This window comes from Scardinius erythrophthalmus (assembly GCF_964197995.2).
Source record: "Scardinius erythrophthalmus genome assembly, chromosome: 22".
NCBI lineage: Eukaryota > Metazoa > Chordata > Actinopteri > Cypriniformes > Leuciscidae > Scardinius > Scardinius erythrophthalmus.
Window position 1 is genome coordinate 23926922 of NC_138242.1, and position 144179 is coordinate 24071100.

Here is a 144179-nt window from a genome sequence, read left to right on the forward strand (position 1 = left end):
TAGATTTGAATGCTGTTGTTACCTGGTTGTTACGCAGGTGGCGAAAGTGTTTTATGAATGACATGATTCATTGAACCGTTCACTCAACAGATTTGCTTAACACAGAGTAGTTTGTGACCAAAACAAGCGTTATTATACAGTACATATTAAGTCCGAGTCTTGTACTGATTCAAAACACTTGCTGATTTCGGAAACCGCATACTAACATAGATGCTACTCTTAAGAGCTGTCTGCTAGTATGCAGTTCCCAATTCAGCAACTGACTCGTTCAGGGCGTGTTTGTTCATTGAATGAAAGAGATAAGTCAGTCCACAAGAACGATTTGAATATGTAAACTGGATGATGTTCACCTTACAGGGTTCATGATTATCCCTCTTACATGCATCTATGTGTGCAAATCTCTGCAATCAGTTTCAAATGTTTGAAAATACATATTGTAACAACAAGGTAATAAAAGCTCACCATGATTACTCATCTCTGCATATGTAAATCTGTTGTGCAGTTTGACGTTGCCTAGTCAGAAGCGGCCTTGATTTGGCTCATATGTGCCTGTCATGGCCTTGTCAAACACTGGACCGCCAGAGGACCGTCCCTGACATCTTCTATTTAGTGGACATTTTCTGAAGACCTCGGGACTGGCCTACAGCTTGGTAAGACCACTTCTAGATATCAGTTCACCATAAATGCCTTGCTGGATAAATAAGCAAGGCTATATTTAGTTCTCTAAACGTAGAATGTCCTGAATAAAAGACTGAATTGTTAAATAGGTTATGACATATTTAGAATATTGTTTCTATATGGGCTGTACCTCTTTATAAGGTCTATCTATCTATCTATCTATCTATCTATCTATCTATCTATCTATCTATCTATCTATCTATCTATCTATCTATCTATCTATCTATCTATCTATCTATCTATATCCATCCATCCATCCATCCATCCATCCATCACATCCATCCATCCATCCATCTATCTATCTATCTACTTATTTCTGTTTAGTTCTCTAAACTTAGAATGTCCTGAAACAGACTGAATGGTTTAAATTGGTTATGAAATATTTCATATATGGTTTCTAAACCTGCTGTACCACTATATAAGGCCAGTGTGAGTCTTTTGCATAAATATAATATCTCACAGTATCAGAGTTTCAGAGGGTGGACATTTCCACCTACCCTGTCTCCTACGAAAGTGTCCTGTATTGGAAATCCTCATATTTGTGCGTAGAGGATCTCTAGAAGGGAAAGAGATGCCATGTGGCATTCTGTCTGCTCCTCTTAGTCATGCTCTAGTTGCCAAGGGTTAATGCGTCATTGTCACACTCAGCGGGTGATTTATGATGGTTTCGTGAAAAAGTGTGAATAAATATGTTTTATGCACGTGTGTGGGCTGTTTTAATTCAGGGTGTTTAGGCAACTCACAATCACATTCTCTCTACACCTTTCCCCTCTCTCTCTCTTTCAAAAGAGCTGCATAAATCAATAGTGAATGGGTAAACACGTCCTGATTTACTGCTTCATAAGTGGATGTACATTTCCCCAATAGAATCAATGACGTTTTGACACCCTTTTTGTCTCTCTCTATATATATTACTCGACTCTCTGGAATACTTGATTCTGATTGGTCAGTCGGCTAAATCTGTGTTATGTCGGGGCACTGTCAGTATATCTATCTATCCATCCATCCATTTGTCTATCTATACATCCGTCCGTTATAGTGCACATACTCTGGCATGTAGTGTGGTGACACTTTTGTGAGTTTGAATCCGGCTAGAGATGTTTCCTAATCCTATTTCAGTAATTTCCTGTCACTAGAAAAATGGCCACAAATAAAACAAAGGATTTGTACAATGATGTTGACACATCAACATAACCCTTTTTTTTTTTTTTTTTTTTTTTTTTGTGGGCGAGGTTAAGCTGTGCGATGTTGAGCACATTCTGTTTTGTACTGCAATACTGCTTAAGGATTGTGTCTTGAGGTCTGCCTCACTCGTACTGCACCTCGCAGTGACTCAGCAAGAGAAAGCAAAATTCTGCTTCTGGAAAAAAAAAACACTAATATGGAAATTCTTTTCCGTTAACAAACTGTGACCTTTTTATTCATCTGACTGAGACTTAAGGAGATGAGACAGAAGATGGATCTTGACATGTTTGGAAGACAGGACAGGACTGCAATGAGCTGGATTTAAGGCACTGTGCGCACTGATTCATTCATCCGAAAGGGTGGGAATAATCTTTCACACTAAGTCTCAGGAGGCTGGGCAGAGGTTTTGCAACAGAAGACAGAGTTTCACATGAGACTGCAACTATTTTTTCGGCGAAGAATCAGATTACACATGCTATTCTTGACTTTAGCTTATAAAAGAGGGCTTCATGTTGCGGCTGATGGGATGTTGAAGAATCAAAGAAATATATCTTGCAGATTAGAGGAGACGCTTGACAGTTTACTGTGAAAACAGGACACACCCCGAGGGAGTGCAGTTCACTCATACACACACTCCCTGAAAGCACTGCTTTCAATGCACAAATGGCGGCAGTCTCAGACTACCAGCGACACTATAATGTAAAAGACGAGGTAAAAGATGCCGTGTACTGTTTCCTCTGCACTGCAAAAAATTTTTTAGTTTTGTTTGTGTTACAGGAAATGTCCTTAAAATAACAGATTTACTTGAGAAGCAGAACTGTGGAGGATAATATTGTTTATGCTTATGTTGTGTGTGTGCAGCCGGACGGTGAAGACATGCAGTCTGACGAGGGTACGGAGTGGCTCATGGAGCTGCTCACCGACGTGCAGCTCCAGCAGTATTTTATGCGTATCCGTGACGACCTCAATGTCACACGTCTCTCACACTTTGACTATGTCAAAAATGAGGACCTTGAAAAGATCGGCATGGGCCGCCCAGGTGAGTGGGGTTGCATGTGTTTTAACTGTGTGAGAGGAGTTTTGAATGTTGGAAGAATTCATTAAATTATTATTCAATTATTTATTTTATTTGGGTACATATATAATATTATATTATATTATATTATATTATATTATATTATATTATATTATATTATATTATATTATATTATATTATATTATATTATATTATAATGTATTATAATGTATTATATTATTATATCTTATTATATATTTTTCATCCCTCTCTGGCTCCGCAGGTCAGAGACGGCTGTGGGAGGCAGTGAAAAGGAGAAGGGCCTTGTGCAAACGGAAGTCATGGATGAGCAAGGTATGGTGTGGATCCTGAGATGAAAAATGCCTATATTATATATATATATATACACACACATACATATATATATATATATATATATATACAGTATTTATATATATATATATATATATTAGTGTTATTTTAGTTTTATTATATTACAGGGTGATATGACTGGTTGCTCACTGACGCTAAGCAGGGCTGAGCCTGGTTAGTCCCTGCATCGGCCTCCTGGGAAAACCTAGTAGGTGCTGCTGGAAGAGGTGTTAGTGAGGCCAGCAGGGGGCGCTCACCCTGTGGTCTGTGTGGGTCCTAACACCCCAGTAGAGTTATGGGGACACCATAATGTCAAAAAGCACCGTCCTTCGGGATGAGACATTAAACCGAGGTCCTGACTCTCTGTGGTCATTTAAAATACCAGGATGGCTTTCGAAAAAGAGTAGGGGTGTAACATCGGCATTCTGGCAAAATTTGCCCTGTGGCCTCTGTCCATCTAGCCTGGCTCCACCCTCCTACAAACTTCTGCTCAATTTTCATTTTCATTTTTTTATTTTACAGTACGTCGTCTGGGTTTGCGGTATATTTGCGGTGCAGATCTATTGGCAGATCCAATAGTTTTAAACTTCAACAGAGTACCCGCCTTCAAGGAAGTTAACGCCTGTCAATGGGGAGTGGCCAGACTCTCTGTACAAATGAAATGTACGAAAGTCTGGTAGGACCAGGCTACTGTCCATCATGGCCTCCTAATAATCCCCATATATACTAATTGGTCTCCTATCTACCAATAAGCTGGTGTGTGGTGGGTGTTCTGGCGCAATATGGCTGCCATCGCATCATCCAGGTGGATGCAGCACATTGGTGGTGGTTGAGAAGATTCCCCCCTTCCATATGTAAAGCGCTTTGAGTACCCAGAAAAGCGCTATATACTATAAATATAACAAATTATTATTATTATTTTAATTTTTATTTCAATTTTTTGTATAATTTTATTATTATTTTTAAATTAGTGCTATTTTAAGTGTAATTATTTATTATAAAAAAACAACAAAAAAAACATTTATTTTATTTCAGCCTTATTTCAATTAACAGAAAAAAAATATATATATAACACACAAACACACAATATGTGTGTATATATATACATTAAGTACGTTGAGGAGATTCCTGAGGAGTGCTGAGAAAAGCGATATATAAATGTAATGAATTATTATTATTATTATTATATATATATGTTATATATATATACTGTGTGTGTGTGTGTGTGTGTGTGTGTGTGTGTGTGTGTGTGTGTGTGTGTGTGTGTGTATAGGGATAGATCACACAAAAATAAAAATTCTAATTCTGTCATCATTTACGCATCCCCATTTCATTGCAGACCTGTATGACTTTCTTTCTTCTGTGAAACACTGAAGGAGATTTTGAATAAGTCTTTTTTTCTCATAGCTGCATTTAAGCTTCACATAGTTTATCACTGATGTCTGCCAGGTTTATAAATGACACCTCTCACTGTGTGAAAAGCTACTGCATCTTGGAGTCAGAGGCAGGTGGAATCACCCTCAGCCGTAGTCTCTGTGCTTGGGCCAGCAGGTGTTCACCGGGAAGCGTCCTGACTCCGATTCCCAGACTCCAGCGGTGTTTCGCAGCTCATCCCCATCATCAGCTCAACCAGACGGTCAGCCAGCCGATCTCACCTGCCTCATCAGTGACAGAGACCTCACCCTCTACGAGAAACTGGGAGACGGCTCCTTCGGAGTGGTGAAACGTGGAGAATGGCAAGCCCCCTCTGGAAGAGTGGTAAGAGGGAAGGAAGATAAACATCACTAGTAATGATTAGGTATCCATATGCAAAATGAATATAATGCATAGAGTTTCTTCCTGTGCTGTAGCTGAGTGTGGCTGTAAAGTGCCTGAAGACAGACCTGTTGGACCAGCAGGGTGAAGGTCTAGATGACTTCATAAGGGAAGTTAACGCCATGCACTCCCTGGACCATCACAATCTCATTCGTCTATATGGTGTTGTCCTCACACACCCCATGAAGATGGTGAGGAATGAGAATTGAAGTACTAAAAATGGCATTCTGTGTCTTTAAAAAACAACTATGTTCCTATATAGTCTACCTTTATGGTATAGCAAACAAACCTAAACCAAATCAAACTGAACTACACTAATACTTTTACTTTGCAAGGACACATTAAATTGATCAAAAGTAAAGACTTTGACATTGTTACAAAAATATATTTCAAATAGATGTTCTTTTGAATGTTATATTCATCAAAGAATCCTGAAAAAAAAAAAATTATCAGGGTTTCCACAAAAATATTAAGCATCACAACATTGATAACAATAAGACTTGAGCACCAAATCAGCACATTACAATGATTTCTACAGGATCATGTGACTGAAGACAGGAGTAATGGCTGCTGAAAATGCAGCTTTGCCATCACAGGAATAAATCACAATTTAAAATATATTAAAATAGAAAAGTCATATTAAGTAGTAATAATATTACTGGCATTTTTGATCAAATAAATGCAACCTTGTTGAGCATTAGAGACCTTTTTTCAAAAACCTAAAAAAGTCTTACTGACCCCAACATTTGAAATTTAGAATTGTTAATGGTTTTCATTTTTGTGTGAACTACCCATCTTATTTGTGTTTCAGGTGACAGAACTTGCCCCATTGGGTGCTTTGTTGGACCGCCTGAGGAAGCGTCAGGGTCATATTTTGATAGCGGTTCTGTGCCACTACGCCGTTCAGATCTCCTGTGGCATGGCGTACCTTGAGTCCCGACGATTCATTCACAGAGACCTGGCTGCACGCAACATCCTTTTAGCCTCCAACGACCTTATCAAGATCGGTGACTTCGGCCTAATGAGGGCCTTGCCTAAAAACGATGATCATTACGTGATGCAGGAGCATCACAAAGTCCCTTTTGCCTGGTGAGAAGAGTTACAGACCACCATCTACTTTTTATTCATTCCCCCAGCCCATGTTGACAAGCCCTGTGCTTTGCAGGTGTGCTCCAGAGAGCCTGAAGACCCGTACCTTCTCCCATGCCAGTGATACCTGGATGTTTGGAGTAACATTGTGGGAAATGTTCACTCATGGGCAAGAACCATGGGTTGGACTCAATGGTAGTCAGGTATACACTCATACCTGACTCTAAACACTTTTTTCTGTAAGTAAAGTTGGTGTGACATCTGTGTGTCCTTTTGCATAGATTCTCCATAAGATCGATAGAGAGGGAGAGAGGCTTATCAAACCAGAGGACTGTCCGCAGGACATTTATAACGTCATGCTGCAGTCCTGGTCGCCCAAACCCGAGGACAGGCCGACATTTGTGTCCCTCAGGGACTTCCTTGTGGAGGTAAGGTCTCGAATAGCAACATCAGAAGGTGATTATACTGGTTGGAATGTCCTTGTATCAAATTATTTTTATTGAATTGCACATACACCAGAATGTCAATTTAATTATTGGTTGTTTTAATTGATGAAGTCTCTCTAACTCACTTATAGACAATGCCCACTGACATGAGGGCACTGCAGGACTTTGATGAACCAGACAAACTTAAAATTCATGCCAATGACATCATCACTATCATTGAGGGCAGGTGAGCATGCATTTTAGAGTGTTTTGAGGGCTGGTGAGGACGTGTTTTAGAGTTTAGAGTATTTTAGAGCCAGGTTTGAGTAACCACTGTATTATGTGGTCGCTGTTAACCTATGGCCCAGGAAAGAAAGCATTTTAAGGTATGCCAAAGTCAGAATTTGATCAATAGATTTAATAATCATTAAATTAACTGTAATTACTTTATTCTTGACAGTCCTAGTTTTTCACCATTTATGCTAATGAGATGAATGTTTCACAAAGCAGCCTTGCTTTCTTTGAAAAAAAATTGTGTATTTATTCTAGTTCTTTGAGTCTGTTTTAACAGCCTAATTTCTGTGCTGCAGAGCAGAGAACTATTGGTGGAGAGGTCAGAACAGACAGACTCTGAAGGTGGGACAGTTCCCGAGGAATGTGGTGACCTCTGTGGCTGGTCTGTCTGCTCACGACATCAGCCGACCTCTCAAGCACAGTTTCATCCACACAGGCCATGGAGACACAGACCCACACCGAAGTTGGGGCGCCCCTGACAAGATCGATGAGTAATATTCCATGACCATGCACGACTGACCTCTTGTTAGCAGACTCTATGGATTTTTTTCTCTCTTAGGGAACAGACCACTTTACTTATGTTCACCACTAGAGAGCAGCAATATATTATTTTAACTCAGTAATTCTTAACCTTTTTTACTCCAAAGCCTTGCTATTTCTGGGAATTCTGCTGTAATTATAATAAAGTTTATTGCTTTTAAACTATTTTAATGGAAAATTTGAATATTGATATATTACATTTTATTTAACCTCGATTCATTTTGTGATTTCAAAAATGTCAAGAACTGTATGATACAGTGGCCGAAAGAGCTCAATGCGCTGAAACTGAAAAATAAAACACATGCAAATAGAAAAAAACAGCAAATGAGGAAAACATCGTCATCAGTTTAACAACACATGTGCTCCAAACACTCACAATACAACCAAATACAGAAACGCACTGCAAATGCTCACAACGGACATACGATCAGGATGTTAAAATAAACAAAAAACTCACCTTTAAGGTCATCGTCAACACCACTTACAAGTAGACATTGAACAATAAGCAGGTTTGACACTTCTTGTTAGTATTTGCAGCGCGTTTATGTATTTGGTTGCGTTGTGAGATTTGCTTCACATGTGTTGTCAAACTGATGAAGATGTTTTATTTAGTTATTTACCCAATGTGCTTTGTGTTCAGTCTGTACCTTGGTAACCCTATGGATCCTCCAGATGTTCTTGGGATGGATTCAAATGCGGCCAAGCCCACTAAACTTCCAAACCGGGCTAAAAGTAAGCAATTGCTTGATCTTGTTGAGCTGGGCTGTTCTGCTCTTCTTCAAATTCACCACTTCTCTCTGTCTTCTTTTATTTCTGATCTTTTCTTACTGTTGTGTCAGAACAACCTCCTCCCAGACCTCCTAAACCAGCAGTTCTTCTTAAGAGTAAGAACCATTTCTTTTCTTCTAAGAATCACATGACAAAACCAATTTTCCTAAAGTTTTGCCTTATGACTTGTTCCCAGAACCATTTTACGACTCTGTGCTGGACAATGATGATGATCTGATAGTGACGGGTGTGAAGAAACTCTCGCTTAAGACTCCCACGTACCTGGGTTTACGCCCCTGGCCTTGGGAAAGCACTAGGCCGAGTGACCGCCTTTGCGAAGTCTCACTCATTGACTTTGGAGACGATAGTTTCAGCTCTACATCACCCTCACCCATTACCGAGACGCCCAACCCCAGCACAGCGAAACCACCCTTATCCTACGCCGCATCTATCTTAGATATGGCGCCACCGCAGAGCCCCAATCGAGCCCTGCCCAACCCCATGCACCCTACTCCTGTGGTGGATTGGGATATGCGGCCCCTACCTTCTCTTCCGGCATATGACGAAGTGGCCTTGGAGTGTGCTGAGCAGGAAGACATGGAAGTGAGCTCCATAAATGCGTCTGCGGTGCAGGAAGACACTGTACCTGAACAGACACAATCAGAGGATGACATTAAAGTCGATGGTAAATGCAATGTGGAGGACAACCTCTTTCTACCATTCAAGCTTGGTGAGGAATCCCACTCGTTTTCGCAATCAGCAGACATCTTCAAGGAGCTACAAAGGGAGGTGATGGTGAAGCTTCGGGTCCCTCCGACCGGACGTTCCCTACCTTCTTCACCCCTCCCGACTCCTTCAGCTCTCGCCCCGCACCGACAGATCATCCTGCCCTCCTCCTATGAGGACAGGCCTCAAATTCCTCCAAGAATCCCAATCCCACCCATGCGGCCCTCTAAGCGGGCAGGAATATATGGCAGCAGACTGTCGGTTTCTCTTGGAGACCAAGAAGACGTGAGCCGCTGTCCGCCTCAGATACCCCCAAGGGATCACGCTCTTTCTCAGCCCAACTCTCGGGCACCGAGCCCTATGGTGCCGCAAGGCGGCTCCCCTCAACAGAGATCCAGCCTCTGTTGCGTCGGATCATTGGGCTCCTGCCTATCCCCGTCGTCATATTCCTCTGCGCCATCCAGCTCCTCCATCACATCATCTACGTCAACCGCCACCACTGCAAGTTCTCAGTACGGATCTACTGAAGTGGGCCAGACTCCGGCTAAGAGTCCCTGCATCCTCCCTATCGTGTATGGTGGCGTGAAGGCCAGCAGCACTCATTACTACTTGCTACCTGAGAAACCGGCATACCTGGACAAGTACGAGAGGTTCTTGAAGGACTCAGAGGGAAACAATGAGAAAAAAAACACAAATATGGCCACTGTGAGGCCTATGGTTCAACAGCAAGTCAACAAGCCCAGTTCTTCCCCCGGCCACGCTAGTAACAGCGGGACTTCCAACAGTCTGGCCTGGCCGAGCAGCACCCAAGCAGGTGTCTACAACCGTGTCACGATACAACAAGTAAGCAATTTTTCACCAGAGACTCTCATCATTGGCTACTCAATGATGTCATGGTGTTTTGAGATGACTGATTGGTTGTTTCTGTAGGTGCAGGAGGCGGTGCATGGAGTGACTGTAGAGGAGTGTCAAACGGCCCTTCAGACACACAGCTGGAACTTTCAGGAGGCCGTCAAATATCTGAAGGTATCTGTGTGCTTCATTTCAGACACAAAAGAGAGATCTTTGAAGCATTTACACAGATGACTGTTTCCTGATGTAGGTGGAGCAGTTGTTCCGACTGGGTTTGAAGGCTCGGCCTGAATGCGTAGAAGCTCTGGAGAGATGTGGCTGGAATCTGGAGCAGGCCAGCACTCAAATGCTGGACTCCTATGGTCCATCTAGACATAGGTAGTATAACTATATGATTATTAAAGGAATAGTTCACCCAAAAATAAAAATTTACTCTAAACCTGTATGACTTTTTTTCCTCAGTGAATTTTTTTTTTTTTTTCAATACATTTATGTCCATACAATGAAAATCATTGGGGTCCAGCGTTGTTTTGGACCCCACTGATATTCATTATATGGAGGGTAAAATTTTTTTAAAAATTCTTTAAATGTCGTCTTTTGTGTTACACAGAAAAATAAAGTAAAGAAGAATAGAACATATATTCAACATATCTCTCTGATTTGTCTCAGGTTCTAATGGCAGGAAAAGGAAGAACAGAGCTGATCTCCGTTCCAGCGAAGCAAAGCCAATGAGAATCGATCCAATGAGAATTCAGCTCTTTGACTGTTTACCAGTTATACAATAGATGTTTGCTAATAGATTATGCAGGTCACTTGAATATTCATTGCTTAACTGCTTATAATCAATACAAGAAAAATGCAAAATTCACTTACTTGAAGTACAACAAGTGCAATGTGAACAGTTAAAAGTGAACCATGTACATCAGATTGTGTTTGTATATTTTGCTTAAGTTTTAAAATAGAGAAAAGTTTGCTTTTCACTGCATCAAATGTGACTTTACCCTACTGCATTCAGCCTGTGAAATGTTTGTGGTTTATTTATTCCGAATATTTTATGCAGGGGTGTAGGAACCATCTGAAAAGTGGGGACATAATTTAAATCTTATCAGCACTGCTCAATATTAATTGAGCGATGTGAGTTGTAATGGTTGCTACGTCTCCTAATTTAATGTAAAGACATTGCAGGGTATACTGGTCAGACATTATAAGCTTTTTAATGGATGTATAGACCATTATGAATGGATGTATAGACCATTAAGGTGCAGTCGCATTTACTGTTGTTCTGCGAATTTTTGTGTAAGAAGTCCGTCATTTCAATAGGAATTGAAATCCATGTGATCAGCAATTTCGTGTGAGAGTAAAAGATTTCCCCACACAGATTCCTCAAAGGGTTCAAGGTCACATGGCGAATGACCAACTTGGTTTGAAAGTGACTTCTGTGTAAGCTGTGCTTCATACATCGCTACATTATTGACAATGGACGATGGACTTTTTCCTGTGAAATTTCATGATAATATGACCTCACCTTTATGCATTATTTTTACGCTCATACTTCGGTTAACTCTCATTCATGATGTTGCATGCAGTATATAGGCCTTGTTGCTATAATCAGCTTATACTAGTTTTTCATTAGTTTTATTCAATTCTGTGGTGGTAAAATTAGTCGCCGCCTAAGACTGCACAGCCACAGATCACCCACAGTTGGTCTTTTTTTTTTTTTTTCATACCTCTATTATTGTGGTTTAATCTATTTTAGATAACCCACGATTAAAACAATCAAACTGTGGTCGAACTGAGAATGTTCATCCCTCATGTCAAAAGTCTGGCTAGACAAGACTATTTTAGAATAAACCCATTTTTTATGTGCCATGATGGCTGCAGACAATACTGTAAATGCACTTAGTGTATTCTTAATTCATCAGTTTCTTGTTAGTTTTGTTGGTCTTTATTGTCTTTATCACGGGACTAGTTGTTCTCAGTTGCTGATTTAGCTATTATGAGAATATCATCATTTTTCATTTACTTTAGGTAAGTGGAACTCTGCTTTGAACTTTGCATTTTGTGATTTTGCTCAGGTTCATATATCACAGAAACAGCACTTAGTCTCTGTATGAAGATTAGGAGAAGTTTGTATTAATGAAATGATCTTAACTGGAACTGAATAACAGCTTTTTATGTGCATTTTTCTTCTGTCAGAACATGTCGACCGTGCATCAATCACACACATACGTCTTACTAAGCAAATTGAGGCTTTTGCTCTGTGCTTGTGTGCTCTGTAATTTCCATCTGCCTCCTTTACAGATTCTCAGTATTCTAGTTATGTTTTACCTGCACTGGTTTTGTGTTCATGTCTTTGCAATTGTTGTTCAGTTTTTGGAATATAGCCTGTGTCAGTGCTCACCTTATGTAGGTTGCCTCCCACTTTTTCTGAATTGGGTGGCAGAATGCTGGGCTTACTGTAAAAGCTTTATAAATGTGTATTCTATAATTATCTATATGTATTTTTGTAATGAAGTATATATTTAAAACTGGTGTGAATGAGGTTTCATTATTTGATCAGCCTTTTTGAGTTTGAAGTATTATGGCAACTATTCACAGATATAATCACAGATTATACAGAACGCAAGTTCCAAGAGGCAGGGCTGCACCATAGGGCCCACTGACCCTGGAAGTGGAGCTGCACCATGGGGCCCACTGACCCTGAAGTGGAGCTGCACCATGGGGCCCACTGACCCTGAAGTGGAGCTGCACCATGGGGCCCACTGACCCTGGAAGTGGAGCTGCACCATGGGGCCCACTGACCCTGAAGTGGAGCTGCACCATGGGGCCCACTGACCCTGGAAGTGGAGCTGTGCCTTACAGAACATCTACTGAATTTCAAAATGTACAGGACATGGTGCTGTCTAATGAATATAAATATATTTCTAGAATATAATGAAATACATAAAATAGTACAAATTAATGAATATTTATTTTGCTGTTATGTTGTTAGTTTGTCAGGCATCAAAAGATATTTGAAATATGGATGCTGATACTTTGACGATTTCTCTAAAGCTTTATTTCTCTAATCCACCATTAGATGTCAGTGCTGTGCTAAAGAATGCATTGCTTTCAAAGTTACTTGTATCATATTTCATATTCCCCAGACATGAATTTATTCTCTATTAAACTAATAGCACTTCTAGAGCAAACTTGACAAATAACCACAGGTTTTAAGGGGTCCATTCCAGTTGTCTATATATATATATATATATATATATATATATATATATATATATATATATATATATATATGAGGTTTGTTTTTGGATAGCCAGTAAAGTTTTCTAAATGGAAATAGAACATTAGTTTTTGGTTTGTAGAATGTATATTCCACATATTCTAATTTATGGTAATGTGCCCCTAGCGTTATGCTAATGCTATTTTAATATTCCTCTAACATTATTCCAACATTCCCAGAACATCATTCTATGTATGGATGCCCATAATCATTATACAAACCATATCTTGTTTTTATTTATTGTTTAATTATTCAAAAATAATCTGAGCACATCAACCATCATAATGGAAGATTAAATAAGATTAAATTGGTCCACTATGATTTACTATATTTCACAGGGTACCCTAATAACCATGTAATTACACTTTAGTAACAAATGTATAATTACATTGTAATAAACATATACTAACACTGTACCAAATGTATAATTAATCACAATGTAATAAACATATAATTACACTGTAGTAACACACGTATAATTACAATGTAGTAACAAATGTTTAATTACACTGTAACAAACATATAATTACACTGTAGTAAAAAAATTACAGTGTAATAAATGTATAATTACACTGTAACAAACGTATAATTACATATTTAATAGCTATGTTGTGGTTTTTTAACCCTAATATTATAGTGGACCAAGTTAGAGGGTTCCCTGTATAGTTTGCAGAATTCTTTGGGAGAGATTTGTTTTCCTTAAGAAAAATCAAACTATCGGCTAATATCATTCTAAGTCCGCATTGGCGGAGAAATTTCGTATCGGTGCATAATTATAAGTAATTATTCAAGAAGGAGATCGATTAACAAATGTTAGTCAGCCAGTAAAACGAAATGACCATTCATTTTTAAATTACGCAAGTGCATGGCTTTCTGTGGAAGACATGAGAAAGATCAGAGGCGTGCAGTAAATTAAGATAGAAACAAACCCACTAATTTATGATTTCTGTGCTTTTCACACTATGCTTAACACTGGCTTAATAATTTAGCTATAAAGTTGGATTTATCTGATCATTATAGTGCGTTTTTGTAACGATGATAGTTGAATCCATATGGCAGTGTTTAGTACTCAGGAGATAGTCCCCTCTGGCGTGTGGAGGAATGGATAGCGGATGCAGATGTTACAGTTTTGGGTCTCTCTTTATATTAAGTGGCTTTAAGTACTTACATTGAAATTAATAATTTGATACAATGTACTTACTGTGTAACTACATGTTTTTACATTGTACTTACATTTTAAAATTTCCTGCATGTAATTACAGCTGTAATTAATTTATGTAATTACATTTGTAATTACACAGTTGACCCTTCCCTTACACCTTAAACCTACCCAATCCACCACACCTGTCCCTAACCTTACCCATATCACACCTCAATAGCAGCAAAAGTGTTTTACAATACAACATGAACACAATAAGTATATTGTGCTTATTTTTTTATGTAAGTACATAGTACTTAACGCCACTTAATATAAAGTGGGACCCAGTTTTGATTGATCTCATTTCAACATAAATGCTAGATCATTTTAGAGCTCTGTATAGGTCATTACACAAAAGCATCTGCAATGTTTTATTAGGAAGTTTTTTATTTTTTTAAGGTTTGTTTTGGTCTTAATTGAAATAGAATGTTAGTTTTTGGTTTGTACAACGTATTTCTAACGTTATTTTAATAGTACTTTAACGTTATTCCAACGTTCCCCTAATGTTATTCTAATCTTTCCATAATGTTATTCTAACGTTCCCTTAACATTATTCTAACGATTTCCTAATGTTATTTATACGTTCCCCTTATGTTATTCTAACATTCCCTTAACATTATTCTAACGATCTCCTAATGTTAGTCTTACGTTCCCCTTACGTTATTCTAGCATTCCCTTAACATTATTCTAACGATCTCCTAATGTTAGTCTTACGTTCCCCTTACGTTATTCTAGCATTCCCTTAACATTATTCTAACGATCTCCTAATGTTAGTCTTACATTCCCCTTACGTTATTCTAACATTCCCTTAACATTATTCTAACACTATTTTAACGTTCCTCGAATATTTTCCCAATGTTCCCCAATATTTTCTAACGTTCCCCTAATGTTATGCTAATGTTCCCAGAAGGTCATTACACAAATAGGTCATTACAAAAAAAAACATTTAAATGGAAGGTTTTTACATCGTTATTAAATAATAACCTAAAAATATCCATTAGTGAACATTCTGTATACAGTATGTTATTTCTAGGTTATTTAATAATAACTACCCAGCGTTCTGGGAATGCCATTTTATGGTTGCAAAATAACGACTTAAAAATTACCATTAGAGAACGTTCTGAATAAGTTATATTATAGGTTATTTAAAAATAATCTCCCTGCAACGTTGGTTGCAAAAAATAAAACCTAAAAAGAACCGCTCAAAAAAACACGCTTAATCTCGATAAAGCTGTTTTAATACTCAACAGGCGAGTATTATTGAACAGATAAATTGCCAAATATGCAGCTCTCTAACTGTTCATTGTAAAGCACAATGAAGGGTCATTTCATTATGGTTGTTGTATAGCGCTGTCCTGGATTTTTTTTTTTTTTTCAAGTATACCATGTCTATTAATAGGGTATAGGTGTCACATGCCTGTCCTGTCTTGTGCTGCACATGGGTGTTTTGTTATTTTGGGCCACGTGCTCGTGTCTATTGTCTAGCCCCTCCCATCTTGTTATCTGATTATTGGTTAATTTGTCCCACCTGTCTTTCTCGTTACCCTCCTTTGTTTGTTCCCCTATTTAGCCTCCTTGTGTTTGTAGTCTTGTGCTGGTTCGTTTGTCCGAGTTTCTCGTTCCTGGAGTTCCTTAGTTTTGAGTTGTACCTTGTCACTAATAAATCTCCTCTGCATTTGTATCCTCGTCTCTCGTTCACTGTTCCGTGACAATAGGCAGCTGCATTAACATTGAGATCCTTTCCATCTAAATTGGTTAGATCTCTTAAGCCTATTAGTGAATGTTTTATGAGCAAGCAGAACTCTCATTCTGTTAGTTTAGTGTGAGTTCACTGTGGTCTAAAATGTCTCTAATATTGGTCAGTTATATCACAAACATCATGTAGAAGTTCATATTTTATTTCCATCAACAAAGTATTTCAAAAATGTTTCAAACTAAGTTTCCTTGTTTATTTAGAATTCTTTTCAGTCTGGATGCATTCAGATTCTGGTATTGGTTTAGTGTCTCCTTTTCACTTCTTAACCTCTATTTATTTTCCCCTTGAAAAGACTTAACACATCCTGAAACACAGAGAGCAATATGTCAATGCAATCAGTTTGATTACTGGTGTGATTAAAGCCAGGTGATTCCACACCTCAGCTGGCGAGATGGCTAGTTCACATGTACAGGAACCTGGCCATGTGCCAGTTCTCTGCTAACACAAGGTCAGGCCACAGTGCATGATATTGGCATTATAATATCATATGATCAGTGTATGTGAATAGCAAATAACGACACCACTCACCATTTCTCCAGTATAACAATTCCATGCTGAGTCCAGAACACAACTGTACAGCACAAACAGTTTGCTAACAAATCCTGCAGTATCCACGTTTTTCAAACAGTAAGTATAACAGGATATTTATGAATGTTTTTAATTTTAGTCGATGTTCAGACATCAGGACAAGTAGTACAACCTAAGCTAAGCTAATATCTGGAGAAGTTTGTCGTTAATTTTATCGTGCTCAATGAAAATGCAAAACTAAATTAAAATGATATTTTCTCCTGGTTAAGATTGTTTTATTTATGTAAGTACATTTGGGATGTGGTGTGTTTATGGTAAATTATACAGTTTTGTCTAATCAATTATGTTTCTTACCTTATTTTTTACATTTATTTCTACCAACAGATGATATAAGAACAAGACATGTTGCAGTTAAGCTATGATCATGCTTAGTGATAGAATTTATGGATTCCATTCCATTCCATTCCACTAAGTTATAAACTACACTTATTTGTTGGTCTGATATCAATACTCAGTCAATACTGAGATGCTAGTCATGGTCGGCAGGCTTTCAGCTTAATCAATATATTAGAGGGGCCTATACGCAGGTGTGAGCTTTGTCTCTTGGAGTTTTCTTCTGTTTCAGGGGCTGATTGGTTAATTGAATCCATGGTATTTTGATTTGTTAGATGTTACTCCAAGCACAAAACCAGTTATACTTAGATTCAGACTGGATTGATTAGACTAGCCATCTGCTTTTTTTCTATAGCATTTGCAAACAAATGCATGTATTACTTTAAAGTACACTAAAAAGGGAGTGTGTCTCAACTAGCCATGTGACTTGTCACACTAATGCTGGTAAAGTTTTTTAATTAGAAGGTGCCACTGACACCTGCTTTGCTGTCCTGGAGGTGTTGGTGTGAATGTGTGTGTTTGGTTGGGAAGGACAATTTGCAAAGACATCTGTGCAGCTGAATGTGAATACACTCCTGGCTTCATAGGTCTTATCTTCATCCCTTTCTCTTTCGCTGCAGGTATTTTCAGGCATCTTGCAACTCAATGTCACGAGAAGACATAACTATTTTACGAGGTGGCGATTTAATCTTTAGAGAAACCTTTTTTAGAAAAAAAGTAAACAAGAAGGTCCACTTCAAATCCTTAAACCTAGCCATCTGTGGAGAGTCAGTAGATTGTACAAAACGTTATATTACATTTATTGATTTAGATAAAATACTGTAGAATTTTACTATCACCCATTTATAGGTTATTGGATAAAATATATCGGATGTCACCTTAAATTTGCTAGTTCATTATTTTGTTTAATTTTATTTCACTATTTGTAAATGGATTATTTTATTTGGGGGGAACATATGTTAAACAATAATAATCTTTTTAAGAAAAAAAAAATCATAATTTTTTTTTGTCTTATTCAAAGTTTTATATATATTTGTGTAAAGGTTATATTGTGCCCCTGCCCCTTTAAGGCTGGGAAAAGAAAAAAGGAGAAAAGTTAGTTGTGTGTGAGTTAGGTGGCTGTTCGTGCTGTTATGCCGATGCTTCTGATTAAAGAAGAAACGTTAATTATCACCATTGTAACCTGAAGGGGATGGATTTTGGAATCAACTGCTGCTTAAATATATGTAATGATGAGTGATTATAATCAAGGTATTAATCAATATTTTTCCTTCTAAATATCACATGAGTTGAATGACTTCTCTAGGCTTGTGAGATTTTACTTTGTTTTAGAAGTTACCAGTGTGATTACTGAATTGTTCTTTTCATGTATTCTCTAATGTCTGTATTTGATATAAATGCAGTGCTTGCTTATTTAGCCCAGCTTCCAGAAATGAAATATGGAAAGATGTTTTGTTTGAGAAAGGTCTTTGACATGATATTGTGTCAATACATACATCTGTTTTTCTACCCTGACGACTATAAGTCACAGGTTCATTGAAGTCTATAGTTTAAGGGACCATTTCTCAGTTAAAGCCTTACTTTCCAGTTAGACTAAAGTGTCCTATCCTTAAGAGAAAGAACGTATTATCTTGATGTTTTGAGAAAACCCTCCTGTTAATAGTTAAAGCCTGGCCAAATCCAATCTTGAGGAAGCTGTGTGTAGGTGTGTGTGTTAGTCTTCTTGGTTACAGGTTGAGGAACCACTGGCATTATTGGAGATTGACTGAGTTGTTGTTCTGGACATGCTGGCGCCCAGCAACCCAAATCTGCGACCTGAAAGGTCACGACGTGCCTAACTTCAGGGTCCGAGTGTCAGCGGCATAATCGATGGAGATATGCTTCAGTCTATCAGTATATGTGTGGAAAATTACTATGTTTATCTATTTCTTAGCCAATCAGAAACTGCAACCTGAAGCAAGGACGTATTAGACCTTGGTGAAGGGTATAACTGCTGTGATCTTTGTAACTGTAAGCGGAGCGGCCTACGAACTCCCGTGTGAGTCTTGAAGCTGACTTCTGCTGATGAACCTGCAAACTATTTTCAGTAAAACTTCTTCAGTTTATTATAATTCTGACTCCGGGTCCTCATTCAAACATCTGGTCCTTGGGTCCTAAACTGTTACCTCCTAACAAACCCATTTTATTTATGTTACCCACGGTGAAGAGACTGGAGTAATCTCCGATACGGCATCAAGAAATAAGGGTCACAACTATATAGGCCAGAATTTTAATATTGTTGCATCCTAGTTAACTCTGTCCACGAAGTTGTGTGTCTAAAGTCTCCCCCTTTAAGTTATACCGCCATTATAGCCATCAAGATTAATATTTGGGGAGTTTATATATTTTTTTCTTATTATTTTTTATATTAATTAAGATTTGAAGGACATTTTAGTTTACATTTGCATCACAACCCATTTTGATTCCTTTATTGGGTCTCCCCTTGATGTCCAATGTAAAGCTCTAAAGCAAAACCAATTGAGAAGCACTGATCAAGAATATTAGAAAGCATCAGAGTGAACCGTGCAATCACATTTCCATTCAGTAATTCCTTTGTTTACTAAAACCATGTGGCGCATAAAGCTCAGACTATTGAAAATATTGAAATGGCCCTGATACATATTACTGTAATAATTCAAACTGGAATTGAAGCTTTAGGAGACCAAAGACGTTTCTTTAAACTATTATTGAAAAGCCCCACTGCGTTCAAGTAATATCCGATGACTCCTGTTCTTGCTGAGATTAGACATTAGAAGTGATGCTACAGGTCAGATTTGTGTTTGCTGTAGTCCGGCTTCTGGCTTCTGCTATCACAGAAACATCTAAGACAGCTGATCCAGATCGATAACACTCCTGTTGTAAGCAAAGCTGCTGTGCTTCCCATGAGTTGCCCTGGTATATCAAGGCAGCTGGTGATACTTCAAATCTTTATATACAGGTTTTTTTTTTAATCATTTTCTAAATCTCAGGAGGAAGATGACACAGTTGGATAAACTAAAAGGTGTGCATCTGCAAAGGCTGTGTGTTCGTTATTACCAAGAGACCCGAAAGTGCTGTCTGCAGTGGTTGTTTGTCCATACAGAAAAAGGGGACATATTCCCAGTCTTATTGTCTTGTGTTTGCTGGAGCATTAAAAGCTGTGTTGGAGACCTAAATGTCCTGTGACTCATTGCCGAACCTGAGTATATTGATCCCATCACACTCAGATGATGTCTGGCTCTTCCCCGGGCCCCAAAAAGGTTCATTCAAAGGTGTTAAACCCAAGGGCTACAAGATAGATAATGTGCTATTCAAAGGAATATTCCAAGGTAATTGCGTAAACTGAGTAGCGCCCTGAAATGAAAGATCTTTGCTGAAACCAAAAACACACTAGGCCAAAAACTGAAACTATTTTGTATAATATCATAATCATAAATGTGATTAAACCAGGATATCAAATACGTTTTCTCTTTGTCACTGTTTCTGTTATATTTCTGACATAAAAATTCACCCTATCACCCTTTTTTATTAGTTTTTACTTTTTTTACAAATTTTTTATGGAAATGTCAACTTGATCTTCTGGTTCGAGAAATGTCATAACTGACTGGTGACTGCAAACTCGCATTCAGATCTGCCTCCATCCAATCAACAATCAATGGATAGAACAATCAATGGATAGAAGTCCCTGCCCTATATTTTTTTCTTTTTTTAGTATTTCGTTTCACTTGGCTGTAAGTCACAATAATGAAGACAAGATCTGTTGCTACTGTTGAAATATTCAGTCAAGAATTTCAGCCTGAAATTTCTGGTGAATAATTGATAAATTGGTCAGAATGTTTAAACAGAGCAAAGTTTTGCCGCAGAGTGTTTACACTTTTGGTGGAGTCAGCCTACAAATGGTTTTAAACTGGAATATGGGGAAAGTATGTTAAAAAAAAACCCACACATTTCTATTAATTTACTCAGATCAACAAAATGTTGATCATGCAGTCTACCAATAAACAGCATGAGTATATATATAGAAAATATTTTGTGAAAGGTCTGAGGTGTATACAGAGAGAAAGAAGGCCTTGAGTGACATTTTCTTATAACTTTAATGTCTGATGGTCAGACTTTAGACATTAACGTGACGGAGGAGGAACAAATGTGAGGGTGCAGGTGGCTCGTCTTAAGATAAGACCGTGGCTGTAGTTCAAACAGCTTTACACCCATCAATTTCCAAACTGTCATTTTAGTGACAGATAACTGCAGGTCACCAAATAAGCTCCCCACCATCATACTGTTCCGTACCAACACCCCCCCCCCCCCCCCCACACACACACACACACACACACACACACACACACGCACACACACACACACCTTGATGAAAAGCCAACAGCAAATTAATTTACGCTTTGATGACTAATGGATACAAACCCTCCCATCAAAGTTATTGGTTATCTCTGTAATGTGTGACGTAATGCATGCACCAATCAGTCAGTCTTCCTCTCTCACTTTAGTCTTTTTCTTTTCCTGTTTTGCCTCTCATTAAGCAGAAGCCTTTGGCCCGAGCAGCGACTTTGGGTTGAAGGTGTTTGTTTTCGTCATCCTCTTGCTCCGTGGTGTGAAATTTTAAGTACTTTTCTTTTCACCTCTGCTCATCCTCGTCCACTGGGCTTTTTCAAAATTAATATCATAATAATTATGCTCTGTTCCTCTGAGTGTGATTCTGTGTATCACAAGTGTGAAAAGGGTTTTTTGATGGCCTAATGCATGAGCCGAAGAGAGCTCAGTGTTCTTTTCATTAAGGACAATAAAACATCATCATATACTGTAAGCTACATCTTTCTGTATATGCACTCAGCATGAGTGTACATGTTTTTGTGTGTATGTGGGTCCATCCATCCATCCATCCATCCAAATGTTCTTTTTTCTTTCTTTCTAACATCCTGCAAATTTAAAATCTATCTATCTATCTATCTATCTATCTATCTATCTATCTATCTATCTATCTATCTATCTATCTATCTATCTATCTATCTATCTATCTATCTATCTATCTATCTATCTATCTATCTATCTATCTATCTATCTATCTATCTATCTATCTATCTATCTATCTATCTATCTATCTATCTATCTATCTATCTATCTATCTATCTATCTATCTATCTATCTATCTATCTATCTATCTATCTATCTATCTATCTATCTATCTATCTATCTATCTATCTATCTATCTATCTATCTATCTATCTATCTATCTATCTATCTATCTATCTATCTATCTATCTATCTATCTATCTATCTATCTATCTATCTATCTATCTATCTATCTATCTATCTATCTATCTATCTATCTATCTATCTATCTATCTATCTATCTATCTATCTATCTATCTATCTATCTATCTATCTATCTATCTATCTATCTATCTATCTATCTATCTATCTATCTATCTATCTATCTATCTATCTATCTATCTATCTATCTATCTATCTATCTATCTATCTATCTATCTATCTATCTATCTATCTATCTATCTATCTATCTATCTATCTATCTATCTATCTATCTATCTATCTATCTATCTATCTATCTATCTATCTATCTATCTATCTATCTATCTATCTATCTATCTATCTATCTATCTATCTATCTATCTATCTATCTATCTATCTATCTATCTATCTATCTATCTATCTATCTATCTATCTATCTATCTATCTATCTATCTATCTATCTATCTATCTATCTATCTATCTATCTATCTATCTATCTATCTATCTATCTATCTATCTATCTATCTATCTATCTATCTATCTATCTATCTATCTATCTATCTATCTATCTATCTATCTATCTATCTATCTATCTATCTATCTATCTATCTATCTATCTATCTATCTATCTATCTATCTATCTATCTATCTATCTATCTATCTATCTATCTATCTATCTATCTATCTATCTATCTATCTATCTATCTATCTATCTATCTATCTATCTATCTATCTATCTATCTATCTATCTATCTATCTATCTATCTATCTATCTATCTATCTATCTATCTATCTATCTATCTATCTATCTATCTATCTATCTATCTATCTATCTATCTATCTATCTATCTATCTATCTATCTATCTATCTATCTATCTATCTATCTATCTATCTATCTATCTATCTATCTATCTATCTATCTATCTATCTATCTATCTATCTATCTATCTATCTATCTATCTATCTATCTATCTATCTATCTATCTATCTATCTATCTATCTATCTATCTATCTATCTATCTATCTATCTATCTATCTATCTATCTATCTATCTATCTATCTATCTATCTATCTATCTATCTATCTATCTATCTATCTATCTATCTATCTATCTATCTATCTATCTATCTATCTATCTATCTATCTATCTATCTATCTATCTATCTATCTATCTATCTATCTATCTATCTATCTATCTATCTATCTATCTATCTATCTATCTATCTATCTATCTATCTATCTATCTATCTATCTATCTATCTATCTATCGTATCTATCGTATCTATCGTATCTATCTATCGTATCTATCTATCGTATCTATCTATCGTATCTATCTATCGTATCTATCTATCGTATCTATCTATCGTATCTATCTATCGTATCTATCTATCGTATCTATCTATCGTATCTATCTATCGTATCTATCTATCGTATCTATCTATCGTATCTATCTATCGTATCTATCTATCGTATCTATCTATCGTATCTATCTATCGTATCTATCTATCGTATCTATCTATCGTATCTATCTATCGTATCTATCTATCGTATCTATCTATCGTATCTATCTATCGTATCTATCTATCGTATCTATCTATCGTATCTATCTATCGTATCTATCTATCGTATCTATGCAATTCAAATTGTTCTACCCCCTTGACCTACAAGACATTTTGCTGCCGAGAACAAAATGTAATGCAACCAGTTCAACAAGGGCATCAATAAACTATTATGCCTAACTATCTGAACCTTTTAAATAAAATTTTAAAATGGATGTTGCCTCAAGATTTTTTATCTGATGCCCCATTGGAATGCTCCCTCTGCGAATCACCAGGAGTCTTTACAGAAGGTTTATTAAAACACATTTGAGTGATTCAGAGAACTTAAAGTTGATGAAAAATGGGAAAAAATTCTAATTGGCTCTAAATATTCATGTACAAAATTAGTCAATCCCCAAAAGCCAAATTTGTGCAGAATCTTCTTTATAGTGCTTAGAAGCATCTGTTACCTCTCTACTGCAATCTTGGCCCATTGCTTTAAAAAGCTTCCAGATCACCGATAATCGTTGGTTTTCACGTTAACACTGCTTTCTTCAAATTTTCAATGAGATTTAAATCTGAAGATGGTACAGGCACACTCAAGGACATTCTACAACTGATCCCTGAACCAAGCTTAAGTAGATTTGGATTTATACTTTGAAATGGCTGTCCAGGGAATTCCATTGATCATCAAGCTTCAGTCTCGGCACCGAAGGCATCACCATGCATCTTTGCCAAAATGGCTTGATACTTCAAAGAATTCATGATTCTTCAGACAGTCAATATTTCCACTTCCTGCTACAGCAAAGCACCCCCATAACAAGACTGGACCACCTCCATGTTTGACCAACGGAGATGGAGTTCTTCTGCTCTTAAGCTTTGTCTTTTTTTAACCAGACGGTGCAAATCTTGATCCATGGGTCCAAAAAGTTCCAGTTTGGTCACATCACTCCATAACACATTCTTCCAGAACTCCACAGGTCTATCAAATGAATTTAAGCATATTCAAGTCCCAACATGAAAGCCATGCTTGTCTAGTGTTCTACTTTTACTCTGCATTTTAATGTTTTTCCTCCTTTTATCAGGTCATCTTGCAAGTCTTTGAAAACTTGCAAGATTTTCTGGTACAACAAATTTTAAGCTTATGAATAAGCCTGCCAGTTGCATCCATAGTTCATTCCATCCGTCTATCCATTCCATCTGTCAATTGTTCTTTCCATCAATTCATTGTTCTTTCCATCTGTCCACTGTTTGTTCCATCCATCCATTGTTCGTTCCATCCATACATCCATCCGTTCCATCTTTCCATCCACCCATTCATCGATCAGGCGTTCTGTCCATCTATCGTTCTCTATTTTTTGACGAACTTTGCTTTTGCATTTAAAAAAGTCATATGAATTTCTTTTGAATTTTCAGTTCATTTTCATTATACACTGTAAAAATGAATACGCTATATCTACTCAATAAAATTGTGGCAACAGATTACAAGCAATATTATTAATTAAATGTAACAAATTAGAATTGAGTAATAATTAATCAAATTAATTCCTTAAAAGTTAACCATTTAAAATGAGTAAAATTTACAAAAAAAAAATTTTTAAACAAAAATATCTGAATAACAGACAGACGTCAAAGATGAATTAAGAACTCTTTATTTTTTATTGCCAACGTTGAAAACATGAATATGCGTTTCATAAATGTTATGAATTTCATGTTATTTTTTCAAGTTCATTCATCTCTTAATATAGTGCTCCCGAAGTCCAATTATTTTTGTTAGTAAGAGAAACCTCTGAACAGTAAACTGATCACTACGGCCTCCGAGGAAGATTCATTTGCATTCAGTCTAGACCTCACATATACAAAAACTGTGGCTTTTAACACTGTGCTTTCGTCAAACATAATTTACATAATATCAGGAATATACTGAGTCTCTTTTGTGTATCCTTTACAAGACAAAGGGTTGTGTTGTTTGACAGTAAGTTGAAAACCAGTATTCAAATGCCCAAAAAAGAACAAAATTGTGTACAAACAGTTCAACTAAAATATCCAATTTCAATTCAATTCAATTCACATTTATTTGTATAGCGCTTTTCACAATACACATTATTTCAAAGGAGTTTACAGAAAGTGTATGAGTCCACATTACAATTTAGAGTGATCTGTTAAACACACTGTTAACCCTTGCTGTAAAAAAGGCCAAATACTGACAATATCATACCATTTTCCATTAAAACAGTAATATACCATAGAAAACTAAAAATAGCCTACAGGAATATACTATAAATTAACAGCGCTCAAAATTGACACTTGCTGTTTTCACAATCACACCCTATACCCTCATTCACTATTCCCAACATTAGTTCAGTGATATAGTCCACTTGACAGAGTGAATAAAAGAAGTGAGTGAATTGAGAAACTGATTGAGCCCAACAAAAAAAAACACGGATCACCATAATGATGACTTAAAATTCAGTTTTTCTCCTTCAGTGATTCTGCTTGTTAACATCAGGTGTCTTCAATGTTGGCAATAAAAAACAAAGAGTTCTTAATTCATCTTTGACGTCTGTCCAACGCTATCTCACGACCAATTCGTACGAATTCGTACGAATGATAAAAAGTTGGCTAATTCGTACGACCTCACTCGTACGAATTTGTACGATTTGTCTAAACCCACGTGATGGGTAGGTTTAGGGGCGGGGTCAGGGGTAGGTCATTCGTATGAATTCATACGAATTGGCCAATTCGTAAAATATGTACGATTTTGCAAAAAAACGTACTAATTCGTACAAGTCAGGTCGTATGAATTCGTACGAATAAGCCACCTCGTAGAATTTGTATGTTTTCCCGTGAGATCGGGCTCCGTCTGTCTGTTTTTTTTTTGTAAATTTTACTCATTTTAAATGGTTAACTTTTCAGGAATTAATTTGATTAATTATTAATAATATTGCTTGTAATCTGTTGCCACAATTGTATTGAGTAGATATAGCGTATTCATTTTTACAGTGTAATTCCTTCCATTCAAACAAAAAAATCTGTCATGTTTGCTACCTCAGTTTAACTTATTTCAAATTAAAGAATTGAGTGCATTTTCAGTTCATTTCTAAATGGCACTGATGTTTCTGGTCATGTATCGACTGAAGATGGTTTAAGCACAAGAAATTATAGCTTAATGAAAATTGTAAAAATGTAGAAAGGTTTCTGCAAGGGTTAATGGACAGAAAATATAATTAGCTCACCATAAATCAATATAAGTCAGTGGAAAGTCTCCTCTATGATAGAAAAAAACATTGTGTGTGTTGTTCTTTCTCTATGGGGATTCTCCCTCATCCTGGTATTTAATGGAGACAGATGCCTGTAATGGGCTGTGGAAATGGACACAGATGCATCACCAAACAAAGTTACACATCAGCAACTGAGATGGTCATGAAAAAAGCACAGAGGGATTTCTTTAAACATGAATAATGGCTACCGAGCACCCCAATCACTTTTTCACACTGTCTCTCTTTCTGACCTTCAATTTCTGTATTACCAATGAGAACAGATTGAATACAGTAAGTTCACCTTGTTCCCATCTCCCTATTTAGTCATTATTAGGCATTAGAGTTCTTATGATGGTGACTAAGTGTGGGACTGGGACTTTGTGGTAAGGGTGGGATGCGTATTCGTAGCAGGAGGCCTTCAGGCGCAGAGTGAACTGATGATTCATGCTACAATGCAAAAACGCCTAGCTGTTTATTTTACCGTATTAACACACTCCCTGCTCCAGTTTCACCGTGCTCAGCTGCACATGAGAATGACTGATCAAATGCTCCATCAAGGAAGCAACGATCATAGGTACATTATGGATTTTCAGCCACTTAATATGAGCTGTAAAATGAAGATTTGTGTGTTTTTCTACATTGATTTGTAATTTTCAACTTTTTATGCTATAAAAGATTGTTTTCTAAGTCAGTTTAATGTCATTTAAGTTGATTGTATTTAAAAATTTAAGGCTGCAACATTTTTTACAGTGATTACATAAAAAGATTTAAACGACATTAGCATGAGTGAATAGTCACAGAATGTTCTTTTCTTTCTTTCTTTTTTTGTTGTTGTTTGTTTGGGGAACTACAGTATCCCTTAATTTCAATTCAGCAGTCAAGGAATGATTTCCACCACATTATCATTTGGTTGAGTCTGTGTCACCTCACCTTGCCTGCCTCTTTCTCGAACTTACTCATAATGGTGATTTATGTATGCACTTTCTCTTTTCTCCTACAGTAATTGACAATGTAATGAATGGCTTAGAAAAGAAGGCAAGGCCACTCCAGCAGAACGGTAGTTTGTTCTTCTTGACTAGGAAACAGACTCCAGTGTCCTTTAAAAAAGTGAGATTTGCATTCATTTGCAGGTGTGTGGAATGGACAATCACCAGCTGACAGTGAGGCAGATTTCTCTTTAGTCCAGTAAAATTTGAAAGGCAAGCAACTTTAATCTTGTTGAATGAATCTGTTGGAGTACAGCATATAAATTGATGATTTAAATCGTAAAGCTTAATTTAAAGAAAGGAGACTGTTGAGATAATTTAGTGTTTATTACTGAAAAACTGATACTGACTAAAAACTGTACAGTGACCCCAAAAAGAATTTGAACACCTTTCTCAAAACTAATTTAACTTTTCTGAATAATTTTATTATTTTATGAGGTTCACGTCCAAAGAAACTTTAATGCTTTTGAATGGAGTCTGTTAAACAACAGCTTGGAGTCTGTTAAACAACATGTGTGAAGGATATCTCAGTGCTATCACTTTCATCATTATTGAATTTTCTACAAGGCTGGCTCTGTCACATTATTGGAAAATCTCTCCAGTATATTGTGTAACTTCGGAACAAAAATGTATCAGTCATTTTGGATAAGTGAAAGTCTGGATAAGCCTGATATAGCTGAGACACTCTCAAGGCACATTTCTCTTGAACGTACATCCATACACTCCATCTCTCTTGCCAGATATGTAGCAGTGTCATCTAACATTTTCACTGTCATATCAGAGGCATGTCTTATTCATACCACAGCATGGCAGGATGGGTTGCTGTTTGATCCACTGAAGCCTCTTATGTGAATAATGAGGCTGATTCTAGCAGATATCTGAATCGCTTTTAAAGTAACAGCAAATGGACGTATTGGAAGTCACTTGCTAAAAACTTTCTGTGACAAATTCATTAGCAGTTGTGCCACTCTGCATGCAGTATTCTAATAACCACATGCAATCCACTTTAACCATGTGTTAAATTTGCTGAAATAATGTGCTCAGTTATGTAAGCTCAATAAACAGCATGTTGTGGCATATTGTTGATCCTTAATTTTTTTTAAAAACAAAAATCTAGGTTACAGTCAGGGACTTACAATCATGGTAATCATGGTAGCAAAGTGGTAAAATTGAATATAACTTTACACAAAAATCACTTAAATCCTATTAACACACATTTAAATCATATAGTAGAAACATTAAAATAACTAAAATACTGCACTAGTAGAACATTTTTATATATTTGAATATTGAGGGAGACGGGTAAAACAATTTATGGTCATAAAACGGTTATGCTTTGGCACTAATGTTGGCAATGTTATTCCTGGGAAAGAAATGTCAGAGACGTTTACAATTTCTAAAATTAGTCTCAGATTGTGGCTAAAATCATATCGCTTAAATTAAATGTATGCATTGTTCATATACTCTGAGAGAATGAGGAGAGATTAATGAAATTATATTATGTTATTACAGTAACTTGAGTTGATCTCTCTAAAAAGCTTCTCTGTGCCACATACGACAAATGCTCTTTAGACGTTTCAGACAGTCAAGTCTGCCATTTCACATGCCATTGAAAGTACATTTGGAAATCTCGAGCTAGTCCTTGTCATTAACCTGTGCTGCCATGACAACTTAACTAAGAACGAGACTTTCTATGAATAAACACTGTGTTTTTAGTTTATGGTTTTCAGCATGTCTAGAACAAAAATTGTGCTAAAAAAAACAATGACAGTTTAAAGAGTTATTCCAGTTTATCGTGTACAGGTTATGCTCAATCAATAATAATATTGATTACCAAAAAAATAAATGTTTACTTGTTCCACTTTTTTTTCTTTTTTTTTTTCTTCAAAAAAGCAATCTGTGTTACAGTGAAGCACTTAAAGGGATAGTTCACCCAAAAAATTTAAATTCTGTCATCGTTTACTCACCGCCAAGTTGTTCCAAAGCTGTATTCATTTCTTTCTTGTGCTGAACACTTGTGCTGGTCCTTCTATAGTATAGGAAAAAATACTATGGAAGTCAATGGGGACTAGCAACTGTTTTGGTTCCCAACTTTCTTCTAAATATTCGTCATGCATGTTTCGAACATCTTTACACTGACTATGAACAATGTAAGGTGAGAGTTCTCAGACACATTTGAGAAAAAAATCCATCAAGTGTCATCTTGCCACGTCACCCCATATTTGTGTATAAAGAGTCAATTAAAATTCCATATTCTTTACCCTGGAGATGTGTTAACCCAGCACCACGTTTCTTGACAAATGACACATTGAAACCGCAACACTTTATGAAGAGAGACAGGATGTAAAACTGTGGCTGAAGTGAATGTATCAGCTGTGGAGCTGTGATTGGTTCCCAATGGCTTTGGAGGAGAGTGACACCGTCGTAGCTGACATAGCTCTGAAGAACATGATTAATGGTGGAAATGGCATCCTCTTGACCTCTCGAGATCCTCTTTACCATTATTCCTCCAATCAAATTTCCTTCTGTCTTGGCCCATATCCCAGAGGAACCAGGGAAAGTGGGAGCAGGCAACTCCCAATGCTGTGCTGTAGGTTTGAGCCTAAAAAGTGATTTCCTGTGTCTAGATGGAAGCGATACGTATGTTTTTATCTACACTCAGGCATTAAATGTGTGGCCTAGGGAAAGAGAAGTTTGTCCTCAAACAGAATTCGCTGTCACTACAGAAAAGTGTCAAACCCCAAACACAAAGGATTGAGGAGATTCATAATTTGTAGTGCCTGAGAGTTATGATGGGCCACTTAGGTCCTGGAAGGCTCCAATCCTGATAAAACCTGCTTAGTAAGACATTGATTAGCTTGTTCAGGTGTATTTAATTAGAGTTGGAGCTAAACTCTGCAGGACAGTGGCCCTCCAGGACCAAAGTTGCCCATCCCTGGATTACATGTACAGGATTCTTTTGTACTAAAGTATTAGTTGTTTTCATGACATTTCTGATGGGTTTCTGTTTACCTTTCAAAATGTAATATCCAAAAACCCTTTTAATTAAGAACGTCTGATGGATTCCACAATGAACCATTGGTTTGTTAAATGTAATGAGTAAGCAAATGGCTCTTTGTAGTTTTGAATTTTGAATATTTATATTACATTTATTAATGTTTGCGAATGAGTTAAAACACCAACTCAATTTTTTTTCTAGCACCACCTCACTAAAACTGTCTGTAGTTGTTTAAAGTCAAGTTGCTCATTTACTTTGTGTGAAAAATTAGAAATGGCAAAAAAAAAAAAAAAGTGTTTCCATTCCATGTCATAAAAATGATAATGGATGATACAGCCACTTCATTACTTTTGTTCAATGTAAAGAATGCTTGCAGATTAAAGTGCACAGACACTCAATGACAAAATGTGTTTGCTGGCGATCAGTGGTCTGATGATATTTTATAAGCAAATTCAGTCATATGACTTGAGGGAAATTATCATTTTTCTGCATATCTGTAAAAGTGTTTCCATTCAAGTTTATGCATACCTTTTTAATCAATTACAAAAAAAAAAAAAATCAATCTCAATTTTTCAGGAGTGAATATTATTGTACAATTCGGTTGCCGTTCCCGTAAGTAAATGAACTCTTTGTACGGACCAGCATTGAGCGCTCAGAAGAGCAGTGACAACCTTCAGTGTGTATGTGGGCTTTGTGTCAGCAATATGAGATCGGTGGGTTGGCCTTCTGGATGTCACGTATGAACCTCGTTTGCTTTTTATCATGGTACTGAATAAGCAAACTTCTGTATGTATCCACTCACATGTTTTCAGTCAAAAGTAATGATTGTTTGAATGATTCTTTATTCAGACAGCTTTATTTTCAAGTTCTGCCTATAGATGTCTTTTATTGAAGCAGCAGACCTGTGAACAGAGTTTTTGCATCCACTGAAACACTCGACCTTTCCATTTCTTCAATTGTAGGAAGTTTGTTTATGTGTGAGGGTGAATACAAAGCAGAGGCGACCTGTGAAGCTGGCATAATGTGTTGTAGGTTCACGTGTTCGATGGGAATAAGAGAGGGAGGAAGCTAATCAGGACTATACAAAACAAATCCCTCTCTGATCCTGAGGCCTCTTCACCTCGCTCATGTCCACCCATATGATCTAATCAGACATCATTATTATGACCTTGGTCTGCACACTCCACGCTGAGGAAACTCAATATACTGCAGGCTCCCAGCTGATAGCACACTGGAGGCATGGATTTCATATCACGTTAGACGGAACAGTCCCGGCGTGATGAGAAAGTGAGAGGTTTTGGTTAAAATCAGACAGCGTGAGGTGGGAACATGTCCCTCTGTTTTTATTTGACATGAACGGTTAGTTTCGCTTCTCTTATATGTTTCTCAAGCTTGGGGTCTGTCTCAAATAGCCAAGGGGTCCGTGGAAAATTTCAGAACTGAGAACAAAAATCTCACTGCAAAACCATGACAAGCAATATGACAACAGCGTTTGCGGACTTTTTTCAGCGATCTGGCTTTTAGAAGTGCCTTTGCTATTCATTTCCAAATATTCGCCATTACTCCAGTCTTCAGTGTCGCATGATCCTTCAAAACTCATTCTAATATCGGATCGAATGCAACGATTGGATGAACATTTTTTGGTTCTGAGACTAGATAATATCAACGTGTTTTCATATTTAGATACTATAATTGATTGCTATCAGGATGTGAAGAGAGTTTCAACCAGTATAAACACACACACACACACACACACACACACACACACACACACACACACACACACACACACACACACACACACACACACACACATTCATGACCATTTTACTTCTGTCTTGTCATGTATTTCTGAGTCAGACAGGTATAATCAACAAACAAAATCTAGGGTCGACTTTATTAATGGAATGGATTGTGAGTATATATCCCTTACGAAAAAGAAGTATACTTCAAGTTCATTTTATGAAGTATAAGTATATTTTTAAGTATACTTTATGTAGTAAGTATACTAATATCAATGTGTACTTGTGGTAAACTTGTAAGTGTACTATTTCAATACTGCTTGGGACTAAATTGGCCCACTTTTAGTATATAAAAGTTTAAGTGTACTATAAGTTTGAGAGTAAGTACACAACTAGGTTTCTCATTTGTAATGCATCTGTACTACAAGTAAACTTATAAGTATACTAGTTTACTAGTCATTTTTTTAGTTTATGAAAGTACACACTGAAATGTACTCTCAGTAAACTACTAGTAGTTTATGCTGCAAGTATACTTGTAAGTTTTCTTTAAGTGAACATAACATTATACTTATAGTTTACTATTTATATATTATTTTTGCACTTGCAGTATACTACTATGTTCAAATGTAGATATTATTTTTTATACTTGAAAAATACCTTTAACTGTACTTTAATTTTAAAAACATTTTATTAGCTTCATGCATCCTTTTTTATCAACGCTTGAATGTCGGTAGGTTTCATAAAGAAAGGCAACATTTTAAACAAAAAAGTTGAGAAAATCACATTTTTGTCAAAGACTACGCCTTGATCAGATTCAGAACGATGATCAAAACACAGATGGAGTAGATCGAGTCCAACACCCCCAAAGCTTCGCAGTCGTTTTCTCTTCATTGGTTACGCTTCATTTCATTTGGTAATAAGCCGTTTTGATTCCTGAGAAGTACATAAAGTATATTTTTGAGAAGTATTAAAATGTAGACTGAAAGTATACTTTCTTATTTTTAGTTTAGAAGAAGTATACTAATAGAACACTTGAATAAACTTATTTTTCATAAGGGATGGCTTGCGGTTTGAGGGGAAGGGCAAAAAATTAAAGGGCTTGATGTCATCCAAAAATGCAAGTCGTTTTAGAGGTGACATTTTCAGAGGTGAGGAAAGTTGATATATATAAAAGATGTGCACCAATGAATTATTCATAATAAGACCATGAACGCACAGTGTATTTAGAATGTAAATGACGTCCTTTCCATTTGTGTGTGCAGAGCCTTGGTCGGAAAATACCAGTTATAGCTCGAGTAAAGCTTCAATGTACTGGAAACCTTAGAGCTTTAGGTCATTTATTGACTGTATCAAAGCCTTGTTCATGTGTTTGTTTGCAGAGCTCCTCTGACTTCACTGAACTTTATTGCTTTCGGCTGTTGTGCAATCCTGAATAAGTCTCTGGTGTTATCATCACCAAACACTGATGGCTTTGCTGAATTATTTTTTTGCTTGATATCTAGTTGAAACCCTAACGTAATGAAATCCCATCTACTCCTGTTTGATTCGTTACAGGTAATCTCTTTTGCTGATTTCCATCTTCCTTCTTTCTCCCTTCTCGTGGCCGTGCTGCAAGGTGGCTTGTTTTCCAGAACAAAGCAGCTTTTCTCCCCTGTTATTCTGAGCCTGTGCATGCAAAGGGACATTTTAGTGTACTTTGTAACCCTGTCACGATTCACAGTGGGACTATTGAAAGAGACCATCTTGAGACATAAGGCATCGTTGATGGAAATTTGTTGCGACAGTCACTATTCACACATACGATGCACTTAAAAAAGGGAGACGTGGCTTGTTGGTTTGTTGCAAATACCCATGGGATGATTGGCATACTGGAACACAGTTTAGAAAGATGGTGTTTAGGCTGTATCACTGACCTTTGGAGGCAAGTCTTCTCAAGGTTGTGGACAGGCTGTACTGGCCAGGATCCACTTTGATTGAACTGAGAAATATTTCAAATGTATTGATATTAAAATTCAGGCTGATAATGATAAGGTCATATCTTCATGTATTCTTCAGAAATCATACGAATTTGCTGATTTGGTGCCCAAGAAACATTTCTTTCATTATATCAATGTTAAAAACAGATGTGCTGCTTTAATATTTTTGTGGAAATTGTTATATGCCATTTTTTAAGGATTTGATGAATACCAATTAAGTTTATAGTGAAGGATATAGTTTTGTTACTTCCATGTTAGTCGCTGATTTTAAAAGTCAGTGCTATATTGTTTAAATAAAGTATAAATAAAACACAAACTATACCATTCTAAATGCTACAAGTGAATTCAAGCGTCACAACACTAAAATGTGCAGTATGAAAAATGGATATACATCTTCATTTGGAGATTACATTTTCAGTGTTACTTCATTATGTTTTTAAAGATTAACTTTAAGTGAATGTTAGATGGTGGCAAAAATGAACATGCACATTTAAGTATCTGATATTATTTACCAAAAACAATTAAGAAATCTATAATATTGGACATTAACCAATATGGTGAATCGGTTTTTTTTTTTTTTTTCAAGTTTTAGTCCATCCCAGTCTGTAGATGTTAGGATGTTATTTTATTATTGTCTCATACTTGTATCACTCTCATTATCAGGCTTTCGATTTCTGCAAGAAAGTCTAGGACCCCTATGGTGTGATGGTGAATACAATCAAATTAAATCTATGAAGCTCATGTGGGTGATTGTGTTTGAATGAATGTATGTTCATGCGTGTGGTTAATGTGTGAGAGAAGAAGCTGAGCAAGACTATGAAACAAATCCCACTCTATCTTGAGACCTATTCACCTCCCTCATGTCCACCCATATGAACTAATCAGACTTCATTATTATGACCTTGAGTGGCGCACTGCACACAGAACAAATTCAATAAACTGCAGCCTTCCAGCTGATAGCACACTGGAGGGATGGATTTCTTTTGCAATGGTGTTGCCTTGCCATCCTAACATTATTAGAAAAAATGTTTTGGCTAGGAGATTTGTTGTTTCTTTTCAGAGATGACAGGTACGGACAAAAGATAAAAACGTATCCTAAATGAATACTCTACTTTTCACCCCTACTGTGTCATTGGTTAATTCAAACTCACTTTGTACAACTGAACTGATGAGCATTGGCCCTTTAGATCTTGATCAGGCTTAGATGTTTAGCGGTAATGCTGACTGATATGTGCTTTGAGAGTTATTAAAGGGACATAGGCTGCATGCCTGCATCCGAAATCACATACTTCCCTATAGGCGAAAAACAGTATGTGACAAAAGAAGTATGTCTAAATCCACAGTACTCATAAAAGAGTAGGCAAAAAGTTCCCGGATGACCTACTTCTTTCGACGAGGTGTGGATACGATGGACACTTTACTATCCCATGAGGCCACGGGAGAGGATTTGTGAATGGCAGTGAAGCGAAGTAACTGACACTGGTAGGTCACATGACAATGACAGATTACATTCATACTACACAAACAAGCTGCTGCGAAGTAATTACTTATTCAAAACAAGTACCTACTCGAGAGTATGCGATTTCAGACAGCTGCATTTTTGACAGCCGTTACTCCAGTCTTCATTGTCACATGATCAATGTTGAAAACAGTCGTGGTACTTAATATTTTTGTGGAAATTGTGTGTGTGTGTGGTCCTGGTATTCCCTATGGGGACCAAATGTTCCTACAAAGATATTAACACCAGTCATTTTTGACTTTGTGGGGAAATTGTGTAGGAAAACCGCTTGTATCATACTAAACTAGTATTTTGAAAATGTAAAAATGCTGAACATTTTCTGTGATGGGTAGGTTTATGGGTAGGGGATAGAATATACAGATCTCTAGCTCCTTTGGTGGAAGATAAAATAATGTTTAGGAAAAATATTTAGGGCTCAAAAATGTCCCATTCGTCGCATAGAGGGGTGCTGGCTTTTTCATGGCTTTTCCTTTTTGTAGTTTTCTGAGGGAAGGATAGATTGTGGTGCATGACATTTCATAGTGCTGATCAGCAGAAGTGTAATGGCGATGACCCCTCTTATTTTTTATTTCCAACTAATGTGATTTAACTTTTAACCTAACCTGGAATCTTACTGCACAGTTTGCTCATAAAGTTGCCATGGAACCCATGCAGTTTATGGGGATCTTACTTTTAAAGACCATCTTCTGATGATTTATATACACACGTTGGGTTTGCATCTTTTATGGGGACTTTTCCTTGAATTAATGATTTTTATACTGTACAAACTGCAATTTCATGATAGAATCAGGAGAATCAGGAAAACGTTGATTCAAAGATGCATCAAATGGCATTAATTAACACAGGATACAGAGAATGGATCTTTTTCGTGTTGCACAGTTCACTCCACTTAGATTTTCTTAACCTTTTCTAAACATCCCTGATAGATTTGGACCTCGGTGGTACAAAAACACAATGAAATCCCATATCATAAGAATTGATTGCGAAGCAATTCTATGATTTCCCTTGTGGAAAAAGATGGATAAATAGGGAGAGAAAATTGCTTTCCCTGACCTCTCAGCTGTCAAAAATAATCAATTTGAAGAGGTAAATATGCTTAGAAAGGAGATTATTGATCAAGCAACCAAAAAAGCAGATGAACGATTTGTATTTCTGAACTATGTATGTATAAGTCAAATGAGGACAGGTAGATTTCTAGAGGAAAAGCCAGGGAAAAGCCACAAAATCTGTTCCCTCATTGAATGCATCTTAGTTTGATCTCATTTTTAAAATATTTTTTCCCCCACAGGTGTCAGTGTTCAGCAAAGACAAAATTGGAATATTGGAAATCAAATTTGTTGCCTGTATGTTTAAAAAATATATATATATAAAATGTATGCAACATAAATTGAGTGAATTATGAATAACTTAATATACATTACTGTATGTATCTTTTTTAAGGAGACAGCTGATGTAGCCTTGCTGCTTCTAAGAAAAACGTATTACAATCTTAATGCAATAATTGATATAAGTGTTTGCACATAGTACAAGATTTTATTATATTTAAACAGCATAATTTCATTGAGTTTATGAGTTTCCAAAGAGCACTTTCAGAGTTTATGAAGTAGAATTAAAATCTCTCTTAACTGCTTTAATTAGGCTATATATAATTAATGTAATTAATATTATTGTTATTTGATAAATAATAAATCAATAAAAACGATTGTAATATTTTGAAAATGAACAACAAATGGGTAAAAGAGAAGGTTGTTGTTTTTTACCTCTGACCCTTAAAAGTCATGTAATATAATTGATCCATGCAGATTTTGTCCAATTTAATATTTTTAACTTGAATAAAAGCACTTAATTTATATTTTACCATGACACGTCATATTTAAAATGTATACCGCAATGGAGAAATAGAAAGGTTACAAAATAAATAAAAAACATAAAACTGCAGGAATTTGCTCATGAATCTGTATTGTTTTCCTATGAAATTTGTGAGCATTCAACAGACTTTGACCTGGCATTATCTGTTAATTAGTTCACCTGCTTCTGTCTAGTAGACCATTTTATAATGCAAGTTTCCGTGTTGTATAGCACAGAGTTAAAACAATATAATGCAGGTAACCTAAAAAGGATGCGTCATGTAACTGGTTTTAAGTCATAAATATTAACCTGACTTTATTAAATATTTTTCAGGTTAAATCAAATAAATCTACCTCCTTATTTTCACATTTTTACTTTTTACTGTGTTTATTTCACCCTTAAAGCTATAATTAGCATTTTACATTTTGGTGAATAAATAAGGAATGGCTTTAAGGGTGAAAAACGAAAGAGGAAAGAGTGGCATATTGGCATATGAAGATCGGTGGCTTGAGACGTCAGCTAGGCGGGGGGTAATAAAAACTCCCATTCATCCCAAGGAGGGGCATAATTGGCTTGACCACATCTTGAAACCTCTATCAGTGGCAATAATGTACTACTTCTGCATTTAGCGTTTGGTGAACTCCTGTCCCACTGAAACAATGGGTTAGAAAACCCTCCACCGACTTTAACAAGCACAGACTCTCGTTTCAAAACCAAACTGACTAAATCCTTTACATAAGCCATAATTAATGGTGCAATGATTGAGTCCAACATGAGTCGGGGTTGCGCGTGGTGCGCTGGAGGAGGTGACGGGACCAGCGCGCATTTGGATGAGAATCACTCAGAACACAGTCTGAGCCCGACGGGACACTTGGTGGTCGCGGTGTGCCTTGGATTCATCGGGACTTTCGGGTTTCTCAACAACACGCTCGTTCTCATTGTGTTCTGTCGCTACAAAATGCTGCGCTCGCCCATGAACTATCTTCTGGTGAGCATCGCAGTCAGTGATCTGCTGGTGTGCGTCCTCGGCACTCCGTTCAGCTTCGCCGCCAGTACGCAGGGACGGTGGCTCATCGGACGCGCGGGATGCGTGTGGTATGGCTTCATAAACTCATGTCTGGGTGAGTCTGTATGTTATAGCGATGTCAATAAACGATTAAAGTAGGATTCGCGTGCAGGTGCGATAGTTTGGCAGGCTACTTTGGAATCACGCAAGCCATAAAACGCTTCTTTTTTATCGTGAAAGTGTTATGATAACGTTTGTGTAGCCTATTAGATAGCCTACTTCATACGACCGATGTTTTAAAATCATAAATGCGTTTTTTCTCAATGTTGCAGAAATGTTATAGCACATTCCCTTTGGGACACTTTGGGAACCTCGCCACGACGTCTATTACGTCGTCGTCAAATGTTCATGTCTTTCTAAGTAAAATTCTACCAGTAACAGAACAGAGTGCGAAATAAAGAGGGATATGTATATTTTTATACTTCTTATCGTTCTAAACTCAAGTTATATCATGACTATACAATTTGAATAACCGACCATAGCTACCAGCGTTCTAGTTTTATTTTATTTTAAAAATCCTCCTTACCTTTAGGAAATCTATACACTTAAATGATAAAAGCGATCGTGTAATTTGCATGGTTTTAATAGTAATCTTTGACATTATTTCTCGTGAGGTAAAGCGTCTCGCTTCAGAAGCCTCCTGTCAGACTCGTGTTCGCGCTGCTAGTTTAACAGGGCTTTTTTTTCGCCAGGCAGATGCCGCTACGCCCACTCTAGAAGTCTTTTCCATTCCAAAAGTTGCAATAATATGAACAATTGCAACTTATTTAAGTGGAATGTTTGCTGTTGTACCAGTTGTTGGCACAGATTTCCCATTAATGTTGGAAGGTTTATTGGGTAACAATTTCGAAAACTGTTCCTTCATTAATGAATAAATACACAGGAACAAATGAGTAACGCACTATTAACATTCTAGTAACTACTATTAACTAACAAAAAACTCTGATTAACACATTAGTAAGTAGGCTAATAGCACTGTTGAATGTGGTAGTTCACTATTAGCTAATCAGTTACAAAACTTTTTTTCATAGGCTACCTCCCAGAGAACGACGTTATATAGGTTCATAATTAACATGAATAATGCATAATTATAATAAAAGGTAATGGTAACCCACTTGTACTGACTCAGGTGTCACTACAGGAACTACTAATTAAGTGAAAAACATGATAACAATAGGTTACTATCGTAATCCCGGTTCTCTGAAACATAGAGTGGAGAGATCCACCTATGGCTCTGCAGAAGCATCCAATTGCACCAAGTCTGGCTAGACTGACAGAAGCATGCAGCCAATGCCAGGTAAGGTCCCTCCCCCTTACCTGAGGGCATAACGCCTGCAAGTGCTGCTATTCTCCAGTAAGTATATTCGCTTCTCGTGCGGCAAGCGGGGCAAAGCTGGTGGATCTCTCCACTCGATGTTTCAGAGAACCGGGGTTACGATAGTAACCTATTGTTCTCTTTTATCATCTCGTGTTCGAGACGTGTTCTCCCACTTATGGGAGAGACATGGACAGCTCCCCGATTGTCCAATACACTCACAGTGAGGTTCTGTAAGCCAGAGAAGGACGGTCACCCCAGGGAGGCGGTGCCTGACACGTCCCATAATCATGAACCTGCAATCCTAACGCACACACATACCTGCTGTGCACATGCAGGACATGAAACACACAATAACAACCCCAGCAACACATATATGTGTATATCTACACCCAGGAAGGAATGTAAATGCATGCTTAGGGATAGGAATGCACATGGCCTGCTGGCCCATTCACCCCATATTCTTTACTTTTAATGGGGTTGCAGGGAGTGGCTAAGAAGACCCCACCCCTAAAACAGAATGTGCTACCGAGATTCTGGTGACATCCAGCCGGTAATAACGCACAAAGGTATGAGGAGAAGCCCAACTGGCAGCAGAACAGATGTCCTGCAGTAACACTCCCCTAAACAAAGCCCAAGAGGCGGCTAAGCCCCTCATGGAATGAGCACTGATGTCCCCTGGGGGCTGCACTCCCTTAGATTCATATGCCAAAGCTATAGCATCCACAAGCCAATGTGAGAGGCATTGCTTAGATATGGGACTCCCTCTGTGAGGGGGCACCCATGAAAAAAAGAGTTGGTTGCTCTTCCGGAAAACACTGGTCCTGGTCATATATGTCTGTAAGGCACAGACAGGACACAGAGCATTCAGCCTCTCATCCTCCGCGGAGGAAAAGGGCAGAGGGTGAAAAGCGGACAACTCTAACACCTCCGATGTGAACGCAGGGAAGCATTTCGGCATGAAGGCCGGATTAGGCTTAAGGGAAATCTTATTTCCACTAAGAGAGAATTTAGTGCTCGAGGAATGAACCGAGAGTGCATGTAACTCACTGACACATTTAGCTGACGCCAAGGCCAAGAGCAACGCCGCCTTGAAAGATGCTTTAGGGAAATACTTCCCTGAGGCTCAAAAGGATATTGAGACAGAGCCTCCAGCACCATGGAGAGGTCCCACTCAGGAACAGTTCTCATGACGACTGGCAAAGAGCGACGGGCACCCTTCATAAATCTGCGGATTAGAGGATGCTGCCCGACTGTCGAGTCCTCAAAACCCACATGACAGGTAGAAATCGCAGCCAGGTAGACCTTAATTGTGGAAAAAGACCTCCCTTTTTCCATGAGGTCTTGAAGGAAAAACAAAATATCAGGAACTGAACACTGATATGATGTGAGACCACGCCCATCACACCACCCTTCAAACACTTGCCACTTACAACCATATAAGGACCGTGTAGAAATGGCCCTGGCATTCTGTATAGTAGCAATCACACGCGGCGAAAGCCCCAGTGTGCTTAGGTTTGTCCTCTCACGGGCCAGGCCCAGAAAGCCACCCTGTCCGGGTATGGGTGATAAATCTCCCCGTTCGCTAGGGACAATAGGTGTACGGAGGGGGAGGTGCCACGATATTGTACTTTTGCCCCCTCTCTGAACAGCGACAGACAGTTAATTAGAGAGAGAACACGCTCTTGAGAGAGACACGCTTGCATGGAGACTGAGTTCAATCCAAGCCCCGGAAAATGACATTTTGACTGGGTGTAAAATTGCTCTTGTTCACATTCACCCTGAACCCGAGAGATGTGATGTGGCGAGCACACGGCAGGTGTCCTGCAACACTTTCTCCTTCGATTCGGCTATAATGAGCCAATCGTCTATATATTTCGAAATCCTTAGACCTGACATTCTCATGGGTGCTAAGCCTGCCTCCGCACACAGACAGAAGGTCCGAGGGCTTAACGAGAGCCTGAACGGCAGAACTGTGAATTCGTAACATGTGCTTTGGTAGGCGAAACGAAGAAACTTCCTGTGAGGCGGATAAATGCTTATGTGGAAGAAAGCATCTTTCAGATCGACCGATGTGAACCAGTCGTTCCGTTTTATGGCGCAGGCGAGTTGTTGCAGGGCCTTTCCTTGCCCTGATGGAAATTTTGTCTTGTGACTGGGTGGTTAGGCAAATGCACACTGGGAAGGCATAACTTGAAGGCCTCATCCTCATCCTTCTTTTTGTCATCACACCGTTGCTGCATCAATGCGACGGCAATGCGCCTCTTCTCACTGTCAGGAAGGCCTGACAGGTTAAAGTCGGCATGAAACGGAAGTTGAGACTGTAATTTTTTCCTTGTTATTACGTACTGTATATCCGAGTGAAACGGCTTCTGAAATTAGAAAAAAATGCAGGGCGGGGCTTGATTTCGTCCTTCGGGAATTGATTGGATCGTTGGAGGTTGGGCGTTGCAAACAAAATGGAGGCAGATTTGAATGCCAGTTTGCATTCAGTTGTGGAGGATTTCTCTCCACCGGACTCTCCACTGTTACCCTCCCATGAAGGATTTTTTTTTTATTATTATTCCCGCGAACCAAGATGAGTCAAGTCAAGTTATCAGTCAAGTTCATCCTCGAGAGCATCTCGATAGCCGCACACTCATCGGCTCTGGCCGCACCCTTTCGCCATGGCACGTGACCGAAAGAGAAGAGAGGTCGTTTCGAGGGGGGAGGGAAGGGTAATGTATTTGATTAAAGATTATAAGGGTACATGAATTTTAAAAAAATAATGAAGTGCACAGATAAATCATTTATAACTAGATGTACCGCATCACGGTACAAAATATGACCGCCGCTCAGGCCTGCACTGGCTTTCCACAAAAATAAATGACGTGGAGTAATTTGGCTGTATTGCGTGTTTATGTATATACCTAAAAAAAAGTAATAGTATGTGCATGTCTGTGTGTGTGTGTGTGTGTGTGTGTGTGTCTGTGTGTGTGTGTGTGTGTGTGTCTGTGCGTGTATGTATGTGTGGGTACATGTGTGCGCGTGTGTGTGTGTGTCTGTGCATGTGGATTTGTATGTGTGTGTATGGGTGTGTGTCTGTGCGTGTGGATGTCAGTGTGTGTGCATGCTTGCGTTTGTTTGTATTCCTGCATGTGTGTGTGTGACAGTATCATCCAATACCAGCAACCCTTCGCTCAACAGCACCATCTACAGGCCGATGAGTGTACAGTCACTAAATGTGCACATAAATGAATTTATTTTATACCCCCCCATGGATGAAATTCTACAAAACTTAGCAGAGGATACCCCCAGAAGATGTCAAGTTAATCATACACATGAAATATGGTGCAGTTCTGAACATCTCCACTGAAGATAGGGGCGATTAAAGCAGAATAATATTGCATTTTCATTTTTTATGGGAGGGGCGCAAATCACAAATGAGTGATTATGGGCTAGGTTGATGTGGGCCCTTAAGAGCAACATACCATAAAAATTTCTTCATCCTCGGTGCCACGGTTCAGGTAGTTATTTAGGAAAAACTGCATTTTTTGGGGTTTGGGGGGGCCCAGCGCGGGGGGGGAGTGGCCCCCGGGGACCAAACGAAATTTTTCCTTAGAAGTCTAGTGGGGCTACATGCCCACCAAATTTCATGTTCCCCGGTACTTCGGTGTCCCTGGTATCGTTGACGAAAAATTTACGGGGGCCCCAGCGCGGGGGGGGAAGTGGCCCCCGGGGACCAAATGAAATTTTTCCGTAAAAGTCTAGTAGACCAACATACCATAAAAATTTCTTCATCCTCGGTGCCACGGTTCAGGTAGTTATTTAGGAAAAACTGCATTTTTTGGGGTTTGGGGGGGGCCAGCGCGGGGGGGGAGTGGCCCCCGGGGACCAAACGAAATTTTTCCGTAGAAGTCTAGTGGGGCTACATGCCCACCAAATTTCATGTTCCCCGGTGTTTCGGTGTCCCTGGTATCGTTGACGAAAAATTTACGGGGGCCCCAGCGCGGGGGGGGGGAAGTGGCCTCCGGGGACCAAACGAAATTTTTCCGTAAAAGTCTAGTAGACCAACATACCATAAAAATGTCTTCATCCTCGGTGCCACGGTTCAGGTAGTTATTTAGGAAAAACTGCATTTTTTGGGGTTTGGGGGGGCCCAGCGCGGGGGGGGAGTGGCCCCCGGGGACCAAACGAAATTTTTCCTTAGAAGTCTAGTGGGGCTACATGCCCACCAAATTTCATGTTCCCCGGTGCTTCGGTGTCCCTGGTATCGTTGACGAAAAATTTACGGGGGCCCCAGCGCGGGGGGGGGAAGTGGCCCCCGGGGACCAAATGAAATTTTTCCGTAAAAGTCTAGTAGACCAACATACCACAAAAATTTCTTCATCCTCGGTGCCACGGTTCAGGTAGTTATTTAGGAAAAACTGCATTTTTTGGGGTTTGGGGGGGCCCAGCGCGGGGGGGGAGTGGCCCCCGGGGACCAAACGAAATTTTTCCTTAGAAGTGTAGTGGGGCTACATGCCCACCAAATTTCATGTTCCCCGGTGCTTCGGTGTCCCTGGTATCGTTGACGAAAAATTTACGGGGGCCCCAGCGCGGGGGGGGAAGTGGCCCCCGGGGACTAAACAAAATTTTTCCGTAAAAGTCTAGTAGACCAACATACCATAAAAATTTCTTCATCCTCGGTGCCACGGTTCAGGTAGTTATTTAGGAAAAACTGCATTTTTTGGGGTTTGGGGGGGCCCAGCGCGGGGGGGGAGTGGCCCCCGGGGACCAAACGAAATTTTTCCTTAGAAGTCTAGTGGGGCTACATGCCCACCAAATTTCATGTTCCCCGGTGCTTCGGTGTCCCTGGTATCGTTGACGAAAAATTTACGGGGGCCCCAGCGCGGGGGGGGGGAGTGGCCCCCGGGGACCAAATGAAATTTTTCCATAAAAGTCTAGTAGACCAACATACCATAAAAATTTCTTCATCCTCGGTGCCACGGTTCAGGTAGTTATTTAGGAAAAACTGCATTTTTTGGGGTTTGGGGGGGCCCAGCGCGGGGGGGGAGTGGCCCCCGGGGACCAAACGAAATTTTTCCTTAGAAGTCTAGTGGGGCTACATGCCCACCAAATTTCATGTTCCCCGGTGCTTCGGTGTCCCTGGTATCGTTGACGAAAAATTTACGGGGGCCCCAGCGCGGGGGGGGAAGTGGCCCCCGGGGACCAAATGAAATTTTTCCGTAAAAGTCTAGTAGACCAACATACCATAAAAATTTCTTCATCCTCGGTGCCACGGTTCAGGTAGTTATTTAGGAAAAACTGCATTTTTTGGGGTTTGGGGGGGCCCAGCGCGGGGGGGGAGTGGCCCCCGGGGACCAAACGAAATTTTTCCTTAGAAGTCTAGTGGGGCTACATGCCCACCAAATTTCATGTTCCCCGGTGCTTCGGTGTCCCTGGTATCGTTGACGAAAAATTCAGTAAGGTGACGGGAAAAAAAAAAAAAAAAAACTTTGACAATCCCTATATGACCGCTTTCGCTAGCTACGCTAGCGGCGGTCATAATAAACACTACAATATTACATAAAAAAAGAAGATTTGTCAAATTTGATTTCATGTCGACTTTAAGCCAGAGTGCGTGCTCTCCCACCACAGAAAGCGCCATAGAGCGCCCACAGGCTTGGACGGCCTGACGAGAGTTACGGAGGAAGAGGTCGTTAACCGTAAGGATCTCCTTCCACAATGGTAGAGAAGGGGTTCCCTTTTCCAGCTGTTGCCATAATTCGTCCAAGATCTCCGCCTGGTAAGAGGAGAGGAAGGAAGAGACGTTCAGGGCCCTGACAGCCAATGCCAAGGACTTGTAAGTGGCCTGGTGAACTAAGGCAGAAAAACAGTCCATCTTGTTGGGCAAGACTGGCTTAGGGGGAGCGAACAGCCCACCCTGTGCGGGGTTAAGGTGCCTGCCGAAGGGCCGCTCAATAGCGGGGGGGTCACCCATGCCAAGAGCCACCATATTCTTCACCTTAAGGCCTGTGAGACCGTGCTTGAGATCGAGCGGGTTGCTCCACTTGTGCCTTATATGCTTCGCGCACGCTGGAAGGACGGGAAAGAGTTGTTTCCTCGAACCGGGAGGGGGTCCCAGCACTTTTCCTTCATAAATGTCCCTTTCCTGGTCGGTAGCGCTCTGTGGAGCCGGCCACTCAATGTTGAGGCGAGCGGCCGCTCGCTCACACACTTCCAGGAGGATGGACTGAGGAAAAGCCGCGGGGGCGTAGGCCTGGGGAACGCCAGAAGGCGGGATGGCCTCCTCGTCCTCTGAGACCCAAAGAAGGGCCGCGTCATCGTCGTCGCCGGAACCGGCCGGTTCATCAGCGAGCGGGAGGTTGCTCGAGAAGATGTCCTCTTCGGGGAAAGCAGGATCGGGCTGGTCAGCCCAATTAAGTGAAGTAGTGCCCGGGAGGCCCCCGGTAGCGCATTGTCGTCACTGGTCCCCCATCTGAGTCAGAAACGCCAAGCTCGGTGCACTGGGTCGCAAAAGCTTCTTGGGCAGCATAAGGCACTGACTACAATTCTCCGGGTTCTCCAAGGCTTCTTGAGCGTGTTTGAGGCCCAACCAGACCACGCAGAAAGAGTGAAGGTCCTTAGCGGCGATCAGTGCCCCGCACGTGGCCGGGCAGTCCTGTGATTGGCTGTTCCCCGAGAAGTGGCAGATTTAGACAGCAACATACCAGAGAAAAATCTGTGGTGGGAAGCCATGGAAGGGGGAGCAGGCGAGAAAAGCAAGAGCGTGGGCGGATCCGGATGCAGAACACAGCTAACGTTAATCAGGTTGAGTAAAAGACTTTCAAATCTGGCGGAGGCTGATCAGGCGATATGTCCTCCTGAAGACACGCAAATGTGAAGTGTAAATCTACGAACTGTGTAAGTGCAGAGATCACGAGAAGCGAATGTCAACTGGAGAATAGCAGAGCTTGCAGGCGTTATAAGCCCTCAGGTTAGGGGGAGGGACTTTACATGGCATTGTCTGCTCGCTTCTGTCTGTCTAGCCAGACTTGGTGCAATTGGATGCTTCTGCAGAGGTCAGGTACGGATGCCCTTCCCATAGGTGGATCTCGAACACGAGATGATGAAAGAGAACTACCTAATATTGACTGAAGTCATTGTAAGCTTTTGAGATTTTTGTAAGATTTTGAATAGTAATTCCTTCCGATGGATTTATGACTTTAGTCATTACTAGTGTGTGATCTTCACTTTAGAATACTGATCCAAATAATTACAGTAGTAGTTCCTTTGGAAAGATGTAGTAACACTTGAGGCGTTACTATCCAAAACTTACAAAAGCTTACAATGACTTTGGTCAATATTAGGTAGTTATCAAGCTTTTCACTTTAGAAAATTGATCCAAATTATTAGTAGTTCCTTTAGAAGGATGTAGTAACACTTGATTAATGATGGGTTTCCATTACCTTATATTATACATTATTCATTATTAATATTAATTATATAGTAGTTCTAGTCTTCTGGAAAAATAGTAGTTACTGATTAGCTAATAGTGAACTACCACATTCGACTGAACACTATAAGTTACTAATTCGTTAATCAAAGTTTCTAGTTAATAGTAGTTACTAGAATGTTAATAGTCTGTTACTCATTTGTTCCTGTTATTCTTTAATGAAAGAACAGTATTCTAAAGTGTTACCATTTATTGCCGTATAAAAACCCAAATATAGCTATATCGTCCCACCAACGTTGTCTGGTCTGTTTATTATTGTTATTATTATTATTATTATTAAAATACATCATAGTGATATCTACACATTCTTTATGATAAATATTTATTTCAACATTTGACATTGTGATTTTGTGATTCTATCCAAAACTTGTGATTACTTGTGATTCTATCCTTTATTTGTTTTATTTTACGTGTGGTTTCTTGATTTTTTTTCTTTATAGCACAGAATACAAAAACGAATGCACCTGTAACATAGGCCTAAACATCATAGCTGCTTCATCCAAAATATATATGTTTACACATAATAATAAAGCAGGATAACTCCCCTCGGCCCATAGATGGCAATCAGTTTAAAAGGATGTTTTCTTGTTGATAGATTAAACTCCTCGTACTGGTTATATGCTTTAGTTTATGGAACATATTGTGCACAAAAAGTGTACTATAGTACCATGTTTCTGGAAATATACCACATTTGCAATACTGCAAGACTGCAATACACTGTGCTATTCCAAAGTACATGATCTGATACCATAATGTGGTGGCACGTAGTAGCCTAAATGTTTGTATAGGGATGTGAACAAGAAAAGACTCGAGTCTACACCAAAAAGAAATGCTTGAAAGTAGGCCTACACTAAAAAAAGTTCAGCCCAATAAAATTGAAAACTTGCCAAGGTTACAACCCACAGTAATAAGTTCATTGCACTTTTTAACCACTTTTAATTTATTTACTGATGAAGAAAGTGAAGTTGGAACTATTAGTTGAAAACTCATTTACTCAACAATAAATTACAAATTATTGGAAACAAAGAGGATGAAAACATTTTACAGTGTACTGTTGAAAAGGCCCATAAGTCTCCATAATTGGAATAAACACACCAGGGTAGAGGTGTATTCTTCTCCTGATTGGGGTTTAGCAATTGACCTGAAGGTGTGGAGAACTGTTTTCAGGGAAAAGAGTTGAGGGCTGTCCTTTATTTGACCCATAACACAGGCTCTGATAGGGCAGAGATGAGTGTAGTATTTCCAGTCAGTAGAATAGCTGTTTTGTGGTTAATTAACAGGTGTCACTTTTCTGACGCCAGCAACCCTTAAGATCGTATTGGTCTGTATTATATGACAGATTTTTACATCAGTGCTTATAAACTCTAAAAGTACGACCTAGTAGGTAATTAAAGAATATTGTTGATTCGTTGTAATTGTCAAAACCTAAATGACCGGTCAGGGACCTTGGCTAAACGGAGCAGAATGAATCAGCATTGGTTTGATAAAACTGTGCTTATGGGAGAACTAAGTGTGCTTTAAATGGAGAAAAGCTCTGTAATCAGTTCCACTCCTTGAACACCTGTTGACAAATGCCTCTCATTGCTTTGAAAAGGCTCATTACTCGCTTAGTTTTCATCAGGTACCGCCATGCATATATGATTTAAGTTGCTTCATTACTCGTTCACAATGTCTAATGCCATGATGTTATTTGTAAGCAGTGGACTATAGATTTCTTTCACTGATTATCTACCTTGAATAAATTAGACTAACAATGCTAATACTTGTATTAAGCTATACTTGTAAGAAATATCAGCCTTTATTCTTTGAATCATCAATATAGCAAACACATTGTCAGGCTCATGAAAAGGCTTCATCCAGATGTTACACGGTGTAGGTTTTATATACACACACACATATCAGGCAGGGAAATATGACTATTAACATTCAAAAGGTTCTCGAGATATTTTTTTTCAGGCTTTTAAATATTAAGCTAATAATCTCTTTGAATAATTCTTGAGCAAAGGTCTTTCTAAGAAGCTATGATGAAGATGCCAGGATTTTGAGAGATAATTTTCATGAAATGAACTCCCAGAGAGTTTACACAAGAGACCGGAAACATAAGCAAGTTTTGTCTTTTTCTGCTTAGCAAAGTTTGGTGAACTCTGCGAATTCACACAACAACAACAACAACAACAACAACAACAAAAATAACAACAGACCTAAACACCAAAAATTGACCACTTGGGTGATTAAAAAAAAAGTATTGTATTGAGTCCTTATTTCTTTGCTTAATTAAGCCTAATGTGACTACACATTTGAATAATAAATGTGGTAGGGTTGCAATTTCTGACACTTTTTTATTATAATCCTGTATTTGTTACAAATTAAAGTCGTTTCTCAAGTTCATAAATCATGCACTGAATTGAGTCTGTACTCTGTACTAAAAGCAGTACTGTTTTGTTATTGTTTGTGCATCAACTTGGTATCGAAATACTGGCACATTTGACACCTTTACTTCACTATTATGGCTTGATCGTGAGAATACACACTCCCTTGTGCGTTACCAAGAGACCTTGCAGTTAGTCACATCTCAAATGAGTGTGAACACCTGCTCTTCACAGTTAAAATGGCAGTGACATGATAGCTGCCTTCAGTTTCAGGTGAGATATTTTAAGATCCACCTGGGTTTTTTTATTTTGCCAGCACAAATGACAGTACACTATACAATGACAGAGGAGGAGTGCACACTGCACAATGCAACAGAAGTGTCCCTTACAAGATACACCAAAAGCTGTCTGCATGTGTACAGTGTGGTGCACTGATAAGGATGTTTGCCTTCTACAGACTGTAAATTACCAATGTAAATCAGCTTCCTGTAACAAAAAAAAAGCACTGAGAAAAACCCTACTAAAGCAGGTTTTCTGAAGAGGAACTCGATAAATGGTTCTTATTGCTTATGGTACTGTAAAAAAAAGATCTCTGAAATTTACAGTACAATAAAAAAGGCAGCTGTGGTTGCCAGGCCTTTACTGTAAAAAATATATATTGTTGCAACACTTTAAGTTTAACTTAAATTTACAGTAAAATAAAATGTATATTTCATTACCTGAAATAATGTTTATATATCAAATTACTAAAATGACCTTTATACTTTTGAGAAAAACTGACAAGCACCTTAAAAGCACAGGTGGTGAAGAAAAAGCCACATGATGAATCAGAGTTCAATACAAATAACTTTTCCATAAGCTGAGTAAATACTAATACTGTAGAAGGCACACAGTGTACACAAAAACAAAACACCATTATGGAAACACACAACACTAAAATGATGCAAGTTATGCAACAAACAAACATTAATTTCACAACATGATTTAGCATAAAACCCTTTTGTACATAACTGATAAGCAAAAGCTAAGAAGAAATTGATTTTAAATGTGAAGTGTAACAGAGAATTCTGTGAATGTCAGTATAAGGTTTTTCAATGCTGTTTTAAGATGAGCCGTTGTTTTTCACTTCCAAAAACTACATTTAACAGTATTTTACTGTAAAAAAAATGTCCCATTAGATCTATTTTTATTTTCTGTTTTTCACCTGTAAAGAGTAAGGAAACTTAAAGTTGCTTTTTTACAGTCTTTTACTGTTAAAATTACAATAGCTACAGATGCAAAACGGAAGAAAAAAAGTTGTATGATTTACTTTGTGTCACATGTCAGTGCATGTTTGGACTTTCAGTTTGTGTTTTGATTGGTTCCTGTTTTCCTTTGTTCTTTTCCCACCACTCCTTCGTTTCTATGGTTACTATCATTATGAGTTCATTTGTCCCAGCTGTGTATGATTAATTATCTTGTTTCTGTTTGCTATTTAAGCTGCGCCCTTTCTTTCAGTCTTTGTCCGATCTCTGTTGCGATTATGTGTTTTCTCTGCCTGTCAGCTTGTTCCAGCGTACTATTATTAAAGTTTTGAGTTTGTATCTATAATTGGAGTCTTCAGTCTGTTCCTGAGGAAACCACAGTGAGACACTTTGAAACGATTTTAGTCAAATTTCTCTAATGATTACAAAGAAACACAATTATTTCCTTGTAAAACAATCCAATAATCTGGTTTATTTACAACTTTGAAAAATGTGCATCTAAATTCTCATTTTTCCTGTTAAACAAGGTAAACCAACAGCACTGAGCTTGATGTATTTTTGCAGTGCATGCGATAAATCTGCAGATTTTGGACTTTTACTTGATGTAAACAAACCCTCAAAGGCAATAATGATCTGTTAGCAACCCAGGACCGAAGCTATTACACATAACAGAGCGTTGTGTTGTCTGTATCTCTCTTCTGTTTGTACAGGTGTTGTGTCTCTAATCTCGCTGGCGGTGCTCTCTTACGAGCGCTACTGCACCATGATGGGGGCCACGCAGGCCGACTCTACCAATTACAGAAAGGTGGCCATGGGTATTGCCTTCTCCTGGATATATTCCATGGTTTGGACTCTTCCACCACTGTTTGGATGGAGCTGCTACGGTCCGGAGGGTCCCGGCACCACATGCAGCGTCAACTGGGCCGCCAGGACGGCCAACAACGTGTCTTACATTGTCTGTCTGTTTTTCTTCTGCCTTATTCTCCCTTTTATCGTGATTGTCTACAGCTATGGAAGACTCCTCCAGGCTATCACACAGGTAGGTGTCAAAACTATTGCCGTCTACTACAGCTGATGAGTTATTGGTTTCAAAGAAGCTTTCTGCCTAAAGTTACAGACCATTATGTGATTTGTATAGAGACTTGGCATTAAATTAAGTATTGAATTAAGTGCTTTTCTCACACGTAACTCTTTAACGTCATTGTTTTCACTATATCTCCGCATTTAAATGCTAAATGAGAAAGACAAAGAGGAAACTGCCACGAGACTTTTAAAAGCAAAACGAAGAAGCGTTAGTACTGCTAATTGTTTCTGTAGTGTAAGTGTACACTAAAGTTCAGAAGTTTGGGGTCAATAGATTTTAAATGAATACTTTTATTCAGCAAGGACACATTAAATTGATAAATTACAAAATTATAATTCTATTTCAAATAAATGCTGTTCTTTTGAAAGAATCCTAACAAATGTATCAAGGTTAATCAGCACAACTGTTTTCAACAGTGATAATAATAAGAAATGTTTCTTGGGCAGCAAATCAGCATATTATTATGATTTCTAACGGATCATGTGATGGAAGACTGGAGTGATGCTGAAAATTCAGCTAATGCCAGATCAAGGTAGTCTGCTGCATCCTACAGAACTCAACACTCAGATTCGGGCTTCAAGATTGGGAATTACCAGCCCGTTCTCATCCTAGGGCGTCATATAGTGACGTTTCGTCGACATCGAACGCACGTGGCACCCTTTAGCGTCAATATGAGACGCAGATAGATATGGTCCAGAAGGCGCCTCCTAGCGGTCTAACCCTAACCCTACACCAGACCTAAACCTAACCATAATCGAACAAAGCTCTGTGCGTGTCATATTGACGCTAAAGGGTGCCGTGCGATGTCGGTGAAATGTCAAAAACGCTTTTGACATTTCGTCGACATCGAACGCACGGCACCCAGTATATGACGCCCAAGGATGAGAATGCGTTGGAATTACACCATACAAATTGCATTCAGCATTAATTTTGAGAGCGTTTTTGCATTGTTACGTAAATTGGGTGGTTCCTTTAGTGAATCAGTTGTTTAATTCAAACAGCATGTGCAAATAAACAATTCAGAATTCATGAATTTCCCCCAACTACAAGCAACAAAAGTGCTTTAAAGGTCCCGTTCTATGCCCCTTTTCACAAGATGTAAAATAAGTCTCTGATGTCCCCAGAGTGTGTATGTGAAGTTTGAGCTCAAAATACCCAACAGATCATTTTTTACAGCATGTTTAAATTGACATTTTTTGGGGCTCAGAAAAACGAGCCGTTTCAGTGTGTCCCCTTTAAATGCAAATGAGGTGCTGCTGGACGACACAGGGGGCGGAGCTTCATGAGCTCGTGCTCAGTCTGTCAGGAAAAATTCATCTCACGGAATGATGATAATATCAGAAACTCTCAGTAACGGCGTTCATTTCGAGTCGGACAATAATGCCTACAGAGTCAGATTGCTGTACAGAGATGAAACAGGTATGGTTTAGTAGTTTAATTACAGTTATTATAACGTATTTGTCATCTGCTTGTAGGCTATGTATCCATTATTTATTAATAGCCTACAAGTCTGCTGTCTGAATGATGATCAAACATGTACTGATGAGTTTAATAAAGTTTATTGTACATCACACAAAAGATGAAGCGTCAGTTTTACTTCAGAAAATCACCGTAAGAGCTGAGTAAACACAGTAGGCTAAGTTATAAGAAGTGCGCAAGTAGCCAGTAGAGTTGAGGGAGCATTCCTGTGGGCGGAGGTTAGTCAAGAAACGGTTCTGGTGATGTCACTAATGCAGGATGTAGAGGGGTGTAGTCCAATCGAGCCGTTTTTTGTAGTCAACTTCTGTTAAATAAAATATCTCGCTTGGCATTGAACTTTGAGCTTTATAATTTTACAGATATTATTTATGCTCTAACAGCAACATTACACACTAACTAAAGTTTGAAACATGGAATCGCATGCAACGGGACCTTTAATATTTTAGCATGAATTAATATTATTGTATTGAAATGTTATACAATTGCAGGAAAAACAAAATGTTCTCTATGGTCTTGTGTGGAAAACTCCTCTAAATTACTTTGCAGAGAAAATGAAGCAAATGAGTATGCAACCTTAGACTAGAGAAACAGTTACCTAGACGAGCTTCAGCTTCAATTAGCGTAATATTCATAAATTGTTATGAGTTTTCACAATGACCTTTTTGCACCATTAATTGACAAAACCACTCAGCAGGCCTCTTGACCTGTGGTTTAAATTCCAATTTAGAGGAAGCAAGATTAATTCATTCTCGACGGGAAATGTTCTGTGTTGTCCGATGATCAACGCCCTGGCAGTCAACAACAATTTACTGTTGTTGACAGTTATTCTCAGTGTTTAGTGTGAAACTGAATGCAAATTAAACACCATATTACGTCAGGCACAGAGCAAATCGTGTCAGAATTTGCATGGAAATGGGAAGAAAATAACATTTCAATTGAGAAGTAGTTTTTATTTGATTACCCAGAGTGGCCCAATTTTCTGAAGTAAACACAAAACAAGTGCTCTCAAAGCTCCCACAATTCCTTTCCTTCCTCCCGCCCCTCATCGAGTGGATGAGCTAACAGAGGCCACCAGCTGCTTACATCAAATGCACTGACACAACAAAATGCTTTGATTTGCAACTGAATTACTTTTCAAAAGCAACAATGAATGAAAAATCTCTGCGTCTAAATGGAGTACAATGTATGAAATGGATGTTTCAGCACTTTTAATATACTGTGATGTTCTGAGAGAGTTTGGAAATTAAAACATTCATGTTTATGTAAATTAGCCCTATCTAAAATGGGCCATTGATGCTTTGAGAACTGGAAGCGTCACCTTTTCGTTTCACTTCATTCAACAGAAACTCAAATCGCTCAGCGTGTGTCATTGCATTAACATAAGCACTTTCAGAAAGGTTCTTTTGCCGTGCGAAAACTCTGCTGAATCTCATTTTGGTCTGAATGTCTTATAGATTCATGCACAGTGTCATCCGCAATGAACTGTATGTAAAGCCGCAGTTATACTGTATGTGTTGCATCACAGTCCTGTATTTAGGTCAAGACTTATCGCGAGACATCAGTGGTGTGATCTAACCTCAGAGGTGAAAAGACTTTGCTTCTCTGACAGATACATGGTTGTGAGAGCAGATAACTTTGAGCCTGGGCTTGTGTTGATAGATGCAGGAACAAAGGGAGGTATCTCCTTAAGCCTGAGCGGAAATCATTTCCAATTAACGAGTTACTATCTCAAAAGGGCAGAGAGGGAAACAAACCTTTAGAATGGGTACCTCAAAGGGCTTATAACCTTGCAGTCTCCGTCATATACTTTATACATCAAAGAATCTTGAAAAAAAAAAAAAATCTGTCACAGTTTCTACAAAAATGTTAAAGAGTTGTCAACATTGATAATAATAAGAAATGATTCTTGAGCGGCAAATCAGCATATTAGAAGGATTTCTGAAGGATCATGTGACACTGAAAAAAATTCAGCTTTGCCATTACAGGAACAAAATTACATTTGAAAAATGTAAAAAATAGAAAAAAAATAATTCTAAATTGTAATAAAATGAACAGTAAACTCCTAATTAATGCTAATTAATAGTTAGTAAGGTAGTTAAGTTTAGGATTTGGGTAAGAGTAAGGATGTAGAATAAGGCATTAATATGTGCTTTATAAGTACTAATAAATATCCTAGTAATATATGCATGCTAATAAGCAACTAGTTTATAGTGAGAATTGGACCCTTATAAAGCATTACCAAAATATCTTACTGACCCCAAACTTTTTGGTACTGTAGTTTAGGCCACTCCCACATCTGACTCTGTCTTAATATATTTTTGTCAATGCCGATATAGATGCATGTACAGATATTGCCTTTGCTCTGCATCTTAACACTAAGTTTTGTCAATTGAGAAAAAAAAAATCTGTATACAACATTTTGTGGCACACTTCCTCACTAACCAGGGGCTTGTTGCATAAACTGCTTAGACTAGTCTTACAAGTTTTTTTTTTTTCTTCAAGACTGTTCAGAGCTATTTTAAATCAGTTACATGAAAAGGAGTGAATACTGATTAGCTGTAACTAATTGCTAGTTTGTCAGACTAGTTCTTGGTCTTAACTTGGCGACTATGTTTACGGAACTGGCCCCGGGGGTCCAATTGCGCCATTAGTCCCTTTCCAGCAACCCAGGGTTAAGTGCTTAAGTGCTCAAGATTTGCAGTTTTGGAGTCACCTCTACATGACATTTAACTTTATACCACCATTCAAGTTATTGAGGGTTATTTACAGTGGGCCTATAAATAGGGTAGACCATTAGTAACGTCATTGCCAACAGCATATAACAGTTTATATGATTCATGTAGATGCTTAGAGAGCGTGCATTATGACACCTCACACAAAATCATTTGCATAATGGTGTCCTGAAGATGATAAAATCATTGAATTTGATCAAAGGCATTTTTCCTTATCTGCTGCCTTCAATTTATTTAGATGTCATTTAATGCAAGGCAATTATAGGCCAATCGCAGCATGAGATCAGATAACTAGTGCGTCGTCTCCACTGTATAAGAGTGATTGTAGCTCCACACTGATGGTATTGAACCACAGGCGCAGAGACAGAATGCTGATAAGCTCAGAGTCTTTTGGACAATTAGCACCCTGTGTGTTTATTCGAGATGCGACTCTGACCGTTCGATGCGGTGGAGTCCTAGGGGGACAGGTGTCAAATATATTCACTCTCCACTCTGATAAATCTCAAAGGGGGTGATAAAAAATGCCACGTGATGTTATATTACACACAGTAACCGGCTCTTCGATTAAGCTAAAAGCTCTTTTTAATTGCATGCATCACAAGCAATCAATTGGATAATGATTCAAGTCCATTTACGATCAATAAGACCACAGGCTTTCAGGCTTTCATTAAAACATGCAATTAACATGCAAAATTAAAATGGAATATTCCTATTTTTCTATATGAATGTTGCAGCATTTATTATAAATGATTAATCCCCGCACATTTTTATTTTTTTTTATTCATGTACCCTCGTAATCTTTCATCAGAAAAACCCTTACAGCGGCATCTCTTCTCATTTCTGTTAACATATTTACTGGCTCGAGGGCGGAACAGCCTGTCACTCACATGAGATCACAACAATTGCAAACCTCAAAGATCCAATCAATTCCTGATGGACAAAATCAAGTCCCGCCCTACATTTTTACTTGTTCGGGAAGTCGTTTCACTGGGATATACGTCACAACAAGGAAGAAAAGGCTATCGCAACTTACTTGATATGGCGACTTTATTGGCGTCTTATAACCTTTAACACCGACGGAACCTTACAAAACGTTCTTAGTTGAAAAAGGTTCTTTAGATTTTTTAAATATTCAAACTAAGAAAAAAATGGTTCTTTTAAGAACTGTTCACTAAAGGATTATTTAGGTAACCTAAAATGTTTTTTTTTCTATGGCATTTCTGTCCCTTTTTGGTAACTTTATTTTTAAGAGTCTTGGGTGGATACTGTGACAGTGTGAATGTCACCTACAGTAAGTACACCTACAGGCTTTGTCCCTCCGTCCCCTAGAAAGTGTCACATTGTTATATAAGTTTGAATGAAGATGTGACAGTTGCGTATTCACAGTGCATAGAGCACATAGAGTAACCCTCCCAGCTCCTGTCGCTCCACTCAGCCGTTGACTAACCAATCCAAAATGTCACCCGGTAGGGGGCCGACCGCCTTCCCAAAGAACAGCCTCATTTGCTCGGACACGGCCTGTCTCTTTCTGTAAACTCACGCTGCGGGTGAAAAGGAGCATACTGGGGAAACGTGGGGAGAAAAACCCAGCGGATTTGCCACGCTCGTTTTCTCCATCCTTCAAGACAGAATTGTTCATTCGCACAGAGACAGGCTGGGCAGACAGAACGAGAGTCAAAGAGAGAGAGAAACCAAGTTCACATCTGCTGCAGGTGACGTTGCCATCGCTGAAAAGTGTTGACCTCAAGTGAGGTTTCATGAATCAAATTTTGCAGATTCAATAGGTTTGGATATGAAGGCTGCATGGGGTTGAATGGTTTTCATCAGAGTTTACTGCTTGCTCCCAGTTCTTTCTAACTTCTCAAATTGCATTTCTTTAAAGGGATAGTTCACCTAAAAATGAAAATTGTCATTTACTCTGGCTTGCTTTCTTCAGCAGAGAATGAACATCAAAGGGGAATACTGTTGAACCCATTGATTGTCATTGTATGGGCAAAAAACATAGAGATTTTTCAAAATATCGTTTGTGTTCCAAAGAATAAAGAAAGTCATACGCATTTGGAATGACATGAGAGTGAGTAAATGATGAGCTGTATATAAGTATCACCTATTTTGTATTATTTGTTTTGAAGTTGAGCCTGACGACTCTCAACTTAATTAGTCTGCTATTTACAGTGCAGTCCCTCTTAATTAGGAGCCTTTTTGGAGAATTGGTAGATTAAGTGGCCATATGTTGTAAAAGCTAAAGTTATTGGGTGTCCAGTCCCGCTACTGGAAGGGAACTATCCTGCAGAGTTTAGCTCCATTCCTAATTAAACACACCTGAACAAGGTTAAAAAGAAATATTTTATTTCTCTTAGCATGTAAACTCATTTTATTTCAGCTAGTTGCCAAGGAAATATATCTAATTTTCATTTACTTTAACTTGATGTACTAAAATAACTAAAACTAAATAAAAACTATACCATTTTACAATAAGGTTCCATATGTTAACATTAGTTAACTAACTTAAAAATACTTCTGAAAAACATATTACTCTTAGTTTGTTAATTTCGACATTTACTAATGCATTATTAAAATCAAAAGTTGTATATTTTAATATTATTTAATGAACCTGAGCTAATATGAACTAACAATGAACTGTTGTTTTTTAAACTAACGTTAACAAATTAATAAAAATTAACAAATGTAGTTCATTGTTTGTTAATGTTAGTTAATGCATTCACTAATGTGAACAAATTGACCATATTGTAAAGTGTTACTAATAAAAATAGATTATTCAAATCTTTATTAAAAGATTATTTAAAATCTATAATGATATCTCATTAACCCAAAAATAAACACAGAAACCAACTAATTCAAGTCTTCAGGAATACTGGAAACTTCCATGCAAGTTTGAGGAAGGTTGAAGTTAAACTCTGCAGGACAAATGTCCCCCCTCGGGAGCGGGATTGGACACCCCTGCTCTTAGCTAGCCATCCCTCCCAGTCTTTCCTCATCTCCTGTTTCATTTCAGACAAAACAGACAGCCCTCAGGTTGTCAGAAAATTCACCATATCTCTGTTGTCACACGTCTTTATTAAATCTGCTGCTGAAATGCTACTCTGCAGTGCTGAAATGCTACTCTGCAGTCTTGAAAGAGAAAATTATGAGGCAATTCTGAAATGTGCTGCACTGTCATATTCTGTCTTGTACTATTTAGAGCAGTGTTTGTTTTTGTTGTGGTTGGGCAAATGTTGCAGCAGTTCTAATGTGGATAGATTCCTTCAGGAATGGGTATGTTAGAGGGGAGGGGCTTCTGCAAACCTAATCCAGAAATCAGGTGATGTGCTGTGTTCTGGGTAAGTTTACTCAGAGAAAGCGGATAACCTGAGGTAACTTTCAGGGTATGTACAGGTAGAAGTAGCTAGCAACTTATTCTCTAAACATAACTCTGGAGCAGTTTAGTTTACTTCAGAGGTATTCAGCATATATTCTCATTTTAAACATTGTAGATCTTCTTTTTTTTTTTTTTTTTTTTTTTTTTTTTTTTTTGGTAACAGGACGTTTTCTATGTAAAATATTTCTATAAAAATACATAGGCTATGTGATACATCTCACCTTACAAGAAATGTGGAAGCAAAATGGCTAAACAAACTTATACAGCCATATTATCTTTGCAAACACAGTTTTATTTTAGTGTAAGCATTCATCAAACAAACAATTTAATTCTTGTTCACCATTATAAAAAACTGATAAAAGATAAAAGATTAAAAGATAAGATTAAAAAATGACTGCACAACTGCCCCATAGGTGGCGATATGCACTAAGAATGTAAATCGGCATTAAAAAAAAGAATTATGGATCCAGATGGTGCGCTTCTCCTTAGAATTAAATATTTCTCCCAACTGGATGTTCATTTTTGCTGCTTTTTTTTATACCTATGGGTATGGCACATAGATGGTCTTGGGACTGAGAAAACATACTGGGGGTGCAGCGTTTACCTCTTATGAAAAATATGGACCATTTTTATATTTTGCACAAAGCAATACATAATCTAATTAATCAAAACTCTGAGGACAAAACAAAGTTAACTTTCAAAGTCTTCCCTTGCCACCTCTGAATAATTTACCAAATTAGAACATTGTTTATTATGAAATGCTCTTCATATGCTGATAAATAATGCTATATGGAAAAAAACGAAACGTTGTAACGCTGTTGTGGTCGTTGAAGGCACAAGACGAAGATGAGGGTAACAACAGTCTTTATTGAAACTAACTCAGGCAGGACAGACACGTTCAACATAATCGAGAACCGAAAAGGGAATGAACAGAACAGGGAGTATAAATACATAGGAAGAAATGAGGAAACTAAGTAGACACAGGTGGAGAAAGGTCAAATTAATCAGGGACTAACGAGAACAGGTGCAGACTAGACAGAACATAATTGTAACATAACGCCCCACTCGGAAAGGCGTGTCCTCGCGCCTTGATGGCAACAAAAGTTCCAAAAAACAGAAAAAAGGCGGAGACTTAGGTGGAGGGCATGGAGCTGATGACGGATGGTGGTGAGGAGGAGTCGGTGGAATTGTCGATCATGGTGGAGCTGACTCCACCTGGGAGGAGTCTTGACAGAGGGGGCGGACAGAACCCTGGGACTGATAGGTGGAGGCAGAACCATGGTGAGTGGTGGAGGAACCGGTGGAGCAGAGAGGCTGACGGACCAGGGCGACATCGCAGGCTTGGAAGGCTGACACTGAGCCGCTGACTGAGGAGGGACTGAGGCGGTGACGAGGACTTTGATGACCAGGGTGACGCTGGAGCGAATGAGGACGACAGGGAGGAGTTCAATGAAACTGTAGGGGTGCAGGGTGTAGGCGCAGCCGGAATCCCGAAAGTCCAATGTGGAACCTGGGCATCGACCACCGGAGGCTGACCTGGAGAGACGAGGGAGCCCAGCGGAGCTTCCGGGGTGGGCTGGCTGCGGAGGCGATGAGGGAGCGGTGAGTCGATGGATGGTGGCGGGCTGACAGGCAGAGGTGCAGATATGGGCTTAGAGGCCCGAGGTGCAGGCAGGGGCTCGGCCTCACGCCAAGCTTGCGGAGGGGAAGCCCGAGTCGTATAGGATGAGCCGCACGGAGTGAACGGCGGAGGCAGAGCAGAGGAGCTGGACCACACCAGTGGTTTCAACGGATCCAGGTGACTGGCCGTGACCAGCGATGGAGATGGGACTAGGAGGTTAAGCAGGGATACAGGCAGCAGGTTTCCGACGGGACCAGCGAGGAGGATGAAGACTTAAGGGTGGGGACTTGGGGGGGGAATAGAATCTGCGGACCACAGGTCTATTAGGACCAAGTCCGCTCCTGGCTCTGAGGTGGACTGACCTACCTGCGTCAACTCCGGGGGCCTTGATGTTCTTAGTGGGCGCCTCGGGCTCGCTGGCTGTGAGGGTGATGGTTCCGTTCCGGAGCCCCCAGGCCAGGTACCCAAGCCACTTACGGTTCTCTGGCAGGAGAAGGAATTGCAGTGCTGGTGAGTCCATCTTTTTCTTTCTCAATTTTGAGAGGTCGGTTCTTCTGTAACGCTGTTGTGGTCGTTGAAGGCACAAGATGAAGATGAGGGTAACAACAGTCTTTATTGAAACTAACTCAGGCAGGACAGACACAACCACGTTCAACATAAACGAAAACCGAAAAAGGGACTGAACAAAACAGGGAATATATATGCACAGGAGGAAATGAGGAAACTAACTAGACACAGGTGGAGTAGGGTAAACTAATCAAGGCCTAAAGAGAAGAGGTGCAGACTAGACAGAACATAATTGTCTTTAGCAGGAGAGAGAAGCAACGCACACAGAACGAAAAGGGATTGAATGAAGCATGTTTGGCTCTAGATAAAAATGTTAGAGGATGTAATCCTGAAAAATCATCACCGTAAACGACCCTGAGCGCTTGTGGTGTGAACTAGGGATGGGCATTCGATTAAATTTTCTTAGTCGATCGTCGGGAGAATTAACGATCGACTTTCGATTAATCATTAATATTTTTATATTGAAATTCATTATTTCTTCAACTTTTTATAAATTAAAAATGCAATGAAAATACAAAAATACAGTTTGTTTGTCCTCGATGAGATCTTTATTACAAGAAGATCAACTTGTGGCAGTGAAACTGCACGTTCGGTAACGTTAGACTTGAAGATGCCCTGCGGTGCTCTAAAACAGCGGAACAGCGAGCCGGCGTTCTTAAACAGAGACCCATGGACACTTCATCCGTTTTCTGTGATCGGATAACTATCCGATCGTGAAAAGACCAAATGTAAATGCCCTCCGAAACGCATTCGAGGAGGATTTAAACCCGATTGCTCAAACCACTTCAGGAGGAGATCTGAGACGCATTCCAGACGAAACTGGACAAGAGTAAATGCATCTGGTTGTTGAAACTACATATGTAAATTTGACTTATCCCAAAAATGCTAAGAAATAAACATGGGAGAGCGTTTTATAGGCCTAGGCTATATGTCATGTTATAGCCAGATATGACGGCGTTACTGGAACACGCATCACCACAGATGAGCATCTATTCAAGCCAACGTGCAAACTATCGCAAATCAAAGTGAAAGTCATTCATCAAAACACAATCATCTTCATTAAAAGTAAAGAACCGAAATGATCTTACCAGGGCTGTTGCCGCAATATTGTTGCAGTCTTTGATTTAGAAATTTTCGCTGATGATCAATAAAATGCAGCTCATATCAGTTGCTTTCGGACGTGCAACAATTTAAATATGTAGCGCGGGAATTCAAGATCGGATTTATATCCGTTTTGCAAAAACACATTTATATGACCGGGTGTAAATGGAATCGTTTTGATAACTCAGATAGCTATCCGATCTGAGAAAACGCATGAAGTTCCCATAGAACTTCTGCACCAGTCCACTGATTTCTGTTGAGAAAGATAAGCATGTTGACATGATCTGGGATCAGATGCGACCGCAACCTGGTGACAGCCAGTCAGCCGCTGAAAAAACCCGCTCTGAGGGGACTGACGTTGCCGGGATGCACAGGTACCTCCGCGCTAAAATCAATTCCATTGCTTCAAGACTCACACTACGCAACGCAACCTGCATTAGATTAATCGATAACAAATAAACGTGATCGACGAAATTCTTAACGATCGATTATCGATCGTCGATTAATTATGCCCATCCCTAGTGTGAACTCTTCCGTTGTTTTGACGCGCTGCTTATACTTTAAACTGTAGAAATGGTCAAATGGCGCAATTATGTCCCACGGTCTGGATGGAACCAAGCCGGGGACCGGAACCGGACAGCGGTTCGCCTTTTGAATACCACTAATCAAACACTGTGACAATTTGTATGTCTGAATACACAGTACTAAAAGTACCTGAATTACCTACTTCGTTCGACGAGGTTCTTCTTCTTTTAGTTTTATGGTGGATTACAACCATGACTTATCAAGTGCACGCCGCCACCTACTGTATTGGAGTATGCAGCATGAATTATGATTCAATTAAACTACTTTACAGTTTACATAATAATAATTCAACGAGGTTCGGAAGTGTGCATGCGATAGATACTTTAATATTACATGAGGCCATGGGAAAGGATTTGTCAATGACAGTGAAGCGATGTAACTGACGCTGGTTGGTCACATAATGACAACATGGCGAATGTTGTCCAGATTACATTCAAACTACACACATATAGAACATACTTTTTAAGGGGGTTCCACTTATTCAAAATAAGAGAATCATGAGACTTATGCGATTTCTGACTCAGCACCAGTGTGGTCACCAACTCTTAGTTTCATACTCCGGGTTGACTGAACTTAATCCACACCATTTTTTTTGTTTGTTGTATTTTGTTTTTTAAGTAAACAAGCCAAGGTTTAGGCTAATCAACCGAGAGTTCAGAGAATATGTGATGTTGAGTTAACCTTGCATTCTGAACAATCCAATTCACTAAAATATCAAAATGATTAGATTTTTTTCTAGAACTACATTTAAAGGTTGATACAAGTTGATGTCGTTTTGGATGTAGCCACCCGATGATTAAAGATTAATTTCTCAGGACTGATCACACGCAAGTAGCTGTCCAATTGAAACAGTTGTACAGTTTAAATAAAAAGGATAAAATGTGACTCGTTCATTCATTCATGCTTTTCTTATTGACTTAACTCTCTAATGAAACTCCTGCACAGACTTTATAATTTCCATTTGACTGGGTTTTATAACAGTCTATAATTAGTGGACACCGAATTTAATCAAAATGTTATGATAAATAGAGGGATATAATTACACTCAGAAAATTTGATTTGTGGTGGGAGGAGCGTTTGTATTGCTGAACACACACTCAACCTCGTCACCAGTTTACATGAGGACAGAGTCCGCCAAAATGTGTTCATCACATTCACGTCTGCACTCTATTCTGTTTACCAAAAGACATTGATTTATGTATGCTGTACTAGCAACTGGCTGCTTAAAAATAGAGGGAGAACAAGAATGATAAAGAAAGAGGCACAGCGCAACACACTCTCCTGGGAGCTTTTTAAGCAGCTGTACTCACAACTGGTCTCCCCACCTGTCAGACAGAAGATTTAATGATCTAGTCCACTGTATTTGTTTAGTGCGGGCGAAGACGGATCAGGTTATGCCCCAAATCAATCAGGAGAGGATCGTCAGGCCCTATTTTACTGAAATGGGTTGGTCTAGTTTACTGTAGTACCATCACCCTTTTCTCTCTTGCTGGCTGCCACTTTCTTTAAGTCTGTTTTTGACTTTGCTTTGTGCTTCTCACTCACTGCTCCCTCTGTCACCCCATCCATCTTTCCACTATCAACTCTTTCTCTACTTATTTTTAGTTCCTTGTTTGTGTTGAATTGTTTTGGTGTTTTTAGAAAAAATGTCCTTCATTGCTCAAGAATAATTATAATCTATCTGTCTATCTGTCTATCTATTTGTCTGTCTGTCTGCCCATTCATCCATCCATCCTTTATTCTTTTTAATGGTGTAAAATGTAGAGCTCGGGGATGCAAAGAACATATGAGTGGAGTGATGCTAATGTCATAAATGTCAGAGTTTTATTAACAAATAAAAAATTCCTATTATAGGCTTTAATGGTTAAGAGGCACAGAGGGAATCTGGGGATTATTTTCTGCGTTGATTTATGGGGAAATCTGCCGAAGGGATTTAAGCATGGGGAAATGTGTTAATCGGAGCTGAGAGTATTGGAAGCTGAAAACACAATTAAATTAGCCCAAATATTTAATCATTGAGCATGAAAGTGTTGGGGGATGTGTAGAACTTGGTGAATGAAGGGTGTTCCAGTTCTGTGGAAATCTTCTGTGGGTGCAGATTGTGTGTGGGCCCACTGATTACAACTGTTCCATCGCCATATTATTGTTCTTTTTATTTAATGATTATGTGCAGTTGAGTCATCAAACAGATGTGTCTGTTTTCATAATTCATATATGTTACTGAAAGTTTCAGTTGCTGAAATTTCCCTACATTAGCATGCTCAGAGAAATGATTTAATGATAAGAAACTGTCCTCTGTAACTGTTTTTATTAACTTCATGGAAGCATTCAGACTTATCTATATCAACTGTTGTTTCTAAGACTGGTAGAAATTGAAATTAATATTTTGTGTGTGTGAACAGGATTCGTGATCATTTGTACTGTGGGGCTGGGTATACAGATTTACAGATACAGATTCTTGATTCGATTTGATTTTGATTCAGAAGTGCTCGATTTAATTGCGATTTGATTCTGATTCAATTGGGTATGTTTCAGTTATAATGTCAAAAATGCTTACATGTGAAATAAACTCTCTACATTTGGTAAAGGCTGGAATTGTCACATTCACCAGCTGGAGTGTCCATGATCTCCACCAGAGGGCACTCCTTCTGTCTCTTGTATCTCATCATGAACTCCATGCCCCATAATCCATAGCCCCAACTCATTAGGATTTGATTTCTCCAACCTGTGGTTCATTAGCTTGTTTGTATTTGCCTATTTAAGCTGTGTTCTCCTTTGCTTTCATTGTGTAGTCGTGTTAGTGTTACCATTGCATTTCTGAGCACCTGTATTATTTTTCTTTGTTCTGGTATTTCGTGTTCCCTGTTTCCTTGGATCCTGCCTAGTTTGGTTTGCTGTGTGTATTTGACGAATTGCCTGATTTTGACTATTATGGATTGTCCTAAATAAATGCTGCACTTGGATCACTCAACCTCGGAGCAGTGAGTCTGTTACGAAAAAAAAAAACTTTTAAGGAGTATCACCATCTTGCTTAAGCCTTTAAAACTGAACTCCCTCCCCAGATCAGCAAAATATCAGGTTCACTGGAAAACTGAAAGATTTACCCATGTTCCACAGACTGCTGACAGACATTTTTTTTTCTAAGAGAGACTGTTGGTTTATCAGTATCAGAGAAGAACAGAGTGAGTTCTCCAGAAACAAAGTTTATTTTGCCGATCTCAGCTGTGATCACAGCTTTCAGAATCTTCTTAGCAACATAATGTTTGACGTCCACCTACCCACATACCCGAGGGATCTTCCCTGACCAAACACACTCTGACAGACGCAGGATATGCCACATGCATTAGCATCTCCTTCACAGCTCTCCATCCTGCTGGGTTTGCCACCTTCTGACTGCAGGGCTCACACGCACCCCGAGGGGAGAGCCTCATTACCACAACATTGAGGTTAGGTGTGTAACACACGCCTGGATTTACATGCACTCGCCCGCTCTAATGATGCAACTTTGTGGACGGTTGCCGTTTGTCTCTCCAGGCACATTTTAGAAGATTGACAGCTCTGAATGTCATCCGTTTTTTAGTTTTTAATGTATTCAATCTCAAATTTATGTTATCGAGAGCTAATATATATATATATATATATTTATATTTATGCTAATAAGCGTTTGAGCATTGATTGAGCCTTTGCTTTCACACTCTGTGTGATTATTGTAATGTTCCCAAAGCACATTTTCTGTCCTAGTTAGACTAATTTTCCCTATTTCACAGTTTATTTGTTTAATCCATTTAGCATTTCGGCACTTTTAAATAACTGCTTATAGTTGCTATTCCCCAGCAATTATGTTTCATCAGGAGGTGTGCTGTAATTACTGGAATTCATCTGAGGATTACAGACACACTGCTACACAGAAACACCACAAACTCGCTGTTCTCCTATTGTGATTCACATCTGAGGTTGTCCGTCTTTAGCCTGCTTTGCTTGGCGTCCTGTGTTTAAAGGCATAGTTCACCCAAAAATGAAAATTTCCTCATGATTTACTCACCTTTAAGTCATCCTAGGTGTATATGACCAGGGACGTCGTTAGGCCTATTTTAGGGGGGCTGAAGCTACCCCAAATTGTTCCTAAGCCCCCCTAAATGATAATAAGTACAACAATAACAATTCGATTTATCAATAACCGTATCCTCGTTCATATTTAGACGCAACAAATGATATATATTAAGCTACAAAAAAATAGCCGAAAATTCGGAAGTTGGACAGAAGTACAGAGTCGTAACAGAGCTACTCTCACGCATTCACCGTGAGACACACGCAATTGACACTTTTCACACGCTCGTACGCCACACATCCATTTTAAGAGAACGACAAACTAGACAGAGCAGGTTACTTATGATATAAAAGAATCTCAACTCTCAGATTCTGTCAATTTTATTACGAAATTCAAACAATAATTACCGTTTTGGCGTTTGTAAATGTTACGTGACAGATCCCTAGCGCACGTGAACCGATTATCTCTACTAGCTAATAGTAAAAAAAACACGAACACTGTTGAAAGATTGGCTACAGAAAAAAAGAGCTATAGAGAGTATTTTGCTAAATATGATTTCTATATTACATATGTAGCCTATTATATTTTACTTGTATCATTAAATAAAGTTGTTATTATAATAAAATAACGCATTATATTTAATTTGAGTTATTTTTAACCTTAAATAATACTACCAGCTGATAGGGCTATCTGTAGGGTAGGCTATGTTTACAGCATTAGGTGAGTTGTTCTATCTTGAGTACCTAATATTTATCCAAATGAGTCAATTAAATCAAGTCACAATAATTGAATTGAATTGAAATAATAAAAAAGCGTAGCTTACCAGAAATTGTACCATGCACCATAAAATTTACATATAATTTTACACTTATGCTATACTAAAGCCTGAAATGGGCACTTTTTGTGACAGCAACCCTATCATTTTTGATCAAAGATGTGGCTTAACTTCAAAATTTGAACTAAAATCAGTATTCTTATGATTGCTCTGAACATTTCTAACTAAGTTCAACTTAAAAAAATTATTAATAAAAATGTAGGTGTGACGGGGTTGAGACTAGGTTAACAGGTTTGAAGATGGTAACGGGGTTGAAGAGTCAAATACAGCTAAACATATACTGTTGTTTTTTACTCAAATTCATTGTAAGATTTTCTATAAACGCAAGTTATACCCTGGGGACTAAGCCCCCCTGTCCAATCCTAGTGACGTCCCTGTATATGACATTCTTCTTTCAGATGAATACAAGCTAGTTAGTCAATAAAGTTTTAGATATGGATATTTTTCTTACATGAATGCATCGCTTCGCTTCAGAAGGACTTTATTAACCCCCCCCAGAGCCGTGTGGATTACTTTTATTATGGATGGATGCACTTTTATAGTCTTCAAAACAGAAACCGGCCATTCACTGCCATTATAAAGCTTGGAAGAGCCAGGACATTTTTTTAATATTACTCCGATTGTATTCGTCTGAAAGAAGAATGTCATATACACCCAGGATGGCTTGAGGGTGAGTAAATCATGGGCTAATTTTCATTTTTGGGTGAACTATCCCTTTAAAGTGACCATGAAATTTCCACCTGCCAATCAAACTTCAATTGGGTTGAAGTTGTGGATGACATGCAGGGGTACGAACTGCCCTTTTTTTGTCCACCCATCTCTGCACAGTTCTTAATTGGTAGAGCGGCCACAGATGTGCCGCTGGCTGTGTCCCCCGGTGATGTTCTGCACCATAACTTCACACCCCCATTGGCCTTCACACCTCGCTGTGTTATTCACAGTCTGAACCCCTGTGTGGTGCCCTTCTGTGCATATAGGACTTTTTAATGTAACCACAAAAAAAAAAAAAAAACCTGTGGCACAACTCCATGTGGAGCCTATTAGCAACTTGACATTGATCTGACATTCTGCTAAGTAATAATTTGTCAAGTTGCGGCTTCTGCTCAAGGTGGACGGTGGAATCGAGGGTACCTAGCGAGGACCGCCTGTGAAGAAAAGGCTGCACTCGTTCCACTCCATTGCTCTTAATTAGCTCTTAGTCAAAGCCCAATTATGTTGGCATTGGTCATTACATTACATTCAGAAGTACAGGCCAATCAGGAAGAAATGTGTTCAGAAGTACAGGCCAATCAGGAAGAAATGTGTTCATGTTGTAATTTAAAGTATAGCATATAATTCAAAGTGCTGTATGACTCTGATCATTAAGTTATGAAGGAGGAAATGTGGCTTAAAGTAGAGGTGAATTCTTTAAATGTCATATCAAGGCTACTTCCCAATACATGCTTTCTCTCTTTTTCCAGCCAGCTTTATTAATTTTACTTGTATAGTCACTTATTTGGGTTTGACAACTGATTTGACATGAATGCAGGAGGAATGTGAGGTTTTTGAGTATTTTTGCTTCATTTTCCATTAAAAGAAAATTCTTGTTAACATCCTAAATCAAAAACGCAATTATGTAAGGTATTAAGACAACATATCTATTTTCAGAGAACATATCTTGTTTGGTGTTTCTTTTCTGTACCCCTTTTTTTCTTGTTTAAAGCATAAATCTAAAAAATACATAGTTAAATTTAACCTTAAATCAAGAAAACAACATTGCTCGGTCATTTCACATGTGGAACCAAACTGTAAATATTGTATATCATGTATAGAAAAAATACCCTGCTTTCATTTAAAAGAATATATGTTGATTTAAATATGCAATAAAATTTGTATTTAGGAGAAACTTCAGATTTGGGTTGAACTATGTTTCTTGTTAACTAGTTCAAAGTTGCATTTGTTGTTTGAAGATCCCATGACCAAAGTTGATCACATAAATTACTTTTTTTACATACACTGCTGTTCAGAAATTTGGGGTTGGTAAGATTTTTTCAATGTTTTTGTAAGAAGTCTCTTATATTTAATAAGACTGCATTTATTTAATCAAAAATAATTGTAATATTGTGTAATATTCTAATACACAGTAATTATATTTATTATATATTTGTATTATATATTTGTGTAATATATAATACAGTAATATTGTGAAATAATCTAAAATAACTGTTTTATATTTTAAAATCTAGTTTATTCCTCTGATGGCAAAGTTGAATTTTCAGCAGCTATTACTCCATCACATGATCCTTCAGAAATAATAATAATATGCTGATTTTAAGAAAAATTACATATTATCACTGATGAAAACAGTTGTGCTGCTTAATATTTTTGTGGATACTTTTTTTCAGGATCCTTTGTTGAATAGAATGTTCAAAAGAACTGAAATAGCATAAATGTCTTTATTTTCACTTCCTTGCTGAATAGAAGTGTTAATAAGTAATTGTATCTGGTGGACAGTTTAAATGTTTTACTGGAATAAGACAAAAGCACCGATAAAGAAAATTACTTTACTCCGCATCCACATTGTGTTCTGAGAGCGATTGGCACTTTAGAGCGCCACTGCACCAAACTTCAGGGACTAAAGTTCAACCAAAGTAGCAGCTCTCAGCTCTTGGGCACCTACACCAAAAGAGCACTTAGCAGCTGTCAGATAAAGTGCTACAACACTGTGAAAATGGTGCGTCATGCTCAGTAGGCAATTCTACAACGTGTAATGGTCCTTCTCTTCACCCATTGTTGTGTTTAAGGGTCTATTACAGACCAGAGCGATCGATTCACGGCTGTATCCATTTCTGCCAAGCTGTCCTGAAGCTTTTGTTAAACGTTCATCTAATCTGTAAATGTCTGCATATACAGTTTTATCATTTTTCTTAGAAGCAATGACACCACTGTCAGTGTAATGTAATTTTCCTCTCATCTTTTATTTTTCTGTCTTCTTTTCTCCTCTTTTTGCTCGTCCCTAATTGCAATGACAAAGGTGAGCCGGATCAATACGGTGGTGAGTCGTAAACGGGAGCAGCGTGTGCTCTTCATGGTGGTCACCATGGTGGTGTGTTACCTGCTGTGTTGGCTGCCCTACGGGATTATGGCCCTGCTAGCCACGTTTGGGCGGCCCGGCCTGGTCACACCAGCGGCCAGCATTGTTCCTTCTCTGTTAGCCAAGACCAGCACCGTCATAAACCCCATCATCTACATCTTCATGAACAAACAGGTGGGTAACCGAAAAGCTACTAATCAGTAATCTGCTATTTTTGCTAGATCTTCATTGGACGGCTATGAAATGAATATGAATATTACATGATGTTATATTTGCATTAGTTTATTTGCATCCACGTTCAGCACCTACGATAAGAATTTGAACGCTGAGTCAATTAAAAATGGATGAATGTCATTGCAAAGAAAGAAAACACTTTAATGCTAATCATTTCACAAAAAGTGTTAAGCTAAAAATGACTGAAGACCCATTCACACCAAAAACAATAACTATGAAGATATCCATAATGATAACTAAATAAGCGTCCACCAACAAACGAGAACGCCCTGTTCGTTCTATGAGCGCCAGATGTTTAAATATCGTTCATCAGCTGGACGCTATTATTTTGTTTAGAACGATTTTTAGAACTGTGTATTTATCATTATTGTTATAGTTATCGTCCTTGGTGTGAAGTGCCTTACAGTAATAACAGTTTTGAGAAAAGTTTTAACACCATTTGTTTGCATCATTCATTTAGTTGCTATTTTGTAAGCCAATCCATTGTAATTAATGCGAAGAATGACTTAACTCTCTATGTGCTTTTGATGCTACTGTGTATTGTAATAAGCTCATGCTATTTAGTCTTTAACAGTTTTTCTGTATAATAACACACTGACAGCAGGATCACTTGAGTTGAGGGTTTTCAGTTTGGGTGTCATTCCCAAAAGAACATGATCAACACCTCATTTTAGTATGAATTTAACAGCACAAATCACACAAACTTAGTTAAAGTCATTCTTTGTCCAAGTCCAAACCGCCTTTGAATGTGAAATATAGGAACTGTGTTTTGCCTGAGAACTTACTTTTCGGGGGGGGGGGGGGAATGAGAAGGCAAAATTGTATGAATGTCTGGGTTGCTAAAGTTAAACTATAGCTCCATAAAATTAAAGTCCACTTAGTTCCTCTAGACAAGTCATTATAGATTAAATTATAACCTTTTATGGGTATTGAAAAATTACAAGGCTGTCATAAAAGGCCGATTTAAACTGTACCATTTGAAAATTTCATTAAGCTGTAATATTAATATCAGGTTCTAAGGTTCAGTTTTTCATTGGGGACAAAACTGAACAAGGATTATTTTTTTATTTTTTTTATTTTTTTACTGGTTTTGAATTGTATTCTGCTTATAACTTCTAATCTCTCTTTCTGCTCATCTTTTTCCTCTCCTACTCTGCACTGAATTAGCTGTATTTGAGGGCAAAAAACTGAAGGCAAAAGTTTTCAGTTTTTTATCAATTGAAATGATCTACTTATTTTATGAAAATGTACTAAATGAACTTAAAAGGTCATGTTTCCACAAACTGAAATTGTATATTGAGATTTATTAAAAGGATAGTTCACCCAAAAATGAAAAATCTGTCCATTTACTCATCTTTATGTCATTACAAACCTCTATGGCTTTCTTTATTCTGTGGCACAAAAAAATATATATATTTTGAGAAATGCCTGTGTTTTTGTCCATAAAATGGAAGTCTGTTTGATTACCAACATTCTTTAAAATATCTTCTTTTGAGTTGCACAGAAGAAAGTCAGTCATACAGGTTTGGAATGGCATGAAGGTGAGTAAATGATGGCATAATTGGGTGAATCAGCTTGCAAAGAGTTCTATGCAGACTTTTCCCTTTATTTACATGGTTTTTAATTGTTCAATACTGTTCATTTCTTTAAGTAACGTACATGTTATGGAGAGCAAAGGGCTTGGCTTAAATTATTGAAAAACCATATGGATTCTCATGAACATGATCATGTGTTACTACACATGATAAAGCAAACAACAATGATGTGAATTAAACTGGCAAAAAGCCAAAAAATGCAACCATATTGATTATTCGAGCTGCAGTGAATGCTGGAAAGAGGGAAAATGAGACTGAATCATAAAACCAATTTCTTTCTTTTTTTATATAATCGTATTTGAGCTAAAAAAAATGTATTAATCCAACTAATCTGCCATGTATCTCAGAAAATCTGAATATATTGTAATAGAAAAGCTGCTTTTAGATGCATTACTAAAAACTTTTTTTTTCCAGTGTTATTTACTTTATCTTTGGATTATATTTTACAGTGTGCATTCTCCTGTAAAGCTGTTCAAATCCATTCAATGCAGCTTTGATGGCTGGTTTGTATTCCATTTGAATTTTCATTCTAGTTTATGGCTGGACAAAAAATTAAACAGCAAATAGTCTTTGGAAAAATGTACAAACCATTATAGTAAATATAATCTTTCAATGCTCTAGTTTGTGATCAAGGATTGAATCCGAGTATGTTCAGCGAAAGTAGTAGAAAGTTCTCAAAGAAACTTTTCATTCAAAGAAGCACTTCTTATATGATCAAATACAAGATGCACATTTTATTGTTATTGCTGAACTTGTGTACATAAGATTTTGTATTATCTCTTCTGTATGGCTTCTGCTCCAAACAATTGCTTGTGATAAGACCGGAGATGAAGACTTGGAGAAACTAGTTTTGACTGTCGGAGGAGACACCAGTCACCTGTATGTCATTTTCAGTCTTCAATTCCTCCCAGCCCGTAACCATGGAAACTGTGAGTTGAGGCGAGTTGAAGACTTAAAGTGCTGTACAGATTCAAGTATCTACTCGGCATGTGTCGATATGACCACCGGAGATTGAAAGACAGCAGAAAATGGAAGAGAATGGAAAAAGAGTGAGTTTTGGAGTGTGAGAGAGCTGCAAAGTCCCTGAGCCCGTGAGTAAATAACTGTACTGTTATACCGCCCTGGTTCAGGAGCTGTCATGCTGTGTGGTAATTGCATTTACTGCTGGGACACAAAGATTTTTCTGTCACATTTCACATTTTCTCCCTTATTAAGAGCACAATGTGTGCTTATAGGGAAGCATCAGTGCGCTGAAAAAACTCCCTTGTTCATTAATTGGCTATAAGAATCACACACACATGTAAAATGCACTGCAAATAAGTAATTTTCTCAATATTTTCGTCTTGGCTTCCATTGAAAACTTCCTTAAAGGGAAAGTTCACCCAAAAATGAAAATTATCCCATGATTGACTCACCCTCAAGCTATCTTAGGAGTATATGACTATCTTCTTTCAGACTAACACAATCTGAGATATATTTAAAAATATCCTGGCTCTTCCACACTTTATAATGGGAGTGAATGGGAGTGAGATTTCGAAGGCCAAAAAAATTCACCCATCCATCATAAAAGTAATCCTTACGTCTCCAGGGGGTTAATAAAGGCCTTCTGAAGCGATGCGTGGAAAACTTTATTAGCTATAATAACAAGCTTCCGGCAGAAGGGTTGGGTTGGGTTTTTGTAAGAAAAATATCCATTTAAAACTTTATTAGATATACGATACTCCGACATCCTACATCATACATCGCGCCTCTTGTGGCAAGAGTAACCCCTGACGCGATGACGTAAGAGTATCGTATTGCTAATAAAGGGGATATTTTTCTTACAAAAACCCATCGCTTCGCTTCAGAAGGCCTTTATTAACCCCCTGGAGCCATATAGATTATTTATTATGATGTACAGATGCATTTTTTTGGGCTTTAAAATCCCGTTGCAGATCTAGACAGGTGGAGCTGGGGGAGCAGGAGGGTTTTAGAGGAACTCTTGACTGTAGCTCGTTGCAGGACTAGCTTACAGAACTACCAGACCATTTAAATGTTAAGCAAGCAATCTCATTGGCTGCAGGATCAGCAGAGGCCAATCAGCTTGTGCCATGCAGTAATGATGTGATTGCATGCAGATTGCATGTAAAGGGCCTATTAGCCTGCGCCCTCTAGAGTTTCTAGATTTATTTACCTGCTTGCTTACTTAATTACTTATTTACTTACTTATATTTCATTGTTTTTATAAATATAACAAAAATTAGTGAGGTTTATGCTTAAAACAAGAAACCCAACTGGCAAAAAAATAAAAAATGTCTTACATATTTCATTGTTTTAATAAATATAACAAAAATTAGTGAGGTTTATGCTTAAAACAAGAAACCCAATTGGCCAAAAAAAATAAAAAAAAATGTCTTACAACTTTTTTTTTCTCTGGTAAGAGTATATTTTTATGATAATTTGATGGTTTTACAGCAAAACAAGACAAAAAAAAATAAAAAAAAGTGAATTTATTTTTTATTTTGCTGTAAAAGTGACTGCAAATAGACCTATTATTGCACACTATGCAAGAGACAAACAAAACTGCCCACTTCCGAAGTAAGAGCTTTCCAGAGAGACAGGCAGTTCATCCATGCACTGGGATCAGTTATTCCGGACCACCTGTGATCAGGTGTAGCATAATTGGCGAGAAAGTACTGTCCTTCTCTCCCAAGCTTCTCAGCACCCCACAGAGAGCCAATCATCTCCTTTCCAGACCATCATCTGCTCAAAAGTCTGCTACCCAGCACTCCTCTTTGATCCGGATTGTACCCGGCTACCCCGGCCAAAAGAACATGCACTTATCCAGCATGAGTATACACAGAAATTATTGCTCATTATCTGTCAGAGGTGAGAAAGAACTGCTTAAGTCAAGTAAAAGGAAAATTGCAAAGACATTTTTTTTTCTCACACTTCAGTTTGAACTTTCACGCTTGGAATTATCAGATTATCAGATCATGGGGAACATAAAGTACAGGTAAAGGTGTTATTGCAAGCTCTGCTGATGTCTGAAAAATGTGAAGGCCGGTCATTCACAAAGTTCTACATGTCCTCCATCACTTGCTAGTTTATTTATCAGATATTTAGGCTGACTTTATAAGCTTTTAGCTCCTAATAAGAGTGTAGTAGCTCCAATGATACTGACAACCTAACAAAGTTCTGAATCTTTTGGGTTTTTTTTTTGTTTTTTTGTTTTTTTTTTGTCTTTGACTACATCCTTAAAGGAGTTTTCTGTGTTTTGCCTACAAGTTAAGCTCTATTGAATAATTAAAGCAAACACTGCCGTCATCCAAAATTTGCAACTTGTCTGTGCATTTACATTAATTCATCCAAAATGTTTATTATTTGAGCTGTAAATATGTCTAAATCATTTTTGTGAGCTGTAAAACCCAACAAGTTAACTCAACTCAAACCGATTGAGGAAATTGATTGCGGCAAACCATTTAAGTTTAAAAATAAATACATATGAGTAAGAGTTCACAATACTCATATGTATTTATTTTTAAACTTAAGTGGTTTGCCGCAATCAGTTTCCTCAATTGGTTTGAGTTGAGTTAACTTGTTGGGTTTTACAGTAGTTATTCACTAACGTAATATCTGTGTTAAGCAGTTTATCTACGTGCATCTGTGTTAATACGTAATAACGCAAGTTACTAGGATTAGCAGATTTTATAGTATCATGAAAATTAAGCTGTAATATTGAACTCTATATGCTAACATTTATAGTTTTTAAGTTTTGTGGCTATACTATACTCATGGACATAAACAGTTGTTTTTTCAATAGTTACTGCCTGGCCCTGAATGATCTAAGGCTTCTCAATAGCTGTGTGTGTGTGTGTGTGTGTGCGTGCGTGCGTGCGTGCGTGCGTGTGTTCTTTGAGAGAGCAACCATACATCTCTTTTTTTTATGTGATTTAATTTTATAGTCATTAATCATCTGTGTAGTTTTATTATTCATTTGTCATGTTATATTTTTATATTACTTATTATTTTACTTTTTTTTTACTTATTTTGTTGCTCTTGCAATGTTTCCTAATGCTTGCTATTTAATTGTGTGATTGTATGGTTTCAAGAGATATTTGTTTTCGTGAGTAAGAGATAATGTTTCCATTTCAAGGTTTTTACCCTTACAGGACGATGTTACGAAGCATTAATTTTCATTGTTTTTGCTGTGGTATAATAACACTTTTTGACTAGTACAAATTTGTACTAGTCAGATGAAGTCTGAGCATTGAAACATTATGGGCATTAAGATTAATCAATAAACTGCTCTTTTTATTATCATCACTTCGTCTTGATTCTCCTCTTCCCTGGCTCTCTCAATCCTCTGGCAGGGATTCGTTATCCTGGGTTGGATCAAATGACGCAAATCACTATTCTGACGTTGAGATCCATCCGCTCTAACAGCCCCATGTATTTTCATTGTAGATGCCTTACTATAACTATAGGAAGAGTCACAAGTATTTCCTCTGGTAATCAACATTTTGCCACAAATGCTGGCAATGGGGCATAATTTGTTTTTAACCAAGGACATTACTTATGAACAAAAATTGCACACACTAATTAACAAAATTAATGTCATCTAATCCTTGTAAATTCAGTTTATGGCCATGTAAAATCAATGTGCCATATGCGCTAAATCTGATTCCGTTTGAAACACCCAGCCAGATAGTTGTGCTAACTGTCTTACAGCATGTCCAGATGCAAAGCCACCTTTGTCATCTCTGCAGGGTTCACCAGACCTCCTGCCAGCTCCTGTAATGAGTGTGTGGATCTGAATCCATTTATAGACTCGTTCCCCCCACCTTAGTCTCATCACATTCCTCACCTGCTCGTTTTCCCAAAAAAAAAAGCTGCACACCTGCAACGGCTGACAGCAACATGACCAATTTTCAGATTCATTGCATTATAGGTCATCCATGTCTGTAGAAAATATTAAGGACATGTATGTTTGGACTAGCTGTGGATTTCTGGTGGAGGCATGAAGAGTGTTTTGGAAGGACTATCAGTGAGTGTCAGGGTCATGCATGATTGCTTTCCATCAGCACTAACAGAACACTGAATGGCCATTAACAGGCTCACTGAAGTCAGATGTCTTGGGAAAAGTGTGTATCTGCAGTCTGCCATTAACCGTGACCCTTTGACCCAAATCTAACCCCCTGCAGAGGTCTGTCTCTGACTATCTCTTTGTGTTGTCATTGTGTTTCAAAGGCACTGATTATTGAGAGTCAAAAAGGCATTTATGTTTTAATACAGCAATGTTCCAAGTGTATAACATACAAAGAGACTAAACTGACAAAACATGACGGTTCTGCATCTTCTGAGGAAATGTAGTAGACTATAAGTATACAGTGAACATGGACGTATACTAAGTACACTACGTTTTCTCAAGGGGTGAAATCTCGCTCTGTGTTTTGTGGATTATGTTACTTTAAACTGCAGAAAAAGGTTTATTTTACAAGATGATTTCTATGGGTCAAAAAAAGTATTTACAATAATTGGTCAAAAATATATATGGAAATTCTTCACAATTACATTTTTTGTCTTGTTTATTTTGTCACAATGTTTCTGTGTTTGTCAAACGTCTTACATTTTGTTTATTTCCAGGTTGAAATTCGATTTTTTAATCCCAGTTTTTCAATGTTTTTCAAAAGCCACCGTTCCAGAAACAAGGAGGATTTTAAAGGGCGGATTAGTTCCACTCTCCTTCTGAGGGAACAATTCATGACTAGCCATTCATCTACTCGACACTTGCATGCAATCCACACAATGGCCACGGCCACACAAACATTTCCTTATTTTATTCTGCTGTAAATGGGTGTTCTTGGAGCAAAATATTTTGCTTTGTCATTGTTTTAAGGTTAAAATGAGTGTTTCTGTTATAGAAATGGAATTGCTGAACCTTTGCGACCAATACTTGCACCTCTGCATTTTAGTATTCATAAAACCTCTTCAAGGTTTTGGCTGAATTTGTCAATTTGGTGAAGGTTGTTTTGTGAGGATGTGGTAAATCTCTCTCACACATGTCGACAGAACACCTTCCCTTGGAAATGCGTTTTTCTCCTCTGAGACCTTTGCAGACTGGTATGATTAATTACAATAAACCTTTATCTATAATGAAAAGTGCAGCGTAAGAACACAGAGCTAGCTTTGCTTCCATCTATGGTGACCTGATGGTCAAAGCCTGCAGGCTGTTTCTTCTGAGTTTGTGATCCGCGTGCAGGGGAATGTAGAGGTATATACAAGATGCTCAGCGAGGGATTGGCACCTTAAATCAGGCATCTCTATCATCCTCAGATAATCACTGCCTATAGGCTACTCCTGCCGAGAGGTCCTGCCTCTGTTAATGAATTTAAGAGCTTTCAATTTGCAAACAACCCTGTCCACATTGGAGACATAGCATCAGCTGTTATTACAGGGCTGATGATTCCCATGTTGCTATTTTATTATTCCTGCTGTCTGTACAGTTGCAAATCCAGCAGAGAACGGCTGAAATGAGCCGAGTTGTGCAATCAAGTGAACATTCAGGCATTGTCTTGTTTGTCTTTTGATGTGAATTTCCTTCTCTTACGCCGCCTTAACACTGGCAGTTGAAATCAGCTCCGTAATACGCAATACGTAATACGCAATACGTCCCCCCAGCAGACGTCGTACACAACGGTGAAAAGCGTCGGAAGCCTCGGAAATGAGTATATTTAAATATTGAATTATTTAATTGTATTAACTGCCCTAATAATGTTAAAACATCATGAAATAAAAAAAATGACATGACAACTAATCGTTATAAAATCACTATTTATTTTATTAAAAGTTAAGAATCCAGGTTTGTTTATCAGTACCATAGCAACGCTAACTTCCGTTGGGATTTTCGGATAGAAATCGTCCGTAGCCTTTCGCAAGAGTTCAATTTTTTGAACGCATCCGGATGGCCAACGGACACGATTTTTTTCGCACCGCACTCGTTTGCACCTGGTTCGGAGTCTTCGGACCCATTCGCATGCGGTCTGCGAATCTCCATAGGAAATGAATGACTTCCGGTCGTTTTGCTGCCGTATCGGAGCTGATTTCAACTGCCAGTGTGAAGGCGGCGTTAAAGAGGAAACTCGTGTTGTTCCAAACCTGTTTGACATTCTTCTGTGGATCACAAAAGAAGATATTTTAAAGAAAGCTTCAGTAGTTTTTGCCCATACAATAAACGTCACTAGGGTCCAAAACAAAATGGACTCCGCTGATTTTCAGTGTATGGACAAAAAACAAAACAACTAAAGGCCAGTTCACTCCAAGGACAACAACTATAATGAGAACTATAGGCTAATTAGTTTTAAGATCACAAAAGAAGAGAATTTAAAGAGAATTTCAGTGGTTTTTGCTCATAGAATGAAAGTCATTGGGGTCCAAATAACATTGGACTTTTATTATATGGACAAAAAACACTTAATGCCTGTTCTCACCAAGGACAATAACTATAAAGAAAACTATTATTTTAATAACAGAATGTTATTGTCCTTTGGTGTGGATGCTAAAAAAGTAATCATTCTTAGTGTGAACAGGCATTTTCCAAAATATCTTCTTTTGTGTTTCCACAGAAGAAAGAAAATCCAGGTTTGGAATGACATGAGGGTGAGTAAAAAAAAACATTTTGTGAGAGCTATCCCTTTAAGGTGTAGAAATTTAATCCCTGCTCTCTCAATCTTTGTATTTCAGTTTTGCAGATGTTTCCATGCGCTCGTCATGTGCACCACCCCAGAGAGAGGCTCCAGCTTTAGAAACTCCTCCAAAGTCACCAAAACTCTCAGGACAGTGCGACGCGCCAATGGCCAGAATGTGACCTTCGCGGTGGCCTCGGCTGGCCATCCTACTATCTGTGCCCCAAACAGCGGGGGGCAGAAAAGTTCCTCAGAGGGTGAGAAACCCTCTTCTGCTGCGGGCCAGCGCACCAACAGACCTGTTGTCTCACTTGTGGCCTATTACAATGGTTGAGCTCATACGGTCAGGCCAAACCAACACTAATACAGTGGAATCACAGGTGACGGAGGTCACGGATTGGGTAAAAAGAAGAGAATTGATAAGTGGGCGTGTCTTGGAATATGGAACTAGGACATGCCCCTCACTGACAATCATGTTGCATGTATCTTTCTGGGGGAACAAAACTAAGAATGGATATTTAGTGAAGAGCTGAAGAAAGGGATGACTTCTCTAGAACAAGTAGGAAATGTGTACATGGACATGCACATGGATCTAATTGTTAATTTAGTTGATGTTTCTTCAGTCCAGGATGTAAATGTGCTATCAGATTTTGGTGAGGTGAAACTGATGAGCCTGTTTGTTTCTGATATTTTACTTTGACAATGATGCTTTCACTACCAGTTGTTGGACAACAAGACTAGCACAGATTGTTTAAAGAGATACTTTTCTTACTCTTGTAATTCTGCTCATCATGTGGAAATGTACAAGTACAGTAAGCACATGATGCTCTGTTTGTTAAAGGATATATGTTGCTGAAATTAAAAGGGGTCATATAATTTTTCTTGATTTTTTTTAAATAGAGTCTCATAACTTCCTCCTCAGTCCAAAAAGAGCATCTGTTACATCTTGAACATTCTGAAGCAGTTCTACTATTAAAATTCCAAATACATTTAACACATGTCCACATTTACACATCAATAATTCATTTTTATTGTTGCGTGTTTAAAGACACCATGAAATGGAGGTTGCGATAGGAGATTCGTACGAATTAGTACGAATTAGCCAACTTTTTATCATTCGTACGAATTCGTACTAATTGGTCGTGAGATAGCGTTGGTTATCCCGTCCTCACGCCCGCAACCACGTCACCAGAGAAGAGAAGAGATGTTGAGATATTTTAATTAAAGATTACATGAGCACATGAATTAAAAACAAAATAATAATAGTTATGTGCACAGATAAATCATTTAATATTGCAATATTCCATTTTAAAAAATGGTCAATTGTCAATAGACTTTAAGTTTAATGAAACTTAACCCTGATTGAATCAGTCAGTTCACGCAGCTCAATTAAAGGGATAGTTCATCCAAAATGCTTTTTTTTTTATCATTTACTTACCCTCATGTCGTTCCAAACCACTAAGGCTTTTCTTCATCTTCGGAACACAAATGAACGACATAAAGGTGAGTAAATGATGACAGAATTTTCATTTTTTGGTGAACTATTCCTTCAAACTGAATTTGCTTTATGATAATCCTCAAAATGTTAGACAACACTTAGGTATAAGAAACCTTGACTATCATTATTAATGGACTTCAGGGAAAAGTGTTAAAAATGTATCATACATGACCCCTTTAAAATTAAAATGCAATAGACTACATGAAATACACTTTTATAAATAAATATTTATATGTACGCTCTGAAGTTTTATTTTAGCACTCTGTCTATTTTAAATTCACAATTCATTCATTTTAAATTCACAATTTCCTTGGCATGTTATGTGAAATTGGCTGCAAGCGCCCATCCCATGAAATGTCTTCATCGTTCTGTTTACACAAGAATAATAATTAAATGCCAAAAAACTTTCATAAACCATAATGTATTGTAAAGCGATGCCTTGAAGCTAAAACATGCAACAGAAACTGGTAACAACTTATTAATCATTTAGAGCATTTCATATGTTTTCATTAGCATTCATATGTTTTGTAATATATATTTAAATTAGTTTAGCATTAAAGGGACAGGCTTCTCAGCAATGAGCAAGCTGTTGACTCCTGTTTGAAGATTTGAATGGGATTGGCCTATGGGGTCCCAAGTGGGGATATGACTGTTCTAATCAGCTGATCTGCATTTACAAATGCAGCAACATTCACAATCGGACAAGAGAAATGTTATAAGAGAAATAAATCACATGTAGCTAAGATTTTGAACTCTGAAGCAGATTTGAAAGATGTAGATATTTTTTTACGACTTCTTCAAAGTATTTCTTACTGTACGTGTTTTGGTATCAAGTTTTTACTGATCAGTTTCATTTGTACTTGTATTCAGTATACTTTCTTGTTAAGGTCACACTAAAAACTGTAACGTAAAAGAAATCAGTGTCTAATTTTACACTACTGTTCGAAAGTTTGAGGCGAGTAATTTATACTTTAATTTTTCAAGGATGCATTAAATAGATCAAAAGTGACAGTTAAGACATTTAGATAGCAGCATATATGATTTCTGGAGGATCATGTGACACTGAATACTGGAGTAATGATGCTGAAAATTCATCTTTGCATCACATGAATACATTTAAATAGTTATTTTAAATTGTAATAATTTAATAATTGTATTTTACAATATTACTGTTTTTACTGTGTTTTCAAATAAATGTAGCCATGGTGAGCATAAGAGACTTCTTTCAAAAAACATTTTAAAACATTTACCAACCACAAACTTTTGAACAGTACGGTACATTTTTTTATTTTTAAAATGATTACAAATCCAATTATCACTTATATAGTAATGGAGGATTACCCAGAAACATCAATCAAACAATAAATATGATTATAGAACATAGAACATAAACACAAGCATTCAGATGAGAGCCATTTCACAGGATTCATTTTTACAAGAGTTGGATTTATGAAACAAACTGACATTTATCCGAAAGTTTGATAACAGTGTTTATGTTGAGGGTTATTTGTAGGGTTTTTGGAAGGTTATTTGTATGAAACAAACTTTAGTGAGTATTTTTGAGGATCATTTCTAGATGAAGCTGTATGCGAGTCATTTTTATGAGTTGCCGTCCTGGTACAGCAGTGCAAAGCTGACGATGTGCAAAACTGAATTCTGTACATTAAGCAAGAATGTTGTAAGCCGTCAACGCTGTACTGTATATGTTGTGTCAGGATACATATGGAAATGCAAGATAACAGCACTTTGAAATGCATAAAAATGCAAATGAACAGCACAGTGAATGCAGTTTTTGGACATTAATTTGTTACAGTCCGTTTTGTTTTGCCCATTTTCCTCTAGCTCGCTTAATGCAATCCAAATAAGATTGAGAATTGCAGATTTTTTTATATGCCCCAATATTAAGTTTGTTTTGTTGTTGTGCTGTGATTGCACGTTAAAAGCATTGAAATGTTTGACAGATGATCACTATTTCGTTTGTACAAGTGTGTGTGCGTGTGTGCTAACATCCGTCTGTATTACATATTACCAAAGCAGATTTATTTTTCCTGTTACAAATGCTAATGCTAATAATAAAAATATCTGTCTGCTCTGGTGGCTTTTATAGAAATTGCTATTTTTGTTTATTTGTAACATGCTTTGAATACCATTTGTACAACAGAGAGTAGCATATTTCAGAGTTTGTGCTCTATTGATATTTCCAGATTGCTTTGCTATTGTGTATAAGAAATTTACGGTGATCTGAGCTGTCAGATATTTTCTCATATACCCTCTCTTGTGTGAAATGAGTAATGTTTCCTATTCTTTCATACCAAAACGCAAAGGGTAAAGCATCTGCGTCATCTGTCTTTGTGACAGATGTCCGCTTTCTTAGTTTCTGTCATAACAGTGTGATGTACTGGGATCTGATTTGAGACTTGAAAATGGGAAAGTCACACCATAGTATGATAAATCCCAGTCTGAGAAGAATGAATCAATAGTCAAGGTGGTGGAGAGCCGGTGAGGGAGAGAGAAATGCTGAAAGACAGAAAGAGTTCTCACAGCTTGAAAAAAGTATAGTTGTTGATGGGCCATCAGATGCAGCAGGTGCATTAGAAAGATGAAATATGCAGAATTAATATCAGGGTAAGAAAAAAATGAAGTGAGTATACTGTCATTTCCAGGTATGCAAACTGCATATATTTCCAAATAAGTATGCTAAACAGCAAGAGCTTTCACTTATAGTTTCACATAATGCATTCATAAATATATACTGTAGGCTAGTATATGCAGGGAGTGTGTATATGTGTGGTTTTGATGGGTGAATGTCAGAAGGAAGTAAGTCAGAGTCTGTACAACTTTGTCAAGTTGGGTCTCCAGGCTTCACACTGTAAGACTGAGCTGTTGACAGTTCTATCAATTATTTTTAACTTCACACTTGCATCAGTGTGGACTTCATAGTGGCCGGTCACACAATTTTACACACCTTGGTCACTATGTGTGGAAGTATGTGCACATATAGTGTGTGGGTGATTTATAAATAACAAGGACATGAAGGGGTTTATCAACACTATTTTTATTTTTAATAATAATAATTGAAAAATATTTCTAGATATTGTAACTGGTTAGCGTATGTTCTATATAATAATATATATTATATAGCCTTATATATATATATATATTTCTATCATGACAACTCTGAATATTTTAAGCATGGTAATAGATATGACAGTGGTAATGTATTTGGTCTTGGCACAGTAGATCTGTTACGCTGCTGCTGCTGCTGCTGCTGCTGCTGCTGCTGCTGTTGATTATTGCTGCTGCAGAGCAAGTACAGGAACTTGCTACTGCCAATACATACGCCGATACGGTGCTGTGAGTATGTAAGACATACTGCTGCTGCACAAATAGCATATATCAATTAGCCATAGTAGCAGATCTATATAGGTGGAGCTGGGGAAGGTGGAGGGTTTAGACGAACTCTCAAAAGCGAGCTGCAAACTGTGCTATAGTGAATGCTAATCAGCCATTTAAATGTTGAGCAGCAAGCTCATTGGCTGCAGATGAGACATGAACAGCTTGTGCCAAGTAGTTGCTGTTAATATCATCAGCTTGTGTTAAGGACCCATTAGCCTGATTGGACGTGCTGTCAAATCCATCAATCGCGAATAATTGCATCTAACATAAGTTTATGGCTATGTGTGTGTGTATATATACATATACACACACACATTATATAACCATAAACTTAGGTGTATCTATTTGTTTACGTTTACTACAGTGCGCGCACACACATATATTATACTGTATAGTAAACATGTAAAAAAAATAGATACACACATGCATGAGAGAATCCCATCATTTACTCACTCTGACCCATTTGATTTTGTTTCTTCCAGGAACACGGGGATGCTTTTAACCAACATGCATTACACCAGGTTTGATGTCAATTACATCAGATAATATTGGTTTTGTTTAAGATAAAGTACACTGCAGAACACATGCAGTGACATGCTGTGTGAACTGTCCTTGTGGTTTTGATTATATGCATCTAAATACAGTTGAACAGAGGAGCAGATGGTATAAGATAAACACAGAACATAACAGAGCAACTATCAGCTAAATCAAATATAAACTTCTCACCTTGTAAGGCATCATAATAAATCTCCCACAGCCATGGATTAATGTTCAGCAATACACACTTATCCTTCTGTGCAGAAAAATACTCACTTACTGTGAACTATCGCCAAAGCCCTCAGGCCTGACCGTAATCATTTCACTGTCGCTTTGGCAGAGCATCAATGTCATCGACTTCTGTGATAGATCTGCTTGTTTGTCATAGGAAAAAGCATGTGATTTATTCAAATTTTAAATAGATATGAGGAACATTTTTATACAGAAAATTCCTTTATTGCAGGGGAGTGTCTCCTAAAATTTGATTGGCCACTCAAGGCCAAAACTCTAAATTGTGATCACCCAAGTTAGAGTTTAACCTGTATTTTTGGTAACAACAAATTACATTGAATAAAAGAATTTAATTTGAAACTAGATGTAATGCACATTATTTGGTGTCTTCCATGTGTGTCACGGTATTAATAATAAATTAAGTGACGATGTAAAAATTCATGATTTTTAAAAAAACATGTTCATGCTAACTATTATAAATTAATTATGTTTGATTTGTTTAATATTTAATTAATATTGAAAATATTGAAATGAATGAGCATGGATTAAAAAAAATAAAAAGCATGCATTTCTCTCACTTCAGAAAAATAGTCCTTTCAGCTTGCTTTGTATGCGGGTATACACAGATGCAATCACCATATTTTGTCTTTTTTGTATTTGTGACGTCCGCCCACCCAATCTCTCTCTCCCTTCGTTTTTGCTTCTCGTCTCTCTCTGTTACTGCCAGTTAATAGAGAGAGCCATCTGCTGATGTGCTTCTCTGCGGCAGGAGCCAGATGCCCTCAGTGACAGATTAGACGCCAGTGACCCGCAGTGACTGGCTCCAGTAAGGCGTACGGGAGGGAGCAGCACTGGCATGCTGGGCCGTCCGCTGTGGCGCACTGGCATACCACCCCGCAGCTCAGTAAGCCCATCACAGCCCAGCGCTTATCTCAACCGTGCCACAGCCAACAAAGACACGCGCTCACCCAACAGAACGTTTAACCAAGTAAGTACAAATGCCACATGAAAGCAAGAAACACTATAGCAGGGAAACATTTTATGCTGCTTCTGTGCACTATTAATCACATCCATTGGAGGCTGTACACGGCTGTGCTTATCCAAAATACAATTTCAGAAATGCAGCTCAGAAATGCAGTACAGAGCTGTATGAATTCAACATGAAGTCAAAGTTACTTTCTTAAATTATCTTCCTACTCTACTCATGAATGATTAATCGGTACACTCTATTTGAAGGGAATAATGTTAATCTTCATAATCAAAATTTGTTCTGACATGCCTATTCAGGTGATCAACAAGCTCTCATTTTTCAACCCATCCCCTACAACCGCCTGTCATACAAAGAACACTTTTCAGATATGCACAAGTCAAGTCAAGTCACCTTTATTTATATATATGCAGTATTGCATTATATAATACAGATTGTTTAAAAGCAGTTTTAAAGGGAAATGATGCATTTCGGCTGTTGTTCAGCTGAAGTCAATTCAGAGTTGATTCAGTTCCGTTGTAAAGATCATTAATTATTAAATTAGTTATTTTTATCTATAAAGCAGTTCTGCAAAAAAAATTATGTCATCGTCCTGCTCAGTTCACATACAACAGCGTCAGTATAATCAGATCAATAATATTGTTGAATATTAAGTGCCCCCAACTAAGCAAGCCAGAGGTGACAGTGGCAAGAAACCCAAACTCCATCAGCAGAATGGAGAAAAAAACCTTGGGAGAATCCAGGCTCAGTTCTCCTCTGGCCAATGAAAGAACAGTGTCGTTATGATTCATTCTGCATCAGAATTCAGATAGGGATCGGTAGCATTCAAATAATCATCCAGTTCCTTTTGCTTGACGATTGATTCATCACGTTGTTATGGAGCCGAAGCTGGCCATATGGTCTGTGTGGAGGACCAGTCAGGTTCTTGTGGTCTCTGCTGAGGATCTGTGATGTTGACAAGGCCTTAACAAGGGATCATCTAGACACGGTCTCTGCAGGGCATTCATCAATAAACTAATCTGAATAATAGACATTGATAATGTGTTATGTGTATGCCAGGTTAAAGAGATGTGTTTTTAGTCTAGATTTAAACTGACATAGTGTGTCTGCTTCCCGAACAAGGCTAGGAAGACTATTCCAGGGATTGGGTGCTAAATAGGAAAAAGATCTACTGCAGTAAATTTTGATATTCTAGGTATTATCAACTGGCCATAATTTTAAGATCGCAATAGACGTGCAGGACTATAATGCGTTAGGTCAAATACTGGGGTGCTAAACTATTTAGTGCTTTGTAAGTAATTAGCAAGATTTTAAAAAGTATGCAATGTTTAATAGGGAGCCAGTGCAGTTTTGACAAAACCGGGCTAATATGGTCATATTCCTGGTTCTAGTAAGGACTCTAGCCGATGCATTTTAGACCAGCTGGAGTTTGTTTATTAAGTGTGTGGGGCAAACACCCAGTAGAGTATTATAATAATCTAGCCTTGAAGTCATGAACTAACCTTTTTGCATTTGTCAATGTGCGCATATCGTAATTTAGATATATTTTACAATACAGTATGTTAGTACCAATATCAGAACATCAGTATATCTACAGATATTGGTACATGTACACCATAATGTTGTGATGTCTAAATTCACTTGTAACATTTAAGATGATTAATTTTGGTTTTTGGTGTTTTATTTTTAATTTAGGGTGCATCCTTGCTTTCCACCGTACAGCCAGTTCTCTGGATAAAATAAATTCCATCATGTATATTATAAAATGGTTGTGATATTATAAAATGGTCGCTGTATATATACACGTTTAAATATTTATCCACATTTAGAAAAAAAAGAGCTCTCTTGCCAGGATTTGAACATTCACGCTTGTCTTCAATGCCCTTTGGTGCCCTTTTCCAGACCATTTGCAAAGCAGTCTCCCAGAGCGCAGTGCTCCCGTAAAAGATTTCTGTCATCGAATGCCTTTCCTGTGCATCAGAGCACAACCTCTTTAGAGATTTCCCAATGAACAGTCAAAACTGCACCTAAATGGCTCTATTATGTTTGACCTCAGGTTCCTCACTTGAAAAGGTTTGAATCGTTGCGAGTCAAACTGGGTCAGCACACCATTTTTACTTAGCTGCTGTTCTTTTATAGTGTGTAAATGTCATGTGTGTGATTGTGTGCTAGGCTCTAGGATATGAAAAAGTTCAATTACATTAATCACACAAACCGGTGATTCAAATAGATGATTAAAATAGGTTGGGAAAAGAAAAATGATTAAAAGATCATTGTGATGCTAATTTGTTTCTCAGAGGGAATTTTCTGTTTAATCTTATTTGTGACATATTTGCTAAATTGAGAGCACAATAGTTCAGTCACTGCATTGCTTTTTATTTTTTTTATAAATAGCCATGCTAGTTTGAACATTAACATATTTTATTTAAGAATGTTTTCACTTTGATAAAGTTTACCTTTTTATACAGAATCTACTATTAGAAAGGATACTTGAGGCAAATTCTGTAAAAGTCATGATATTTTAAGCCTTTTCATGAAACTGCATTTTTAGGATTCAGAGTAAAGATGTAGGTGTTTTTATTTATGCTTTTATTACACTACATAGCTGTAACTGTGTTTTAAATATGAATGCCCTGATTTTATACATGTAGGAACCTAATTTGTTTTCAGCGCTGTTTCTTGAAATGGTGAATTATAGATGTGAGAAATTTCCTTTCCTCACAAGTTACAGAGAACTGTTATTAAATAAAAGTGAATTGACAATACTGTTTTCATTTAATCAACTGATGCGTGAATTATTATATTACAAAGAAAGAAAGATCAGTGTTTCATTATCCTTCAAAACAAGAGCATATAGTAATTCCCACTCAGTTCCCCTCTCTCTTTTCCAAAAGAATTTTGAGAGAGTTATCTATTCGAACCAACAGAAGATAATGGTAAATATTCCAGAGGTACTGTCAGCGTTGCTAAATTAATGTTACACTGTAAAAAATTCAACCGGTTGCCAGTACTTTACTGTCAAAAATACGGTAGCAAAGTTATTGGTTTTACAGACTTAACTTAAAATTTACAGTAATAAAATGTAATTCATTATCTGAAATAATGTGAATTTAACGTCCTATTGAAGTATTAATTTCTGTTTTGTACCATTGTAATACACTGATAATCAACAACCACAGCAGTGATGAAAGTCACATGATCAATCAAAGCTCATCACAAGCAGCTCTTCCACAAAAAACATAGTACTATTATAATAGAAGCTGCACAGTGTCATTCACACAAACATTAAACACCATCATAACACACGTGAAATTTAAAAAATGCAATAAACATTAATTTAACAACATTAAATGTAACATAAACCCCTAATGTACATAACTGATTAGAACAAACTAAGAAAACTATGAAGAAACAGTTATTTTAACAAAAATAGATCAAATGTGAAGTGTCACAGGGAATTGTGGGAATGTCAATTTACGGTTTTTCACTGTAAATTATACAATGAGTTGTTCTTTTTCACTTTCAAAAACTGTAAATTTAACGGTATTTTACAGTAAAATTACATATTAGATCTATCACAGTTATTTACCGTATATAGTACGGAAACTTTCTGTTAACCAATTAAATGTTTTTCACTGTAGCATTTTTACAATGTTGTGTAAAATGGTGATCTAGATGAATCACGCTATGATTAACATGGATTATTATTTTTCTTCAAAAAAATCATCTATTGGTCATGCATCAGATGGTTAAAAGATTAAATAATGTGGATTAGTACATACTGTATGTAATGTCAATTAGATTTATAACTTAGATACAGTTAAACTAGAAGTACACCAGTGTTATTTTAATATTAAGCACTTTTGTGTTAATATTTTGGTAACACTTTACAATAAGGTCTCATTTGTAAACATTAGTTTCTATTAACTAACAGTGAGCAATACATTTGTTACAGTATTTATTAATCTTTAATGTTATAATCCATCTGTTCACTGTTTGTTCATGTTAGTTCACAGTGCGATAACCAATGTTAACAAATACAACATTTGATTTTAATAATGCATTAGTAAATTTTGAAATTAACAACTATTAATAAATGCTGTAGAAGTAGGCCTATTGTTAATTCTTAATTCATGTTACCTAAAGTAGTTATCTAATGAAACATATTGTAAAGTTTTATAAAAAAAAATAACATGCCTTTGTACTTCAGCTACTTTTTATTTCAGGCTTTCATCTAATGTTTTATTTTTATTTCAGTTAATGAAAATAATTTTTTCTAATTTTAGTTTTACTTACGAGAACAACACTGAAGTCACAGAGGCCAGAGATGAGTTTTAAAAGTGACATCCAACATACTAGGGTGGCAATTTGTAACTATTTTACATTTTGGCAAATTGGTGGTTAATCCGTATGAATTCATGCAATCTCATTTCTATGTTCACATACGATCTGCTTACTCCCCACTGATGGTTGGGTTTATGGGTTGTGGTGGTCGGTTTTTTCTAAAAGATCTTACATTTCCATACAAATCACATTGTACGAAATTCATTCAAAATTGCCACCTCGTAAAATAATGACTTTTTATCATGCGATTGTGTTGGTGGCATCAGGATGTTTGTGAACACACAGCAACAAAGAAAAATCTGAAAATATGTAAGGCAAAGTAAAAGTTGTTTAGTCAAGCATGAGCAGAAATGACCATGAAATACTCTGCCATGTGAATAAAGAACGGAGACGATGTCTGATGAATGTCCATAGGCAGGAGAAGAAATTGAAGCGGTGGAGATGAAGGAGCACATCAAACTCTGTGCAACAGACTGATAATATGTGAATGTGTTCTGCAGTCCAAACCCATGATTTATTCATACAGACAGCAAGTGGGGAGAAGGAAATGGCAATGGTGGGAGCTGACTGTTGAGCGGCTCTCAAGGACGCCGTTGTCTAGTGCAGATCCAGAGACGAGCGCTCTCTTACAGGGCCTCTCTGTATGCGCGATCTCGCTGTCGACCCCTCATTAATTCACACGCAGCTCTCCCTTCACGCTCCACGTTCACACTACCAATGGCCGTCAGGCCCTCAGGGACCCCGGCAGAAACACTGTGGCTTTTGAAGAGTTCTTTTGGCTCATTTTATGTCCTCAAAGGTGGGGTAGATTAAACAGACTTCTGAATACAGAAAAGCATGGAGAAGAACCTCTCCAAAGTTCTCTGTCACTCACACACAATCTCAATCTATGTGATTTACTGGCTGTCAAATGGGTTTGATTTGTCAGGATAATGGATCCATGCCACGCTCGCAGCGAACAGCTTAGATAGAAGCAGGAAAACAATGTGATGGCAATTCTGTCACTGTTACCGATAATCAACAAAAAAATCTACCTTGAAGACAAACGCTGCGTCCGAAATCACATACTGAGTAGGTACTACATTTGAATTTGAATTTGCTTTGCAACTTTTGAAAAAAGAATGCTCTAGTATGAATATGGGTGGTTTGAATGAAATTGGACGTACAACATCCGCCATGTACAAACATATACAAGTATCAGTTGCGTCGCAGGGATACCAACGGTGCTTCTTACTTTGCAACCGGTAAAAAAAAAAAATTCTATATAGTATGAATGTGTGTAACGGAGGCCAGCCAGTAAGAGCTGTGTGAGTAAACCTTACTCCCTTGATCTCAAGACGCGCTTTAGCGACTGATGCTAGAGACTGCGGTCTTTATCCTCCTTGTTAGAGCACCCACCTACCATGCCGGATACCAGAGTTTGAGGCCTGGGGAGAGTGGGACCTGAGGGGTTACATGTGTGTGAAGTATGAATGTAATCCTCACGTACATCCACCATGTTTTCATTATCACGTGACCTACAGAACCAACGTCAGTTATGTCGCTTCACCTCCATTCATAAATCCTCTCCTGTGGCCTCATGGGATAGTAAAGTGTCCATCGAATGTGCACTTCAGAATCTCGCCAGATATATTACGTCATCCGGGGACTTTTTGCGTACAGTTTTTTGAATACTATGTATTCGAACATACTACTCTGTTGGCGAACTGTTTTTTGCATGTTATCGTAGGGAAGTATTCGATTTCGGATGCAGCCAGAGTGTGTCCGACTGCATCCAGCAGTACTACAAACACGTCCCCGCAGTACTATATGTACCACATATTATGCAGTTATTTTATTTTATGCTCTTTTCTTTTATTGTATTTTATATGCATTCATTTACAGTCCTTATCTGTATTTCATAATTGGTCTTGTCAAGTTCAGTAGTTATTTATTGGGGAAAATCTAATTCATAAATTAAGTCTTAAAAGGACATTGACTGTAAATGATATGATGTGGTGCAATGATATTTGTTAAGGTCACTCTTAGACATTTTTGTATACTGACCTTCAATTTTATTTGTTGACCGCTAATCTGAATATTCACACATTTCCACCCTACATGGTGGAACTCAATGTCTATGGTGGTTAAGTCCCTACATGGTATTTTGTGGTAATATATGATTTTTTTAAAGTTCATGAGTTCATCAGTAACCTTTTCCAAAGGGAAAAAAACAGAAATGTTCAATCACTAGGGCACAGTTTCCTGAGTAACTCAACTGTCAATGTGCTCACATATGATGAAAACTGTGAAACTGCAGATATGTTTGACATTTAACACTGACATTTTTAATTAAGTCAAGAGGGGTAACTACAAGTTCAAATAGAATCAAATAGCTTTTCAGTAGCAAGCTTCTTCTTTTTTTTTTATCAAGTGATGTGGTAGCGTCCACACAAGCTACATTTTCCCAAGCATTTCTAACGCTCAAGCTCAAATCATCTTCTTCGTGTTTCACGGCGGTTGGCAACCATAGGGGGCCAAATGATTTCATTCCCGCCATGAGGAAAACACGGAAGGAATCGCGGAATCCAGGCATAAAAAAGGAATTTACCTACTGTAACACGGAATTTCACGGAATTTGTCAGATCTTGGATGAAAAGTAGGTTAAAAAAACATAAAATCGCGATGTAGACTATAGTGTCTGTGAATATTAAACCGCACAAAGACTATTTAAATAGGAATCATGCATGTTCTGTGTGTGTTTGTCAATGAATGGCGCTAACGCGCGGTTTCATTTACCACACACACTGAGGACACACACTCACACACACACACACACACACACACACACAAGGACATGAATGCATGAACTACACAGCCGCTATGAGAGTCACTTCAGCAGCATTTTAGCTTGATCTGAGAAAAACTATCGTCATATCATAAAACACAGAGAGACTCAAAGGTCTACACGGCAACCCGTCAAAATAAAAGGTTGGTTTAACTTTTGAAGGTTTTGCTTAAATCGTTACATTTTAAATCATTGGTTATTACAATTGAATTAAACCATTAAAATGGAATCAATAAAACTAAAAAAAAAGAAAACAGAATTTGGTTTTAAAAATTTAACAAAAAAAAATCACAGTGCCCTAAAAAATTTGTTATAAATTATTGTTAAATTGTATAAGTTTAATGATTTTAGTTAATTAGACATGCTTTTTGATAACTTAAATTTAATTTAACCATTAAAATGGGAGTCCAAAAAAATTTAAAAACGGGAAAAAAACAGAATACAGAAACATTTAAACAAAAAACTGAATTTGGAATGTGGGAAAAAATAAAACGGATTTCATAAGGCCCTACAACCAGCTTTTTGGTGCATTGCCACCACCTTCTGCTCCGGATGGTGACATCACGTACCAATCTTGGGCTGACACATGAGAAATTTACTTAAAGGCACAATATGTAACTTTTTTGCTTTAAAAATAGCAAAAATCACTATATCTATGTTATATTTTTTTTTTATTAGTGTACTTACATTATCCCGACTGTTTCCAACAACTTTCAAACCAGGAGAAATTTGTAATTTAATTCGAGAAACGTCCCGTTTCTTTATTTCCGTTTTGTCGCCGCCAATGGCGTCATATCCGCGTTGTCCCTGGTTTCCGCTCGTGCTGCCATGGCAACCAGAGCTATGAACCAGAGCCGTCTGATAGTAACCAAGGCGACAGACATGGACAACTTTGTAGTTCGCAATGTCTATTTGCACACTGTTGTTGTTTCATTCAAACATTATGGACCATGGCAAGCAGACTATGGATAAATAAAGGAGAACTAAAACGAGAATCAATATCAGCGCGGTGTTTTTGAGATGCCGAGAGCTCCCATAGACAGTATATAAACGAGAGCTCCACGTCCGAGACTTCGACTGCTCCTACATGTACTTTATTAAACAGGTGAGCACATTTACATAAAACTAATCAATGTTTTATAGTTCAACAATGATAAAATGTCAGAATATGATCTGTATGTTATTTTAATGTTGATCTAGCTTACTGCTAGTCTCATACAGACAAACTAACACATACATTTCAACACATTCAAATGCAGTTTAGTGTGATAGTGTAATGTTAGACCAAGTGAAACAGCGCTGCGTTACCTCACAAGTTTAATTTGTCTAATAAACTGACCTGTGAGTAGTAATTCTGCGTGTAGTTTGGTAGAATGAAATGTCCATATTCCTTTTATATCCGCGGGACTCGCGTAGCTGCGTAGCCTTGGATAGCTGTCTCTTAGCAATCCCGAACTGCTTCATATCACAGTCATGATAAAAGCATCGATGTATTCAGTCATCCATAAACATTGTTAGATCGGTCGGCTTGACGTTGACAACAAGATCCATAATTCTTAGCAAATGTTGCGTCATCAATCTACGCCTTTGTTATTGTAAATAGGTTAGCGACCCCTAGTGGCGAACAATTCTATACTGTACGTTTAATGGAAAGATGCACACACTATCGGTTTTGTTATAGTTTTATATAGTTATATGGTAGTTATGGTTTTGTTTTTTGTTGCTAAATTGGTTTGGAACAGTTGTTGAATAAACAACTGAACTGACAAATTATGCCTGCCTATCTGTTTGACTGACAGTTTTATTGATCACTGAGATAGCATTTACTTGGGATGAAGTTGGTTCAATATAAAAATGCAAAAAAAAAATAATAATTTGCTTAGATGTAGTAAACTACTTTTACCATTTTGCTGTAGCTTAGCTACATTTCCCAGGGTGGTCTTTTCAGCGTAGTGAAGCTACATTTAATGTACAGTAACTGCTAGCTTAGCTCACTACGTTTTCCAAGTAGCTTGCCCAACACTGCTTAAAAATAGATTGCTTTTTAACATCATGCACGCTCACGTGAGTTGAAGTAGCCAATTGTCGCAATTCACGCAATTGCAATGACGAGAGTGAAACAACATGTAGGCCTATGTTAACAAGCATATATGGTGGATTTTGAGTAACAGGGGAGACCAGGGATGGTTGTAACATTTTTTACCTTTCTGTCTATATCTTGAAGTACTTTTAAGCCAGTGAGTTAAAAAAAAATGTGATTCAAACTAGTTACAAGTGTCTGCTATCAAATGACAGCTATTATCTTTGCAACACAAACAGAAAATGCATGGTTTAGTTTCAAACACAAGGAGTGAAATGTTACAATTCACCACATAGTCTGAGTTAGTTGTAACATACCCTGAGGTAAGATTATGATATCCACTGGGGTGGTAACATAATGAAATAATGATTAGGACAAAAAAAAGTGTGTGTGTTCAAGGTGTTAGGATTAGGTTGTAATGTTTCATTGTTGTTACCAATAACACCGAGTCTTGTTGTTACAACTAACCCAGAGTCATGTAGCCATGAACTATCTCACCTTACAGCTAACAGGCAAAACATTAGCACTAACAACTTGCATGAGCAATATCTACACAGACACTCAATAAACATAATTTAAATTTGATGAGTTGAACTACAAAGCAGAAAGTAAAAAAAAGTTACTTTCTTACCTCAAAATTGTTTTTTCCACTCAACATCTGTGTTTGCCACTGGGTTCTACTCAATCACATGTGGATTAAAGACTAAACTGAGCGTGTGTGAAGTGAATCAGGTGATTTGTAACTAGTTCCTGATTGGACAGATTGGAATTGTTACAACTGGCCCGTGTTACAACCATCCCCGGTCTCTCCAACTCATATTGCTGTATGAGGATACAGATTCGTTCACTCCATGTGTGAAATTCAATTCTCTCTTATACAAACTTAAAGTTTTACCTTGACACAGGTTTATCTTTGTAAGTGTTTTTACCTTTCCCAAATTTCGTGACGTATCATGTCGCATTTTATGATGTGACATTCTCTGACGTGAGATTGTTGTGGCCAGGAGGTGCACTGCCGCTTTCCTATTAAACTGAGCGTCCATCTTTCCCCATGTGGCTGTTCGTTGTGCTGACAGGAGAGAAGGGCATGGTGGAACATGATTAATAATTCTGCTTTGATAAATGTATCTATAAATGTTATATATATAGTGTAAGTGTAATGTGTATTGAATACATACAGTGTGTTGCCATTGGTCCTGTGGTCATTGGATTTATTGAGTGAGAAGACCCTTGCCTTAGGGGAGATGTTGAGAGTTACTATATTTCTACTTTGATAAATCTACCTAATTTTATATCTAGCCTGTCAGTCACCGTCTCTGTTTTTTTTATATATATATAAGTGGAATGAGTATTGAATATCTACAGTGTGTTGCCATTGGTCCTGTGGTCATTTGATTTATTGAGTGAGAAGACACTTGCTTGAGGGGAGATGTTAAGAGTTACTGTAAAGGTGAGTTTGTTCAATAAAAAGATTTTAGATGAGGACCCCCTTTGAGTGCCGGAGGGCAAAAACAAACATATTGATCACCCTCCTGTTACCTTTGAGCAAGTTGTCTGGAAGGTTGAAACTGTGAGGTGAAACAGGAGCTTTGTGCAGCGAAAATACGGCAAGTCTATCCCTCACGCTCAACCTCGATTTCATACATGACACTGCTCTGAATAAGGTCTATAGAGTGATTTTATCGCTGAAGTTGCCAGGTTTCTGTACTTTTGGATGTTCCTTCTGCAAATCGTTGTCAGTGAACGGCCTTTAATTGTGAAAACACCCCTGCACCCACTGATTTAGCTTTTCTATTAGTTTGAGATTGGCTTTAGATTTTGCTAATGGAATCAGACTGTTTTATCTGATACCACAGCAAACAAATTGGAAGAAGAACACTAACACAAAACTGAAGACAGATACTTATCTGAGGTATAGTGGTATCCTCTTTTGTTTTAATTTACTTTTAGCAGAGCCCTCACCATTACTAAATTTTTACACGCACACATAAAAGTTTGTGAGGATATTGGAATAGTAATGATTTGACATGAATAATCCATATGTTCCATTTTCTGAAGAAAACCTTTGCCCATGATGGAAATGGTATTCTCGAGAACTCTTTTGTTCAAATTTTTTCACAATAATTGCTTTCCATTATGTATGTGTTTTCTCATTATGTCTGTGTGTGGTGGGACGTGTGCACAGGCATTAATACTGTTTGAATTGCTTTAATGCTCTATTGTCGCAGCAGGACCAAAGCTTTGTAGCTTCCTTCCTCCCCAGCGAGAGCTGAAGTCCAGTAATAATGAGCCCAGTTGAAGCTGGTACAGAATGCATGTTCAGCTGGGACCAGACCTGCTGCTCCCTAAGATATTACATCCCATAGCCTGATATGACCACCTGGAATTCTTAGACTAAACTCAGCACAGTTTCTGCAGACCCAGCAGACTTTTCACTCCTTACTGTTTCTGTGTTAATTGATCCAGCAAAGTCAATAAAGAAAGAGGGAACGCGAGGAGAGTTCCGAGGCAAACAGCGAGGTATTTTTAGCATCGTTTCAGTTAAAGAAGCAAAACTGCAGCATATTGTACAATTGCTGTCAGATTTTATTAAGATTTATTTGAAATATGTTACTGAAACATAATCTTGACAAACAGTTTTGAACATTTCGGTCTCATTTAAATAGAAGGAGCTGTGAATGCCAAATGCCTACATAAAATCCATGCAGAGCCAGAGGTGTTATTCAAGATGGTCACCAGGAAGAACTCTTAGGTAAGTTAAGGCTTTTATTTATATAGCCTATTTCATCACACAGTGGATAATTGCTGGATAGACATGAAAAGTGAGAGGAAAAAATAATTAAAATGTAAATAAAAGTAAAAAGAATTAAGAACTGACTTCCCTTAAAGAGACTTTGATGGCACCCACACTATTTTATTGATACGGCTTATTATTGTAGTGTAATCCCATCCCTAAATGGCAGATACTGTTAAAATGTGACCAATCAGAGATTGTTTTGTTTTTAATTTTGCCAGACAGTATTTTCCTCTCTAGGTTACAAATTTTTGTTCTGAATAAGATGCAATGTGAGCCATTTTTCAAAAATGAAAAAGTCTGGCTTCGCATGACTGAGAGCTCAATGAAGAGTGAAGTGGAGAAGTTCAGACTTATGGATATAGAGCTTTTCCTCCATTTCTCTTCTTTCTTGTCTCTTCAATATCTCTCCATCACATGACCTTCGGATCGTGTTGAACATGAGTGTAGTGTGCAGCGGATCATCTGGGGAATCTGCCCCTGGGTTCATCATTAAAAAGTTTCTCAGGCAGAGAATACAGCAGCTGCGTCGTCTCAGTGGTTCAACATCTGGGGTCTGTTGAGGAAGCAGGGGGGGGGGCAATGATGGGTTGTGAGGAGAGAGAAAAATAATTAATTAGAGTCATTAAGTAATTAGCACTACAGTATGCAAGGAGAGAAGGGGTAAACGTGAGATACAAATGAGGCATGGAGGCTATTTCTGGATGTCGATACCTGCCATGATCAGTGTTGACATCCAGTTAATAAACTCTTGGTGGTCGATGGTGTGCTGAGATGAATATAGAAGCAATGTCAATGGAAAAGTGAAAATACTTCTGGGTGAGAGAAAAAGTTCCTGAATAGTGGGTTTGGGCTCTCGGGAAACCTGTGTCTGATTGCATCATCTAAAATTCACAATCTTCATGTTCATCAGAAAGAGAGGTCATTTTCATAATAACTTAATTTTCATCCATAACCTGTAGATTCATACAATCTACATGTTGCATCCCTGAAGACCCTATTATCCTGATGTTTGAGGGGTCGTCATTATATTCATGTTCTTGCCCTCTGTGCGATATGCGAATATAAACTAACTTACTGTTAGCAAACAACATCTATGACTCTTCTATCTTCTTCTGCATCAGTTGCTTTCTCTCATGGTATACAGTCAGTCGTTTCTCATTGAATGAACCCGCACCCATTGCCATGCCTTACTATTATTATTATTATAATTATTATTTATGATTGTTTTTCTATGATATTCATTCGCATCTATGCATAATTCAGGGAATCCACAAGATGCTTTTATGGAAATCTGACCTAGCCATAGGGCCTCAAACTTATCTCAGATTTGAATGATTTGAACCTGAAAAAAAAAATGAAAAAAAGTCACCTGACTGCAAGACTTCAAAATCGATATGACCAGACTGCTGTTCCTGCCTCTCCATATTTTATGCACTAAATATTTATGCAGAAAGTCCACAGAGTGATGTGATGGCCAGGGAGTTTGTCAGTCAACCCCTCACTGTGGATACCCTTTCTATAGTCCTATCGATTCTAGATGTTCCTCATGCAGTTGCGATGGAGCATTAAAGGGTTAGTTCACCCAAAAATGAAAATTCTGTCAGTAATTACTCACCCTCATGTTGTTCCAACCCCGTAAGACTTTCGTTCATCTTCGGAACTCAAATTAAGATATTTTTGATGAAATCTGAGTGCTGGATCACTCCTCCTGCAGGCTTATGGACAGGACACTATAACTTGCTGGCCCAGAAAATGTATTAAAGACATCGTTTATATAGTCCAAGTGACTCCAGTGGCTCAATCGTAAGTTTATAAAGCGTCGAGAATACTTTTTGTGCACAAAAACAAACAAAAATTACGACTTTATTCTACTTTTCATTTCCTTCTCTCTGGACCTTGAGTCTTTTTACGTACAACACAGACGCGCTACGCTTAAACACTACGTGAAAAGACTCGAGGTCCAGAGAGAAGGAAATGAAAAGTGGAATAAAGTCGTTATTTTTGTTTGTTTTTGCGCACAAAAAGTATTCTCAACGCTTTATAAACTTACGACTGAGCCACTGGAGTCACTTGGACTATATTAACGATGTCTTTAATACATTTTCTGGGCCAGCAAGTTATAGTGTCCATAAGCCTGTGGAGGAGTGATCCAGCACTCAGATTTCATCAATATCTTAATTTGTGTTCCGAAGATGAACGAAAGTCTTACGGGGTTGGAACAACATGAGGGTGAGTAATTACTGACAGAATTTTCATTTTTGGGTGAACTAACCCTTTATTATGCAAAAGTATTAAAAAGCGCTAAAAAACTGATATGTGCAAACTGTTTTACAGCTCAATATTTCAATAGACTCCTCCGATAACAACTTCAGTCCATGCTCTAGGGAAATTGACCCTGTATAAGACAGTGAAATGGTTCCTGCTTTCCTAAAACAGCCCCAGGGCAGAGAGAGAGAGAGAGAGAGAGAAGTATGGAGAGCGAGGGAAAGGTTCGAATGCATACCAATAGACAAGCTAAAACCTCATTATTCCAGCAGTCACGAACTGAAGAGATGACATAACCAGGTCTCTATTCTGTTCGTTGGCAATTTACAAAATGCCTTTTTCTCTTTTTTCACCAATCGTCAATGTCTTGGTTGCGTGCCTTGGCCTTTATGGAGTATTTTAAGCAGTTTATGAAGTCATCTATATTTTATAACAGTGTGACAGTACATCTACACTGACAATCATGGGCTGTCTGCTGGTTGTTTGAGCGAATGCTTGGTCAGCTGCTGCGAAGCACAAAGCAATTATCGGATGTAGTGCCTCTCAGGGGCGCTGTATTTCAATGGAAAAATCGCAAATGAAGTTAACCAGGTGCTAAAAACATTCAAATAATGCTTTGCCTTGAGTATTTTAATTAAGTTGTTAGTTGTGTCCCAAACTCTACCATCTAGTGTATAAATTTTAATTATTTGTCATCCAGCATCAGATTCTTAAAGAAAGCTCCAACACATAAATGCATAAAACGTCAAGCATTACACGGGTATATGAAGTGCACCTTTTTAAAAGAAATGAATACTTTTATTCAGCAAGGACATATTAATCAAAAGTGACAGTAAAGGCATTAATAATGTTACAAAATATTTTTTATTTCAAATAAATGTTGTTCTTTTGAACTTTCTATTCATTAAAGAATCCTGAAACCTGAAAAAAAAGTATCATGGTTTTCACAAAAATATTAAGCAGCTGTTTTTAATATTGATAATAATAATGTTAACACTTTACAATAAGGTTCATTGGTTAACATTAGTTAACTACCTTAGTCAACATGAACTAAGAATGAACAATACTTCTTCAGCATTTATCAATCTAAGTTAATATTAATTTCAACATTTACTAATGCGTTATTAAAGTCAAAGGTTGTATTTGTTAACATTAGTTAATGCACTGTGAACTAACATGAACAAACAATGAACAGCTGTATTTTTTTAACTAACATTAACAAAGATTAATAAATACTGTAACAAATGTATTGCTCATGGTTAGTTTATGTTAGTTAACACATTAACTAATGTTAACTAATGAACCTTATTGTAAGGTATTACCATAATAATAATAATCTATGTTTCTTACGCAACAAATCAGCATATTAGAATGATTTCTGAAGGATCATCTGACACTGAAGACTGGAGTAATGATGCTGAAAATTCAGCTTTGCCATCACAGGAATAAATTACATTTTAAAATGTATTAAAATACAGTTTTTAAATTGTCAAAAATATTACTCTTTTTACTGTATTTTTGATAACATAAATGCAGCCTTGGTGAGCATAAGAGCCATTATGCTTTTATGCTTATTTAAAACAAAAAAACATTTAAAAAAATCTGACTGACCCCACACTTTTGAACAGTAGCGTACAATGAACTGGTTAAGTATGGATAGCATCAGTTTGGTTCCCTGACCTACATTAAGGTCTAGATGGTGTGCCTCCATATTTAGCTGTGTGAAATTTCAAATTATAATATCTGGTGAAGACCAACTCTCTGACATACTTTTATGTCTCAGGTTTATTTCAACCTAGTTTCTCGAAGTGTCAAGATGCTGTTAGGGGGGAAATGCTTCAGTTTTCGGTAACATGTTTCCCAGACTAAAGGTCTTATAATATTTGAAATAGATTTCATTGGATTCCATTCGTTCAGAAAACCAACTCCCACGCAGAAACCATTCAGACTGAAAATTGCTGAATAGCTCTATCGATCACCATATTTCTGGTCTATTACACATATGTGCATGTATGAGGTTCAACGTGGGAGCTCTTTTTCTGATAGCGAGCCACAGATCCCATTAAAGGAAGAAAATGAGAGAGAGATGAAGGTGGTGGGAATGCTCATAAAAACAGAGAGGTCTCCTGGGACGCATGGCCTCTCTGTGTTCATTAGCATGGCCCATGGAGTTGGGATAAATTACCTGTCCTGCATGATTCATTACATTTGCCCTTTACTTATCTCTCATCTTATTTTATTTTCCTCGGGCCAGCTATGTCCCAAACCCCGTCCCTTCGCTATCACCTGTTTACTGGTGTAAATGGTATTGTTCCCAAAACATATTAGGGCCTGACTAAACCCTGGTTGTGCACCTGCTGCTGTGTGCTCTGGGCGCTAATATATAGTTTATCTGTAATCAGAATCTGTGTCCAGAAGAGTCCACTGTGGTCCCTTTGCTGTGGTGGTCACTGGAGTATGACTTCTATTTTGGTCATGCTTTTAAAGGGATAGTTTACCTAAAAACGAAAATTCTCAAGAAGTTCCAAAACTGAATTTTTCTCTAAGTTGTTTTCTAGTTATTTTTCATATAACTACAATTCATACACAATTCAAATGCTTAGCTTCCAAACAACACCGTAAAAGTCATCCATGCAAGAGTTATAGTGCAAAAGATGTGAGCACAGCATTTCAACAGCGCATATTTACATAGAAAAACATGGCGCAAAAACATTCTATGTAAGCTATTCCCTTGCTATTCGAAAACGTCACGCTACAACTATTGTCATATTATACAACAGTTCAATATACAAGTTAATATTGAGTACACACACCTATAGACTGAACATGTAATATGCATGCACAGGACGTCACGGTAACTTTTTAACAAATTTGCTTTTTTGTAGTTTACACGGAGACGACAGTGGTATAATTTTCAAAAACTTGCACTTTGAAACCCGTTTTCAAAAGTTTGCGTTTTCACGCCACCAAAACACCATTGCCGTGTAAATTAACGGCCAAAACACATAACAAACTTTCGGTTCAATCCCGATCCATGGTGATCCAATGGATAAACGATCTATAGATCGTGTGCAATTTAAACAAGTTTTTCCAGTGTCTTCCCTGCTGTTGTTAAGATTGTGTCAGGCCATCAAATTGCAGGTCTTCATCTTGATACATCTGTCTTTCCAATCATGATGTCCTTCTTCAGTGATTGTTCCCTCCTAATCGCGTGACAAGGCGTAATTTGATCATCCGTGATTGTATCTGGCTTGATTTTGTCCAACATGAATTTGTTTGTTAATCTCGCAGTCCATGGAATTGACAGGATTGTTCTCCAGCACCACAATTCAAATGCATCAATTCGTCTTCTGTCTCCTTTCTTTACAGTCCAGCTCTCACATTCATAAATAACCACCGAAGAAATCTGTCTGTTTGTGACATATTTTAGTTTTGTCTTAGACTTGAACATCTTGTCTACTGACTTCATTGTAGACTTTCCCATAGCGATTCATCTTTGAATTTCTTGCGTTGTTGTTGCATCCAAATTGACCAGTGATCCCAGTAGATTAAAGTATTTGACCACTTGTATTTCATCACCATCTAGTTCAAATGTATCATGACTGAATTTGTCCATTGTCAGTATTTTGGTTTTCTTCACATTAAGCACGAGTCCTTTTTTCTGCCTTTCCTTTTTGACCCTTTTGGTGTCATCAGCATATCTCAAAATGGCTACATTCCTTCCTCAAACTTTCCTTCATCACATTCGGCCAAACCAGAATCTCGGAAGATTGCTTCGGTGTACAAATTGAAGAAATATGGTGATAGGATGTATCTTTGTCTGACGCCACGTTCAACCTTGAACCGCAACGTTTCTCCGTATTCTCTTCAAACTGTTGCTTCCTGTTCGATATAAAGATTTTTCATGAGAATGATCAGATGGATCGGAACGCCCATGTTCTTTAGATTGCAGAGTTTCTGGTGGATCCACACAGTCAAAAGCCTTGCTGTAGTCAATAAAGCATAGGCAGAGGCTTTTATTTATTAGCCTTTTCTAATATCCATCTTACATCTGCTATGATGTCTCGAGTTCCTCTTCCTTTTCTGAAACCGGCTTGCTCTTCTGGCAGTTCTCTCTTGACGTATGGTTGTATTTGCCACTGAACGATATTCTTACTAGCATGAGGTATGAGCGCGACTGTTTGATAATTGCTACAGTCGGTGGTGTCTCTTTCTTGGGGATGGGAATAAACCCATATCTTGTCCAGTCTTTAGGCCGTTTAACATATCTGCTGACATAGTGTTGTGATGGCTTCAATGGCTGCTTCAGAAGGCTTGATAAGCTCTATTGTTCTATGTTATCACACTTTATCTTTCAGAATGTCTGGTCTTTTCAGAAATGCCCCCTATAAGACACAATTTTGCCGGGTAACTTTGTCTGTTTTTGCTCTGCCAACTAAAATAGTTCCAAACAAAGTTTCAGCATATAAATCGGTTTTGTAAATGATTTAATTATTCATTCTTAAAGACCATTCATTCTAAAGAATCTGTGAACGATTCAATGATTCACTCAACAAAATTGTCGGTTTTGCAGAAATCCGCATTTTTTAATGAATCGATTGAATGGTCGCAAGTTGCATCATTACGCCACCTACTGGCGTAATGATGCAACTTGCAGAAAGAGACACTAAAAAGACCCAACTATTAATGCAAAGACTTGACAGCCTGTCTGGACAGCAAACCCAAACAATCGGAGTTATAAAATCCTTGAAAGATCCTGGCGCTGTTGGACAGTTTCTTTATGTGACGAAATAGAATAACATGAGGTTGAGTAAATAATGACGAAATGTTCATTTTCAAATGAGACTATTTACTTAGATTCTTTAAAAAAAAAAAAAAAATAAAGAGTTTTTCTTGCAATCTCAGGCTCCTCTTGTGTCCAGTGCTAATTGGCAGCTGGGTCAAATCTGTTTATTCTGGGCTTCTACTTTATTTATATTTCATCAGTGACACATCAACCCTGAGAGTGTCTGCCACATATGCAGTCAGACATGGCAGACGGCGCCCGAAGGGAGAACGCACGCTTTGACCGAGGCAGCTGTGCGCCCGTCCGCCTGGATGCCCTGTTTCCAGAATAAATAAGGGATTATGTTGTTATTAATCCACATTGTATCTGTAAATCCACAGATGTGTTTGCAGAGGTTTCGTTTCAAAAACTAATTGAGCTGTCATCTTTGTTTTAGTACAGAGCCTGTCAGACAAAGTGGGTTGAGATTTTATTAAGCTACTAGCGTTGTTCACCCCTGCAATGACTGTCATGTCCTCTTTACAGGAGAAAGTACAAATAATAAAAAGTTTTTGATAAAAAGTTTTTTTTAGCATTCGGGAAAGCAGAAGATTTGCTCAAATTTAAAACCCTAGACGCAATCCACTGTCCCCTAGATTGCATTGATAGATCACAGCATCTGCTAAGAGCTTGGCAGACTCGTTTTTTGTCATCACTTCTTTATTCATTCATCACAATCAGCCGCTGCCCTTGCTGTAGGAATGGTCATGAAAATGGAGATAAGGGAGGATCACACTCATCCATTTTGAGCAGCTCCACCCTCTCTTTCTTATATATATTTTAAAGGTAAATCTCAGCGGTGCTTTTTGAGTGCTAGTCGGAGGCTCACCAGCGCAGCAGTCGGTGGCTCCAGGGAAGACCTGTCAGGTCCCGCAACGCTAGCAACTTCACCTGATAAATAGCCAGATGTAGGACTGCACAAGTGATCCAAAAAAATAATCAGTATTGGATTACAGTGGCTCTGGTTAACTAATTGTTGTAACTAATCACTGCAGTGTCATTGTAACTAATCCAGGGTTTTTCGTCCAAACTGAATTTAGAATGCCTTTTTAATTAATGAATTTGAACTGAGGTAGAAAACAGAACACAAGTGCAATTTGAATGTAAGGAAGTGCATTTGAAATTAACTGAAATTCATATAACTTTAATTTTTCAGCAAAGTTTGTCATGACAGACTTAAATCTTTGCTTGCTAAAGCATTGTTTGAAAATTATGGGGAAAATTTTGAAGTCTGAAGATATATAAACCAGACTGATAGGTTGGTAGGTAGTTATAAAACATAGTAGTTATAATTGTGCATCATTTAAAGGGGCAGTAAGTAGGAATTACTCCCATCTAGTGGTGAATTTGTATTTTGCAATCAAACTAATTTTGCTCTCCAGCGCCTCGCGTTTTCAAATGCGCGTTGCATCTACGGTAAGCGATATGTACCAAAAAGCTTTGACAGGATGTCTTCTAATAGCACCTCGTCGAGTTTTCCTTCTGGTGAACTGGTTTGTTATTTCAAACAAACTACAACTTGACACAACGAACAAACAAATGTTACAGTTTTGAACAAACAAAACTTACAACCTTGTTTATAGGACCTTCTCTACTTTACTCAATAGCTGCTATTAATCAAATAGCCTGTTTCACTTTTAACTATGTTCTACTGTCTATATCAGTGTTTCCCAACCTTTTTTTCAGTCAAGGCACCCTTTGAAATTTAAAAAAAAAAAATGTGTGGCACCCTACACTATAGTTGTCACGATACTACTTTGATACTATACTTTGAAATGTGCTGGGTTTTTTTTTTTTTTTTTTTTTGATGTGCACAAATAAATGACAGGTAGGCTACCATAAGATTTTCTTCTTCCTGTTCCTTTTTTTCTTCGTTCATGCATGTTACAAATGAATGAATGAATTAAACATTTTTAATTTTATATAATATATAATTTTGTTATAATTGCACAAGATGGCTTGTTTTTACTATATTTTATGTAGCCTAATAATTTCACAGTAAATCTCCAAATTAATGTAGAAACATTATAAAGACAGTATATTTCAAATAATTGTTTAATGGCATCTTTTTATGAATGAAGTGTTATTTGATTCTGATGTCACTGCTGCACTGTCACATGTGGATCCCACACGCGTCCCATTTTCTCACAACTCTTAACGTTCATTTAAGACTTTATTTAACTAATTTAAGACTGCTCTCATGAGGATACTCAAAGCGAAAGCGCGAAAGAGAAGTCGAGTCTGGCGCGAGTCGTGTCAGCATCACAGGACAGCGCATTCTCTTTTGTATTTTCTCGCTTACATGGTTAGAAGCATTTGCATGAAGAAGAACGTGATTATATAATGTAACGAAAAAAAATGCTGCTTTAATTGCGTTAAATATTTTTAACGTGTTAAACTGAAAAATATTCATCGCACGCGTTGCGTTGACAGCAGCACGGACATAACCGATGTGTTTATGTGAATACGCGGCAAGACGGACGTTGTGACAATGTTTTCGTGTGTATTTGACTGTAAGCGCATCAATGAAAATAGGCAGCTTTATGTGGACGCACTGGGAATGAGGCACGGGAATAAAAGCATGCGCAAGCGCAACCTCCGCAATTGAACGCCGAAAACTTATGATGTGCATTTTTATTATAAATTTGTGCGCATTATTTGTTGTTATTAGAGACTTCCGACGATCCGAGATTGATGGTAAAAAAATTGTTTTTTTACACAGCACCCCTGCTCTCGCCAGAAGCACCCCAGGGTGCCGCGTCACCCCGCTGGGAAACGCTGGTCTGTATAGGCTAATAAAAAAATAAAAATAAAAAGCCTGTAATTAAGACCTTAACATTGAGTTACCTGTCGAGAAGAAAGCAGGCAACTTCAGCGTCTCTTTTGAAAGCTTTCTCCTGCATTAGCTATCCCGACATAAATCCTTGTTTTTGTAATCTCCGTTCACGTTTCCTTTTACGGTCTTATTTTGGACTTTTTCGACAAAGATGACTCGTTATCCTGTGACTTAACCGTGCAGTGCAGCCTTTTAAACTTGCCGGGGCAGTGACAAGCGCCTCTCTCTGCTCTGCTCCTCCGCTTCTGTTGACTTCAGTCACGTGACGCGGGCTCTGAACGAAAACGCGTTGTGGAAACGCGTTGGCCTAGTACATTTTGTCCCTCTCTGCTATTATAGTTTTTCAAGATGGCGGAACTACATGGAAGCCTCCGTGGACCTACCCGTCCTATGTATATAAAGATAATAAATTCTTTGTTTACGAGGACAAGTCAGATCATTGGCAGAGGTATTTGGACACCATTAAGGACATATTTATGAATAAAAATATTGATTTTAGATAATAAAATACCTAAAAAGATACATATTGTCCCTTTAAATAATGCAAATTTTGTCAAATTATGAAAATGTTATTTTAGTATTATTTATATAGCCTTTTATTTTTTAATGTTTTAAATGAGTTTTTATATTATAATTTGTTTTCGTTTGAATTTTTTTGGAATTTTGTTCTTGTAACGAGTTGTGTCCAAAGAGGAAGATGAGGAGAATATGAAAGTACAAATAAGGTACTACTTCTATCAAAAGAAACAAAAGCAGATGACCAAGCATAATATAGCTACATAACAGTGAGTATTTAAACTTAGTCAACATCAGACAAATGAACAAAGGGAACTGAAGGGTATAAATACACACATGTTGAATACAAATAGGTGAACCAATTAATGCATAACCATGGAAATTAAAGATGGCGGGAAACTAAGGACAAAGGAAACAGGATGTAAACTAAAAGTCCTTGAAAATGAAATCCAAACACAATGAAAGTGTGAAAGTTCTGCATTTCTCATTTGTATTAGTTTATATATTATATATATTTCAATTTAGCATTTTTTTTTTCAGTTTTAGTTTAAGTAATTTTAGTACAACTTAAACTTATTTTATTTCAAAGGTCAATGCAACATTTTTAATTTTCCTTTTACATTTTTTTTTTTAGTTTAAGTTTTGTATAATTTTGCAGAAGTTTTGGTTAACAACAACATTGATTATATAGTTGTGTGTATTTGGGACACATAAAATGCTATTAAAAATGTTAATATGTAATATGTAAAGATTCTATTTTTTGTCATAATAAGATGTGTAATTCCACTGCGGAACTTTCTCTTTGACATGACATAATACATCCAGACTCATATTTACCTGCGGTTTATTTCCACTAGGATATCATCCAATCATGATGAATCAGTATCGCGCACAGATGTTCTCGTTATCAAGGGAGGTGTCCGATGAAAAATACTTTGCATTTGTTATGTCACGCTCTCAGACACTTCACATTGAGCCTGCAATTCCTTAGCGGCTTCTGGCATCAAACCCATCTGTTGCCAAAAGTTTTCTTTTCAACTGAGCCTTAAAGTCCCTGTAAAGGCAATTCAAAAAAAAGTTCTAAACACATTATAAATGTTAGAAATGTATTGCTAAATCATATTACAAAGACTGTGCACTGTGAAGTACTGAATTGTGGAGTTAGGGTTAGAAATTGTGGAGTTAAACAGTTTTTCACCGTTGCTGTGTTCCGGATTTTTTGGGCGGGGCTAAAACGGGGGCTCGATGACGCACTGAGGCCCCCTGAGCTATTGGACACGCCCCTACTTGATGACGCACTGGAGCCCCATTCACATCAGTTTGCAACTCAATCGCGAGTTACTGTCAGTACGATTATTTACTACATCCTACAGCAGGGGTCGGCAACCTTTTTGTCATAAAGTGCCATTTTTAAGTTTCCGAGTTCATCACTGTGCCACAACACACACATAGCCTATATATATATATATATATATATATATATATATATATATATATATATATATATATATATATATATATATATATATATATGTGTATATATATATATATATATATATATATATATATATATATATATATACATACATACATACATACATACATACATATATACATACATATACACACACACACTCATATAAATACACAAACATTTTACATTTTCATAATGGCTTACACAGAAATAGTACAGAAATGTAAATATTTCTCTTGAAATTTATTTTAGATTTAGATAGACAATTTAATAGTATTTATAACTCCTAGATGCACCGATTACAATTTTCTAGGCCGATTCCGATTTTTCATTGAGTTTGACCTGCCGATACCGATTTTAGCCTATTCCGATTTCTTTTTTTCTAACCACTTTACAACACACAGAATATATATATATATATATATATATATATTTTTTATTATTATTATTATTATTTTTTAATCAAATATCATATCCTTTTACCCAAACTGAATAATAAAAACAAGTTTAATGGGTAGATTTTATATAAATATTTTTGAGTCTTCATTTTCTTTTCTGACATAACCTAATCCAGTTCTTGTTAAAACACACAAGACATGCACATTCTGTGCATTTTAGGCACTTTTGTTTGAAATCATATTTATTTTGTCAATCAATTGTGTGCTTTCACTTTAATTGAGCGTGAGCAGCGCAGACAAAAGAGACTCGCGGCGAAACCCTCGCTTCACTGCTGCTCACGCGACGCTCCTGTTGGGCGCTCACGCGCTGCTCCTGCTCCCGGTGTGAATGCACTCATTAATTAACATGCACGCCGAAAAAAATATGCATGAAACGGCCGTAATTCACGAGGTTTCCTACATGTGCGTTCCGTGTGCACATGTGATGCTGGTGTTGCGCGATGTTAATCATGGGTAGCCCGAGACCGAGTGCATTTGACCGGCATAAAATTGCCATATGTCAGACTGACCGGCCGGTCGCCGGTTATGGCCGATCACGTGGAAATCGGCTGATTTTGGCCACCAGCGGATCAATCGGTGCATCTCTAACTTAATAAAATAAGCTTTTTTTACTATGAGGAATTATTACATCAAAATGTAGATCTGTGTGCTGGTGGACTACTTTATCTGAATGAAATACATACACTTCTCTCGCATTTGCTTGCGTGCCAGCGATTAACCCTTCGCGTGCCAGTGTTGGCACGCGTGCCTTAGGTTGCTGACGTCTGTCCTACAGTTTGCTAGCTAGCTATGCCTTCGTCACGGAAATGCGTATTACCTGGATGCGATCACGTACAAAACAGATCGGTGTCCTTATTTAAATTTCCGAAAAACTATCATATCAACAAGAGGTGGATTAATTTTGTGAAGAGCCACATGATGGAGAGCTGAGGATCACCGCCAAAACCCGCCTCTGTAGTGATCATTTTACACGGGATAGTTTTATAAACTTTCGTCGCAGACAACTGGGATTCATTCACTGATAATCCGCTGTTACTGGTGAATGTGGCCGAACCGACTATCTCCCGCCTCGGCCTTCATCCTCCCGTCGCGCCGACAACTGGTGCCATCGTCGGCAGTGCGTGCCCACCAATGAGTGTAAGTTGCCTTGTGTGCTTATGTCATAATTATAGTAGGTAGTCCAGGCTCGAACATGTATGGCTTTGTAAAACAAATTAAGCTGCTAGGAGCATCCTTTCCGGCTGTAGCGGTGGCAGTTGAGTGTTGTTGTGAGTCGACGGCAGCGAGCTTTCCCGCGAGTGGGCGTGGTTTCAGCGCAGCCAGCGGACACGCCCCCAGCGTTTGAGAGCAGAGACTACTGCTCATTTTTTCAAGATTTTGATCGCTTATTTGATGTACTTGCCGGCTTTTTTTATCATTAAAATTTGACTGGGTGGCTAATAACACATTTTTCTGTGGTGTGACAAACTCAGAACACATACTTAATTTTGACTTTACAGGGACTTTAATTGATTTTATTCGAGGGCCTAGTTCCACACACTGTACAGCAAAATCAGATCATCAAGAAAAACTGTTTAAGCCCTTCCTTCCCCTGGAGTTCCCCCATGGGTCACCCCGTGTGCAAAAAATGTAGGCTTTTGATTTGATTCTGGTCTTAAGTTTGATAAGCAGATCAATGTGGTAGTTAAGTCCATCTTTTTTCCATCTTCGTCGCCTATAGCTAAAGTCAAATCATTTTTATCTCTAACATTTTTGAAAAAGTAATTCATGCATCCTTCAGAGTGATCACGGGTGAATCTGACTGCAGTAGAGGTGAAAGATATGAATAAAAATGATGTTATTTCAGCCAGCGCACATACCTGTATTTTCTTCCTGTTTTCGGTTGAAGTCCATAGTAATCGATTGTCGAGTTCACACGCATAGGTTTAGTTACCTATGATCACGCGCGTGAACTCGATAATCGATTACTATGGACTTCGACCGAAAACAGGAAGAAAATACAGGTATGTGCGCTGGCTGAAATAACATCATTTTTATTCATATCTTTCACATCTACTGCAGTCAGATTCACCCGTGATCACTCTGAAGGAATCACTCACCTTAGCTGTGCACTTGTAATGACACATCAAGGATGTTAAGAGGCTAAAAGCAGGTTTAAAACTTGCCCCATTGAAGTCAACAGGGTGCAAATTTTAAAAAGAGGATAACACGGTGTAGGCAACACCGATTTTTGTCGTTGTTCTCTGTATTGACAGCGCTCCAAATTTACAAAAAAAGGAGCTCAGTGTTAAAATTGACCGGAGTTCTCCTTTAATAGGTCATCTATGGAGCGATGACAAATGGTCTAAAATGCAGCAGCCAGGCTTCTGACTAGCTCACGCAAGTTTCAGCACATCACTCCCATTTTGATCTCCTTGAAATGGTTGCCGGTTAAATTTTGAGTAGAATTCAAAATATTAACCCTGGTTTTTAAATCCTTACATTTCACCAGTCTATTTTGCTATTTTTTCTTTAGCTGGAAAATAACTTTATTAAAGAACCGCTATAAAGCCAAAACAATCTCTATTACCTTAAATTATATGTTTATCTCTGTAAAGCTGCTTTGAAACAATCTACATTGTTAAAAGCGCTATATAAATGAAGATGACTTGACTTGACTTGACTGAGTTGGTGCATTCACACAACTCTTCGCACCCACTCAGATCAGGATATTTAGGAATGTTGTCCATCCCTAGGTCCACATTGAAACACAGAGGCGATCGAGCTTTTTCTGTTGCTGGTCCAACACTCTGGAACAAGCTCCCTGTAGCCATCCGAACAGCACCATCTCTTTTTGTTTTTAAATCTATGCTTAGACCCTATTTTCTTGAACAGATGCTGTTAGTCTAAAATATGTTATGTAGTTGTATTTTATCCATTTGTACATTTTTATGTGCATCAATTTTTGAATGTACTTTATAAATAAAAAAGAAAGAAAGAAACGAGTTCACTGCAAAAGAAAATAATTAAAATGGCGGTACTCCTGGGATGTGGGTGAAACTATGCCTGAAGGCATCACTTGAGTTTCAGCTGTAAGGAAGAGCTGTTTGGCAGCCATTTACCTCAGGCAGAGATCATTACAGTGCACTGATGCATTACAGGGCCTTGGAGACCGTCAGCAAGCTTTCGCTTTCTCCAGAAAAAAAGATAAGGGAAACTGCACTCTTATGGGTGTTCAAAGGAAAATGAAGGTAAAATGGACTGAGTGTGTGTCAAAGGTCAGGAAAGTCTGATGGCATCAACTGAAGGCTGTGTGCATTGCCCTAGGAGAGGATGCAGGGATTTGTTTCATCTGTCAAAGAGGAAGCCGTCTACTGAGACACTGCTTTACTCTCTCTATCTCACACACGCTCAGACCTCAGGTGCCTCGACTGCCTATGAAAATTACAACTGCTCGCTACTTAATGGAACTTCTGACAAATTTGAATGATTGGAGACTAAAGCCAGGTTCACACTCTATGACTTTGGCCACAAGTGACAGCCAATTACTGACCATTGTGATCAAATTTTACCTCAGATGAAATTCTGGCACTGTCCGAAGATTTGATGCACAGTCCTGCACCTTCAACAACCATCAAATCAAAAACCATTAGGTGTGCTGAACCCGATGACGCAATTAGTGAGACAACATCAAACCACCACTTGCTCCACACACATCGTCTTCATGTTTTTTGGCATGATCAAAATTAAAGCTAGAGATTGTTTTTGTTTGCTAGCTACCATTTCAATCCCGCATGTAAAAGCAGCTCGCAGTCACCGAACATGTTACGGATTGATGTAAAACTCCAGACGAGTTTTCTTGCGTGTCCGTTTTTAACGCATATTGACTGCCGTGCAGTGTGACATGAATGATAACTGAGATCCTACTGTGTGACATGGCTTATAATGGGGATTATGTTTGTACAGTCTGACAAGGAACAGTCATAAAAGACTATTATAAATTGTATGTGTGTCATTAAGACCAATCCCCAGATATGTCATTTATTTCCCACTAAATCAATGCGATCTTTGTTGTCTTTGTGGATTAGTTGGTTTAAAACCAATTAAACATGCAAATAAGAAACAAAACAAGACTAGAATCTTTATTAAGTCATCTTTTTGTTCCATAAAACGGAGTAAAATAAAATTAATAAGTTGTACTTGTACTGGTGTATTTGAGACAGCTGTGTAAGTGAAGAGTTTGAGACGTGTGATGTGTAAAGAAATGTAAATATCAGAATATTTTTAAATATTAAAAATTTAAAATTAAAAGAATTAAATGATCCTTAGTAACACAATGGAGCTGGTCATTAAATAAAAAAGTGTAAGTGTAATTAGTCTTAATAAAAATAATAATAATTTTAATAAAGATATTTAGGCCGTTTTGGAAATTGGGTAATTACAGATGGTTGTGGTAAAATCTCCTCTGCCTTGACCGTCTAAGACAAATGACAGTGTATTGGGGGAAGCTAATAAGATAAACACCAAAATAGTTCAAGGCTGACAGCAAAATAAAAGCCATCCATCAAGCGAAGGCTGCTTGGACGACCTGCTGTGGCATCAGACGAGTGCTATGGACTGTCTGCACCTGTCCCATCTGTAGACAGCCCAATGTTACACATGCTAAATAACATCTACAAACACTACCTTGGTGCATTAGTTAAGTTACTTGTGCAACTATGCTGTGCCCGAATTCCCCCCATACTCTAAAATAGGGCACTATTTGAGGGGCCAGTCATTTGTAGTGGTTTCCGAAAAACCATAGTGGACATTATTGAGTGCACTCATTCAATCCCACAATGCACCGCAATAACAAGTGAACAACCGATGTACGGTCAACGGCTAGATAATACCCATAATGCACTGTGAGGGTCACGCCGACTGAATTCCTGCGTCTCGCCCGCAGCTGAATCATCCATCCATTTTCCAAACCACTGGTCCAATGTGGCTACAGCGTAATATCACACCGTGTCCTAACTACACGCGACGCGTTAAAATTTCAGCGACAGGCAGTGTGTCTGTCCACACTAGACGCGACGCGACTGTGAGACGCCACAACGTCAATCAAAAATCACAGCCAATCAGAACAGCGTGTGGGCGGAGTCTCGCAGCAAGTGAGCACTATAGAGTAAACTTGACGCACTCGCAAGAAAAATACATTCAAGAACAAGTAGCTACATAATCAAATTCACAAATATTACACCATTTTAAAAATACATAGGCTACTGAGTTACTAAAACAATCTTTGTCAAATAATACACACGTTTGTTCACAGTTTTAACGTTCTTGTTTCCATTTGTTTAATTTCAAGATCTGAGGTGAATTATATCCATTGTTGCTTTTACAGCTACAAAGCTGGAGCACTAAGTGATATTCAAAGTCACATTACACGCTTTAAACATTAAATAAATATCGCCGTCGCGCCTGGTTAGGACAAAAACTCTGATTAACATGGAAAAGATAGGCTACCTTTTATCGCGCGTCGCGTGTAGTTAGGACACGGTGTCATACAGGTATAAATTCCTTTTTGATTGATTATTAAATAGTTTAATAAGGTTTATACTGTATGTTAGTTTCCATGATACTGTGTATGTTAGAATTCAACATAAATAGGCTAAATAAAAATATATTACTACTGGAGCTGCCTGTTTGCTAATTTCAAATGATTATTAAACAGCAAGGACAAACTATGCAAAAGCGGCAGCCCTTCTGGCGCACTCAGTGTCTGAATTCACTCACTCGTTTTTATTCACTCCTTCAAGTGGACTATATTAGTAGGAGAATAGGGGGCGATTTCGAACATAGCCCTAGTCTCAGCCTTGGAATGAGGTCTGAACATTTAATGCATATGGCACACAGAATTGGAAACACTTCAAGAGTTTCGAAGTCGTCATCTGATATACTCTGCAATATTGACAATATGTCTGGGTGTGTGTCGCGTTCTTAAATGGTCCGCATGGAAACAAAGTAACCGTGATGCCAAACCCCCTCATGGAAGAAGCAAGCCATTGTGTTTACAACTGTGACAATGAAAGCTTATATAAGCCAATAAAATCTGCCACGAAGTCCAGACCTTTTGCTGTCAGTCTGAAGGTCTGGCTATGCGACACTATTTATATGCAGGCTTGTGCAAAAGTGTATTTTTATAAAATGTTCATGCAGCATCATAAACAAATCGAATCATTTTCCAACTTGTCATTTGGATCCAACTTGTCGACCTTCCCTAGTTACTCTCTTTTATGATGATTTATGTGCTTTAAGGCCAAAAGAAGACCTGCCCATGGTCTCATATCCCAGCAATCAAATCCTAGCGGTGCTTCTAGTGACCCATCAGTGCTTTTAAAGCAGCATCCACATCTATCAAAGCGTGTGTTTAAAATGTGTTTGTAAATCATGCATTCAAGAAGCCTCTCATCTAATGAACTGTAATTAATATCCCATAAATACTGAAGTACAACCCAGGGAGTTATAGTGGATTCATATTTTCTGCTCTTCGGTGTTTGAATGATGTTTCTTTCAAATGATTTTCATAACTTAATATCTGGACTTTGAGAAATGAACTGCCATGCTGCCATAAATCTTAATTAAAAACTAGGACATTTGCCTTCCTCATATCTTTGCTTCAAGGGAGGGTCCCCCTTTTTGGTTGTTTGTCCACAGGTGAAAATGTCCTTTCCTTGAACATGTCCCCATTTTTACTGTCTCAGTGAAATAATAAAGTGTAATAAACACTTAATACTGAAATGAAGTGAAATAACCTAATGTGCTATTATTATTTTTTATTTATTTTTTTTAAATAAAAATGATTAACTCCATGTCTGAAGTTCACTAAGTCTGATTGCTGTAAGCTGCTAGTAAAACAGAACATATATGTGAATGTAAAGTAGTGCCTCAGTTATTACCAAATTCATAAATTCATTTCATTCGCAATTTCAATTATATATTAAGCTGAACTAGTAATAAAGCCTGGTTTTCATTTCAGAAATGTGGTCAGCTTATCATGTCTAAGCCTCTTAAATGTAAAGAGTAGAAGTGATAGTTTACAGAGACTTTCATTAAGCTAATCATTAGAGGTATGGAAGATGAACTTACTGTGAACACGCTATTTGATCAAACGTTAATATCACTGGCACACGATGAAATTTCCCTAATTTTCATTATTTCATCCCCATTTGTGATTACAGGGATCAAGGGGTCATTCGGCTAATGTTTATCCAATAGCTAGCTCTGTTTGCGCTAACTAGCAGCTTGCCTGAGCTGTCTTCAATAAGAGAGAGATAGACTTTGACAGGCTTTGGGAACTTTTCCTCAAACTTCAGCCTGGCAACTTTTTACCTCCAACGACATTCATTTCAAGTTACACTTTCAAACTGTTTATTTTGAAACATGGGATGTCATGAAAACCCATTTTCAACTGTAACTGCATATTTTCCCCTCCTGAATGAAGCTGTCATAATCGTAATAATTCCCTCACAGTATTATTCCTCTATTACCTGTATAATCCAATTCTAGAGGAATCATTTTAGAGCGGCGAACAAGCAGCCACGAAATGACTCTAACTAGGCATATTGGAAACCTCTGCAGTAGTAAGATAAGCCTATTTGGTTTGCATTATGCCATTCATGCTGTTCACAGGGCTTTTCCTCCTCGTACGTTTCGAACCGCTGGGTTGAAACTCAGATTCCTCATTTGTATCCATGGTAATCGATGTACACTTGTTTACATTTTGATTCTGATTAGTTCAGTGTGAGTGTGCCCTGAATGATCTCAATGATGACTTTCCCTGCATGCATGTTATTTGTGCTGGCAAGAGATGACTTGTTCAATAGAACAAATCTCCTTAAGGTCTCTGAACTAAATATAGTGCTTTCATGTAAAAAATCTGGTTAATTACTTGGCATGTTACTTAATACTTACATTTAATGCTCCAGTTTTCTCTTTTTGTTTGACAATATAAAACTTCTGTACCAAACCGGCTCTAAAATGCTCCTCGAAATCTACATTGCTAATATTTAAATGGTTTTACCAAGTCATTATGTATCCAAAGGTCATTATGTCAAAATCTGCATGTTTTGTAAATATTTCCTTTTTTATTTTTTTCTACACACCAATATTGTCAACACTAGAAAGCTGCGAGTACAAGCATCCCTTAATACTGTAAATCCTGACATGTGAAGAAATATGAATTGTGTGTGTGTGTGTGTGTGTGTGTGTGTGTGTGTGTGTGTGTGTGTGTGTGTGTGTGTGTGTGTGTGTGTGTGTGTGTGTGTGTGTGTAAACATACATGCATACATATACAATATAGCCTGTTAAACTGTTTTATTTATATGAAAAAATATATTTTTGTTGTTATTAAGTATCATCATATTTGATACATCAGTGCTTCATGGCTCATATATGATTTAGGAAAATATGGAGAGAAAAAAAACTTTTATTCAGAGGCCCAAACTGAGCAATTTTTTTTAATTTTGCTGATATTTATGTGGACAAAACGTCAGATGATTTTTTGTAAACCAATGAGATCTTTATAATAGTATAGAAGACTACTTGCACAAAATGAAGTAATATGATGCTTAGTTTGATGATCAAAGATTTTTATTGTGGGGGACAAAACATAATGCATACAACCCAATAATCATTTTTTCAGCAAAGCTTTGATCATGTTGATAGTTTTAAGGCCTTAATTTCGAGAAATTTGTGTTTCAAATAAGATACAGCAGGCTTTATAGAATTAATAACCCCCTTTGTTTGTATGACTGACCGGTATGACTGAACTATTATGAGCAATTATTGATAAAATTTAAATTAACAGGGTCTATTCTTGCTCTCACCACAACTAATGTGTTCATTGTGCTCTCACCTGATATTGGCTTAAACAAACACAGTAGTAGATCGATGGTGCTGATTCAAAGGTGAAATAAGAGGAGGATTATTCATAGTCATGACATTTTAGTAAAACATTGTTTTTACCAAAATATGTTGGCATTTTAAAATCAGTACAAGCTATACAATTAGTCCAGTGAAGTGTCAGGTGGCGCATAGGGAGTTGTATGAGATGAACACTGACCTTTGCAGGACACTGAGATGGGAAGAGCAGAGAATGGATAACTAAATAGTTTCATGTTTTAATGAAGCGTCTAATTAACTCTGAGAGTCTTTATAAAGACCTGGAGACTCATGCACTACATAATAGCTTATGCATTATGATAAAATTACCATGTCCGTTCAGCTCGGTTGTGCTAACCTTATTATCAAAGGATGAGGTAGCATTTTGATTCTAGACCAGGCTACCTTGACAGTGCTTCAAACAAAAGAATTACATTTAAATGTAGTTGTGATTAATAATCTCCCGTATAATAATCTATCATTCGTTTTTGTTATAGAGAACTGTTTCATGAATAATGTGTGCATATATATATATATACACACTACCGTTTATGAGTTCTGTACTAATTTTAAATGTTTTTTACATGTTTCCTTTTTCTTTTTCTCACCAAAGGATACATTTTTTAAATCAAAAATACAAGTAAAAACAGTAATTGTGTGAAACAAAGTAAAATGTTTTATATATATTTTAAATTACTTCCTGTGATGGCAAAGCGAATTTTCAGCAGTCTCCAGTGTCACGTGATCCTTCAGAAATCATTATAATATGCTTCCAATAATAAATTGTGTCTCATGTACACACTTTTTCTTTAAATAATGATACTTATATTAGCCACAAGGTGGCGCCCTATGATTAGATACAGAAGTTCTCCCTTTTCTCATATGAATTGCATGGCTAGATTCCAAACTAACTGGGTCTTACCAGGTTAACAGACAGTCATCTCCTCCATCTCTCTCCTGAAAAAAGCAGACCCCTCATAATATTCAAAAAGCTTCAAAAGCAATCAGATAACATAGCTATAAGCTATCCATGCCAAGTGTGCATTAAACTGACTAGAAGGCAGCAGGAATTAATCAATCGACAACAATAAATATAGAAAACTCACACCGTCTTATCTGAATGTGATAGCGTGACCGCTTGTTTAATACCAACAGCTGCTTTGCATGTCCAGTCAGATATTTTTAGGGGTGACAAGCACAGAGGAGACTTGCACACAAGATTTTAAAAGGCAAAAGGACAACAGCTCAAGCTATCACTCCACACAAATCACTGTAAAGGACACACTTTGATGGCCAGGTAGGACAAAATATGCTTGTCTATTCCTGAAATTTATGTTTATGCTTTCTAAATGCTTTTTCATTGAAACACAACAGATTTGATCACATGGCTCTTGCGATGAAGAGTGCATGGATAGCTGTGCTTTTTGTGATAATGGCAGCCAGACTGGGCGTCCCTCAGGAGGAGAACACTGAGGCTGAGCAGGACAGCAGGGAACCTTGTGCCCGCTGGATGAGGGGTGTTTCTGGAACCCCAGGGTTCAATGGAATCCCCGGGCGGGATGGACGTGATGGGCATGAGGGGGACAAGGGAGATATCGGAGATCCAGGTGATTCATTGGCAGACTCCAAATAGTATTAAGTGCCCATAAAAAGTACACTTAAAACACACTTAACAGGGGGGTCAGCGATGCCATAGAACAGGGTTCCTCAAATCTGGTCTGGAGGGCCACCGCCGAGTTTAGTTAGAACCGGATCAAACACACCTGAACAAGCTAGTCAAGGTCTTCAGAGTTAAATTGCAGGTAGGTGAGTTTGATCATGGTTTGAGCTAAACTCAGCAGGACAGTGGCCCTCCAGGCCTCCACTATTTGGGTTCCCCAAAGAACCTTTCAGTAAACAGTTCTTAAAGGAACCTTTTTTTGTGGAATGGAAGGTTCCATAGATGTTAAAAGTTCTTCATGGAACCATCAATGCCACTAAAGAACCTTTCTCAACACAACAAATCACAGTGTCGACCATTTGCAAGGCATGTTCATGACCCGAAATGAGAAAAACTCACAAAAGTTCAACAAAAACATCACAGGTTAACCAGTATTTCTGACTACTCAAAAATCGAAATGGGTCAAATTGACCCGCAACATAAATCGGAGAAACACACTAAAAATAATTTGTGAGTGAATATAACTTTGTGGACTCTTCTGTAAACGAGAGACAATGTTTGTCTGCAAAAAAAAAAAAAAAAAAAACTGACGTTCACATTGTCAGATTTTGGGAATGACAACCGCATTTACGTAGTGTGCGAGTCTCGAAATGTCCCGTTCACTCTTTACAGTTGCGTCTCGAATATTGTCTGTATGAATGCGCAATGGGAGTCAAGCCCATATTTTTTTACCATTAGCCATAGCGACAGTGACCAATCAGCGGAGTTTATATCTGGCTGGAGAGTGGAACATTTGAGTCACGCGTAGAAAAGAACACTGACGGGAGCAGCTCCGGTGGACAACAGTGACTGGATTTAAAACCCTCATATCCGTCACTGTATGTTACCGAAAACCACACATGAAAACTCGCAACACACGTTAGACATGCATTTGTGCTGTGCAGAGTGGCTCTCACTGTATAACGTGACAGATAGAGTTTTCCAGTCCAGTGTTCCGTTCACACAGGGCATGTTTTCCGACAATGCGGATGTGTATGAGTCCTGAAAATTTACAGGTGAGGTTGGTTATAGAATGTAGTTATCACTTCCATATACCTGAACTGTGTGTGAACGTAAGGCCTCAAATTCAGGACTGACAGCGTATTTTACTTCTGTGTGAACGTGGCCTAAGTCTCTTTAATTATCTTTGTCAAGGCTCCAAGGGACCAAATGGAGAGCCAGGTGAACCAGGGGAAGAGGCATGTGCAGGCAAAAGAGGATTTCCTGGAAACCCAGGTCTGAAAGGAGAAAGTGGAGAGGGTTCCTTCCCCTACCACTCTGCTTTTAGCATGGGACTTATAGGTAAAATCAGCCCCGCTAGAGCTCCAATCCGCTTCACAAAGACCTTCTACAATGAGCAGCACCACTACGATGACATCTCCGGAAAGTTTCGCTGTGCAATCCCTGGGATCTACTACTTCACATATCACCTCACTATCAACGGGAAGGAGACCAAGGTAGCGATGTTCCAAAATGGCCGGACTGTGGCCTTCACTCTTGACCAGTTCCACAACGGAAATCTAGATCAGGCCTCCGGAGGAACGATTTTAAATCTGTCTGCTGGAGATGAGGTTTGGCTTCAGTTGTATGATGACATATTTGATGAAGGGATTTATGCTGATATCAACAATGACTCCACCTTCACTGGTTTCCTTTTGACTCCTAAAATCTTAAGCAACCCATTTGACAACCGCAGACGATGAGACCATCTGTATTTGTATCCATATGTTCACTTAATCTCATTGAACAGTTTAATGCAGTATGCAAAGATTATTTGCAGTGTGTTTTTTTTAAACTGTCATAAGCCCTGTCATTTTTAGATTTATAGGCCAGATCACAGGGAGTCTGCCTGCCCACCCACTAAACGTCACATCTAGCCAACTGGTTTCCTTTCAACACAGCAATGTAGTTTAGCACACATCATCCTAGCAGATATTTTAATCAATGTTCAAGGTCAGTATATGTCATCATACATGCTGAGCTATGACCTTATAATTATATTTTTGTTCAGAATGTGAGTTGGGGTGTAAAATCCTTGCAATCTTGTACGTTGTAGAACTATTTAATCGCTGTTAGGATTGTTTTTAATTAACCAGAATAGCTTCACAGCTGATGAGAATTTATATTTATTAATGTTAATTAGGCAGTTTCTGTGCTACAACTTTGTTCTAGAATTTGAAGAAACCTCTTCATTATGGAATGATTTAGCATCTTTCTAAACTCCCAAAGCGGTTAATTGAAAAATCCTGCAAATTATAAGACTGCTAAAGTTTAAACTGTGAAAGCAGTATATGTACTGGTGGGGTGCTTATTAAATATGGATTTGTATGCTAATTTAGTGCAGGCTATTTCATTATATTTGAGTGTGTGCATGTCAATTTCCATTCAATTCAGTTGACATTTTTTTGTATAGCGCTTTTCACATTTCACAGTCGTTTCAAAGCAGCTTTACAGAAAATGAATGAAAGTGTCCATAATTAGTTTATTGCATTGCTCTGTGAATGACAATGGGAGTTGTGGCATACTAGTTCACTTGTATGATAGTCCAATCAAAATCAAAACAATTCTGCCAAAAGCCTTTTAAAAAAATAATGTTATTTCATTTATTTGTATTAAATTGAAAAACTCCTTGTTTGTTAAATTGGGTAGTTTGTCAGTAGTAATCATACATTTGCAAAGAAAAAGAGCTCAAGATCTTTAAAGCTTTTATTTGAAACATTCAAAGAAAAACATCTTACAAATATGCAAACAAATCACAAAGCATCAGTTTGGCAATTTAAAAAAGAATAAAAAAAGCAAGGTCCCAGAAGTTCATTAAATATTAATTTGAAGGGAGATTGTCTGGTGAATCTAGCCAAAATGGGAGAGGTGATCATGATTACAGTATATTCAAGGACACTATTGATCTTGTATACACTTTGTTTGGCTTATTTTTCCCTCCACAAAGATATGAAGAGCTAGGAAGACTGCTCCTCCATTAGAAAATAGAGCAATCAATCTCCTAGAGAAGCTGCGACACACAACCAGGTTACATGGGCTTAAAGAATCAGTAAGAAACAAAAAAACAATCCCTATACAAGTGCTGTCAAACTCCAGAGCTAGGAAATTTCAGCAGCTCTCGAAAATATTGTGTGAACCAAGTGAAATCCTGTGCACCTTTTCTACAAGTGTGCATTTCAATATTTATCTACAAAAAAACACATTCTGTCCTGATCTACTATTTTTGGCATACATTGTCACAGGGATTTATTTATTTCTGTAGTCTCCATTGTAGGCACGGTGGTCATCCTGGCCAGGATACTGACCACCATATCCTCTTAGGACATCCTGAAAACTAGGCGCTCCTGGTTCCTGGGGGCCGTATCCTGCATATGGATCCTCTTGTCCACTCATGTAGTATTGCTGCTGGTCATAGCCTGGGGTCTCAGGGTAGGACTCTTCTCGATGCTGGGGGACCTCCTCATGGGATTGCTCCTGAGCTGTATGCTCCTCTTGTGGTGAAGGACTAGCTGGTTCGGCCGCCTCATGGCGGCGCAAGCGGCAGTTTCTGTCGTACTCTGGGTCGCAGTCAGGATCAGGCTCGACCACCCCATTTCTGGATCCATCAGCATTCAGGTGAGGCTCGTAGGCTTCGGCCGGGTAGGACGTCTGTCTGTGCACAGCACGACGGGGCTCGTTTTGGGAACCCAGTGGGAAGCACTCTTCATCATACCCGATGAAACATTCATATCCCTCTTTGGTCTTCCCGCGAGGTCCCAAAGGATGTTGAGTTTCCTCCGGTTGGTGCCTTGGAGGCTGGAACTGTGTAGGCAGGTGTCTTCGCAGGTCAGCCCCAGCAGATGCATCTCGGTACATGGCGTAAGGATCATGGCGAGGGCTCGGAGGTGCCCGCATGGCGCCGGCTTCAGAGACGGGCTCGTCCTTCAGATCTTCAGGGGCCAAGCTTCCAAACCTTGTGGCTGTCAGAGGGTTGCAGTTATTATCATAGAGAGGGTTGCAGGATCTCTCCAAGCCAGAAGGTGGGGCTTCGTGTTGATGCGAGGATGCCAGAGCAGCAGCATAAGCACAGTATGGGTCAACCCGAGGGTCACAATGGGGATACCGCAGATACAGACTAGACGGCGCCTTCTGAGCCAGATGGGGTACGCAGTAAGGATCTGTCTTAGGGTCGCAGCCGAGATGGGCGTAGGATGGGGCCGATGCAGTAGCGGGCTTGTATCCGTAAGCAGCACGGAGGTGGTACTGGAGACACTCAACATCTTCTGCATCACAGATGCGCAACAACTCAGCTCTCTTCTCAGCTGACAGGAAGGGTTGCACCAGTGGAGAGTAGTAGTAGTAATTGGAACGTGGATCCTTCAGCACAGGGGTGTGGAGGTAAGCTGGGGCTTTCACTGGAGCAGGGGCTTTGACAGCAGCTGGGGCCGGAGCCAAGTAGGGGTAATATGAGTTTCCCTTCGAGTACATGCAATACGGGTCTCTGTAAGGGTCACAAGACTTGACTGGGGCAGGGGCAGGTGCTGGTGCCTCAGCCTTGGGCTTGGGTCTGCTGGTGTACGAGGCCACGCAGTTTGGGTCATCAGACTCGGCACAAGACTTGTAGATGTCGCCTAGGTGCTGCAGGTACAACTTGTAGGAACTGCGTGACTCGGCCCGATTCTTGTTCTGCAAGTACGCCAGATAGACACGATCCAGCTCTGCAACCTGAAAGTTGACAACGAATGATCTTGATTAACTACTTGGATTATATAACCAACATAAAATACATAAGTAGCCTGAATCATACCCTAATTTTTTATATTATATATTTTCACATGACTGATACATGGCCGATAATAAAAAAAAAATTACTTTTTTTTTAAATAAATTTATAAAAACAAATGATAAAATAATATAAAAACAAGTGAATATAGACTTCCCAACATTATAATTTGCAGAATTAAAAATGTTTATTCATTTTTTTCAGATTTGCTAAAAATAACATTATTAAATGATTAATGATTTAATAATTAAACTTTTAGTGAGCATTAGAAGATGGCAAAATGTACAATCTAAATGTAAAAATGCACGACGACCATGGGCATTTAAAAATCGTTGGTTGTTACTGATAAATTAAAAAATATCGGCCAATAACCGATATGGAAGGTACCGATTATATTGGGCATTCCTCAGATTAACCAATGCAAAAACTATGAACGCTTCTTGTAGGTCCTGCAGGTGCACTGTTTTCCTGTTTAGTTCACAATATGCAGTACTCACTCCCTCTTGGTTCCCATTGTCAGTGAAGTATTTGTACCAGCTCCAGAAGTCAGAGTGCTGCTTGTACCAACTGATATTCCTCCTGTTGCGGATTAGTGTCTTTGAGCCTTCCTCAACGCCTGCCTTTTCATCGCTTCCATCTGGCAGAAAAATTATGTGTTAGTTAATTGTACATATCTAACATTCACACAGATTATACTGTAGCTATACAACAGATATATGGATTGAATTTGAGACTCAATAAAGACTGACAGAACAAGCCATACTTACCGTCTCCTTTTAAACGCTGGGTCACAGGGCCAGCCAACAGAAGCTCTGATAAAGAAGAGTAGAGAGAGAAAAAAATTAGGGGGTCCAAGTCTCAACCAGATGTTGCCTTTGTCAAAGACAGAGTAGAAAATGCTTACAGACAGTAAAGACCCAATGAGCTGAGGGCAGCAGGATGCAGTTTTACAAGTTGTGTGGGGGAAGGGAAGTTGTTAATATACAGGGGTTTGTAGGAAATTAATCTTCAAACAGCGCACATCAGCACTTTGATGCCTGGCAGGGGGCTGCAGTAACTTGGCTCATACAAGCAAAAGCTATAAAATCTACAAAGGGAAGGAGCCTATATACCTACAGGTGAACCTAATTATCCTAGCATCAGAAAATGTCTGAACTTACACCTTTTCCATCTTATCTCTCTGAAGGTAACGTTCATCTCTGCTGGAATGGAGATGAGGGGATCACGGATGTGTAGTTTACCATGAGGTGATCTCAGTGTCTTATTTGATGTAGGTAAAGGAAATGTTGCTCTTTCAGAGGATCAGCAAGTTTATTTTTATGAGCTTGTAAACTGCTGCCACATCTGGAAACCTGGTGCACTTAAGAGTTTTGCTGACAACTGTTAATCATTTTATCAGTTGCAGAGCAAAGAGCAAAGGGCTCAGAAACCCGACACCCCCTCGTTTGATACAGGACTTTTTGGGAAATTTCAGTCAGAAGATAAAGTCATAAAGCTTCTAAAACAGATCTGGTATTTTATCATAGAAAAACTAAAAATAAGAATTCATACGTAACTTTTATTTTTTTACTATCAGGAAAACCACAGAACGGATTTTATTAACATGAAAAAATGATTCAGATATCTCACCTGGTAATAATAACATTGCTAACAGCAACACGTTGAAGATGGAAGATCGAGCCATTCTTAACCTTCCTGATCCTTTGGATAAACAACATTAATTATAGCATTTATTTGCATTTGCTTAAGCTTTCATATCCATACTTTAACATGATGAACCTCAATCAAGATGATTATGAGAGTTGTAATGAGAAAAAGCTTCCTTTTGCTCCTTGATATTTTATGATCTACATTTGAAGATGAGAATTTATCAAGTAGGAAAAGAAAACTTTTACATTTTACATATTGACAGAAATTTGACAAAAAATTAACTCTGTATGGTCGATTACCAGCTCATTATTTGTTGTTACATGTAACAAATGCCTGTATACAAAGAAAATTACGTTTTTTTTACCCCGTGACACCTGTGTGACATTTGCAATTTCAAGGTAAGTTCAACAAATATTGCATTTACACATTCAAGCTCTTTACACTATCTCATCATATTCCTGTCAATGTCAGTATTTTTACTGGCGCAGCTTTCAAGATGAACAGAAACAATACATTTGACGTTTTCTTTTTAAAATAAAAGGATTTTCTTATTAGAAGAATTTGGTGCATTCTGTTAGCATAGTAAAAATTGGAGCACATCTGCATATTGATAATGTACAATTGCTTTATAATCAGACATATAAGAGTCTGTGTCTTACCTCTGTTAGGAGTTGGTGACGTGAACCGCTGAAGAGACAGCCGACCGGGCCTGGAAGTTCAGCTCCACAGCTGACTGACTGGAAGAGGAAGGTGAGTCAATCCCCTCGTGTACTAGTCTCAACACACCCCTGTACACCGACTGTGCCACCGTTAGAACCTGGCCACAATTTAAACCCAACCTTGATCATTAAAAACAAAAAAGGTGCATCCCATGGGGCCAAGTACACGCTGCTTCCAACACTACCATTGGCTTTCTCTGGCCAAGCAAGTCAACCAATCAGATGTTGTAATTACAGACAGACACAGCAGGAGAGAAAAGAACATCAACTGTTTTCCATTTAGAAGGTTCTATTCCTAAACATGATGCTTTCAAAACTGAGAATGCAAAAAAAGCGTATTTGGTAACTTTACATTAGCTTTCAGTTACTAAATAAGCGTTTTTTTGTTATTTGCTTTATGAGAACCAACAAATCTAAATTTGTTTTTAAGTAGAATCGGGCTAATATGTTTGCAGTTTACATTTTGTCATTAGCAACTGGGGACATCCTATACATGTCTTAACATTGCTGAGTATATGGAGGACACTCCCATTAAGGTTTCATCAAGCAACGATTCTTGTTATCTTCAGCTTACAGAATAGCAGACATTAAACAAATCTCTATATACTCAATATTGTCATAGACGAAATGCACTGAACCGTCAAGTGCAGCAAACTTTGTAAAAGGCCTCATGGGGAATTTTTCATACGCACATCTGCCAAGCACCAGCTCAATCCATCATCCCATAATTAACTGCACAGAATGACATTTAAAGTGATCTTTCACAATTAAAACCCTGTTTGTGATGCAGATTAAGAGTTAAAGGGATAGTTCAACCAAAAATTGAACATTTTGTCATCATTTACTCAACCTCATGACCAAATTTTTGTGTGAACTATCCCTTTAAAGTATGCTTTTTTTTAAATCATCTAACATGAATATAAAGAGATTATCAAGCGAGTTTGGATATATACAGGCAGAAAAATATTTTCATGTCAATGTCAGAGCGTAAAACATCTGTGCTTTATGTTAACAGTGAATCGCACATGTAATTATGCACACTTACAGGTGTTCAGGTATGTGCAAAAACCTACAATCAGGGCTAGAAACAGATTTCAGCCTAGGGAAAAAAACGTTTATAATAATTCCAACTTTTGACTTGGAATGTCAGGGATTTTTAAAACATCTGGCAAAGGGAAGACTTTGTATTGCACACAAGTTTATTAATGAACTGAAGAATTAACAAATGCTACATCACTCACTTAAATGCAAAACAATGAACATTTTATACAATGGAGAAAATCGTCCTTTTTCGTCCTCTTCATCACAGAATATCATCGTCATCGAATAGATCTTCAAAATCTGTGGAGAAAGAGAAGTGTTAAGGAGTAGCACAACACCGAAAAAATACGAATACAGTACTTTTAATTTGGCAAATTAACCTGAATATGTTTTTTAAATAAATGTGTTTATCAAATAGTCTGCACAAATATCCATCTCTGACATGGTGTTCCTAAAATAAGGATATGAGCTCATATCGGGGTCTCTGGGTTATTTTCCGTGAAGCTTTCAAAAATAATAGCTTGCCTGATAAAAACGCCCCTGACTGACACGTGTTCAGCTACTTCAAGCGCTGCAGATGGATACAGGGGCCATAAGAGGGAAAACCTGCTGCGCTGGAGCCAATGAACCCCAATAAAAGCACTTTACATGGGCTCAGTTTCATACCTGCTTTACTCTTTAACTGCCTGCTCTTTTGGGTCATCCTGTGCCAAGCTCAAACTACCTTTACTATCAGCATATAGAGGAGGCGGAAACTTATAAAGAAAATTGTAGAGTATGCATGCTAAAGCACTTTGCAATATTCTGTTGCCAAGCAAACAAAGAAAACAGCAATTTAAATTATGGAAAGAATTTTTTTTTTTTTGAAGATTTTGCACAGAAGCAAAACAAACAGTACTTACACACATGTATACATACATACATAAGGGTTATTATCATTAAGTAAGACTATTGAAAACATTTATAATTGAAATAAAAATGAAATAAAATATAAATATTAGTTGAATATATAACATATACTCTCACACATGCATATAGTCCTTAAACACAAACACATTATACATGTGTGTGTGCACTGTGCATATATACAGTACTGTGCAAAAGTCTTAGGCTTGTTAATACCCCCCACCCCCCGGGGGACAGACTCGATGATGGTGAGATCAGATCATACCGGCTGTTGTCAGACTCCTTGTGCATACAGAAATCTCACTGGATTATTACAATTAATGGCAAAAGGAATGTTTGGAAATGTAAACTGGTATTTCCTACTGACACACTACAGCAAAATATATAAATAACTGACTTAAAACCAATTTTTTTTTTTTTTTTTGGGGGGGGGGGGGGGGTAATAAAATGCCTAAGACTTTTGCACAGGACTGTATTTATGAGGGTTTTCTGTTAATTGACAAAGTTGCAATAACATAAAATATGAATATTATTTGAAAAACAAACTACACGGAAATTAGAAATGTTGCCTTGGCAGAAAGCTTAAATAAGTTTAAGTTGAAGCACTACAAGTAATACCTGGACAACTTAAACTTAAAATAAATAAATCATAATATTTAAATCAATAAAAAAAACTAATAAAATGACAAAAGCACATAACGAAATTGCTAAAATTAACATGAAAACTAAAAATATAAAAATAAAAGCTTATTCAAAATGTCAATAAAACTATAATCAAACTAACACAAAACGGATACACATTCCACCTGATTTAACTATTAGAGACAACCCATAAATATCATAAAACATAAAAAATTGTGCCATACTAAAGATCATTATGGAGATAAAATTGTAAGCAGACAAAACACCTGATTTCAATTTAAAAATAGTCATTTCCAGGCCTGAAAAAAGTCAATAAATATTGAACATTTGTAGGTTTTGTACATAAAACTAAATCTTGCACAGCAATTTCCATTAAAATAATTTCTAGGAATGACAACTCATTGGACATGTCAAATAAAGTAAGTGATCAACGTATTGTATTGTATCGTATATAATTGAGTCAAACCAGAGCCCGTCTCTGGTCAAACGGAGTTTGTAAGTCTCACCATTAAAAAAGTCCGAGTGTACAGCCTTCTCATTGGCGGCCAGATCCATCAGCAGTCCAGTGCTGCCCCCTGCCTGTCAACACACACACACACACACACATCACTACTACACACTGAGCTGACATTTACTCAATCATGTATTTTAAACGAACAAGGTCATACATTTTAGAACAAATAATACACCACAAACATCTACAAAACATTTATTGATAAATACCAATGAGACAGTGTGTGCATCTGAGGAAATTGGACTTATGTACTAGCTGGAAGAAAGATTGGCTACACATAATAGCTACGTTACGCTGTAACGTTAGTTTATACAGATTTAAATGACATGACACATAAATCTGTTCGATCACATATATTCGAGATTTTTTTTAGCGTATGTAAACTTAAAGATACACGTCTTATCATAGAATTTCGTACTGAGAACCATGTGTAAACACTAACCTCATCCAGGTCCACATACGGACCAGCTCCCTCGGGAAACATTTCATCAACTGCTGGCTTCATAACTTCAGCGTGAGTATTTAAAAAAACAAAACAGCGATGAATAAATGTTAAAATGGTGTGTTTTTCAGCTCTCTGTCAAATTCACCAAAAACAACCCGTTCGTTGTGTCCCTGTTTCCGGTGGTGTTTCGATTCGCGATGTCCGATTCGTGAATGAATTTTTCTTTTGAGTCGGATCTTTTTTGATAACCTGTTTTAAAAGTCGATTTGAATGATTTCTTCACACAAAACTTTTTCAATACATGTGCATGAATACAAAATGTATTTCTAAATGACTATAATGGCATAATTTTTTTTTTTTTTTTTTTTTAGCTTAATAATTATGGCCTTCATGACCATATTTGGCTTGCTCAGTTGGGGATATTTTGGGGATATTTAATTTTATTTTATCAATCAATAAATTCCACTAGAAACAAACCTTGTTGTATTATTTTAATTTAATACTGTGAAGCTGCTTTGATACAATCTGTATTGTGAAAAGCGCTATACAAATATACTTGACTTGACAATAAAACTCTTATTAATACACTACCTAATCGAAAATAAATAGCATTATAATAAAAAATCAACAGCCATATGAGGCTGCATGTGGTTTTACATGACTAGCAATATTTCATCTAGACTAGAGCATGAAATATGCCAGTCGCTAGGGTCCACATGATGCCGTAAAACGCATCGAACCACTTCTTAAAAACGAACGGTTCAAAGGAATCGATTCGTGGATTTTTTATTTATTTTTTTAGGCTTCATATTACCAGTTGTGTTACATCAAAATGTTACCGGCTGGAAAACGGGTCCTACTGGCTCGGTTGGAGAACTGGTCCCCGCAGTTTAGAGCAGTGTTTAAAAAAGGTATTAAAATAGTTTCTGTGAATCGGGATGACACTTTTATTTTATTCTTACATTTCCTATATAATACATCACAATCATGCACTCTGAAGCTGTTAATGAAACATTACAATGAAACGGTGAATCCTAAATATGCCTTTTTATTAATAGTAATGGCACAAGATTCATCATTATAAGGCTATACGTGTTTTTAGTAATATTTCAATAAACATATTTAGTTTCTAGTGACAGAAACTAAACTATGATTGATAAGCAAATGACATCCACTTAGTGCTCATGTTACTCTGCCACTTCATAACCCAGCGTGTCTCCCAGATGCTGATGGGCGAAGAATGTTCTGGCCATTTCATTGATCTGCTCGTAGGCCCCAATGCTGCGGAAGTATTCCACATAGTTCCAGAAATCTGAGGTGGAATATGACCAGTAGGGCATAGCCGGGGGCTTTTCATAGGGTACTATGTGAGAGAAAGAAAAATAGAGCTTGTGTATTTCTGCTGAATTCTTGCATTCCAGAATTCCTGATGATGTGTAACTGCAGTAGTTATGTCTAAATGTGCCTCTTTGTGTCCTCAGACTGGCAAACACAACAATACACTTAATATACTGAATATAATTATAAAACAGCATCAACATTTCATACAATCCAATTATGTGTTCAAACAAAAGCTTAATTGTGCATTTTTTAAATGCTACTATTAATACTGTAGGTTATATACTGGCTAAAGGTGTGTAAACAAAATGATACATAGTCTGTTTACCCCCTTCAGGAATGAATCTGGCACCTGTGGAAGGAGAAAGTAGAGGAAGAGTGAATGAAATCCCTTACAAAGAGCTGATTCAGGCATAGAGAACTGAGGATCTCCTGAGGGATTCAAGAAATGTGTGCATTTCCTCCTCAAATATTATTCCTAACTATGTCCACTTTTGTCCTGATGAACACAGCTCAAGTCTTTAGTGTTTTTAATATTAACATGGTATGGCATTGTTTTCCTTTAAACATGTATTCCAGTTTGCTTATTTGACAAATAGCAAGTATATGTCTAATAAAGTCGGTCTCATATTCTGAAAATCATGAAGTAGCGTTCAAAGCAAATATCTAGCCTACAATGTTCAGAGTTATATGAGGAATATACACTACTTACTGCTGAGATTATTAGCAAGAAAACACAGCAAGAAAACCCAAAAAAGCACACTCCACTTCATCTTTCCCTGAAAATAAATAAAAAAAAATGTTACTAATTACAATTATGGTTACAATATAACAAAAAATAGGTAAACTTTAGCTATACTACATTCACGTATTCCTCATAATTGGGTTGGAAATAAACAACATTACCTCCTTTGCTGCACTGATTGCACGAGGTCCAGCAGTTTCTGCGAGCTAAAAGATTTTGTGCTTCACAGGTTCTTCACGGACTGGACCCTGAGTTCAGGAAAGTTTTGTCTCCTCCCAAACTAGATCTACATCATTGAAACCACCTCAAGACCGTCTATGATATGCATTTCAAATCAAATAGGTTTATGCATCATTCCATATAAACAAAACAAACATTAGATTCCAAGAACATAATTCCATTTTTAATTCATTAATATTCCAATAGAAATCCAAACACCAAGCATTCCAAAAGGCATAGAAAATACACTTTTGAGGACCAATGCACATGTGCAGAACAGACAGGACTTTAGTATATTCACAATATAAACACCTAAATCATTATTCAGTAATGACATGACATAACCGGAAACTTCATTAGCAAAAGGTTATGCTTTTATTTATTTTTCAAGAGGTGCAAAAATATGTTTAGAGCACTATATTGCAGGCTGGGTTCAGTAATTTTATGCAACAGGAGTAGTTTTATAATGATAATTTAAGTCGTTTTCACTCATAATAGGGATAGTGAAGGCACAAACTTTTCTGAACCAAAATTATATATTTCAGTTTTCACTGTTTAAAAAGGACCATCGCATCCTTGCTGATCTGTGGGTGTCATTTTGCTCACGACGATGTTGTCACGTGAGAAGATCTCTTTGGCGTGGTAGACGGCCTCTGCGGGCAGAATGCGTGAGCGTGAGAGGATCCAGGCATAGTCCACGTGAAACAGCCTGAGAACATCAGTGCACGAATAAACAAGAGAAATGCTGTTGTAGTCGGTGGACAGGACCCAGTATGGGGCGTAGGGTGTGACTGAAAAAGAATTTCACAGAAAGTTAGTTTTAAAAAAAAAAGAGCAATTCACACTTGAAAACAATAGAAAAAAGATTCTAATGTTCTAGATTTGAAAACATTGATAGACTTACAGTAGGAGAAACTGACTCCAAGCTTTGCTGGCTCCCTCATGTCCTGAACGACTGCTGTGCCCTCTGCTTTTCTAATTTTTCCTTTGCTGTTTTATATAAATACATGGATAAATGATTGTGACAAAAACTCTATTTAGAAGTCAAAAGACTTGAATTGGTCAATAAATTACTCACTATGTCTGAACATTGAGAACTTCGATGGTGTTGTCAGGTCTTAGCGAGTAGTTTGCCTCAATGCACTTGCCTTTCTCAAAGGATGCTGGGAGCTTTTCGATCTCATACCACTTTCCAAGGTACTTGAAATGAAAGGTAGAGCTCATATAAGCAGACAGTACAATGTTAAGAACACAAGTACACTCAAAAATAAAAATTCTGAAATTTTTTCACCCTCATGTCATTCCAAACCAAACAAAAGAAGAGCATTCAGATTTGGAAGTACAAGCGGATGAGTAAAAAATGTAAGTTTTGGGGGGTGAACTATATATTTAAGATTTTATTATGTTTATATATTCCTACCTTGTTTATTTCAAAGTTTGGCTGTACCATTGGTGTTGGGCAGGGGCCCCAACGAAAAGTCTGAGCAGAAGCCAAGGGAAGCAGAAGAGGTATGAGCAACACAATCATGGCCTTCATCATGTCAAGAACTGCTGTCTCAGCTGTGATGAGAAAGTAATGTCATGAGCTCAAGTGCATTAGTCATTTCATGTTGTGACAATGACAGTGTTAAAGGGATATTTGTATTATTTCTGCACAATGGCTTGTTAGAAAATGCAACCTATTGTCTAATTACAAAAGGCCCGGTGTTCTGAGACCCACCGAATTATGTGACTAGGCGATGTATTGAGCCAATAGGCCTAGTCACAATTCCCAACCCTACCATCACTACATTAGCTAGCCTATGTGTACCGGTGGGTCACATATTTCGATATAACACTAACACGCGTCTAGCGTTCTACTGTCTGCGATTGAGTGTAAAAACAACTTGCATTTGGGGGGAAAAACTCGCGTATCGTTGTTTCTCCCGGTGTCTCGCGCGTTCTTAAAATGGCGTTTCAAATTAACAGAAATTCTTTTAAAGTCGCACCTGGAGATTTCGCTGCGCTACGTCTCGCGTTTCTCCATGTGAACCTAAGAAATGTAGCATGTGGGGAGTTTTTAGACGCCTTTTGTTTTGAATGGCATGATTTTTTTTCTATAGCTGTCAAACCTGCTGGACCCGTTTGCAAAAAAAAACAACAAATCAGTGGCGTACACGTGCAGTAACTAGGCTATGTTATAAAACTCTGTGGTTACGAAATTTTTTGAATAGCTATCACTTATTGATTAAATTAGGAATAGGAATATAGGCCTATACACATTTTAATGTTATGCTTTTGTTAAACAGGCTAGATTAAATCATATAAATTCAGTTTGTTGGATAAAATCAATAGGCTAGCCTACTGTTTAGTTTTTTTTCTTTCTTTTTTTAGTTAAGGTGGTAACCCTAAAATAAAATACCAAACACAGGTTCACAATACACAGAACACAATACAAGTATAGACAGAATATAATACAATTGAAATAATTATGATATAGCCTAAATACTATTATACAGTAAAAAAAAAATCACAAAACAGGCATAATAACAATGCAAAGTACCTGTCTCAGAGGAAGATGTTGTTATGCACAGAGCTGAAGGTGTTGAATGTGCGCTGGAACACTAACATTGCGCTGATAAGAGAGGAGGAGACACTCATAATAGACAGAGATTGTATTGTAACAAGAAGCAGCTGATTATGTAAATAGATATCATGGGAGTAGTACCGCAGAGACAATGTGTGTGCTGTTTGTGTCTCTTTATTTGTCATTTTTACATAAACCTTTCCTATTCAAACAATGACAGAATGGTTTATAGTAATGTGGATCAGGTGACCTTATTTATCAAGGTAATTTTCAGCAGTTTCAGTCCCTTATTCGTTCATAAAACTGACAATCAGACTTTCCCAAGGGCTGAAGACATTAAATGATGTAATTCTTGAGTCCTCCACTGCTCGTGATGAACACATGGCAGTGGCATAACCTGTTTTAAAGTGATATAACCATGGTAGGCTGTTAAGTATTATTACAAAACAAATATTACTAATAATGTTATATAAGTTAGATAGTAAAAGTATATTATATCTCAGTATAGCTGTCACATTTTTTGGTTCAATGTCACCTTGGTGATGTAAATGCCACTGCTGGTCAATTGCTTGATCAACATAAATAGCAAATTTACAAAAGGTGTTTTCACAAAACACCTGGTTACGATGGTTTTGCTGGTTTTGCTGGTTACGATGTCTGGTAAAGGTCAAGATTTTTGCAATCTCTAAGCATACACTCTTAAAAATAAAGGTTCTTTATTGGCATCTGGGGAAGAACATTTTTCATTCACAAAATCTTTCCATTCTACTAAAGGTTCTTTATTGTGGTTCTTTAGATTATTAAAATGTTCATCACACAGAAAAAAAGGGTTCTTTGGAGAACCCAAAATGGTTCTTATATAGATTGCTGTGAAAAGCCCTTTTTCGGAATCTTTATTTTTAAAAGTTTAGCAACTAAAATCTGTTGAAAGGGTCCAGTAGGAAATAAAGACTATTCCCCATCAACATTTATGAAGGTTTACCTGAAATAATACATGAATAATTAACCTAACAATATTTGAAATCTAATATTCCGAATGACTGATGAGATACCTTCACAAGGCAGATTTAGATACCGAAATGAATGAAATTACCTGTAAAATTAGGCTTGTAAGACCAGTATAAAAGAGAAAAGCTTTTTGTCTTGGAATTGTAATTAAATAAAAGTAAACTATAAAAGTAAAAGTAAACCGTTTCAAAAGAACTTGAGTAAAAATTGAATTAGGCCTACAATTGTGCTTTTCTCCTTGAATACACCAGTGGTCCATTCATGTGCCTGCTGTCTCCTTTGGCTCCACCTAATGGTTACAGCTGTTTTTTCTACTTCTTTTTTTTTTTTTTTGGTTCAACTTCAAACACCGGAAAGAATTCAGACAGGAGGATATGACGTCACCGACCAATCCCCTTGAAGACTTCGAAAATGGCCGTCAAAGCAAAGAGATTTTAATCTACTGTCGAAATAACGTGAGACCTGAATTTTTATTAAAAAATCGAATTCAACTTTATATTTAATAATCACACAATTTAAATAATTATTGCACGTCTCTGTGTTGTGTTTGTAATTCATAGACCGAACCTGTGAATTGCGGCTCGCGCTCTACCGGATCGAGCATTTTCGAAATAAGAGCCCTTTGTTTTGCATGTTAAAATTACAAACATTCGTGTCTGCATTTATCCCGTGGCTAATGCATTTAGCTATTTTTAATGCATATTTACAACTACAATTATTAGGTGCATTCTAATATTATGAGTAGTCTTTTAACAATGTTAGTTTGTCATCAAGCTTGTTATTTCAGCCAACTTTTGAGTAATGGGCGGGAACTTTTATTTTCCCTAACTGATGATGTCAAGACTGAACAATCGCACATTTTATGTAGCGTTATAGGTTATTTTATATATGCACATGTTCTTTAATTTTTACATGCATGTGTGTTTCATTAAAACAGGTTTTTTGGGTGTGGTTTAAACCATCATAAATTTACGTGAGGTAAGTGAATTATTTTAGTTTTGTTTATTGCTTACAAAACGATTACATATAAAATTGCATCATAGGTATAGGTCTAGTTCACCCAAAATTATATAATCATTTATTCATCCTCATGTTTGTTCCAAACATTTATTACGTGGCATAATTCACCACTTTTATTGTATGGCAAAAAAGATGCAATGCAAGAGAATAATGCTTTCTCTTTAAAAAGTTTAATAGTAGCTGATATTATAAGATGCTCTTGACATTGCATACAGTGATAATAATAATTACACATCTGCTAATATTTCTGGTATTATCTTGGAGCTGCACTCAAATTTGCACACTATAATTTTGCACATTTGCATATTTAGATGTACTATATTTTAATAGTCTAATTCTTAACTTTATAGCATTTTTTACTTTTTTGGTGTGTGTGTCTGTCTGTGTTTTTTAGCATACTTTGCACTTGTCTGGGCATTCAATGTGGACAGCAAAGAAAGAATTTCATTGTACAGGGAAATTTATTTTCCTCACTGTGCATATGACAATAAACGCTTTGACTTTGACTTTACAGGTTGGCAGTCTTACACGTCATGCCACATATCACTCACAGTGAGTTTCTTCTGGAGCAGCTTAAGAGGCAACGTGAGAGAAGCTTTCTGTGTGACTGCACAGTAGCAATAGGACAGGCTCAGTATCAAGCCCATCATAATGTTCTGGCAGCCTTTAGTGAGTATTTCTCCACACAGTCTATTGATGCCGGAAGAGAGGATGCCACCATAACGTTGGACCCAGAGTCAGTGAGCAGTGCTGTGTTTGAAAAACTACTGACATATATTTACACCGGGGAATTGAATATGGACGGGTGAGTTCATGGGAATCTAATTCTTCATCAATATAGTCTTCCTACTGACATAGAAAACCTGACATTTTTCCCCCCAAAATATATATATATATATATATATATATATATATATATATATATATATATATATATATATGTGTGTGTGTGTGTGTGTGTGTGTGTGTGTAATATATTTTAGCATAATTTTAAGGTCTCAAAAAATAATATATCATTTTGGGCAAAATTTTATGTCAGCTAAATCTTTACCTCTGTACATTAAAACTATATGTATAGTTAGCCAATTAAATATTTTATAGCAGAGTAAAATAACATAAAAATCATATTCATTATTGACATTTTTATATATATATATATATATATAGTGCTGGCCATCCAACATAAAAGTTTGTGTTTACATAATATATGTGTGTGTACTGTGTATAATTATTTTGTATATATAAATACACACATATGCATGTATATATTTAAGGGGAGAAATGTGTTATTTATATATAAAATATTTATATTTATATATAATATAAATTATGTATAAATATATACACTCACCTAAAGGATTATTAGGAACACCATACTAATACTGTGTTTGACCCCCTTTCGCCTTCAGAACTGCCTTAATTCCACGTGGCATTGATTCAACAAGGTGCTGAAAGCATTCTTTAGAAATGTTGGCCCATATTGATAGGATAGCATCTTGCAGTTAATGGAGATTTGTGGGATGCACATCCAGGGCACGAAGCTCCCGTTCCACCACATCCCAAAGATGCTCTATTGGGTTGAGATCTGGTGACTGTGGGGGCCATTTTAGTACAGTGAACTCATTGTCATGTTTAAGAAACCAATTTGAAATGATTCGAGCTTTGTGACATGGTGCATTATCCCGCTGGAAGTAGCCATCAGAGGATGGGTACATGGTGGTCATAAAGGGATGGACATGGTCAGAAACAATGCTCAGGTAGGCCGTGGCATTTAAACGATGCCCAATTGGCACTAAGGGGCCTAAAGTGTGCCAAGAAAACATCCATTACACCACCACCACCAGCCTGCACAGTTGTAACAAGGCATGATGGCCATGTTCTCATTCTGTTTACGCCAAATTCTGACTCTACCATCTGAATGTCTCAACAGAAATCGAGACTCATCAGACCAGGCAACATTTTTCCAGTCTTCAACTGCCCAATTTTGGTGAGCTCGTGCAAATTGTAGCCTCTTTTTCCTATTTGTAGTGGAGATGAGTGGTACCCGGTGGGGTCTTCTGCTGTTGTAGCCCATCCGCTAGGGCTGGGGAAAAAATCGATTTGATTTAAAAATCGAGTTGGTAGGTCAAATCGAATCATATTTTCAAAAAATCGATTTTTTTTATTTTTTTTCCCTCCCCCTCTTCAGTATAGCGTACAATACATATATTTTGCATTCGCCAAATCTTCCTTCAGGGTTTCCGTAGCATGCTCCCTGGCGCAGCCCTCGATGCTTCACGACATCACGACAAAAAGACGAGCATGTTTAATTTTTTAACGGTCCTCCATGACGACGGCACGCGAGTGAGTGAGTGAGTGAGGGAGAGTGAGTGAAAGTGTGTGTTCGCGAGTGAGTGAGCGAGTGTTTGTGCGCGAGAGTGTGTGTGTGTGTGTGTGTGTGTGTGTGTAGGCTATATGAGCGAGCTCATATGTGCAAGTGAATGAGTGTGTGAGACGGCTCGCGATGACTGGTCGGAAAACAACGTGTAGTCTGACATGTTTCTTGTCCACGACCTGACAAGATTTTTAGGAGTCAAAATCGTGTAATCTGACCGAATCTGACACAGTGACTATCGTAACAGACAAAAAAATCGTGTAATCTGAACCAGGCATAAGAGTTACCTGAGGATTTTTTGTTGTTTTATTAGCTCAATCCAAATACAGTATAAATAATTTGGATGTTTAACAATCTCTGTTGCGCACTGCACAGTGACTTTTCAGTTTTGCCTTTGCAATTTTTGTTTATGTTGATGCACTTTAATTAAATACAATAAATATATATTTTTTAAAATATATTTACAGTTCGCAGTTATTTTGTTTTAAATGGGGGGGGGGAATCGAATCGAATCGTAAATCGAGTTTTTTATAAAAAAATCGCAGATCTTTTTAGGGGAAAAAATCGCCCAGCTCTACCATCCGCCTCAAGGTTGTGCGTGTTGTGGCTTCACAAATGCTTTGCTGCATACCTCGGTTGTAACGAGTGGTTATTTCAGTTAAAGTTGCTCTTCTATCAGCTTGAATCAGTCCGCCCATTCTCCTCTGACCTCTAGCATCAACAAGGCATTTTCGCCCACAGGACTGCCGCATACTGGATGTTTTTCCCTTTTCACACCATTCTTTGTAAACCCTAGAAATGGTTGTGCGTGAAATCCTAGTAACTGAGCAGATTGTGAAATACTCAGACCGGCCCGTCTGGCACCAACAACCATGCCATGCTCAAAATTGCTTAAATCACCTTTCTTTCCCATTCTGACATTCAGTTTGGAGTTCAGGAGATTGTCTTGACCAGGACCACACCCCTAAATGCATTGAAGCCACTGCCATGTGATTGGTTGATTAGATAATTGCATTAATGAG

The 144179-nt window shown here is 37.8% G+C and overlaps 8 protein-coding genes across 16 annotated transcripts in view; 4 read left to right on the forward strand and 4 right to left on the reverse strand.

Moving 5' to 3' along the window:
- Window positions 1-2445: 2445 nt before the first annotated feature.
- tnk2a (tyrosine kinase, non-receptor, 2a) lies at window positions 2446-12291 on the forward strand. Its single transcript, XM_081352055.1, has 16 exons — window positions 2446-2574; window positions 2725-2902; window positions 3162-3232; window positions 4802-5008; window positions 5101-5256; window positions 5877-6154; window positions 6231-6357; window positions 6436-6582; window positions 6732-6826; window positions 7170-7364; window positions 8054-8145; window positions 8253-8297; window positions 8378-9750; window positions 9838-9933; window positions 10010-10137; window positions 10429-12291. The coding sequence occupies exons 1-16, from the start codon at window positions 2527-2529 to the stop codon at window positions 10433-10435; spliced, it is 3243 nt and encodes a 1080-aa protein (XP_081208181.1). The 5' UTR covers window positions 2446-2526; the 3' UTR covers window positions 10436-12291.
- A 26516-nt stretch (window positions 12292-38807) lies between these two features.
- Window positions 38808-82407, forward strand: tmtopsb (teleost multiple tissue opsin b). Its single transcript, XM_081352548.1, has 4 exons — window positions 38808-39186; window positions 52247-52575; window positions 71981-72214; window positions 81592-82407. Exons 1-4 carry the CDS (start codon window positions 38823-38825, stop codon window positions 81865-81867), a joined length of 1203 nt encoding a protein of 400 aa, XP_081208674.1. The 5' UTR covers window positions 38808-38822; the 3' UTR covers window positions 81868-82407.
- A 40050-nt stretch (window positions 82408-122457) lies between these two features.
- Window positions 122458-125845, forward strand: adipoqa (adiponectin, C1Q and collagen domain containing, a). The gene is made up of 3 exons (XM_081352019.1): window positions 122458-122806; window positions 122884-123116; window positions 124364-125845. Exons 1-3 carry the CDS (start codon window positions 122799-122801, stop codon window positions 124909-124911), a joined length of 789 nt encoding a protein of 262 aa, XP_081208145.1. The 5' UTR covers window positions 122458-122798; the 3' UTR covers window positions 124912-125845.
- Window positions 125846-125897: 52 nt separating this feature from the next.
- and1 (actinodin1) lies at window positions 125898-130357 on the reverse strand. The gene is made up of 5 exons (XM_081353385.1): window positions 130280-130357; window positions 129600-129671; window positions 128738-128782; window positions 128468-128607; window positions 125898-127912 (listed from the first exon to the last, which is right to left on the reverse strand). Exons 2-5 carry the CDS (start codon window positions 129652-129654, stop codon window positions 126455-126457), a joined length of 1698 nt encoding a protein of 565 aa, XP_081209511.1. The 5' UTR covers window positions 129655-129671; window positions 130280-130357; the 3' UTR covers window positions 125898-126454.
- A 1160-nt stretch (window positions 130358-131517) lies between these two features.
- Window positions 131518-134117, reverse strand: cops9 (COP9 signalosome subunit 9). Its single transcript, XM_081353386.1, has 3 exons — window positions 133885-134117; window positions 133435-133507; window positions 131518-131680 (listed from the first exon to the last, which is right to left on the reverse strand). Exons 1-3 carry the CDS (start codon window positions 133945-133947, stop codon window positions 131643-131645), a joined length of 174 nt encoding a protein of 57 aa, XP_081209512.1. The 5' UTR covers window positions 133948-134117; the 3' UTR covers window positions 131518-131642.
- A 957-nt stretch (window positions 134118-135074) lies between these two features.
- Window positions 135075-135998, reverse strand: otos (otospiralin; the record flags this gene model as incomplete). Its single annotated transcript, XM_081353387.1, has 3 exons — window positions 135075-135250; window positions 135554-135577; window positions 135938-135998. 3 exons carry the CDS (start codon window positions 135996-135998, stop codon window positions 135075-135077), a joined length of 261 nt encoding a protein of 86 aa, XP_081209513.1.
- Window positions 135999-136216: 218 nt separating this feature from the next.
- On the reverse strand, window positions 136217-140044 carry apodb (apolipoprotein Db). 6 transcript variants are annotated; one of them, XM_081353392.1, is made up of 6 exons: window positions 139849-140044; window positions 138732-138803; window positions 137610-137749; window positions 137268-137389; window positions 137094-137179; window positions 136260-136980 (listed from the first exon to the last, which is right to left on the reverse strand). In XM_081353392.1, exons 3-6 carry the CDS (start codon window positions 137727-137729, stop codon window positions 136745-136747), a joined length of 564 nt encoding a protein of 187 aa, XP_081209518.1. In that variant the 5' UTR covers window positions 137730-137749; window positions 138732-138803; window positions 139849-140044; the 3' UTR covers window positions 136260-136744. The 6 variants fall into 6 exon arrangements, with proteins under 6 accessions (XP_081209514.1, XP_081209517.1, XP_081209516.1 ...); XM_081353393.1 differs by lacking the exon at window positions 139849-140044 and adding an exon at window positions 138897-139118; XM_081353388.1 differs by lacking the exon at window positions 139849-140044 and having other exon boundaries at window positions 136217-136980; window positions 138732-138830.
- Window positions 140045-140119: 75 nt separating this feature from the next.
- The window catches only part of mynn (myoneurin), an 8322-nt gene continuing 4262 nt past the window's right edge, over window positions 140120-144179 (forward strand). For 2 of the 4 annotated variants that reach the window (XM_081353394.1, XM_081353396.1), the window contains exons 1-3: window positions 140120-140218; window positions 140701-140741; window positions 141298-141588. In XM_081353394.1, coding sequence (XP_081209520.1) covers window positions 141317-141588 — 272 coding nt within the window. In that variant the 5' untranslated portion in view covers window positions 140120-140218; window positions 140701-140741; window positions 141298-141316. The other 2 variants (XM_081353395.1, XM_081353397.1) reach the window with 1 other exon arrangement.

What these genes read in the sequence shown, in the direction of transcription:
- tnk2a (XM_081352055.1), top strand. Translation starts at nt 2,527, where the DNA reads ATGGCGGCAGTCTCAGACTACCAGCGACACTATAATGTAAAAGACGAG. An exon ending in AAGCCCCCTCTGGAAGAGTG is followed by an intron (nt 5,009 to 5,100) that starts GTAAGAGGGAAG and finishes CCTGTGCTGTAG; the next exon opens with CTGAGTGTGGCTGTAAAGTG. An exon ending in GCCCCTGACAAGATCGATGA is followed by an intron (nt 7,365 to 8,053) that starts GTAATATTCCAT and finishes CTTTGTGTTCAG; the next exon opens with TCTGTACCTTGGTAACCCTA.
- cops9 (XM_081353386.1), bottom strand. Translation starts at nt 133,947, where the DNA reads ATGAAGCCAGCAGTTGATGAAATGTTTCCCGAGGGAGCTGGTCCGTAT. An exon ending in CGTATGTGGACCTGGATGAG is followed by an intron (nt 133,508 to 133,884) that starts GTTAGTGTTTAC and finishes GTGTGTTGACAG; the next exon opens with GCAGGGGGCAGCACTGGACT. An exon ending in ACACTCGGACTTTTTTAATG is followed by an intron (nt 131,681 to 133,434) that starts GTGAGACTTACA and finishes CTTTCTCCACAG; the next exon opens with ATTTTGAAGATCTATTCGAT.
- adipoqa (XM_081352019.1), top strand. An exon ending in GGGAGATATCGGAGATCCAG is followed by an intron (nt 123,117 to 124,363) that starts GTGATTCATTGG and finishes ATCTTTGTCAAG; the next exon opens with GCTCCAAGGGACCAAATGGA.
- apodb (XM_081353388.1), bottom strand. Translation starts at nt 137,729, where the DNA reads ATGATGAAGGCCATGATTGTGTTGCTCATACCTCTTCTGCTTCCCTTG. An exon ending in CAAACTTTGAAATAAACAAG is followed by an intron (nt 137,390 to 137,609) that starts GTAGGAATATAT and finishes TTTCATTTCAAG; the next exon opens with TACCTTGGAAAGTGGTATGA. An exon ending in TGGAGTCAGTTTCTCCTACT is followed by an intron (nt 136,981 to 137,093) that starts GTAAGTCTATCA and finishes ATTCTTTTTCAG; the next exon opens with TCACACCCTACGCCCCATAC.
- and1 (XM_081353385.1), bottom strand. Translation starts at nt 129,654, where the DNA reads ATGGCTCGATCTTCCATCTTCAACGTGTTGCTGTTAGCAATGTTATTA. An exon ending in AGCAATGTTATTATTACCAG is followed by an intron (nt 128,783 to 129,599) that starts GTGAGATATCTG and finishes CTTCTTTATCAG; the next exon opens with AGCTTCTGTTGGCTGGCCCT. An exon ending in ACAATGGGAACCAAGAGGGA is followed by an intron (nt 127,913 to 128,467) that starts GTGAGTACTGCA and finishes GTCAACTTTCAG; the next exon opens with GTTGCAGAGCTGGATCGTGT.
- tmtopsb (XM_081352548.1), top strand. Translation starts at nt 38,823, where the DNA reads ATGATTGAGTCCAACATGAGTCGGGGTTGCGCGTGGTGCGCTGGAGGA. An exon ending in CTTCATAAACTCATGTCTGG is followed by an intron (nt 39,187 to 52,246) that starts GTGAGTCTGTAT and finishes CTGTTTGTACAG; the next exon opens with GTGTTGTGTCTCTAATCTCG. An exon ending in TCCTCCAGGCTATCACACAG is followed by an intron (nt 52,576 to 71,980) that starts GTAGGTGTCAAA and finishes GCAATGACAAAG; the next exon opens with GTGAGCCGGATCAATACGGT.